This window comes from Meles meles, chromosome 3 (assembly GCF_922984935.1).
Source record: "Meles meles chromosome 3, mMelMel3.1 paternal haplotype, whole genome shotgun sequence".
Lineage (NCBI taxonomy): Eukaryota > Metazoa > Chordata > Mammalia > Carnivora > Mustelidae > Meles > Meles meles.
Genome location: NC_060068.1, coordinates 93,142,766 through 93,286,944, shown reverse-complemented (window position 1 = coordinate 93,286,944; position 144,179 = coordinate 93,142,766). Strand labels below are relative to the sequence as shown.

The 144,179-nt window shown below is 39.3% G+C and overlaps 2 protein-coding genes and 1 pseudogene across 2 annotated transcripts in view; all 3 read right to left on the bottom strand.

Moving 5' to 3' along the window:
* The window catches only part of PDE4D (phosphodiesterase 4D), a 1,501,314-nt gene extending 1,494,356 nt beyond the window's left edge, over window positions 1-6,958 (bottom strand). The window contains exon 1 of the mRNA XM_045999295.1: window positions 6,879-6,958. The gene's annotated coding sequence lies outside the window, so the exon portion shown is untranslated. The remainder of the gene's footprint in view (window positions 1-6,878) is intronic.
* Window positions 6,959-17,038: 10,080 nt separating this feature from the next.
* LOC123938455 lies at window positions 17,039-18,352 on the bottom strand (annotated as a pseudogene).
* Window positions 18,353-62,022: 43,670 nt separating this feature from the next.
* On the bottom strand, window positions 62,023-143,945 carry DEPDC1B (DEP domain containing 1B). The gene is made up of 11 exons (XM_046000129.1): window positions 143,834-143,945; window positions 133,641-133,906; window positions 107,552-107,687; window positions 102,445-102,572; window positions 101,167-101,297; window positions 99,206-99,253; window positions 95,023-95,163; window positions 72,088-72,254; window positions 69,774-69,950; window positions 64,191-64,376; window positions 62,023-62,972 (listed from the first exon to the last, which is right to left on the bottom strand). The coding sequence occupies exons 1-11, from the start codon at window positions 143,879-143,881 to the stop codon at window positions 62,811-62,813; spliced, it is 1,590 nt and encodes a 529-aa protein (XP_045856085.1). The 5' UTR covers window positions 143,882-143,945; the 3' UTR covers window positions 62,023-62,810.
* Window positions 143,946-144,179: the final 234 nt, after the last annotated feature.

The window sequence follows — 144,179 nt, the reverse complement described above, 5'->3', positions numbered from 1 at the left end:
ATTAAACAGATCATACATACAAAGTAGTCAGAGTAGGTTTTGTTAAGAAGAGTAATTAATGCTTACAGAGTGCTTACTATCTTACAGGCTCTGTTCTGAAGGCTGGATATGTTTTTATGAAACTATTATTATTATCCTCCCTCTGTAGAAGAGGAAATTGAGTCCAGAGAAAGTGAAGTCACTGAAACCACACAATGAATCAGAACAGCCAGCCTTTGAATTCAGGCAGTCTGACTTCAGACTCTAAAATGCTCAACTCCTGGCTTTCCCGCTTCTCATTAGGCTACATCTCTTTCCTTCCAGCTTTCACTGGCTAACACAGCCCACACGTCCCACCCAGTCCTACCCTTCTGCCCAGACTTTGTTCCACATTCCTGTCTCCCCAGATGGATGCCTGCTGTACTTTCTTTCAGGCTCACCTGATGTCTTGAAAGAAGTTACTGGATTTTCTCTAACCTCAAGTATACCACACCTTTTATCTCGCCCCCACTTAAGCATCAGCTTGTAAGTATTTTCCAGTTCTGTCGTCTGTTTCCAGAAAGTGCATCAAAAAATGGACCACACCCCCAAATGCCAGCAGTCCCCAAAGAAACATGTCACCAACACTCCGCTGCCATTACCAAGCCCTCCCAATGTCCATTCATTTATCCAACAAGCATTTCCCACACAACGGCCATGTCCCATGTCCGTTTCAGTACATGAATATTACATGGGCCCTGTCCTCTAGGATCTCACAGGCAAATGAGATGAGTATTTGTAAAGACAATCTTAACAAGCTGTGGTAAGTAGGAAATGCCTGCTGTGAATGGCTCCCTGCTCCTGCATTTCCCAGATAATACCTTCAGGCTACCAGACAGCCCTTCCTTTTCATCTCTGCTGCCACTTTGTGGTTCACTGCTCCCCCCTATTCCTCAATCATTGCAATCCCCTCTCAACTTACCTTCCTGCCCCTTAAAACCAACCTGCCCCTGCTGCCTAATAACCTACAGTCTGCACTCTCATACATGAACCAAGTGCAAGGCCCTGAGCCTGGACAAACCAACAATGCCGAGGAACTTCCCTGACTTTCCATTCTTGCTCCACTGCCCTCCACACACATGCACTGCCCCTCACATACCACCTAAGGGAGACTTCCTGGAGCACTCCCATACACAGTCACCTATTTCCTCCTGCACCCTTTGTCCACCCCGCCCTCCCAATCTTGGAGCTTATTTTTATCTCTGAAATTTAGATGCTGCTCCTAAATTCAGGACAAATCATCTCCCCCAAGAAGCTTTCTCTCATTCTCCCACAAGGTGTGATATTTCCTTCCTCTGAGGTATGATCATCATGCCTTGTGTGTCCTTTAGGGCACTTGACTTGTGTCATGCATTAGTATTAGTCACTTCTATGTTTTCCCTTATGGTCTCTGTATCTTTGCGACAGCGCTTTTGTCCTTACTGTCTTTGTTCAGTATGGCACCTAGGAGATCGCCTCAGGCGTAACAGGTGCTGAATGAATAATGAATATGCTCTTTATTCTTTCTATGTGGTGAAGTGGGAGAAACATCTCATGTGGACCAAGAAGAAAGCTAAGGTTTTGTCCTTTTTGTTGGTATCATGTAATCATTTATCCAACAAATCTTTTTTTCATCCCTAGGCTGTGTGCTACGCACTCATAGTACCAAAAAAAAAAAAAAAAAAAAAAAAAAAAAAGACACAAACACCTGCACTCAGTAAACACATGTTCCCTTTCAAAGAGATACTGGCACATAATACAAATGAAATATGAGTCGCAAAGCTATGGCAAGTCCACTACCAACTATGTGTGTGATCTTGGGCAAGTCCCTTACTTGACAAAATAAGTATTGATAAATACTTACCAATAAGTCACAGGCAGTCTGTGAATTGATGATTTTAACCACTGCATGGCATGTTTTTCTAAGGAATGTCACTTCCAAGTTATTAAGTGCCAAAATATTTGCAAAATTAATGTTAATTAATTCTAGGGAGATCAAGTAGGCAGCTGCTAAAGAAAGATAAGGACCAGCAGCTGAAACTGATATTTACACAGTGAGAAAAAATCAATTGTAAGTACTTGACCAGTGCAACATAACCCAACCAATGAAATGCAAGACTATTAGATGTAAAGTGGTCCCTGTGTCTGGGCTCCTCCACTGCAGGTGCATCGTGGGTACTATGGGATGGCCCTGCTCTGCCAAACCTCCCAAAATGGACAACAGAATACCTTCCAAGGCTCATGATTTAAACTATTTTAAAATTAATAATCAGAATCAAATGGTGACATAGGTATTATCACCTTAAAGAGAGTCAATGGCTGCCAGATAAACAGAGCTTGTCTTACAGTACAATGAGAAATGCTCACATGTCCTTTAAAAAATGACACAAAAAGAATGCTTATCACTCACATCATCCTAGAAAAGTGCAGCCACAGAGGAAAATGTAGATCGTGCTCAGTCAAGCTCTCCCGAGGTGCAAAGGAGTCTTGATCATTAGATTCTGAGTTTAACATCATTTGGCCATGGCTATTCTGAATATAGATGTCAATGTTCCACTTTACCCCAGCATAAAACGTGCAAGTCATTTAATAGACTCCTCTAGTCCTGACTCTGTGCACATCAAGCCTGGTTATTGACTGGTTTGCCTTAAGGTCTTTCAGTCAGAATAGAATGTGATGATCAAGATGATGAGTATTGTGGTTTCTGGACCAGATGTCTTTGTCATCAGAAATATGTCATTCTCCTTGGCACATCAGTCTCATTAGCTGACTCATAGGACTCCTCACTTAAGCAGCAGATGCCCTCTCAAGAAACTCAAATCAAACCGAATCAAGTTTCTGGACCTGAAAGGCTGAGGTCTAAACCTTAGACCTTAGCAAATTCTGCTAAGGTCTGCCACCTTGCTGGAGCTCCAAAAACACATCCAGATGTCCTTCCTTCTCTTAGAGGCCTCCTTCCCCGTCACACATGCCATGTACCTTTTCTCTAAAGTCTTCTAGTTGCTACTTCAACTAGGTAAGGACCAGGTTTTCTTTTCCTTGTGCATCATGGAGCCTACATGGGAACAATGCTTGGCTAAGCATTAGAGATGCGCTCCCCTGGGCTCCCATACTCTCCCACCAGTATTTCACACATAGAATTGGAAATGTGTGTGTACAAGTCAGGCTCCCCTCTATGATGTGGGCAAGGACTTCTTTTTGTTCATCTCCGTATCCCCACACTTGGAGCCTGGCATGTTGAAAGTGTTCAAACAATGGCTGGGAATGAAGAAGTCAGTCATTATCATCCAGAGCGTACTGAGGATTTACACAGGGAATTCAGAACTACAAATGCAATGGTTCCCATCCTCAAGCACAATCTACAAAAAACTGAAAACCTCAATTGTGAACCATGATTTGGTCTTAGGCATGGTCACCTTCAGAGACTACAACTCAGAAGCAACCCAGAAATAATTTCCAAACAACAAATTCTCTTTCTCCTTTCTCAAGCAGTGTTACAAGGAAGGTTAGTGCACATCAACAATTCATAAAGCCCCCCTTCTGTTCATGTGGTGACTTCACCTCACAGAAGCTCTTTCATGCACCTTTCCTCTTCAGAATTCCCCCACCAAACGCTTCTTCCAGATCTGGTCCCCAAAGCTTATTCCTTCTGTCCCTCCATCTCTCCCCTTGATGCCGCATCACAAAAGCCCAAAAGAACTGGTTTGGCAATAGCAAACCTTGCTTGAAATGTGGGGAAGGAAAAGAAAATAGATAAGCAAAACCCAAACCATTCTTGGAAGATAGGGCAAGAGCACGGTGAATCTATCATACATTACAAAGTTTGGCATCTTCATACACAGATACAACTTACAGTTGCTAAAATGAACAGGAAATGGTACGAAAAGAGTTTAAATTGTTTAAGTATCTGCAATGTTAAGAGACTCATGACAGCTGATCACCAAGTATTTAGTGAGCACCTACTCTAAGAACTGTTTTGGAAAGGACAGTGTCGAGGGGCCCAAGACCACCCTGATTCTTAGACATTCACTACAAGAACACCCAGAACTCAGCCTATTGCTCTTACAGTTGAGATTCTATGCAGCAATATAGTAAGGACACACAGCCAGATCATAAGAAGAAAAGACAGAGGGTGATCCTGGAGGAGTCCATATACAGGTTTCCTTATGCTCTCTCCTTCCCATGAGAGGTCACAGATAGAACACAGCCCCCCCGCAACCAAAATGCAGCAACCTGTATACAAGGATTCAGCCTAGGGCAGCTCCTTAAAGACTCAGTGCCCAAGGTTTCTTACTGCTGGTCATGTAGGTACTTTCTTCCTAGCACATTAAGAAATTCCAGACTCCCAGGGGCAAGCAGGTGTTCAAAGACAGACTAGAGTGGTACAGAAAACTCCAAGCGCAATGCACCATACCCATCAGTTACCTGTAGACCGAGAGAACTCAGAGAACCAGGTTCCTAGAGACCAGTCAAGAGCCCACCTTGCCATCCAGCCTTTCCTGCCGAGATACAAAGACCAAGTTCTTGCCCTCAAGACAAATAACATTTAGAGAAATAAGATGTGGACATTCAACGGGCAAAGCAATACAGTAGACAGAGCATGCGGCTAACACTAAAGCAACAGGACCCACATTTGAGACCACATGTATCAGAATCACCAGCGTGCTCATCAGCCTTGTGGCTACAACTCAAGGCATCCTAAGCAGTGGAAGGATAGAACGTCAGTCAAAGGGAGGGGTTCTGGTGAGATTATAGAAGACCCTGAATGCCACAATGAGAAATTTGAATTTCATTTCATAGCCATGGGATGCCAGTGAATTTTTTTTCTTAAACAGCTAATAACAACAACATCATCAAAGCGGCACTGTTTGAAGATGCATCTGACTACATTATGTAGAATATAGTAAAAGGGACAGAGATCACAGGCCAAGAACCCAGAACTTCAAGGGAAAAGAAAATGATCATAATGGACACTGGGGACCATGAGCGAGGAGTTAGACCCTGTCCTGGTGCTTGGCATCAGTGCTCGTGTCTGCCACCTATAGGAGGTACTACTGTCCCCATCTTACAGGTAAGCTCAGCGAATGGCACACAATGGATTCGAATCTAGATAATGTGCTTCCAGCCCTCAGGTACTTACTATCCAACATATGTGTGTAACACAAAATTAGGATAACAGAAAACCAACAAGTGGGGAGCCAGGGTCCATAACCAGGGCAAGGAGTAACTACGCAAACTTCTACACTTACCTTGTCCTTTCCTCCCTTTGGCTGTCTTACTCGAAGATGACAGGCAGCAAGTTGTTTTCCAAAATTGGTAGAAGATTGAAAGAGAGAAGTAAAACCAGAAACTTTGACATTTTTCTGAATGAGATGAAAGGTGAAGAATCGATAGGAGTCACAGCTCTTCCTGACCCAGATAGAGAGTAAGAAACCAAATGCCACGTAGCATCTTGATTTAAAGAAAGTGGCCAATTGTGGCCTTCTTCGATCTTTAATATCTCAGAGAAATTTTGCACTATTAAAATGTTCCTTCCTGTTTATTTCCCTCTGACATAATACAACCCAAACATCACTTAATAACTGGACTACTCTCAAGACTCTGATTTTTTTTTAAAGATTTTATTTATTTATTTGACAGAGAGAGAGATCACAAGTAGGCAGAGAGGCAGGCAGAGAGAGAGGAGGAAGCAGGCTCCCCGCGGAGCAGAGAGCCTGATGCGGGGCTCGATCCCAGGACCCTGAGATCATGACCTGAGCCGAAGGCAGCGGCTTAATCCACTGAAGACTCTGATTTTTTAAGACATCTAAAATTAACACTTACCCCAGAATCATCACCACTCTCATCAAGATACATCTGTTGATCACTTGATTGCACAAAAAGTTTTACAGATGCTAAAGCAAAACATTGATCCCAATGGCTTTAATATAGTCATTTGCTTTAATCGATAAATACCTCTCCGAGTTCTCCATAAAACCCAGAATTACGCAACAAGACATGACAAGCCACTGTTTATGGGGAATTAATCTGTTGTCTCAACTGACACTAAGCAGGAGACCAAAGGCCATTAAAACAAGCTGAAATTGATGCACCAAAATAACTCAGTCCAGGACACTGATCTTATCATGCTGGAAATGACTCTAAAATCTTTATTACCTCTTAACATAACTCTAAGTGAGCTGTCCATATCTTTCATACTCAGATTCTCTATTAATCAATTCAAACACTCAGACTTATGACCATGAAATGACCATGAGTCAAGAAACAACTTGAACGAAACCTTCAAAGCCTTCAGCATCACCCAGATGGCCTGGGGCATGTACTCTGCTATTGGGGAAAATTCAACTGAACCTGGTAACCGGCCCAGTTCAGTTTGCTTGAAAATACTTTTCCCGTAAGAGGTAATGGCAGCAAGAAATTACTCGCTTAGTTATTACTACAGCACTGGGACAGGGTATAAAAGGAGACACGACCTGCCTTCCAGGAGTCTCATGAGAAAGATGGAACAGACACAGCTTAAAAACAACACGAACGTGCACAGGTAACTATTCCTGAATGGCGGGAAAAGCATGGGTCGTGGAAGTCAAACAGCCTCCATTGGAAGCCTGATTCCACTAGTCACCATCTTAACCAAGTTGCATAACCCTCCCTGTGCCTCAGTCTCCCCTTCTGGGAAAAAAAAAAAAAACCAGGTGAATAATAATACCCACCTCCCAGGTTGTTGTGAAGAATCAGTAAGATAACGAACACAGAGTGCTTAGCACAGAAAAGGGGCTCAACAAACGTGAGCTGCTGTTATCACACAAGTCTTAGTTTTGTTTCTATTGCTAAAACTACTCTTCCTACCACCGTGGCTAGGCTCATCTACATTTACCCCATACCTTAAAGATAAGAAGACTCCCAGGCTGCATGAAGTGGTCCAGTCCAGATGGAATCGTTCCTCTCCGGCAGGGAAGCCAGGAGGCTCATGGTTTGTGAGAAATGTCAAAGAAGAATATTTCAGATGGAGGAGATGGCTGTAGAGGGGAATAAGCAGAGCCTGCATGAAGCAGATAAGTCTGCTTTAAATGGCTTCTTGAGCTGAGGAAAGGCACATGTTCACAGGTCATATGATTTTCCAAGCTGGAAAGTAACTTAGAAATCCTTAAGTCACTCAAAAAAAAAAAAAAAAAAAAAAGCAAGCAACCCTTGGAAAGCCACAAAAATCTTATGCCTTCCTCTAGCGCTATTTGAAATTTTGGAATCAATTCAGTATGAAGAGGAAAAGAAGGATGGATGCAGGAGTACCTTTGGAAAAAAAAAATTCTGTTTCTATTTTGAAAGATACATGTTTCTTCTCTGAATCATATGGCAACAACGCTAGCACTAAATCTGCTTGCTCACCACTAGCTTTCCTTCCTCAGTTATGGGGAAAACCCCCTAGTGCAGGTTATTCTCAATGGCAAGCTTTTCTGCTGCTTTATTTCCAAATGCTGAAGGACACCTCCACCCTGCCTCTGAGACACCCCAGGACAAAGAGACCACGAGAGTCAAGTGACTGGCTCTTAGCCACACAGCTAGCTGGCGATGAAGAGAAACAGGAATCCTGCTGACAGAGAGGAAGCTTCCGAGGAGGAGAGGAAACAGTCATGACAGTGAGGGCTGTGGGAAATCAATGGTGTGGGCAACTACGTAGATCTGAGCAAGAAAAGAGTTCAGCAAAATGATTTTTCAGGAAGAGCATTTTTGCTGCTGTATAAAGAGCACAGTAAATTAAACATGTCAGATTGCTTATCTTGGCACCTTTGGCTCTCAGAACTTAAAGTGAAATATCAACACAATATAAAGGGAAAATCCAGGTGCAATTTTTCTCATGGGAGGAAGCTTCTGATTTCTAATTGGTGTTTAACCCATTTTCGAAAGAAGTTGAAATGAGGTCCTTTCACAGTTGGTTATAACAAACGAAAGGCCTGGTGGCTGAAATAACAAATTGTTTTCTGTTAAAAGAAGAAAAGTAAAAAACAAAGCCACAACTGAGCACGCAAGAGCTTGGATTAGTGTAAGTGTTCCCCAAGTAGAAAGTCAGGTATTATTCGTGCTTCCCTTAGAGAGGTCTTTTTGCTCCAGCAACTTGAAGACACTCTGAGTTCTCCTCACCTTAGATTTTCAATTTAAGAAACTGGTGGGAGGGCACTTTTGGGGAACAGTCCTCATCCTAGAGGCCTTCTTCCTTCCTAGTATAAGTGTGTGCTTAGTGACCGAGTACAGGCCTGTGTTCATGATAGATTGTTAGCAAATGTTTGACTCAAGACTCAGCTGCCATTCTTAGCTTACACGGCCTTTTCCCCAAAAGGGAAAGGACAAGAAAGGAACTTTGAAACTGGAATTTATCCTGCTTAGCCACTTCCCCTACTACTTATCAAAGGCCTTGTGGATGGGAATCCTCAAAAAGGGCAAGATACACACACCCATGTTTGAGTTACCATCTAAAACCAAAGTTAAATACACATGTAGCATTCTTCTTACTGACCAATAAATTGTAGTGTTTTCTCAGAAGATGACTTCTCTTCGTCTTGGAGATGGGCCAGCAGACGGGGATGTGGGCAGCTCCAGAGTTTCCATATAGAAGGGGTTTGGGGCAGGAATCTGTCAAGAGGAACCAAGGGGGCTTTTCTTCAAGTCGTGTCTGCAAACCCCTCACCATGTGTTTACTGGACCACTACTTGGGTTTTATGAGGAAAGGAGCACAAGCTTCAGCTAAGTGGAGTTCATGGAGGTAAGGGTTAAGCCCCCACAAACAAGGCACCCTCTGGCCTCCAACTGGAGATTGAATGGAAGGATGGAAGGCCAGAATGGAAAAAACTTGGAAAAGGATGAAACTCTAATGTCAGTGGGTCCCCTCTGTTATGCATCTTGTTATGCATTAAGATGTTATGCATCTTAATGTTATGCATTAAGAGAAACTAAGAAGTTTCTCTTAAGTGTTTGAGTATAGGCGGTCAGCAGTTCAGAACGCTTACAGGAGTGATCCCAGCACATCATTCCCTACCCATTCTCAATATTTTTTACCTTATTCATATCCTGTGTTGGTTTGGGGAAAAAAGAGTAACATCTGTGAAGAGATAATACCACAAATGGTAGAAAATTCAAAAGTTAGACAAGAAAATACGGTGAAATATAACACTCCTCCCACCTCTACCTCCCAGCCACTCAACAACTGTTACAGTTCTTGAATATACTTCCAAAGCTGTTCTATGCACACACAAGTATATACGTACATTCTTGTGAACATTTATATAAGACACACAGAAGAGTAGTTTTCAATTTTTTTTTGTGATCCACAAAAAGCAGTGAACCTTCTCTTGTGTCCCATTGATGTAACTATCTCCGCCCCAGTATCAGGAAGCTTTAATCATTTTAGCTTTATAAGATATGTTCATCAGAGCATTTTCATCACTATTTGGAGTCAGGGCTTTCCCTGGCTGTTCCACCCGTTTTATTTTTCCATGGGAAATTCACAATTGGCTTCTCTAGACACATGGTCCTCTTCTGCTTTGTATCCTGCACCAGTATCTGTTGCTTGTATGGATAAGGACTATTGATTTTTTTGTTTGTTTGTTTTTTAAGATTATTTATTTATTTATTTGATAGAGAGAGCACAAGCAGAGAGAGTAATAGAGGAAGATGGAGAAGCAGGCTCCCCGCCGAGCAAGGGAGGCCTTGATTCCAGGTCTCTGAGATCATAACCTGAGCTGAAGGCAGATATTTCACCATCTGAGCTACCCAGGTACCCCAACTGATGCTACTTTCAAAGAAAACTCTGAAGGATGTCTAAATTCAGAGTGATACCAAGGACTCTCCACACCCATAGGATATGACATTCCTTGTGTGACCATCAGTTAGGAGGGCTGCTGATAATCTTTTTGATAATAATCATCACCCATCCAGCCTCAGGATCCAAACAAGTTAATGTCCCATCTTTCAGTGTGACTTTTCCAAAAATTAGTCACTTTTCTGTTCATAGAATCACTGCTATTCTTTTTTTCAATTTCCTGTTGAGTTTATAGGTGTTCAGAATGGTTTGATAACTATCTAACTGAATTCCTGGGACCAGACAAAATATAGGTCTCCCCGTTCTCTGATATCTTGCTCCTCCCCCTGATTTTTTTTTTTTTTTAATCAAGCCACACTATTCCATTCTCTGCTGATTGCTGCTGGCAGTGATCTTTCAGTGAGTTTTGTTTTCTAGGTACAGTCATATTATTTGCCAATATGGTTATTATACCTCCTCCTCTCCAATTTATATATCTCATATTTCTTTTATCTAAAATGCTGGCAAATATCTCATGATCCGTGTTCAATAATGTGATGATAGTGACATCTTTGTCCTGATTTAATGAGAATGTTTCTATTATTTGTCCTTGAGGCATGAGCTGATTTTTGAGGTAAGATAAATATGTTATATTAAGTCAACATAAAATTAGTTCTATTTTATGAGGTGTTTTTCCATAATCAATATTGGATTTTACTTTTACAACATTTTCAGCAGTCATGGGTGTTCAGTGCCTGGCTTTGCTTTTGCCGTTTTAATATACTATTGTAGTGAATTCCATTCATAAGTTTCCCAAATACTAAACTAGCTTGTATTTCTTGAAATCAACCTCACTTGTTCATGTTTAATTTTTCATTGTCACTCTGGATCTTGTCATATCTTTTATGTGTGCTAATATTTTACCAAAGACCTTTACATTAATAGTCACAAAAGACATCAGTCTACAGATTCTTTTTCCTTTCTATTGTTGTTTCATGGCAGATTTTGGCACTCATATCACCTTTACCTCATAAAAAACAGTGGCTTTTCTTGATCTAGAAATGGTTGAAAACCAATGGAGTGATCAACTGATTAAGGTCAAAAGAGCTCCAATACCAAAGAAATACCCACAATTATAAGAACATATTATGAGAAACTCTACACCAGCAAATTTGACAATCTGGAAGAAACGGATGCATTCCTACAGACATATAAACTACCACAACTGAACCAGGAAGAAATAGAAAACCTGAACAAACCCATAACCAGTAAGGAAATTGAAGCAGTCATCAAAAATCTCCCAAAAACAAGAGCCCAGGGCCAGATGGCTTCCCAGCAGAATTCTACCAACCATTTAAAGAAGAATTAATTCCTATTCTCCTGAAACTATTCCAAAAAATAGAAATGGAAGGAAAGCTTCCGAACTCATTTTATGAGGCCAGCATTACCTTGATCCCAAAACCAGACAAAGATCCCATCAAAAAAAAAAAAAAAAAAAGAATTACAGAGGCACCTGGGTGGCTCAGTGGGTTAAAGCCTCTGCCTTCAGCTCAGGTCGTGATCCCAGGGTCCTGGGATCGAGCCCCCAGTTGGGCTCTCTGCTCAGTGGGGAGCCTGCTTCCTCCTCTCTCTGTCTCTGCCTGCCTCTCTGCCTACTTGTAATCTCTGTCTGTCAAATAAATAAATAAAATCTTAAAAAAAATAATTACAGACCAATATCCTTGATGAACACAATGCAAAAATTCTCACCAAAATAATAGCCAATAGGATCCAAGAGTACATTAAAAAGATTATTCACCAGATCCAAGTGGGATTTATTCCTGGGCTGCAAGGTTAGTTCAACATCTGCAAATCAATCACTGTGATTCAATACATTAATAAAAGAAAGAACAAGAACCATATGATACTCTCAATAGATGCTGAAAAACAATTTGCCAAAGTACACATACTTTCTTGATCAAAACTCTTCATAATGTAGGGATAGAGGGTACATACACCTCAATACCATCAAAGCCATCTATGAAAAGCCCACAGCGAATATCATCCTCAATGGGGAAAAACTGAGAGCTTTTCCCCTAAGGTCAGGAACATGGCAAGGCTGTCCACTATCACCACTCCTATTCAACATAATACTAGAAGTCCTAGCCTCAAAAATCAGACAACAAAAAGAAGCAAAAGGCATCCAAACCCACAAAGAAGAAGTCAAACTGTCACTCTTCACAGATGATATGATACTTTATGTGGAAAACCCAAAAGACTCCACTCCAAAACTGCTAGAGCCCATACAGGAATTCAGCAAAGTGGCAGGATATAAAATCAATGCACAGGAATCAGTTGCATTTCTATACACCAACAAGACAGAAGAAAGAGAAATTAAGGAGTCAATCCCATTTACAATTGCACCCAAAACCATAAGATCCCTAGGGAAAAAACCTAACCAAAGAGGTAAAGAATCTGTACTCAGAAAACTATAAAGTACTCATGAAAGAAATTGAGAAAGACACAAAGAAATGGAAAAATGTTCCATGCTCATGGATTCAAAGAACAAATATTGTGAAAATTTCTATGCTACCTAAAGCAATTTACACATTTAATGCAAAATACCATCTTTTTTTTCCAAAGAAATGGAACAAATAATCCTAAAAGTTATATGGAACCAGAAAAGACCTCAAATTACCAGAGGAATGTTGAAAAGAAAGCCAAAGTTGGTGGCATTACAATTCCAGACTTCAATCTCTATTACAAAGCTGTCACATCATCAAGACAATATGGTACTGGCACAAAAACAGACACATAGATCAGTGGAACAGAACAGAGAGCCCAGAAATAGACCCTCAACTCTATGGTCAACTAACCTTTGACAAAGCAGGAAAGAATGTCCAATGGAAAAAAGACAGTCTCTTCAACAAATGGCATTGGGAAAATTGGACAGCCACATACAAAAAAATGAAACTGGACCATTCCCTTATACCACACACAAAAATACACTCAAAAATGGGTGAAGAACCTCAATGTGAGACAGGAATCCATCAAAATCCTTGAGGAGAACACAGGCAGCAACCTCTTCGACCTCAGCCACAGCAACTTCTTCCTAGGAACATCGCCAAAGGCAAGGGAAGCAAGGGCAAAAATGAACTATTGGGACTTCGTCAAGATCAAAAGCTTTTTCACAGCAAAGGAAACAGTTAACAAAACCAAAAGACAACTGACAGAATGGGAGAAGATATTTGCAAATGACATATCAGATAAATGGCTAGTATCCAAGATGTATAAAGAACTTATCAAGCTCAATACCCAAAGAACAAATAATCCAATCAAGAAATGGGCAGAGGACATGAACAGACATTTTTGCAAAGAAGACATCCAGATGGCCAACAGACACATGAAAAAATGCTCCACATCACTCAGCATCAGGGAAATACAAATCAAAACCACAATGAGATACCACCTCACACCAATCAGAATGGCTAAAATTAACAAGTCAGAAAATGACAGATGTTGGTGAGGATGCAGAAAAAGAGGAACCCTCGTACACTGTTGGTGGGGTGCAACCATTGTGGAAAACAGCATGGAGGTTCCTCATAAAGTTGAAAATAGAGCTACCCTACAACCCAGCAATCATATTTCAAGGTATTTACCCTAAAGATACAAATGTAGTCATCTGATGGGGCACATGCACCCAAATGTTTATAGCAGCAATGTCCACAATAGCCAAACTATGGAAAGAACCTAGATGTCCACTGACAGATGAATGGATAAAGAAGAGGTGGTATACATATACACAATGGAATACTATGCAGCCATCAAAAGAAACGAAATCTTGCCATTTGCCATGATGTGGATGGAACTAGAGGGTATTATGCTTAGCGAAATAAGTCAATCAGAGAAAGACAATTGTCATATGATCTCCCTGATGTGAGGAAGTTGAGAGGCAACGTGGGGGGGCTGGGGGTAGGAAAGGAATAAATGATACAAGATGGGATTGGGAGATAGACAAACCATAAGAGACTCTTCATCTCACAAAGTAAACTGAGGGTTGCCGGGGGGAGAGGGGGAAAGAGAGGGTGGTTGGGTTATGGACATTGGAGAGGGTGTGTGCTATGGTGAATGCTGTGAAGTATGTAAACCTGGTGATTCACAGACCTGTACCCCCGGGGCTATTAATACATAATATGTTAATGAAAAATTAAAAAATTATAACAAAAATATCAAAAGAGCTTCCTTGGGAAAATATTTGCATCTCATAGGTGGGGAAAGAGCCAGCTCCCCCCAACTTCTCTTTTTTTTTTCTAGTATAATTCATCTCTTTAAGCTTTCAGACCCTTCTGGGGCCAACCTTAGAACTTTAGGTTTTCTAGAAATAAATATTTTGATCAAAGTTTTTTTTTTAAGATTTTACTTATTTATTTCACAGAGAGAGATCTCAAGTAGGCAGAGAGGCAGGCAGGGAGGGAGGGGAGGAGGCTCCCCCCTGAGCAGAGAGCCTGATGCGGGGCTTGATCCCAGGACCCCGAGATCATGACCCAAACTGAGCCACCCCGGTGCCTCTTTATCAAAGTTTTTAAAAATTTATTTGGGTGGTTGACCAAAAACATCTCCTATCAGTTTCTTTAACTTTCTGAGATTATTTCTTGTTTCTTTCTTTTTTTTTATTTCACCCATTTCTGCTTTATCCCTGACAAAAATTAATGAATGCTGCAACACTGTTCACAGTAGCCAAAAGGTGGAAGCATTCCAAACATCCACCAACAGATGAGTGCATAAACAAATCTAATTATACATACAAGGAATATTGTTCAGACATAGAAAGGCATGGAGGTCTGATCTATGTTACCAAGTGGATGAACCTTGAGGACATCAAGCTAAATGAAATAAGCCAGACAAAAAAAGACAGATATTGCATGATTCCACTTAGATGAAATATCTAGAATATGCAAATTCATGGAGAAAAACAACATTAGTACTTACGATGAGCTGGGAGGAGGGAGAATGGGGAGCTATTGCTTAATGGGTACAGAGTTTCTGTTTAGGGTGATGAAAATATCTTGAAAATAGTGATGATCATTGTATAACACTGTGAATATAATTAATGCCACACTAATATGTATGTCATTAACACAGCAAATTTATGCTCAATATATTTTCCTACAACCCAGAGAATACAAAAACACTAGTTTAAAAGAATATACACACTCCTCTGTTTACTTTAGCATCATTTACAATAGCCAAATTGTGGAAACACCCCAAGTGTCCACTGAACAATAAATGGATAAAGAATATACATACAATGGAATATTACTCAGCCATAAAAAAGAATGAAATCTTGTCATTTTCAATTACCTGGATGGAACCAGTGAGTATGAAGCTAAGCAAAGTAAGCCAGAAAAATACTAATACCATGTGATGTTACTGACATATCACTCTAAGAAAGAGAATGAACAAAGAAGGGGAAAGGGACCAAAGAATAGATTCCTAACTACAGAGAACAAACTGATAGTTACTAGAGGGCAAATGGATGGGGAATGGATAAAACAGATGATATGGATTAAGAGTGCACTCATCCTGATGAACATTGAGTAATATATGGAATTGCTGATTCACTGTATTGTACACTTAAAACTGTAAAATGTATGCAACCATACTGAAAGTAAAATTAATTTTTTAAAATTTCAAAAAAATGAGAATAGCCAACAGTTTTAATATTTTATTCAGATGCAACTTGGAGACTTAGTTTTGCCATTTAAAAAATTCTTATAATTCATTAACTTTTGCTTTTATCTTTATTAATGTTTTATTCTGTTTTCTCCAATGCATACTATTTTATAAATTGTGGTATTTGATGTTTAAAATTCACTTACTTTGATTCTTAATTTTTAAGTCTTTAATGCTATGAATTTTACTCTAAATGCTGCTTTACAGAGATCTCAGTCTCCAGTATGTTGTTTTAATTTTGGGGTTTTTTTTCTAAATATTCTGCAATTTCAGTTTTAAGAATTTAAACAGTGTTCTTTTGTTTCCAAAAGGTAAGGTGTTTTTTTTCTTCTGTTTTTATTATTAACTTTTTGTTTCATTGCATTGTCAGAAAATATTGTCTATTTCTACTTGGGAGAATTGATTGCAATTTTCTTTACAGCTTGATATATAATTTGCCTGACTTCTTCAGTGATATATGAAAGCACGTACAGTGTTTTCTGAGTATATGGCTTAATTTATATCTGCAAAAGCTAGCTTGCTCATTATGTCATACAAAGGGTCCATATTCTTACTTGCTTTTTTTTGTACTTTCTCTGTCAGTAGTTAAAAGGTAAGAATTAAAGTTTTCTATTATCAAAACATTTCTGTCTATTCCTATGTTTCCTTTAACTTTGGCACTGTGGTTTCCATGATAACTCTTTTATCACATTAAATTGCATCATGATTTACCATTATCAAGTGCCCTTTTTACCTAATTTAATACTTTTTATTCTGAATACAACCATATAGTTATGATTGCTGCTTTCTCTCTTCCTCTCTCTCGCTCTATTGGCATTTGCTTTTTTTATCTCTGTTCGTTGGTTTGGCTGCGCTAAGAAATACCATAGACTGGGTGACTCTAAAAACAAAAATGTATTTTCTCACAGCTGTGAAGGCTAGAAAATCCAAGATGAGAGTGCCAAATAGCCACATTCTGGTAAGATCTCGCTTCCTGGCTTGGGGACTACCACCTTCTGTGTCTTCACATGGCAAAGACAATGTTTTAGTGTCTCTTTCTCTTCTTGTAAGGGCACCAGCTCTATCAGATCAGGGCCCCACTCTTTGGAACTCATTTAACCTTAATCACTCTTTAAAAGCTCTATCTGCAATATATAACCACATAGAGAGATTAAGGCTTCAACATTTGAATTGGGAGGAGGGGCGGGATTCATGCTACAGCAGTGTCTGCCCAACTCTCTACACCTTCAGCCTTCATGGGCTTCACTGTTTTACACACATCTCCTGTATCACTCATAACGGGATTCCACTCTGTAACCGTGAGTCTCTTAATAGGTGAGTAGAACAATTAACATTTATTTTTATGGTCATATGTTTGGTCAAATTTGGGTACTCATTTTTTTTTTCTTTCTTAAAGCCTTTACTTTGAAACATGATGGAAAAATCTTACAGGTACCCATGGAAAAGTAAGACATGATCACAGTTAAAGACAATCTAACCAGAAAGCTTGAATCCCTGTCAGCTAAAGTTGTGAGGGTGACATGCTGAAAGGAATGGTAATTAGTATTCCTCTCCTTCTTCTTCACCCTCTCCTTCTCCTCATAATCCTTCTCAAGTGTTACCATGTCCTCATGGGCCTGAGTCAACTTTCCTTCCTCCATGTCCTGACCTACATACTAGTGAACAAAGGCACACTCGGCATACAACAGCTCAGTCTTGTGGCCCAGGGAAGACCAGGCCTCAGCAATGGCTGTGGAGTTGCCCAGCATGCACACAACTCTGTACTTTGGCCAGGTCTCCACCAGGCACTATATGGGAGGCTAGTAATTAATGCCCACTTTGAAGCCAGTGGAGTGCCAGTCCACAAACTGGATGCTGTGCTTGGTCCTGATGGTGGCAATGGCAGAACTGACATCTTTGGGAACCACGTCACCACAGTACAATAGGCAGTAAGCCATGTATTTACCATGGTGAGAGTCCCATTTCACCATCTAGTTGGCTGGCTCAAAGCACACATTGGTCATCTGTGCTACAGAAAGTGGTTCATTAGGTAGGCTTTCTCAGCAGAGATGATGGACCTTTGCGGCCAGAGGAAAGTGGTTTTCCAACCTGCAACAGGTTGGTCTGAGATTCTGTCAGATCAGCATTCAGGGTTCCTTCACATCTGAGGGAGCAGTGATGTAAAACACAATCTGGCTAACAAGGCAGTTAAGGTTAGATGAGGCCGGGCATTCCATACAGAGGTTTCTATGACAGACTTCAGAGATGACCTCATTGTCCACCATGAAGGCACAATCACAGTGCTTCAGGGTGGTGTGGGTAGTGAGGATAGAGGTGTAGGGGCTCAACTCCAGCTGTGGAAACTTGAGGGATTGCATAAATGAGAACTCCAACTTGGACACCTTGCCATAGTTGGTCAAGAGAAGTTCTATCAACACAGAGGTTCCGCCTTCAAAACTGTGGAAAACCAAGAAGCCCTGAAGATCTGTGCACTGGTCAACCCATTTCCAAAATTCAATCCAAGACAAAGTCAATCGTCTCCTGCCAACCATGTAACACCCTCAGGCACAGTTATTGGCAGTATCTTCCTTGCCTGTGATGAGAAGCTCAGAGTAAAAGAGCTGGCAATAGGTGCCAGTGTGAAATTCATCGGTGACAGTGGGTTCCAGATTTACAAATAGTGCCCTGGGGACAAAGACTGCCAGACCCTGTCTCACTGAAGGAGGTACTAGAGTCATCTCCTCCCCCAGTGGTCTTATCACTTGGCATCTGACTGTTGAGCTGGATGCCATGGTCCGGGCAATAGAGTTCCCAGCAGGCATTGCTGATCTGCACAGCAGCCTAGTCAATGTGGGTGGAGAGGCACTCACGCATGGCAGCTATTGCTTACAGGCACAGGTGACAGGGGCAGACACCGGGTCCGGGTTACCCTCTGCAATAAGCTAAGAGTCTGGTAAGTAAGACACGCTGGTACTCATATTTTATGTTATGATTCCCTTCTCTTGCTTTTGATATTCCACTGTGTGATCTGTTTTGTTACAATGCCAGCTCGATCCCCCCCACCCTTTTAACAGTTTGCTTTTTGCTGTCTAAATGACTTTTTCTTTGTCTTTGAGGGCCAGTATTTGGAAATACTTGGAAACCTGTCAGTGTTGTTCATTGTGTACTAGGTTTTCCGGAGTCACAGTGCAACCTTTTCATTCGGAGATTCAAGTCGTATTTTACTTCCTTAAAGTACTTTACTATTATCTCCAGGCGTCTTCTTAAAGGATACCAATAATGTATATGTTGCATTTCTTTTCCCTTCCATATCTTTCATATTTTCTTTAATCCATTCTAAGCTTGTTCATTTCTAGTTGATTTTTGCTTGCTTTTCTTAACCCTGTTCACTTCTCCGTCACCGACCTCAGCAGTGCCTATCCTCCTCTGTGTCTATTCCAGTATCCTTGTGTTTCAAAGATGGCTTTGTTTTTCTCTTCTCCTTCCTTCTTGAACTCTGCAAGTTGTTTTATCTCCACCTGCCATGTCACTGTTACTTTCCGCAAGGTCTCAATTGCTCTGCTTTCAATTGTAGTGTTAAGTTGTCTTAGCTCGTAGCCTTGTATTTAGTCATAATTTTCAACATCTTGATGGTTACTTGCTCTTGTGAGGATCCCCTTCTGCCATATATATCCATTGTTCCCTCCCCTCCTTTTGTCTTTTACTATTTTTACATAAAATCTGTTCTGTTTGCCTTCAAGTGTTCATTTCTCAATTACATGCATCCTTCCTGGACTTTGGAACCGGTTCACGTTGGGAAGGGTGTGAACACTTCCAGGCTAGCAGGCATTCTCCAGAGTTTAGGGAGAAACTCTTGATGACAAGGCGCACATGCAATTTATTTTAGCTTTTACCTCTCTTTCCAGCCAACAAATATGGGCAGCTAGAGAGCAGGACATAGTTCAGCCTCTTGTCCACTCTCTCATGTCTCACCAGGAGACAGACAAAAATGGCATTTCTACATGTTTTAATTCAACTCTGCTTTTCCCATTTCTTTGTGTAATGAAATAGGGCGCAGAGATCTGGTTCTCCTCCACCACCACAAGCAGCTGTCATTTCTATGATTCCAAAGCCAAGATAATTGGCTTTGACCCTCAGAGTGCCATCTATGTAAAGAAATGCTTTCCTGCCAACCGTGTCTGAGACTTACATCTGCAAACACCCCCACTGGGAGTCTTCCTGCAGCCATATTTGATCTCTACTGTTTTGTCAGCTCTCCCAATAGATTATCTTCTGGGGGTCTGTCCTCAGTTTTATCAAAGGTGACATATTTCTGCCCTCTTTTTTTCTGTCTGGCTAATTCAAAGAAGCAATGGAAAAGTATCTTCAGTATGTACTTTTAAATGAAAGCCCCAGTATTTACCGAAGGTAAAGTTTAAAGTGAACGCAGAGTAACTTCAAAGGGGAGAAATGTGTTGGCAGGAGGACACATATCCTGAGAACTGATTATGGAAGGCAAGGAACAGTTACCTTGCCAGTGCCTCAGTAGGGGATGAGAAGAACCATGTTCAGACTGTGTATATGCTGGTCCCTCCCTGTTAAACTCACTTCCCCGAACACCCAGTGCTTTGCTGTATCCCACCCTTCCAAGTCCTTGGTACTCAAAATGTGAGCCATGCACCGGCAGTATCAGCAGGAGACGGGAGCTGGTTAGACATGCAGAGCCTCAGGCCCTACCTCAGACCCCAGACTCAGAAGAGGAATCTGCATTTTAGCAAGCTTCCTAGGTGACTCATAATCACAGTCATTGGGGGGAGCACCACTGGAGATCTCAGCACTGGCATCCCTTCCATCCAAGGACCCAACCACCTGAGGCTCCTTGGTTACATAGGCCCACATTTCTTCTCCTCTGAGCTCTCACTCTCACTCATATCCAACTGTATTTCTCCCACTAAACCCGCTCTAGGCTCCATGGATCTCCTGCAGCCAGTCAATAAATATTTGCTGAATGACTAAGTGAGCATTTACCATCTTACATTTAAGTCTCAGAGCATTTTTAGTGTCAGTGGGCACTTGCCCTATCTCCCACCAGAGACCTCCATGCATCAAACGCATCCATGCCCGTATCCACCTGCCACTCCCCAACTCAGCATTCCAACTTTGGAGAAGAGAAGGGCCTGCCAGAATTGAGTGAGGAAACAAAGGAATGAATGGGATCTCTGAAAAACACAAGAAATGTCATCATTTTGTGCACAGCTTCCCAACATCGTCTGTGCTTATAAATGGCCCAAAGAGATCCTGTAAACTGAGTGTCATTTTGGAAAAAATCTAATCATGATTTCCATGTGGGAAGGGAAGACACTTCGCTGGCACTGCAACACATCGCCGCTGCCACCAGCCCCAGGCCAGAGAGGGTGTGCCGCAGCAGTGAGGTCGCAATGAGAGAGGAGGGACTGGTGCAGGGCTGGGGGATGCCGAGAGGGGCTTCCCCTGCTGCTCTGCTCACACCCACATCCCGCAGTGACATTTTTCCCCGTCCATCGCCCTCACCAGGTGTAGGTGAAATTGCCATTCTCAGCTGTAGGGGGCTGTTTTGATGAGCAAGGAATGAAAAGGGACAGCTTGAAACTAGTTTCCCTACGTGGATAATTAAACCTTTACTAAATATAGTAGGTTTAAAATGAATGTTCACAAAACCGAAACAGAACATGCTAATTCTAAAAATACAGACTCCCTTGCTGTGACAGTCCTCTCAGGAAAAGGGGACACTTAAGCACAACAATGATTTCATCCCTCCCGCCCACCGCCCCCCACCCAGGGAGCCAATGTGTTCCAAGACTGGGGTCACCACATGGCAGCAGAGGAAGCCAGAGCTGTTACCAGACACTCTGTGAAACTCTCAGGAAACTAATGGGAGAAAGTCAGGGAGGGAGAGGTTCTAAGGCAGAAAGTCTCTCTGTGGGATCCTGCCCAGCACCAAATCAAGCCAACCAGCTCTCTTTTTTTATAATCAATAAATGTAAAACTCAAGTTCATATGGGAAGGAAATGTCATTAGCTTTGCACTTGCAGTCCATGATGAATTTTTGTCCAAAAGGACACTCAAATAAGAAAAACTGTGAGGAAAGTCAACTTTCTAGGAAGGCACCATCTTGAACGATTAAATCACAAATGACCTTGATTCTCCATGACTTCCAAAGCAATGACACCCAGATCTTAAAGAAGGCTGTTCCCTGTCATAAAATGTTCCATTGACATTCCCCTGGTATAATAACAAATGGTCAGCAAAGCTTCAGAGAGTTGTCTTCACTTGGTATGTTCACGTCCCCATCTGTTCTCTTTTGAACCCATCCCAACCACAGAAAAAGTTTCTATCATGGGGACAATGTCTCCATGTTGTGTGATCCAGTGGTCAGCCACCAGTCATGCCAGGAGCATGTGACAGGGCTGGTCACTCCCTTCCTGAAAATCTTCAACTTTCACTCCTCTGGATCTCAGCCCACCATTCCCTCTGGTTCTCCTCTGACTTCAGTAGGGACAACTTAGCTGGGACAGAAAGTTGCATTTTGCTTATGTGTGACCTCATCTGCAGTGACCACATATTCTTTGTTTGAAAGGCTTGAATTTTCTTCACAGCAAAACCGTGTATGTGAATATGACAGAAAAATAGCCTTTGTCCTTCCAAGACATTATGTGTATTCATTCAGGCAAGGCCTGAATTTTCCCTCAATTTCCAAAAATAGTAATTAGTCCTGAGATGGTGTTGCTGAAAGAAATTCTACGAAACAATGTCACTAAATTTTCTTTTCTTTTCTTTTTCTTCCTTTTTTTTTTGTCAGAGAAAAAGAATATGGTTCAATTTATGATTTTTGAACAATGTAAGGAAACCATAACCACATGAAAGAATCCTCATTCATGCTTCTTAGTCTCTTTAGTTGGTTTAGTTATGCTAGTAACTCCCTCTCCTGGTTTCCTGGGACATCCCCCTCCCCCCAGCACCCCACACCTACACACACACTTGAAAGAAGATAAAGCTTCTTTGTCTTCTGGCTGAATTGTCACACAACAAAGACAAAATCCTATAGCTTAGAATCCTTCAAATTCCCCCTTTCGGCTCTCAACTGATTCCTTCTTAGTGGCTATGCAAACCTCTGGACAGGAGACAACTAAGCATAAATTATAAGGGCAGTTAAGTATAAGACAAAGGCTACCTGGTACTATATTCATACATGCCTGCTCTTAAGTTTTAAAAGTCTTAGGACTTAGGCCAAGAAAGTGAAGTCATTTGCCCCATTTCTAACAGTGGTCAGTGTGGTACCGGGACCAGAGCAGTGTCTCCCTCCAGCAAGACAGGGATCTTTCCTGCCTTGATGCTCTGCTACAAGCTACTTATCCTAGGCTTTATAGAGTTCTAGCTTCTGCTGTGGAATGCACTGCCCAGAGCCCCACACTGTTTTATTCTTGTTCTCTTGTGTTGGAATGATATTCCTACCTAATTCTTAAAACTATGGTCTCTGATTCCCATCTGGTCCATTAGGTCTCTCTGATTATCTCTGGTTCTGCCTGGACTTCTATTAAAAGGAATCCATTCATTAATAAAACTTTCAAAAAAAAAAGTCTCTTTGGCATTTTTATAAGTTTGTAATTTTAATCTAAGTAGGGGGGGATAAGGTTTAACATAGTGGCTTTAAGAACAGCATGGGATGTTGCCTTTATTTTTCCCACTTGAAGATAATTAAAGGACTATTTCCTATCATCTTCCTTGTAAAGGCTGATATTCATTTGCTTCTCTAACGCAGAGCTCATTAATGCTCTCAACTATTTTTGTTAAAGATTTTATTTATTTATTTATTTGACAGACAGAGATCACAAGTAGCCAGAGAGGCAGGCAGAGAGAGAGTGGGGGGAAGCAGGCTCCCTGCTGACCAGAGAGCCCGACGCGGGGCTCGAGCCCAGGACTCTGGGATCATGACCTTAGCTGAAGGGAGGCTTTAACCCACTGAGCCACAGGCGCCCCAGTGCTCTCAACTATTATCAGTTGACTCTGGGTTCAATTTCTTCAAGAGAACCCTCAGGATTTCCCATTTCACTTTCTTCCTATGGTAATTTATAATTTTCTTAAAGTTATGATCTTCTGGTTTCCTCCTGAGTAACAAGTTAGCAAATTTTATGAGCTTAAGTGTATCAACCTTACCTAAGTCTCCGGATATTCACAATAAGTAATCTTGCCAATTCCTGGTCTACTCAACTGCTTCTCACATGAAATGCTTTATAATGGGGAACTGACAGTGTGGATAAACAGAAATAGGATTTCTATCCACTGTCTTCCAATTCCTTGGGCCTAAACACATCCCTTTCTCCCCCATGAAACATGGCTGGAGGTTAATTATTGTAATTGTAATGCTTTTTTCAAGTCAACCTCCCAGCCCCAGCCACATCCATCATACAGAATTTATATGGACATCATTAATTCTTTATAACTTATAACTGCTGTGGATTCTTCCTGCTTCCTCAAAGGAAGCTATCACATTTTTTCCCTCATATTCACAGTACCTAGCGGGTAGTACCTACCTACCTAACAGGGTAGTTCTTGAGTCAACATTTGTTAAATTGTTGGCTTTTCCTAACTCTTGACAGAACTGAACTTACTGGTCTGAGAAAGAAACTAAAACGGCCTTGCCTTGGCTATATATGCCAAGTAGAAGGGAGAAGGCAGAAACTTCTACTTATATTTTGTGGAATTTTTTTAACGATTTATTTATTTATTTGAGAGAGAATCCCCAGCACACTCCCCACTTTACACAGAGACCAACATGAGACACAATCTCACAGCAATAGCCTAAGCCAAAATCAAGAGTCAGACACTCAACCAACTGAGCCACCTAGGTGCCCCTTTACTACTTATGTTTTTGAAACGAATATATTGACTCTGACTCTGGATCTGTTCCACAGCCCCCAGGTCCAAGAAGTGTCATGCTCCTTTAGTTTCCTAATTTAATTCTAACTAGTCTTGGCCCAGGAAATCCAATCTCCATCATTTCCAGGATGCTATATGCCCCATCCACCAATGTAGGAATGCTAAAGAAGGGCCTCTGCTCTGATCCTCTGTCTGTCTTGGTGACAGAACCTCGAAGTGTCATGTCGAACCCAATGGCTCACACCATGGTGGGCTTCCATGTCATTTACAGGATCCAGCCTGCCACGGGAGTCTGCCCTGCCACCAAAAGTCACAGTGTCTCTTCAGCAGGCCCCACGCTCAGCACTACTACAGCCTCTGTGGTTCCACCTCAACCCTTCAACTTCACAGTCTTCCTTCAGCATCAGTTCCAGGCAACAGCCCCAGGAGCACAGGTCTATGAAACAACAGTCAACTCATTCTCTCCTGGAGAAAGGGCAACTCAGAGTTCCATATAAGACCTTCTGGTGGGGCGCCTGGGTGGCTCAGTGGTTTAAGCCGCTGCCTTCGGCTCAGGTCATGATCTCAGGGTCCTGGGATCGAGTCCCACATCGGGCTCTCTGCTCGGCAGGGAGCCTGCTTCTCTCACTCTCTCTGCCTGCCTCTCTGCCTACTTGTGATCTCTGTCTGTCAAATAAATAAAATCTTAAAAAAAAAAAAAAAAAAAAAAAAAAAAAAAAAAAAAAAAGACCTTCTGGTGACCGTCAAGGATAAGGAAAAAAAAACCCACAAAAACAGAAAACTTAAATTCACCATCATTTTATGCCACAAATAAGTTATTTCTCCTACTTATCACATCTATACTTAAAGATTTGATAAATACAACTAAAAAATTATTCCATACAAGAAGGCAGGAAATTGTTTTTTGGCTTTTTCTTTTTGAAGAACTGGGGGCAAGTAATAACGGAGAAGTAGGATTAGGAAAACTCTATTTCACAGGTATGAAGGGCTGCTCTGCTTTTCCCATTGTGTAATTCTCAACAGAACAATCTGCCATCTTTCTTTTCATGGAAAAAGGCCATGTTCACAAGCTCACTTCACTTCCTCCTGTTTTAGCATTTCTTACTTTCTTGACCTGTCCTCCAACTCCACATGTGGTAATCAAACCAGGCCAATTGGGAGAAATTAAAACAATTGTGCAGATCCTGAAACTTGCTGTATGACATTTCAGTTTTTTCAAATAAATTACTTGAGAAGTTAGACTTGAAAGGAAATTGTGGTTGCTTAAAAGTCCTTCACCTTTGTGTGGAAATTATTTAATCTGACAACTGCTCAGTTGTCATCTCTACATGACCATAACTCATTTGTAATCTACAAGTTTACAGAACTCGGGAATTCTTTTTAGCATAACTTCCATAAAAGACATTGTTAACCTCTAAAATTTAATGGGTGTTTTATATTGTGTTTACTTTTTCCATGGGAGCCGAGAAAGAAATCTAGCACGTCTGACACTTCTCAGAGATGTGTTTGTTCTGTATTCTGAATCCAATTCAAATGTTGAAAGTTCAAGAGAAAGTGCTTAAAAGGAAAGAGTTTCAATGTATATTTATGCCACAATGACATTTATAACAGATGTAATATACTACATAATCTATAATTTATAATTGCCAGAGTTTAAGTACTTTGTGAACTTCCAAGTAGGATCTATCAATATTTATAATGAAATGGTAGAAAAAAGAGTTATGAGATACTATATAATTTTCTTTATTTTTTTACTATACCTCCCGCTTTACAAGTAGAATGTCAGTTTTCTCATCCACTCTCTTAGAGAAGGGGTAAACTGAGGCAGAAAGCAGCAAAGGCCTATGAAATTTCCTGACCTTAATTTCTGAGGGGGTGTGTGAGTTAAGGCGGGGAAAACAAAGTGAGGTATTTACAAAGTGTCTGAGACAAACCAAAAAGGTGAATTTCCCACCTCAGCCTATCTATCACTCCAGAAGACAGAAAGGACTTCCCTAGACCAAAACAGAGCAGAGCATGGAGCCAAGGGTGTCCTAAGAAAAGGGCTCCCTAGAAAGACAGTGGCTACAGCCAGCCTCTGTGCAGGGATTCTGGACCCTCCCACTTCAGAGAAGCAGGAAACTGTACTGACACAACCCCCCAAAGTACAGCATGACCAGAATAAGACAAGCCATGCACACAAGCACCCAGGGTGACTGGGCAGCAACCCATGAGGCCAAGGGCCCAGGATCCGGGACTAGGACCACTTGGCTAAACAGTCATTCCTAAAGAACTTCTTAGGACATGTGTCATATTAGCACATGAGTCTCTTCAACATCACCAACATTCCCTGGAATCTGGACTCCAAATGGGAAATGAGAGACTAGGTGGACCCAGGCCTGACAGCCATTGTTCCCGCCACGTGAAGATAATGGAGACTGATACAAGAAATGTTGATGGATGATAGGGAGAACATCAGTATTTGTCAACTGAGACATACCCACTCTTAAGGAAACAGTTAATCTTCATAATACGTTTTTCAACTAAGCAGACAGACATTTATGGACTTTATTTCATTGACCTTATCTACTTTTGTTGCATTATGAAACTGGCGCGTTGTGAGGAAACCTAGAACCTAAAAATGTTATCCATTCACAATGCTCACTTCTTGAAGGTCAGGAGGAAAAGTTTATGATTTTGCAGATAAAAAACACAAAGATATAAAAAGCAAAGCTGAGCAGGTTAGTGATAGGACTGAATGTAGTTCTTTTTTATCTTTCATGGGTCCTATGGTCCTCAGAAAATATTCCAACCACTATTTCATAACATGAGACATCCTAATGGCCAGATTAAGTATTATTTAACTAACTATATGGCACCCAAAAGTCCAGAGATGTTTGCTTTCTCTGGTTATTGTAGCCACAGGTAGAAACTGCTAAAAATCAAACATAAAATCTAAGCAAGGGTTGCTGAATTTTCAACAGGAGTTGAATTCACAATCTTGCCCAGTCTCTTATGTGAAAATGAAGGCAGTGATTTAGAAGAAATGAAGGCCTAAAATATGGAAAGACAACAACTGATTATACTGAAATGAAAGTGAATTCTAAAAGGTCAAGTCACCCTGAGTCTGTCCTGTCCATGGGAGTAACTTGCCTCCTTTGTCTGAGGACATCAGCTTCTCTTGGCTTGAAAAGCCTATGATAACATCACCTAGGGAAGAGGACTTGTGTGGGGATGCTCATCCTCCTGAAGACTCACCAGAACTCCAACCACGTCTTGTAGACACTCTACTCAAAACTAGGGTTAATTCTCAGCATGCTCCAGGGAATTAGGCACACGGTCTGATACAGAAGGAAAGAGCTCACTCTCCAAATAATTTCAAGATTTTGTTAAATTATTGGCATACACCTGGGAAGTCTATGGGGGAGTAGATTCTAGGGTGTTAGAATAAGGAGGATGAAATACATTAGACTGGGCCACATTTGTTGATATGTGTGTATTTACTAGAGATTCTGAATTTTATGTGTTAGCCTAAAGAGCTACCAGTGGCTCTAACAATTTATGTGGTTGGTTGGCTGAAACTTGGTCCCAACAGTGGTCTACATTTAATGAGGTGAAATGGCAGGGACAACAAAAGCATAGGGAGATAGGAACGTTAAAGAAGATTTATTACTTATGACCTGCACCACACCAATTATATTCTCCAAGGTTCGGAATATACTCCCTTCATTAAGCATTATAATAAATATATAATTGGGTGGAGCACCTGTATCCTTGAAAAGGGTCATGTGCAGACCAAGTATGACCATGAAGGGAGTTTCATTGATAGGAGACTCCTGATTTCAAGGTGATGACAGGATTCCAGAGGAACAGAAGTCATAAGGTGGGAATTGACCACCAAAGACCATGGGGACACATTCACCATAAATGGCACAAAGGATGCAACGGTGACCTGAAAATAGGATTTAATAAGAAAATCCCTAGGTCTAGTGGCCAAAGACTTGCTTGAGTTTCAACAAAGAAAGGGAAAAATTATGGGCATAGACTTCTCAGAATGGGTTTAGCGTGAAGAAATTTGTGTCGCATGTCAGTTCTCACCCAAGGGCATCCACAACAGAAATTCTTTAAAATCACGCTGGATGATGTCAGTCCTACTCTTTCCCCAGCTATTTCAGGGAGACTCAAAGACACCATGAGCTTACTGGTTAATGTGTCAGGGATAGAGGCTCTAAAAAGACTCAACAACACAGATCTCTCCTTGCTAAGGTTGAACCGGCTACCAACACTCCCAATTTTCTAATCAGCCAACAGCAGAGATCAACTCTGAGCCCCTGATTTACCAGGGGAACCCATTTGCCAGGGAAACCAGCCAGCCACCTGCTAGCAGTTTCCCTTGGACCTCTTCTGTTATGGAGGGGATGGAGATTCGTCTTCATTATATTAAACATATACTCTGGATATGGATTGATCTTCCTGCCCACAGCACCTCCATCAGAACCACCGTTCATGAACCAACATCATGGTATTCCACACAACACTGCTTCTGATTTTATAGCAAATGAACTATAGCAATGGACTTATGCCCAACTAATTACACGTGATTTTCATCACATATACCATTGCCCAGAAGCAACTGGACTGACTGAAATGTTGAACTGCTTACTGACAACTCAGTTATAGCCCCAACTGGGAGACAATACTCTGAAAGAATCAAGTATATGCTCTCACTCTAAGATTTTATATGGTGCTATCTCCCCCAGAGCCATAAGACACAGATCTGGGAATGAAAGGGTGGAAATAAAAGCAGCTCTTCTCATGATATACATAACAATCCTTTTGCAGATTTTTTGCTTCCCTTCCCAGCAACTTGAGCACTGCTGATTTGGAAGTCTAAGTTCTCAAGAAGGCAAGGCTTCACCAAGAGACTTAAGAATTGTTCCAGTGAATTGTAGGGTGAGAAGACCACTTTGAACTCCTTATGCCAATCAACAGCAGGGGTGGGTGGTAATCCTAGCAGCTGGAATGATTCTGTTTACCAAGAGAAAATTGGGGTGCTACTAAACAGTGGAAGCAAGGACGACTACATCTGGGATGCAAAGAATCCTCTGGAAGCAGCAACAGAGGTTAATGGAGGTTAAAGGTTAAAGGTTAATGGAAAAGTGCAAGAATCAATTTTTTAAAAGGCAGTATTATCAAGAACTCAGAATCTTAGAAATGAAGGTTTGGTCACTCTACCGGGTAGACAACCCTGATCTTCTAAAGGCAATGAGAACATGCAACAGGCAGTAAAAGAAGGCAGTCAGAGGTATGACTGACAACCTCTTCATCAATTACAGAAATGAGAACTGCATAGTTTCTCTTTTCTCTTTGTATGCTATGTGCGTGAGTGTGTTCATGTATATTAAACATTTTCTTTTTCTTCCCTTCACTATTTGGTATGTAAGCCATTTAATTTAGCCTTTAGGTAAGTGAACACCCAATGGGACTGTGACTGAATTTGGAAAATAAGGAATAGAGTGAACTTAGGAAATAAATGACTGTTGAAATTGTGTGTCTCCTCATTTGGGGGGCAGGGGTTGAGAACTTCTCCATGTCTCTGAAAAACAGAAGTTTTTAGTTCTGTGATGTACAAAAGTTCCTATGTGTAGAAAAGGATGCATGTGGAAAGATGAAGCCAAAGGAGTTGACTGCCAGTTACTGATTTGTGGCCTCTCAACTCCAAATCCACACTTTGCCCTACTCTGGACTCTGGTAACACCTCTTCCTGGTCAGCGGGTGCTGTGTGATGTTTTGTTGGTAGAATGCAGGACAGCAACAGCAATGTTCAGCAGAAGGAACGCTCCTTCATTCTTTCTGGGTCTTCTGCCACCAATTGTGTGTGGGACACTCAATGGGAGTTTCACCAGCTCCCAGTGAGGGTTGCTAACTAAATTTCACTGTCGTCCCAGTATATGGGTCATTTGCCAGTGGTATGTAGGAGGCCCCATAGAACCTACCTTCTGGCAAGTTTTGCCAAACCATAGTAGGCACTTCCCTGCTCGTGGTCTTGGACCAGAAGACAGTTCACTGCTGGTCTCTGCCACATCAAGGAACTTCACTAGCCCGTGGGCAACACAAGCCTAGCCCTCTTCAACAACGTCTGCATCTCGGCCTGAGGGGTGAGTGTGGGTGACCCACTTCCAAATCTATTCTTTTTTTTTTTTTTTTAAGATTTTATTTATTTATTTGACAGACAGAGATCACAAATAGGCAGAGAGACAGGCAGAGAGAGAGGAGGAAGCAGGCTCCCTGCTGAGCAGAGAGCCCGATGCGGGACTCGATTCCAGGACTCTGGGATCATGACCTGAGCCAAAGGCAGAGGCTTTAACCCACTGAGCTACCTAGGCGCCCCTCCAAATCTATTCTTTTCTTGAGTATTGTCTCTCAGCCCCAGATGGAATAGCTACATTTGCTATATTTCGTGATAGTTAACGTCTTCCTACACTTGCTATTCCTATGTTCTTTAATCTACGTGTTCTGAACTTAAACATGTTTTTCTAATTCGTAATTCCTTGTATTTAATTCTCCCTGTTCAGATTGCTGGGTGTGACTTGGTCCCCTCTCTGGATGAGAACTAATATGGTCCCCTTCTGGAAAGAATCTCCTTTAAAAAAGTTCTAATTTTTTCCACAAATCAATCAATATCATGGACACATTACAGCACTTCAAACAGAATATTTCACATAGATGTTCAGTATTTAATAATTTTTGACAGAATTTTGAAATTGGCCTTGTACAAGACACTAGTGCAATTGTAACATAGTGCAGTCACTTTAGAAAACAGTGTGACTGTTCCTCAAAATGGTCAACACCAGTTACCACATAATCCAAGAATTCTACTTGTAGGTAACACACCCAAAAGATATCAAAGCATACACCATACAACTTGCTCACGAATGTTCATAGCGGCATTATCCATAATAGCTACAAAGTGAAAACCATCTAAATATCCATCAACTGATGAATGAACCAAACGTGCTCTATGCCTACAATGGAATATTATTTCCATAAAAGGGAATGACATATTCACACATACTTTATGTGGATATGGATGCATCTTTAAAGTTTTATACTAACTGAAAGAAATCAGAGCCAGTCATTGGAGACCATACACTGTCACATATTGTATGATTCCATTTGTATGAAATGTCTAGGACAGACAGAGCCACATAGACAGAGAGTTAATTAGCTGTTGCCTAGGGCTAGGGGAAGAGGAGTGAGCAGGAATGGGGAATGACTGCTAACGGATATGGAATTTCTCTTGGAGGTACTGGAAAAGTTCTAACATTAGATTGTGGTCATCTTGAAAATCCTGAAATCCTGAAAAATATGCTAAAAACTGGGAACTGTATACTTTAAATAAATATAAATGTATGTGGGGTATGTCTTAATGAAGTGGTTTTGGAAATTTGCCTTTTAAGAGTGGCTTTAGTTCTTCTGACAGTATAGCTCATGAAAACGTCTCCAAAGAAAACTAAAATAAAACCAAAAATTAAACCCAATAAATCACAAAATCTTTCATAATTTTTTTAACTTCTTGGTTTCATTTTATTTGCTTTTAATAAAAATTGTTTTGAAAAATACCTGAGAGGAGAATGGATGACTTTTCTCAGATGTTTTATAATAGGCTCTTTCATCGGATTGCCTGAAGGGTGTGCTTTTAATGATTCTAAATCAATGTTAAAGATCAGCTCATAGGAGAGATTTAGCAGGGAAATGTGATGGAAAATGCCCAGGGTGTCCTTCTGGTTCGCACTCTACAAGGAGAGACTAGAGCTTTGAAGGGCACCCTCACCACCCTGACCTCTCTGTCATGCTACAAACTGAGGGTGTTGAGAGAGATGGTCTCTGAGGATCTCTGTGTCCCTACCATTCCAGGAGCCTGAGATTCTGTTCTGCAGACGCTAATATTTTTTGATCAATGACAGGAGGCAAAGGTCAATGTGGGTGAGAAGTAAGCAAATTTTGGAAATGGAAGTGAATTCCCGTTGAATGCTGAAATATGATGGCCTCGACAAGCATCAAGTACACCTCGGGCCGTGGTCCCTCCGGGGTCCCCAACATTGCTCTTTATGGAACCAGACAGACAGTGATGAGAGGCTAGATGGGAATCAAAAAATAAATGGACTCTTCAGAAAGAAGACCTTTGAATGAGGTCACAAAATTATTTGTTACACTTACTTGCTGTATTTGTTGCCCTTTTCCTTAAGTAAAGCAGCTAATTCCTTTCTTTTTTTAAATAGAAGCTTCTGTGGTTATTCCTTGTTTTTTTAAAAAAAAAATGGGCAATTCTGAAATAATTAAATCCTTTAATATAGTTTTCTCTTATATTACTCATCTATTCTTTTGCTCCCTGAGGATCCTGCAAAGCAATGCACCACAGGAAAAGTACAGGAAAATGCAATTCCTTTCTCTTCCTCCTATTTCTTTTCTGAGTGCAATAAAAGAGTCCCCATAAGAGCTTTCCATCTTAACTGCAAACGTACAAGCTAAATCTAATTCTAATTGCTACTTATATTAGCTAATCTCACATTTAAATCATGCTGATGACATTTTATCAGGGCCTTGAAAATTGCTTAAGCAATTTCTGTTTACTTCAATGAATTGTAAGCTCGCTGTTGCTCAAGGACTTTAAATTTTAATTTTATTCCCTCAAATTTCACCTCATTTATTTTCCTAGATATGCACAATGGTCAGGTGCTCACTGAATGAAAATCTTCTACCCACAAGACAAAAAGGGAACTAGACAACCTGTATTGGATGCAAAATATAAAAATAAATGAAATTATAAAATAGAGGGGTGCCTGGGTGTCTCAGTCAGTTAAGCATCCAGTTCTTGATTTCAGCTCAGGTCATGACCTCAGGATGGCGAGATCGAGCCCTGAGTCAGGCTCTGCGCTCACAGCGGAGTCCGCCCAACCCTCTCCTTCTTCTTCTCTCCCTGTTCACATGTGTACTCTCTCTCTAAAATAAATAAATAAAATCTTAAAAAGAAATTATATAAATATGTATATAATATCCAGTCTCAGCATACTTTTATATGTAGAATATAGGTAGGATTTGTATATACAATGTAAAAATATAGAGAGAATACAAGGGTACATATAGAATATTTAGTACAGTTATAGATCATTAATTCCATAAGAAACAGATATACAATTAAATACAAAGTAAATACTTATTTTAAATAAGAAAATACAACAAAGTACAAACTTAAGAGAGACAATAAAGATCACAAGTGTTCTAAAATCTGGGAAAAAATATTCTTATTAGCTGCCTGACACATTTCTAGGGTCCTTTTATTCCTACAGTTTTAGCTGAATACTCACTGGGTGCTGTCATAGGACAACAGTTTTGTTTGTTTTACAAAATATTTCATTAAGATCATTTTTTCGTCCATTGTATGTTCTGTTTGGTTTTCTCTCAGTACAATAGGATCATGACTCTGGAAAAAAGTCATGAAACATTGTTGAGTGAAATATTGCTTATCCTAATAAATCCTAACAAAAAAGGGCAGTATTTATCAAAATCAATGACCTGGTCATAATGCAGCTGCTGTTGACCTTCATGCCTTTCTGTTGACTACACAAAGCTAGTTTTTCTATCCTGTCATATTCATTTTCCTTCTGCCTTTTCACTTCCTGCCTGAGAAGGTCCTGGTTCTCATCTATAGGTCTTCTCTTCATTTTCATTAACTGTAACTCTTGGTTATCTTGTTTCTTGACTCTATCTTCATGATTTTGAGCCTCAGAGCTTTTAGTTTATATTGTGACAAAAGTAAGTTTTTATTTTGAAGCTTCTGCTCCCTTCTTTCGTCCAGTTTTTTGGTTTTTGGTTTCCTTTAGGGATACTTCTTTCAGTCAACATTGGAGTAAATTCTTTAATAACTTAAATAATACAGTATGTATCTTATATAACTTATACAACATAATTCCTCTGAAATGGAAACCTAACAAGAATAGGAGTTGGCAAACTCTTTAACTGGTCAAGAGTCAGAGAGTAGGATCTGGTCCCCAGGCCAGAGTCTGTCAAAACTTCCCTAGGGGCAATTCAAATCCATTTTTATAGTGCTGCTCCATTCTCCGGACCTACACAATTACTCCCCCTATTTAATCTGCTCTCCCAATTCGTAGGTTGCATATTAGGGAATATTAGCAGCCTAGTCCCTTAAATACTTCTTTCCTCAGTTTTACCTCATGGCGGGCCATGGGTGAGCTATTTCCTCTGGAACCACTGGATTTTGGCAGCAGAGGAGACAGGTGCAACACTAACATAATCCACTACACTAGGAAGCTCAAAACATGGGAGCTCACATGCACACTATTTGTAGTATGGCCACAGGTTTGGGTCTCACTCAGAAACTCTGATAAACTCAATTTCACACATTTCCTATCAAAAGAGAAGAAAACACACGGTGCCCTGGAAACTGATAGGAGACAAGAAATTGCTGGGATGAGATAGTTTCTACTTGGACTAGAAATTATTGAAAACAATTTTACCAGTCTGGAAATTAGAATCATTTTCCAAAATTGACTTCTGGTTCTCTAACATTTTAAACTTTGCTACTGGGCATATAAATTTCTTCCACTATATTACATGTGATACATTTATATCATGATAAAAACTGTAATTTTATCCTTTCCTATCAATCTGCTGTGTGGATGGACCCAATGGGCATCAGGGATATCACTGGAAGCCATTCCAACACCAGGGTAACTAACGATAACTTACATTGCCATATGTATTTGTTTCATCTGCTGCTATAACAAGTAACCACATAGTTAGAAATTTAAAACAAGACATATTTATTCTCTTACACTGGGCCAAAATCAATGTGTCAGCAGGGCCACACTCCCTTCAGAGGCTATAGGGGAGAATCTATTTCCTGGCCTTTTCCAGCATTCTGGGAATTGGCAGAACCTTCCTGTTTTCAGAGCCAGCTATGTAGCATCTTGCTTCAGGGGTCTCTTTCCCTTCCTTTGTGTGTCTAATCCCCCTCTGCCTCCTGCTTATAAGAACACCTGTGATTGCACTTCTGGCCTACCCAGATAAACCAGGATTATCTTCCCATCTCAGGATGCCTGATTTAATCATATCTGCAGTCTCCTTTGTCACAAAAGGTAACATTCATAGTTTCCAGGGATGAGGACCTGGAGATCATTGGGGGATACTATACAACCTATCCCATTATCTAAGCACACTCTATCTATCTAAAACATGTCTCATAAATAACCCAAATTATATGTATGGTTAACTCAACCTTCCATCAGCTTGATTCCAAAAATGACAGCGACCACATTGCTACCATAGTACGAAGGAAATACAACTAGTAGTCAGAGTAGAAAGGAATTCAAACAGGACTATGTAAATTTGAGTGAAATGCTCTCACCAAAGCTTCAGTAGTTTCAAGTAAATCCTTTTCTAACCCATTATTTACCTCTTCAGGGGATTTTTGGGGGTTGTTTGCTCTCTTGGTAGTAAATTAGAGAGACTGTATTTGTCATCAAAGTCATCTCTATGGAAATTTTCCAGTACTATCTTTATTTATTATTGTTTGCTTCATTTTTCTTCACTTGAGGTAATATTCACACAACCTGAAATCAACCATTTTAATATGTACAATTCAGTCACTTTCAGTACATTCACAGCATTATGTCAACATCATCTCTACCTAGTTTCAAAACATTTTCATCCCCCTAAAGAAAACTCCATATTCATTAAGGGGGTACTCTGCATTCTCCCTCTTAGCCTCTGGCAACTACTCATCAGTTTTCAGTCTGTATGGGTTGACCTGTTCTGGATATTCCATTTAAAGGCAATCATATAGTATGTCAACTTTTATGTTTGACTTTTCACTCAGTATAACGTTTTCAAAGTGCATCCATGTTGTACATCTATCTGTTACTTCGTTTCTTTTCATGGCTGAGTAATATTCCATTATATGCAAATACTACATTTTGTTTACCTAGTCATCAAACATTTGAGTTGTTTCCACCTTTTGGCTACAGTGGATAATACTGTTATTAACACTTACAATGGTTCTGTACCCAATTCCACTGTGAACAGGTTTTTTTCCCTCCATATCACCAAGCAAGGCTCCAACACCAGCTGTGTCCTTCCAACTTAACCCAACTCTGACAAGATGTACCCTGCAGTATCTTCAGATTCCATAAGTAAATGGCTCAGTCCTCCGAGACGCCCCCTCCCCCCACTTCACATACAAATAGTACACATCCAGGTTACCACCTGTGCCTCAGAGCAACTGCCTTCAGATTCCATGTTTCCACGACCACCCCCTTAGATTCAATTAATTTGCTAGCGTGGCTCATAGAAGTCACAGAAACATTTTACTCATTAGGATTTAACTCAGCAACAGCCATATAGAAAAGATGCACAGGACAAGGCATGGAGAAAAGGCCCTGAGTTCCCATACCTTCTCCATGCATGCCACTTTCTCCAGATCGTCACATGTTCACCAACCTGGGAACTCTCTGAACTTGCTCCTTTGGGGTTTCTAACTAAGCTTCCTTACATATCATGGTTGATTAAATCAATAGCCACTGGCAACTTGATTTCTCTCCAGCCCCTTTCTCCTCCCTAAAAGTCAGGAGAGTGGAACTGAAATTTCTGATCCTCTCATCACAGGGTTGTTTTCCTGACAAGAAACCCCTCATCCTCAGGTGCTTTCCAAAAGTCACCTCATTAACATAACAGAAAACACCTTCATCTTTCTTTTCATCTAGTAAAATTCTGAAGATTTTAGGAGCTCTGTGCCATAAACACGAGAAGACTAAATATCATAAATCAAAATATCATATTTGTGTACAAGTTTTTGTTGGAACATCTATTTTCAATTTGTTTGGGTATATAAGTAGCAAAAGAATTTCTGGTTCTTATGGTAATTTTATGTTTAACTTTTGGAGAAACCCCTAAGGGTGTTGGCAATTTAAGCCTTGTCTCTAAGCGTGGAATAAAAAGGAATTTCTCTTAACATGGTCATGCAGAATAGCTATTTTAAGTAAAGGCTGGCTAGGAAAGTCAGAGAAGGGAAAATGAAATTTCCTAGATTAACTTCACAGGGGCTCTGAATGCTGGCTACTCACTGAATCACCTGGGAGTTGGTTTTTTTTTTTTCCAAAAGGCAAGTAAACATTTTTTGGAAGCCTTGAATTAAAAACGAAACAGGGGCGCCTGGGTGGCTCAGTGGGTTAAAGCCTCTGCCTTAGGCTCAGGTAGTGATCCCGGGGTGCTGGGATCGAGCCCAGCATTGGGCTCTCTGCTCAGTGGGGAGCCTGCTTCCTCCTCTCTCTTCCTGCCTCTCTGTCCACTTGTGATCTGTCTGTCAAGTAAATAAACACAATCTAAACACACACACACATACACACACACACAAAATAAAATTGTTTTATTCTACCAAACACATCTCCAAAATGTCTAAATGAATAAAGTTGCAACGCAGTTCTCACAGTTGATGGTATGGGGAAAGAGCCCTGCCCTCTGCTCTATGCAGTATCTCCTCCAGTTTTAGTACATGAGACAGTCCTGAAGAGAAGTGCTTGAAACCACTTAGAAATACGTGAATTTCTCACCATGGGAGCATGCCATAAACCTTTGAATTAAAACTGTAATTACTGAATGACATATAAACTGGGGATCTTAGAATAGCTGGGGGCACAGACTGGAAGCAGGAGGTAGGAGAGCATTAGCAAAAGGAAAGCAGAGACCAAAAACAAGCCACTTTTGCAAAATTGTGACTCTGGTGCTGGGACACTGAAATAGACACCTAGTAACAATCTGTCTACCATCTTGGCTCACAGAACCCTATATAGTGAGCTGCCAGCCCCAGGAAATAAATTATGATATATATTTACATACATGCATGATGAAGTCAGCATTTTCTAAGTATGGAAATAGCAAATGTTAAAATACTAATATATCAAAGTTCTGTGAGTGAAAATTATATGTTTATTAAATATACACAAAGAATCCAGATGCATCAATTGTTTTAAAGTCAAAATGTAGTTTTTAGATTCTAGGATATAAAGTTCCTGAGATAAAGACTAGAATCAGAGTTTCTCATGGATGTTACTTATACAATAAAATCGGCAGAAAAGTGAGGCTTGAAAAATAGCTAAATTCATCAGTCAGAAAATCTCCATACAGCAAATCTGTCAAGTACAAATACTACGGGTGCTTCATAGATGTTATAGACAGTAATTAGGAGAAATGAGGGATTTTTTCCAACCCAAACTATTTATAAGAGGGAAAGCCATGTAAGTTTCTACCTTAGACTGCTGGCCGGGTGGGGGGTTGGGCAGTAGCTAATACTTACTGAAAATGGACTTTGCCATTTTCAAATTGTACCAGCATTTTCATTACATTAGCGCACCAGGTCCTCCCAACAACTCCATTGTATTTTAAAGACAAAGAATTTTAGGCTCAAAGATGTTCAATAACTCCCTAGGTTTGCAAGTTAGCAAACAGACTTCTATATAACTCATAGACCCAAGATATCACAAGAGAAATTAGAACACATTTCAAACTGACTTATGATAAAAATGAAATGTATCAAAACTCAGAGGAGGCTACTAAAGCTGTGTTTAAAGGAAAATGTATAGCCTTGCATGCATTTATTAGAAAAGACAAAATCCGCTGCATTCTAAGTGTTTATCTCACAAAGCTGAAAGCAGAGCAAATTAAACACAAAGAAACAGAGTAAAGAAAATAAAGCTAGGAATACAAGGCAAAGAAATAGAAAACAAATATACAATAAGGAAGTAAAAAGCCCAAGACATGTTTCTGATAATTTACCTAAACAAACTAGCTGAGATACCAGCCCAGCCCAAAGCCAAGTTCTTGGGCCATGCTCTGAAGAGTTGCTCATAAGCTCCACAGGGTCGAAGGAGCAAGAGGTATGTAATTTTTTAAAAAGCAACTCTGACTTTTTATAGAAGATAGGACCAAAAAGGTAAGTCAAGTCTGCTTTTACAATTGGACTTCAACAGTGAAATCACTGTTGTTTTTGCAACACATTTGCAAAGATTTTCTGAAGCCCATACCTTCTCTATGTTAAAATAACTCTCACATTACTGTTGGGGGGGGGTTAAAACCCCTCAAAAGTAGTGCATTGCTGCTTATGTGAAACAATATATTCCATTTTTATACTGAACAGGAAACTATTAGATTACTATTTTATACAAAAGAGAGAAGACTTCTGTTAACTAGCATCCTCTGTGGGATTCATATTATTTAGAAAACAGAAATGTCATCTTACTGTTAATTTCTGAGGTGAAAGGAATTGTATATGCTTACCAGAAGTGTTCCCCCCACACTCCTCACAGAATACTCTGCACTCCGTGAAGTGTAGCAAATATTAATTCAGTAATTCAGTCACTGTGCTGGCTTCTCCATTTTACTTAGGGGGGTCACAAGCCCAGAAGCCTGCATGAGTCTCGGGGTGTGGTCCCCCACAACAGCATCAGCATCACCTGGGACTTGTTAGATCTGCAAATTCTCAGGCTGCCTCCCAGACTCCAGGAGCAACCTCTCCAGAAGGAGCCTGTCAGTCTGGCCTCTAACAACCCTTCCAGGTGATTCTAATGCACACTGAAGTTTAAGAGCCACTGCTCCAAGTTAATTGAGAAAGACTTCCAGAAGCATCTGAAAATGTCATCTGTCCTGGGAGCTCAAGGTAGCTCACAGAACTCCGCACATACACAAGTGTTGGCAGTTTATCCAGAGTTCTTACCAGCTCTGACTAAAAGCAGGAGACTAATTATCGGAGAAGGAGCTTTCACGGGTCTCACGGAAGATGGTTCTACATTGCAAAAAAGCCCTGTAAACAGCACTTCTCAGCATCACAGAAGAAATGACAAGAATTTAATGAGCTTACAACAACATGATATACTTGCCTGAATATTCGATCATTAGCCAGGGTAGAGTTGCCCCACCCCTAAAAAAGGACATACGCAGGAAAACAGAAGTGAAGGAGAAAGCTGAAAAACCACCATTCCAGGGACAGCCAATTAGTAAATGGTCTGATTGAAAAAAAGTAAGATCCACCAGCACTTTATCACCAATTATCCTAAGGCGACAATGACAATATTTACTCATCTATATTTTTCCTGCCTTATTCCTGCCTCTATTTTGAGAAGAAAATGAAGAAAAATGCTTCCCGAGGCTTACATTTTTCCAACTAACAATGGTCAGAATGGCCAGGAGAGGCCCCATGGGAACTTAGAAGCATCGCCTCTGAACAAAGTAGAGCAAAACACATGCCTTACCAGCCTTGTGTTCTTGTTGTTCTGTGTTGTTGTTTTTTTAATATACTTTCTCCGGTCCAAATCAGACAAGAGAGTAAACTGAAGTTCTGAGTGGATTCCCACTGATGCTTAGAAAGGGAAAAGGACCGTGTGCACATTTCTCCACTATTTCTTTCCCTTCACCTGATTTCTTCCACCGTGCACACCGCCCACTCGTTACTGAACCAATAAGCACAATTTTCTAAAGGTCAAGGCTCTCTCTTTCCTTCAGAGAGACCTCGGAGCAATGAGCTGGGTGTGTCACAGCCCTTCCTGTGTTTCCCCAGTATCACAGCCCAGGTGCTATCTCTGTGCCTAGAACCTGAAAGAAAAACATCTCTTTTTTGGCAACTATTCTGTATTCTATGTTTTTAACGGCAAAACTAATCCATGCCCACCGTAACCAATAAAATAAATCCAAATTTATTTTGGATCTCCAATATTAAAAACACATTTGTAAAGGACATTGGGGAAATCTTTGACTGTATGAATCTGGCTGGGAACAGATTAAAGGAGGAAACGGATTCTCTTCCCAAAGGACTCACACATTCCCACCAACTGGTGTCTGGTGCAAGGCACACGCCCTTAGCTTGCACCAACACTCCAACCTGAACTAATGCATCTAACAGACATGAGCCAAGACTCCAAGGTCAGTTGGTACCAGAAGGGATAAAAATCTCAGGGTGGCCATGCTATTTAGGGACATGCTAAACTACAGTGCTCTGTGGCGTGACCTCTGTTGTGTCCTCCACGCCCAGGGTCCTTGCCAAATTCCTGAGCATAGTGTTTTAATCTTAATCTTCTAACTAGTTCGGTGACCCCGTTTAGCAAATACTTTGGAATATTCTCAATAGTGGTGAATTTTTTTCCTTTAAGGGGAGATGGAGTTTTGAAACAGCCAAAAGGCATTTGGAAACAAGTGATGAGACTAATGAATACTATATATGGACACACACACTCACACACACATGAAGGAGACATAATTATTAAGAAGTTAAAAGAAAATGGTGTCCAAAAAAATCCCTTGAACAATGGAAACATTGTTAAAATGAATGCATTTTAACATTTCTTTTTTTTTTAAAGGTTTTATTTATTTATTTGACAGCGATCGCAAGTAGGCAGAGAGGCGGGCAGAGAGAGGGGGAAGCAGGCTCCCCACTGAGCAGAGAGCCCCATGCGTGGCTTGATCCCAGAACCCTGAGATCATGACCTGAGCCATTTCTTAGTGCCAACATTTCTTAATCTCACTCCTTAAAATAAGGATGGAATTAATGTGAATGTTTATTCCTATATTTCTAAATTAAAAATCAGCCTTATTATTATCTACCCGGTGTGCAACTTAGGTGAGCCCAGGCATAATGGACCTCATGAAGGGCCTGGAAATTCTTTATATTTAATTAAAAAAAAAAAAGGCTTCCAGGTCTATAATTTAATTACTTTAAAACTGGAAAATATAACTCTGTTTTGTTCTGCCTAATACTGTATTTTCTATACTTCGATAATAAAAACAAAATAGTTTTCTCCTGACAATACACCTATATAAATAAAAGCACTATTTGGAATAGCCTTTTATGACCTTCAACAGAGGCAAATGTTTGTATTATCTTAAGTTGCTATGCACTTTTGATACTCATATCTACCCATATGTAAGTTTCTAACACATAATGGTACTGAAACATATTTTTATTTTTAGTTCTATTCCCTGTACTGGGGACTAAGAAGTTCTTTATTCCCTCCTGTGTTTGTTTTTATACAGTTTTATTTAGATATGTTTCACATCCCATACCATTCACCCATTTAAGAGTAAAAGTCAATGATTTTTAGTATATTCACAGACATCTTCAACCATCACCACTATGACTTAAGAGACATCAGCCAAAGGAAAAAGGGACAGAAAAGGAACTCTGCTTTCAAATTACATACAAACACAACTCAACATTAAAAAAAAAAAAAAAAAAATTGGGACACCTGGGTGGCTCAGTCATGATCTCAGTGTCCTGGGATCAAGCCCCATGTTGGGCAACCTGGTCAGTGGGAGTCTACTTTTCCTTCTCCCTCTGCTGCTCCCCTGCTTGTTCTCCCTCACTCTCTCTGTCAAATAAAAATATCTTAAAAAAAGAATCTGATTTAAAAATGGGCAGACGACCCGAATAGACATTTTTCCCAAGAAGATATACAGATGGCTAACAGACATAGACACGAGCCCACATTGTGGTGATTTTGCCTGATGCATCGGATATAGCTTTGGGGTGGCAAATTCATTCACGCTATATGGAGATGGCAGGAGGGGGAGGGTAGGGAAGGCAAATCAAAGCAATTTATTTATGGTTGCTTGTTCAGTCTTTCAAACTAGACTCTATTCTATTGGGCAGTAAGAAAATCAAGATTTGCCAATTAATAAAATTTAAACATATCGGATACCTTGTTATCTGATGCAACCAAGATAATATTTGATTTAAAAGTTAAAATGAGGAATTATAAAATATTTTTAAAATATCTACTATAATCATTTTCATTTAAATCATAAATACATACATTTGATGCATCCTTCTAACTTGTCAAGATGATACATGATTTTTCATAACATAGTTCTTCCACTTTTTTATTATAAGCCCATTATAAACTTCTGATTCAGGCTGGTACTCAATAAATGGTAACACTTAGAGCTTTATTGGACTATTTTAGTTCTGGATTTGATTGTCTCTTTGCTTCTGCTCTTTTCTAAATTATTTTAATTCAGATTTTATATAATTTCTACATTGTTCGTGTTATGTACTGAGTGTTCATGTTCCCAATAAAATTCATATGTTGAAACCTTAATCCCAGTGTGATTGTATTATGAGGTGGGACCTTTGGGAGGGCTCCACCCTCAAGACTGGGATTAGCACCCTTACAAGGAAAGGCTAGAGGGCTAGCTAGGTCTTTTCTGGCCATATGAGGATATGACAAGGTGGCAGGCCTGCAAGCAGGCCTTCACCAGACACCAGATCTGCCACTACTCTGATCTAGGATGTCCCAGCCTCCAGAACTATGAGAAATAATAGGTTGCTTTTTAGGCCACCAGAGTCTGTGATAACTAGGCAAACCAAGCAATTCCTAATTTTATTTTCCAATAAATCATCAAATTAAATAATCTATTATTTTACATCTTTCTATAATCATTAGCACCCTCAATTACCTGAGATCAATACACTATGTTTATTATTATAGCCCTAAAATTCAGTATTTCCTATACTAGGAGTTGGCAACATTTTTCTGAAAAGGCTCAGTGAATATTTTAGGTCTCGTGGGCCACAAGATCATTGTGTCAACTACTCAGTCCGGCCTGTAATCAGGCAGTTCTGATGGAGGAAATTAAATCCTGCCCTCTGTTCATGAAGGCTCTCACAATACAGTCTCTTCACTCTGATGAGGCCTGTTCTGGTCCGCTGCATCATCTGAGGCTGTGGAGGGCTCCAGGCATGGTAGGACTACATGGTCTCCTGCACAACAGGAGCACAGTATGTCTTACCTTTCCAGCTTTCCCCACTACGTGATACTATGCTGGTCATGGCTCAAAGGAAAGGCTTAAGTTGACCAAGAACTAGAGTCCTTGCCACCCTCATTCTCTGACAAGGAGCAGACCACTAGCTCTAATGTTCTCAGACAATTCCATGCCTTTCCTGATATTGCTAGACTCTCTCCATTTGAGGCACAGCCCTAAGAAGGAGGAAAACAAAGACCATAAGGAAAAGAACAAAAATCATTGTCCCATGCAACCAAAAGGGTCCGATGTGCCTTTATTTGATCCAAATTCTTCTTCCTAGAAAATTCAAACCCTCTAGACTCTGAAAGAAATTCCACAAGTTAGGCCTACCAATTTTTTTTTCTTAATATGTTTTGAAGCTTAAAAAAAATTAGAATATCCTTCCTTCTCTTAACTAAGTCAAACTTTCCATGTTACCCATATACTTTAAAAAATGAACTACTCTTCCATCCAGCAATTGCACTGCTTGGTATTTACCCAAAGGATACAAAAATACTAATTCATGGGGTACCTGGGTGACACAGTCAGTTGAGTGTCTGACTCTTGATTTTGACTTAGGTCATGATCTCAGTGTCATGGGTTCGAACTCCGCGCAGGGCCCTATGCTGAGCAAAAAGTCTGCTTGAGATTCTTTCTCCTCCTCCTCCTTCCCCTTTTGCTTCTTTCCGGCAATAAGTAAATAAATAAAATCTTTTAAGAAATACTAATTCAAACGGATACATACATCTGATGTGTATATCTACATAATCTATAATACCCAAATTATGGAAACAGCTCATGTGTCCACTGATTGATGAATGGATAAAAAAGAGGTGGTATATATGTATACCATGGACTACTACTCAGCCATAAAAATGAATGAAATCTTGCCATTTGCAACAACATGGATGGAGCTAGAGAATATAATGGCTAAGCAAAATAAGTCAGTCAGAGAAAGACTAATACCATGTGATCTCATTCATGTGTGGAATTTAAGAAACAAAACAAATGAACAAAGGGGACAAAGAGAGAAAGGGAGCAAACCAAGAAATGGACTTTTTTTTTCCCAAAGATTTTATTTATTTATTTGACAGTCAGAAATCACAAGTAGGCAGAGAGAGGAAGGGAAGCAGGATTCCCACTGAGAAGGGAGCCTGATGTGGGGCTCGATCCCAGGACCCGAGGATCAAGACCTGAGCTGAAGGCAGAGGCTTTAACCCACTGAGCCACCCAGGCGCCCCAAGAAACAGGCTCTTAACTACAGAGAACAAACTGATGGTAACCAGAGGGTGGTGGGTGGGGGATAGATAAAATAGGTGATGGGGATTAAGGAGGGCGCTTGTCACGATGAGCACTGGGTGTTGTACAGAAGTGCAGAATCACTATATTGTGTATTCCAGAAACTAATATAACACTGTATGTTAACTAACCGGAATTTAAATTAAAACTTTTTAAAAACATTCTGTCATAATTAAAGCTGAACACTGACTCCTTCTCTTTGCACTCTTGTTATAATTCCTTCTTTAAAATTTTTTTAATTTTTATTTAATTTTTTTAATATTGTAATTTTATTTTTTTTTCAGTGTTCCAAGATTCATTGTTTATGCACCACATCCAGTGATCCATGCAATACGTGCCCTCCTTAATACCCACCACCAGACTCACCCAAACCCCCAGTCTCCTCCTCTCTAAAACCCTCCGTTTGTTTCTCAGAGTCCACTGTGTCTCATGGTTTGTCTCCCCTTCCTATTTCCCCCAGCTCCCTTCTCCACTCCTTCTCCCAATGTCCTCCATGTTATTCCTTATGCTCCACAAGTAAGTGAGACCATATAATTGACTCTCTCTGCTTGACTTATTTCACTTAGCATAATTATTACAAATTCCTAATTCCACTCCTAGTTCCGAAAAATGGCTTGGCCTGACCAAGAATAGAGTCATATACACAGAAATTTGGGAGAGGAAAGTACATAGCACATTTAAAAAAAAAAAAAAATACCTTCTGTTAAATACTTCTACTAATTGAAAATAATGAATAAATACATGAACAAGTGAAAATAAACTTGCATAAGAACTATCAGAACACGGGTGCTTGGGTGGCTCAGTGGGTTAAAGCCTCTGTCTTCCGCTCAGGTCATGATCTCAGGGTCCTGGGATCGAGCCCCATGTTGGGCTCGCTGCTCTGCAGGGAGTCTGCTTCCTCCTTTCTCTCTGCCTGCCTCTCTGTCTACTTGTTATCTCTGTCAAAAAAATAAATAAAATATTAAAAAAAAAAAAAAAAAGAACTATCAGAACAGAAAAGAAGCAAGCTCAGAGAACCCTCGGGAATGTTTACTCCATACATAAACAAAATAACTGCCAGCATGAACCACCTCCCACTATCCAAAAGAAATTGAAAATGCAACCAAAAGAATTGAAATCAGGCTCAAAGAGATATCTGCACCCCCACATTCACTGCAGCATTATTCACAATAGCCAAGATATAGAAACAACCTCAATGTCCATCGACAGATGAATGCTTGAAGAAGATGTGGTATATACTTACAATAGAATATTATCTAGCCTCAAGAAAAGAAGGAAATCCTGCCATTTGTGACAACATGGATAAACCTGGAGGACATGATGCTAAATGAAGTAAGGCAGACACGGAAAGACAAATACTACGAGAGACCATGAAATGAGAAATCTAAAGTCTCCAAACTCGCAGAAGCAGGGAATAGAATGATGATTACCAGGCTGGGAGGAGAGGTAATGGGGAGGTATTAGTCAAAGTGTATAAAGTTCAGTCATGCAAGACGAATGAGCCCTAGAGACCTACCAAACAGTATAGTGCCTGTAGTAACAATACTATTCTGCACTTAAACAGTTGCTAAGAGGGTAGATCTTGTGTGAAGTGCTCACACACACACACACACACACAAAATTAAGAGGGCAGATGACAGATGTTTATGGCATAAACTGTGGTTTTCATGAAAGTACACTTATCTCCAAACCCATAAAGTTGTATACGATAGAAAGGTATCTCTTTTTGTAGGGCAATCACCAACTGACAATGTGGTTTAACAAGGAGAGAGAGAGAAATAAAATGCCACATTTTATAAAATCTAGGACACCGTCCATTTTTCCACCCCTAAACATTTTTTTTTTCTTTTTAAAGAATTTATTTATTTATTTGACAGATAGAGATCACAAGTAGGCAGAGAGGCAGGCAGAGAGGAGGAAGCAGGCTCCCTGCTGAGCAGAGAGCCTGATGCAGGGCTCGATCCCAGAGTCCTGGGATCATGACCTGAGCCGAAGGCAGAGGCTTTAACCCACTGAGCCACCCAGGTGCCCCCACCCCTAAACATTTTTAAACACTGCCCATTCAACTGTGACACACCGTCAACTGAAAGATGCTTCCTAGTTTCAGAGATGCTGAAACATGGAGGAAGAAAATGTGTTTCTTGGCTAGAATATGGTAGTAGAGATGAATGAGTCCTAAAATCCTAAAAAATCAACTGATCACTTTCATTATATTGGAGACACACCAAAAAAGCTACAGAAGTAAAACATTGGAATGAGAACTAGAATGAACCAAAATAAATAAGTTCACCATTTCTAACATTCAAAATTTACTACAGAAAAATATAACAAGGTTGTAGGGTTTTGAAGCAAATATTTAAGCACTCCCAAAATGCAGTTAGGAAATGAGAAGGCATCTAACAAGTGGAATCATGGAAAAGCCTCTAGTATCTGAAGAAGCTGCTGACCAGTCAAGATGGTTAGTGACAGGAGAGCACGGGGTCCGGTCCTCCAGCAGAATGACCGTTCCAGGAGGTTTTCAGAGGCACACGGGCATACTCTGAACGCTGTTTTCTGAGAAAACTGCACAAGTTATAGAAGTTCAATGATCTCTAGACCCAGTTTGTTTCTGCCTAAGGAACACCAGTATGAGCCCTGTTTATTACATCCTTTCTTACCATCTACAAACTGATGACGTACACAGTGATAGAAATAAGCTTATATTATTAGTAGAAGTCTGTGTCTGAAGCATCTAAATGAGTTTTCAAACTCTATCATTCTCTACTACTTTAAAAAATTTTGAGCTACCAGAAAGACATCGCATCTCAGTATGGTTGATGTTAACTGCTTATAACTCAATCCCCTACTAATATCTATGAGGGGCTATAAAAGGTTAAAAAATTGGGATTTTGTTTATGAAAATATTCAACCATGTTAACTGGGAACACCTTGCATCTTTCCATGCACAAAAGGGCTATCAGGTCAAGAACATTTTAATGAAATGAGGAAAAATTTAGAGATGCTTATTTAATACTCTAATTTTATATTGAGTCAATTTAAAAAAAAACTACATAAACTCTGTCTCTAACTTAATGATAAAATTTGAAACCCAGCATCATGACATGAGTCATTTGATCTAACAGGACAACTTGCAGCTCTGTGCCAGTTCTAATAGCCAGCTTCCCAAGCTGCTAAAAACTGCCATGAACGTTAATAATGATACGAAAAGGGAGTCTGGTTTATATAAATGCAAGTCAATACAAATAGGGAAAGGACAATTTATTGTGATGGATGTGTTCACTGAATGTAAAAAGAAAATTACTGAAGATAGAGTGAAAGGAAGAAATCTATAAATATCCAGACTCCCTGCAGTAGAAGGGGATGAACCACATGGAAGTTAAAGAAATGCTGAAGGAAAACACTGAATTCACATGTGGAGAAAATATTAAAAGCATCGCACTGTAGGCAACAAGATTAAGGCAATGCATTTGCGGAGCCAGTTCTAACATTCATTAAATGTTATGAAATGGAACGGTATAGACCCGGAGGCATAGAATATATCAGGCTGTTGAGGGGAAAAATAGAAATGAGCAAATAAAAGGATCTTGCTTCTAAATAAAGCATAAGGAAGGTTTGTCGATACCAATGATTTTTTTCAACCCTTATAAATGCACCAGGACGAATGAACACAGGCGTGCCCTGCGAACACTTGAAAAGAGAGACCATGATGTTGCCACAACCTAAACCAGATTCATAAGCAAATTCAAGAGCACAGGGCCTGGGTGTACAGGGCTGGGCTAAGCAGAAGAGGAAGCCACTGGCAGATGTTACTGGACTGAGGCCATTACAGTCCTCACTTAAAATAACTCCCCTACCCCTTACACTGCCATAGGTCATGGAATCCCCCTATCACCCACCCCCTGAAATAAAGCCATCCAATGTAAATAGTATTTATGCAAATACTAGTATTATATGGATGACAGGGAATGACAAATTACTTCTCACTGCTTCTACAGCTTTATTTCACACCAGACCCACTGAAGGAAATGTCTGGCCCCACCTTCCTCCTGGTGGACATATTCTTCAGGGCTCCTCAGTGGTATCTTCCCTGTGCCTCCCACTGCCCTGGAAAAATCACCTTTCTCTACTCTGTGCCCTGCACAGGGCTCCATGACACCGAGGTCATCGTCTGCACTGGCATGTGGGAGGATGCCTCCCCACCCCCCCTTCTACTCCCCCACCCCCCAGGCTAGATGCCTTTGGAGTTTGAGCCAGGGGTCTTCCTCCATCATTGCCCAGCCGAGGGCCTGCCATATTAAGGTTCTAAAAAAATCAAAGTAAAGGCAAAAAAGAATAACTGACAGAGCTCTAACTATTTGGAGAGCTAACTAGTCTTTCCGAAGAAGTGACGCGCAGCCGGGATATGTTGAGGGCAAAGGTTGGCAACGTGGCGGTGACCCTGAAGCGAGCATACAATATCAGACACTGAGCTGTTCAGCCAGCTCTTAACAGGCACCTCAGACGAAACCAATGCTCAAGAAAAACAGGAGCACAGCCGAGGTAGGAGGTGAGAAAAGAAGCCCCATGAGAACGAAGGGGCACAGATGAAGGATAAAGGGAACCCCCCCAAAGCACCCTTTTGCAGAGATTGGCTTGGATCAAGCCCACACATGTCCCCTAACAGAGACAGGATTTAGTGAGGTGAAAGGGGAGACTACTGGGTCATCAAAGAGAAGAACAGAGTTGAAGTTTGGTGTTTGCCACCAAGGACCTCTCTGGACCTGGTGACCCATCTGCACCTGTGTGCCCATGGGGATTTGAAAAGATTATGTCAGAAAATGTAGGTGCGAGCCCTGTACCAAGTGCTCCAGAAATGAAAAGTATTGTTTGTTTTGTTTTCACCAAAAAGACAACATAGGTAAAAAGCCACCTGTTAGAGAAAATAAACATATTCAAGGAGACTGAAGGTTGGCTCTAGCAATTTCGGTTGGCACAATGACTCCCTGGAATTCTTGAATATTTCATCAACAACTGTGATGACAGATGCAAACATATAACATGGAAGCATTGACACTAATGAAGAAGAATGTTCTGTTTGCTATTGTGGATGAAACCAACCAGCATAATATAAACAGAGGCAAACGGCCGTTTAAGTTAGACACATTTACAACAAGCCTAAGGATGATGATAGAATTTCTTTCGGAAAAAAGCAATTCATGATGCCTTAGCATTAACTTTAAACTTACCTTGACAGGTTTTCTTTATTTTCATATAGAACTGACTGTGCTGACGCATGTTCCACTCAGAACAAAAGGAGAAGAGCTCAGGACCGAGAGAGGAAAATAAGCCCAAGGCAAGAAGGGGCCAAGAGTGGGAAAAGGTTAAAAAAAAAAAAAAAAAAAAATCGCCAAACACCAGGACCAGAAGCGATACAACGCACCTAATGCAAATTTTGTTATCTCAGCACATAGCATTTTTTTTTTTAAGCCAACTGTGGCATTTGACATTTCATTTTTGTTTCAAATACTGTGGTGTAGGACTTGCACACTCCATCCCACCGCTGGCCCTTCCACTCTTAATAACTTCTAATATCTTCCTGTCCCCAGAAGGCACTGCAGTTTGTGACCTCTGAAATGCAGTCCCTTCGCTTGACTGCAGAGAGGGTGTGACTCGCCCAAGGTCACCTGCCCAACTCTTTACTGGTAGTGCTACAATTTAAAAGCCAAATATTCTTTTTTTTTTTTTAAACATTCTTTTTTTTTTTTTTAAAGATTTTATTTATTTGACAGAGAGAGAGATCACAAGTAGGCAGAGAGGCAGGCAGAGAGAGAGGAGGAAGCAGGCTCCCTGCGGAGCAGAGAGCCCGATGCGGGGCTCGATCCCAGGACCCTGAGATCATGACCTGAGCCGAAGGCAGCGGCTTAATCCACTGAGCCACCCAGGCGCCCCTAAAAGCCAAATATTCTGATGTCTAACCAATATGGTGCTGCACATGCTAGTGGGAAGGACCTCTGGCTGCTAATTCAGTTAGGAAGAAGGGAGTGGGTGTACTGCCTAGAGCGGGCATTTGCCCAACTAATACAGGGTTTCCTTAGTCATGTTTCTCTCGGGGGCGGGAGAGGAAAGCCTCCCACTGCGGTTGCTAACACAGCGTTCCCTTCGCGATCCTGTCCAACCCTGGGAAAGTCACTCATCTTCGCAGTGACCTCTAAGTTGTTTCCTGGGCTCTGCCTAAGGGACTGCTTATAGAACGCTGATGTCGTCAACTCCAAAAACATCGTTTGTAAACACATGTTTTGCCCCAGATGCTATTTCCACACTTATGACAAAGGGCTTGGTCTAGAGATTAAAAAATGCGTCTGAGGAATAAGAGTATAAAACAAGCTTTATTCTAAGGAAAGAGCAGGTGGTTCTTCCCACATTGCAGAAAAGGCAGCTGAGGCAAGGGGCTGACTGGCACAAAATTATCCTACTTCTGTGGGGTTTTTTTCTCAAAATGAATTTTGCACACAATTTTTTTCACTTTAAAATCTAACAGTCTGACATTTAACCCAAACTATCTGCTGTTGCATGTAGATAACTGTTCATTTTTACTATTTGGAGCCCACTTTTGGAGAGCACTTAACAAGCAATAGAGCCCTGTGGGGCTTTTGAGAAAAACATCCTCATTCAGGAACCAAAATATTCCCCACGGTTACTTCTGCCACAATAAAGATCAATTTTCAAACTTATTTTCACAATTAATGGCTTACTAATTATATAAAATATACAGAACTTTTATAAATAAAATCTCTAGTTTTTCCTTTTTGGTACAATCATTGCCAACACAAGACTGCCCCTCCTGGGATCATCTGTCCTTGTTAGACGGGTCCTGACTTGGGAAGATTCGGCCTAAACCAGTCACCTCCTGGGGACTTAACAGATCACTGAATTCAATTCTCTGTGAAAAGAAGAGTGAGGAACTTCCAGAAATCAAAGCCTTCATCATCTTTAAGCAGTAATTGTGGCTAATTATGCTTGGCATTTTGATGAGTAGAAAGTTTAAAGAAATTTATAAATGATGTCAGTGTGTGTTTTAAATGTTAATTACTGCTTCAGGTAATTATTAAGAGTTAAACACTGAAGTAGTATTATCCAATCAGATTTGACCACCTTATACATCCTATTTAGAAAAGTCTTAAATTTTTTTCTAAGTATCAGGAAGCTTTTTTAAGATTGGAATCTTTAGGACAAATTTGCATATGGGCAAAATCGTATGTTTAATAATAAAAAAAAAGCAGAATCTGAAAGCAAGAAGTCTCATTTCTGCTGTTATTTTCCTTTATGCTTCATATTATGGTCTGTTTTAAGATCTCAAGAACATTTAACGTAAGATTTCAAGAAGAAATGTTCAGCCACATGCTTCTAATCTTCAAAACATTTTTTTCATGGTGCGTTTTGCTGAAACACACCAATTATTTTTTTTAAGATTTATTTATTTGATAGAGAGAGAGAGAGAGACCACAAGCAAGGGGAGTGGAAGAGGGAGAAGCAGACTCCCCCGCTGAGCAGGGAGCTCAATGCAGGGCTTGCTCTCAGGACCCTGGGATCATTACCTGGGCCAAAGGCAGATGCTTAACCTACTGAGCCACAAAACACCCTTAAAACACAACTAATTTAAAAAAAAAATATATATATATATATATATATATATATATATATATATATATATCAGTAAATAGAAATAAACTGGAATCATAGGCTCTCAAAATCAGAGAATGCATTTTATCCTGGCATAACTATTTTTCACAGCAAACCATTCCACTATTTTGGTAAATTATCACTGAAATGTTTGTTGCCAAGACCCTTCCATAGGGCACAAATTCTTACTGGAAACCATGAGCAAAATGTCTCTTCATGCCCATGTTGGAGTACCCCACACTGAGCAAAGTACTTCAGTTTTCAAATATCAATTATAGTTTACTTATTTCTTATGAAAATAAAGTGATTTTTAGTCCTCTGAGTTTTTTTAAATTAAGCTTTATTTGTTTTACTAGAATACTCAAGAAGACTACCTTATTACTATTAGAGAGATGTCAGCAGCAAGGGGGAAAATTTGTGGAGGCTGGAAGCAGGGAGAATAACTTCTGTTATAGCCCTAAAAAGGGCCTGGATACTATTCTCAGTTTTGACAGAAGAGCCGCAACAGAAGTATTATACAGTGAATACACACAGCCAAATACATATATTATTTTTTGTTTTGAGACAGGGACAGTTTATGGAAAATATAATTTATTCTAGATACTCAAAGCAAACAATTCACTTAATAATTCTCCACAATGGAATTTGCAAAGACTGTACATGGTTTGTAAACTAAATCTTAGATTCACTGAATTATGAAATTTACTGAGCAACACAAACATGCACTAAACATGTGGTATTTTTTATTTTTTAATGGGTTAGTACCCTTTTGTGCCATTATTTTTCCCATTTCATTTTCTCAAATTGGAAGTTAAAATACTGAGATTACATAGATACTAAAATATACACACACAGGGACCCCTGGGTGGCTCAGTTGGTTAAGCGGCTGCCTTCAGCTCGGGTCATGATCCCGGCATCCTGGGATCGAGTCCCACATTGGGCTCCATGCTCGGCGGGGAGCCTGCTTCTCTCTCTGTCTCTGCCTGCCACTCTGTCTGCCTGTGCTTGCTCTCACTCTCGCTCTCTCTCTCTCTCTCTGACAAATAAATAAAATCTTTAAAAAATATATATATACACACAAAAAAATCTATCAGAAGTTACTCATTATGTTCTTTTTAAAATAGATTTTATTTATTTATATTAGAGAGAGTGAGAGCATGAGCAGGGGGAGGAGGAGAGGCAAAAGGTGAGGAAGAAGACGACTTCCCACTGAGCAAGGAGACCAACCTCCACCATGACCTTGAGGCTCAATGCCAGGACCCCGGGATCATTACCTAAACCAAAGGCAGATGCTTAACTGACTGAGCCACCCAGACAGCCTCATTATATTCTTAAATTAGTGAACATACCCTCAAGTTATCCCAGGGAGTATATTTGTTCTACCAAATTAACAAATACATTTCCAAGTTGATACAAATAAGCAAATTCTTTGTTTATTAATGTGGTACCATATCCCAACTTTAAAACTACTTGGGTACCCAGGAGCAAATAATTTCTTTAAGTCTGAATAATCATAGTTTATGTTTTACAGTAATTTGTTTGCCTGGAAGACCCAATATGTAATGATTCAAGATGTTATACTTTTTTGTGAAGACTTATTTATTTGAGAAGGAGAGAGAGAGCCCAAGGGGAGAGGGAGAAGCAGACACGTTGCTAAGTCCAGTGCAGGGCTTGGCCCCAGGACCCTGGGATCATGACCTAAACCAAAGGCAGCTACCTAACCAATTGAGCCACACAGGCTCCCCAAGATGTTATACTTTTTTGCAGGTTATGTTGTCATTACCAAGAAAATGTAAATGCAAAATAATTCCAAATGTCACAAAAGTAGACTTTCTAGTGTCTCATTTTGAAGTAAACACTTCAAATTTGGGCAAATACTATGATAATGGATAGACAGACAACTGAATTACCTCTTAATGCTGATTTTAGTAGATAAGAACAGTTTGCTTTACTCCAGGACTTAACATTTGTCGAGGTTTGTTCTTCAGAGTAAAGGTAAAAAATAATAAAAATTGAGGGGCACCTGGGTGGCTCAGTCATTAATCATCTGACTTTGGCTCAGGTCATGATCCCAGGGTCCTGGGATCAAGCCCTGCATTGGGCTCCCTGCTTGGTGGGAAGCCTGCTTCTCCCTCTCCCACTCCCCCTGCTTGTGTTCCCTCTCTCGCAGTCTCTCTCTATATCAAATAAATAAATAAGAATCTTTAAAAATAATAATAAAATGAAATAAAAAGTCAGCCACACCCATATAGTAAAGAGTCATTTTAATTGATTTCTCTTTCAATCATGACAGAAGATTTTGGAGACATTGTAAACATAGAAACATTCAGTTTCCTCTTCTTGACCATCAATGGTTCACAAATACTGGCTCTTTTTAAGTTACATTTCCTATAAAAATGTACAGAAACTCTCTTTTGGGTATGGGAATCAGAATCAAGCTCCTGGATAACACAAAAGCTAAGTTATGACAGATACATCTACCATGTTTGTTAGAGCCCAGGTATGACTTCCCTGAAGGCAGATAGGGGAACACAAAGATGTGTGAAAAATCAGAATGAAGAATGGTTGAATTCCATTACCCTCTTCATACCTGAGATTTACTCAACCTTGAAAATGTGCTGTTAAGTCGCCTCAAGTTTCCTATATGTAACACTCATCTGACAAATTCCTTACCATAGTCTCTCAGATTAGTGACAATCCCTAGGACATATTCTACTTAGCAGACCTAAAAACAAAAGCAAATGCACTAATAATGTTTTAAAAGGCATACCTACAAAAAAAGAAATACCTGATTGCACCACAGAGTTCTAAGAAATTGGTTTCAGCACTGTTAATAGTATTTTTGAAAATATGCAGGAAATTCAGTGAAAAATCTTCAGCAGATATTCACAAAAAGTGACCAGAGAAACAAGGGAAGTGAATTTGGCAAAGCTAGGTTAGGACAATGAAAACAATATAAATCAAAAAGAAGTCTGAGCTCTTGAGTTTTAGAAAGTATAAACTGAAAAATAATGTGTGTGCTTCTACATAAACATTCACCCAGCACTCATAAACACGATTAAGCAGTGCTCAGTAGGAGCCAGTAAGATGTGGGAGTCTGGAGCCTGGGCCGTGCAATCCAGCAGAGCTGGCTGTGGCCATCAACCAAGCCATTCACAAGCTGGGAGAGCTTCGGGAAGTTCCTCAACCTGACTCTCAGACTCCTGAGTTGTAAACTGGATGTAAATTCCAAAATAAGGAATACAGGAATTTAACAGAACACTAAACACACGTGAAGAGAGATGTGCTGAACTGGAAGAAAGACTTAAGAAATTTTCTAGAATGCAGCATAGGAAGACAAAAATATGGAAGGTACCTGAGAGATTAAGAGACAGAGGATAGGGTGAAAAGATCTAAAATATATTTAATTAAAGAATCATAAGCAGAGAGATTATGTCAAAGACATAAAAAAGAGAGGCACTTGGGTGGCTCAGTGGGTTAAGCTTCTGACTCTTAATTTTGGCTCAGGTCATGATCTCATGGTCGTGGTCTCAGAGTCATGAGATCAAGCCACAGCTTGGGCTCCCTGCTCAGTGGGGAGTCTGCTTGAGATCCTCTCACTCTCTCGCTCCCTCTGCCCCTCTCCCTGCACCCTTTCTCTCTAAAACAAACAAACAAATAACTCATTAAAAAAACAAAAACAAAAAATAAATGGTGAAAGACCTTGATCCTCTTATTTAAGAACCCCCACAAATACCAAGCAGAATGATCATTTAAGAGTATATTATATAAACGAGGTATGTCACTATAAACAGCAGACTACCAAAGACAAAGGCAGAATTTTAAAAAGAACTCTGCCAAAACACGACATTGTATCTACAAAGAGTGGCGACTGACTTCTCAGTAACAATGGAAGCCAGATAACAAACAAATAACTACAATGTACTGAAATACAACAACCCTCAACTTGGAATTCTATAAATAGCAGAAATATCCTCAAAGAATGAGAGCATTATTTATAATTATACACTCAAAAATGATTAAAATGCAAATTTTGTTACATATATTTAATCACAACTTAAATAATTAAAATTGTAACTTACCAAAACCCACTGAATTATGCACTTTAAATGGGTCAATTGTATATCATGTGAATTACATTTCAATAAAGCTATTCAAAAAAAAAAAAGAGTAAGGGCAAAATTAAAAAGTTTTCAGACAAAAACAACATATACTGAAGATAAATTCTAAAGAATGTACTCTCAGAAGGAAAAAGGTGGTAAAATAGGGTAAATCTAAAACAAGGACTACATATAAAAATAACATAGTATGAAGTTTAAAAACAATAAAATTAAAATATATTACAGAATACTATCTGTTTTGGGAGGGTGTTATTAGTACTTTAAGACCCTGAACAGTCTGAGAGGAAGGTAAATGATATTTACTAACTTTAAGCTTTGATAAATTAGTATATAAGATGTAATTTTCAAGAACCCAACAAGAGGGGCACCTGGGTGGCTCAGTGGGTTGAGGCCTCCGCCTTTGGCTCAGGTCATGATCCCGGGTCCTGGGATCGAGCCCCGCATCGGGCTCTCTGCCCGGCAGGGAGCCTGCTTCCTCTTCTCTCTCTCTCTGCCTGCTGCTCTGCCTACTTGTGATCTCTGTCTGTCAAATAAGTAAATAAAATCTTAAAAAAAAAAAAAAAGAACCCAACAAGATAAGAAACAGTGTTTAGTTGCAAATTAATAGGAGAAAACATGAAATGATTTGTAAAATTCAAAGTCAAGAAAGTGGAGACAAAGAGCTATAAAGCATCAATAAACATATAGAATATATAAACATATAGAGTAATTATATTAAATACTATTGTCTAAATGTTACAGTTAGAAACAAAAATTGTCACACTGGGATCTTAAAAAAAAATCCCACCATATGCTGTTTACAAGGGCTACAACTAATATATAAAAATATGAAAAGACTGCAAACAAATGCATTACCAGGGATAGTGACATTTTATAATTTTAAAAAATGAAGGAGGGAAGGAAGAAAGGGACAAAGGGAAGGAGGGTGGAAGGAGGGAATCAGAATTAGGTGTATTGTATCTATCACGTAATAACAAATTACCCCAAAATTAAGTGGTTAGAAACAACAAATATTTATTACCTCACAGTTTCTATGGGTCTGGAATCCAGGAAGAGCTTAGCAGAGTCCTTTAGCTCAGAGCCTGTCCCAGGGTGCCGTCAAGGTGTCAGCTAAGGTGGCCTTCACCTCAAGGCTTGTCTGAGTACGTTCTTCCAAGATCACTCACGTGGCTGTTGGCAAGCCTCAGAATATCCACTTTCAAGATCATTCATCCAGCTATTGGTAGGCCTTATGTCCTCACTAGCTAGTGGGCAGAGACAGGAATTCCTTGCCTGATGGGCCTCTCCGTAGGGCAGCTCACAACAGGGAGGCTGGCTTTCCTCAGAGCAGGCCTGGGAGAGATTAAGGGAGAGGGTAAGCAAGATGGAAACCAGAGCCTTTTTGTGATCTAATCTCAAAAGAGATATCCTATCACTTTTGCATATTCTGTTTGTTACAAATATATCACTAGATCCAACTCACACTCAAGGAAAGATTATACATTGGGACAAATACCAAGAGGATCACAGGGGACATTTTAAATGCTGTCAACCACAGAAATGAAAAACGAAAAACTGTCATTGTTTGCTTATTATGTAGTGAATGTAGTGAATGTGGCAAATCCAAAAAGATCACACTAGATGCTTAGAATTACTAGAAAAGTCTATCACGGAGGTTGGATATAAAAATCAGTTTTATGCTATATATGAGCAAGAGTCTGATTCTTGATTTCAGCTCAGGTTATGATCTCAGGGTAGTGGGATCAGGCCCCACATCAGGCTCCTCACACAGCCAGGAGTCTGCTGGAGATTTTCTTTCTCTCCCTCCTTCTGTCCTTCCCCACCCCATGCTCTCTTTCTAAAATAAATAATCTTGTGTGTGTGTGTATCTTAAAAAAAAAAAAAAAAAGATCGTATATTTCTAAAGATATTCAATAGGAGAGGAGATTTTGGAAAGTATACCCTGTGTTAAAGGGCAAAGAGAGCAGAAGTAGACTTATTCTTTCCTCTAAACGTTATTCCAAAGTTTGAAAACAAATCGTGAAACACTAAACATCTCCTATTACTTTACATATTTGTAAGGAAAGGTGGTACCCATATCAATAGGAATACTTTTATCCACTTTTTTAACTTTCTCTTTTTTTAAGATTTCATTTATTTATTTGAGAGAGAAAGACATCACAAGTAGGCAGAGAGACAGGCAGAGAGAGGGGGAAGCAGGCTCCCCATTGAGCAGAGAGCCCAAGGCAGGGCTTGATCCCAGGACCCTGAGATCATGACCTGAGCCGAAGGCAGAGGCTTTAACCCACTGAGCCACCCAGGTGTCCTACTTTTATCCATTTTTAAGTAAACAAAATCAGAGTCAAATATAGGAGGCATTCTGCTACAAAAGAACAGGACCAGATCAAAAAGGCAAGGAAAATTCAGTCCAAAGGGCAGAACAAGAAGGAGGAGCAAGATAGCGGAAGAGAGGAGACAGAGATACCATCAGGTCCCAGGAGTTCAGCTAGATAGTTATCAAACCATTCTGAACACCTACAAACTCAACAGGAGAGGGAAGAGAAGAATAGCAGCAATTCTATGAACAGAAAAGTGACCACTTTCTGTAAGGTAGGACGTGTGGAGAAGTGAATCCGAGGTGATATACGGAATATAGACTGCGGGGGGAGGGGCCAGCTCCCAGCAAGCAGTAGAGCAGTGGACACAAATTGCAACTTTTAGAAGTCTGATCCACTGAGGGACATCACTCCAGAGCTAAGCGGGGGTGGAGCTCTCACGGGGACAGTGTTGTCTCGGGACCCACGGGGACACAAAAAGACTAGGGGTGCCTGTGTGTGGTAGAGTTCCCAGGTATCAGAGTGGGGAGCCGGCTACAAAGATGGAGCCGAGGAGTGAGCTTTCAGCTCGGGGTTACCTTAAACTGTGATCCGAGGCACAGTTGGACCACTGTTCTTCGAGCAGGGACCCCATAAGTGGCAGATCCAGGGAGACTCAGCTTCCTTCTCTGGAGGCGGGAATCTGCTGGGTTTGGAGACTCCAAACGGAGCTGTGTGCCAGAGACAGAAGTGCTTGGCCACAAGCCAGGTGAGCTGAGAGCGCAGCTGGAGACCAGGGAGATGGGAAGGATTGACTGCTTTTCTCTGAAGGTACACTGAGGAGTGGGGCCCGGAGCTCTCAGCTCCTCTGCCTGGAGACTGGGAGGCCGCCATCTTCATTCCGGTCCTCCAAAGCTCTACGGAAAGCGTTCAGGGAACAAAAGCTATGAGAGCTAGCGAGCAGATTACTTAGCCTGGCCCCTGGCAAGGTCGGCACAATTCCGCCTTGGACAAAGACATTTGAGAATCAGTGCAACAGGTCCCTCCTGCAGAAGATGAGCAGGAACATCTGGCCAAGACCAAGTGTGCAGATCAATAAGAACTGCAGAACTTCAGAGTGAGGGGAAAGCAATACACAGAGAACTCATGGCTTTTTTTCCATGATCCTTTAGTCTTTCAAAGGTAAATTTTTTTTTAAGATTTTATTTATTTGACAGACAGAACACAAGTAGGGGGAGTGGAAAAGTGGGAGTGGGAGAGGGAGAAGCAGGCTTCTCACGGAGCAGGGAGCCCAATGTGGGGCTCAATCTGAGCCACAAGACGCCCCTCAAAGGTAAATATTTAAAAAAAATTTTCTCATTCTATCTTTAAAATTTTTCCTCTTTCATATTTTAATGTTTTTAACTATTTTATCTTATCAATACCTTTTAAAAAATCTTTTTAAATTTTCATTGTTATAGTCATAGTCTGTACCTTCATTGTATTTAGCTTTATTTTTTGTATACATATAGATTTTTCTTTCTTTAAAATTTTGGGATACAGATTCTTCTAACAGATCAAAATATACCCTAAATCTAATGTATGGCTTTGTTCTAGTCTCCAGCCTGATCACATTCTTTCCTTTTTTTTTTTTCTTTTTTCAACCAACTTCTTATCATCCCTTTTTTAGAATCTTTTTAAAATTTTCACCTTTAGGGGTGCCTGGGTGGCTCAGTGGGTTAAAGCCTCTGCCTTTCGCTCAGGTCATAATCCCAGGGTCTTGGGATCGAGCCCCGCATCGGGCTCTCTGCTTGGCAGGGAGCATGCTTCCTCCTCTCTCTCTCTCTCTGCCTGCCTCTCTCCCTACTTGTGATCTCTGTCTGTCAAATAAATAAAATCTTAAAAAAAAAAATTTCACCTTCACAGTCATATTCCATCCCTTCATCATGTTTACCCTTATTTTTGTAGATAGATGTTTTTTATTTAAAATTTTGGGAGGCAGTTTCTTCTAACAGACCAAAATACACCCCAAATCAAGTGTGTACATATACATATACATATATAAAATTTTTTTTCTCCTTTCTTCCCCCTCCCCCACCCCCCATTTCAGGACTTTTCCACTTTGGTTAAGTGTATATTTTTCTGGGGTTGTTGCTACCTTTCAGTATTTTGTTCTCTCATTCTTCTATTCTTATCTGGATGCAATGACAAGGTGGAAAAACTCACCTCAAAAAAAAAAAAAAAGAAGAAGAAGAAGAGCAAGAGCCAGTATTGACAGCTAGGGACTTGATCAATATGGACATTAGTAAGATGTCAGATCTAGAGTTCAGAATGACGATTATCAAGGTGTTAGCTGGGCTTGAAAAAAGCGTGGATGATACTAGAGAATCCCTTTTTGGAGAAGTAAAAGAACTAAAGTCTAACCAAGTTGAAACAAAATACAATATTTATTTACAGTCCATTTATTTTCAAAAGGTTGAGGGATTTGGGGGAAATATAAAGGAAGTAGTCTCATTTTACTTAATCCATTTGTGTTTTTCATGAAATAACAGAGATCTGATTTACAACCACTGGTATAAGGGGGACCAAAAAAGTTTATTCAGTTCAAATCTCCATTTTCAGCCAAGACTGAAATTATACCACTGCAGGAAAATGAACATCTTCTCCACTTAGAGGTAAACACCAGCAAATATATATGTTATTAAAGAACCAGCTTTAGTTATATCTGCCATAACATCCAATAAATCCTCAATGAAAGACACAGTCATCATAATACAGGACATTAAGAATCTTGGTGCAACATTGAAAATGAGATTTTACAAAAGAGAAATCAGAACTATTAAGCTATGATATCAACAGCATCACAGTAAAAGTACCCACTGTCTTTCTTACTCAAGTATATACACTATTTTTAAGGCTTGGTTATAACAAAGACATCAGTAACTAAAATGTACACATAATTTTTTTATTAACACCATGAAAAACGACGAATAAAAAAATAAAAATCCTTAAATTTTGTAACAATTACAAACACATTAACATTACCACTATGTATTCATCTAAATTTTGACTGAGTTTTACACTTTAAAAATAGCACTGAGTTTTACAAAAATACTGATAATGGCTCATTTTTGGAAGTCCAGTCACTTTATATTTCAGTAGTCTCTATTGTCTGCTCTTCCTTCTTCCACCACCATAGTCCTTCTCTAACCACCCATTTGCTCAAGGCAACAACAGAGCTCTCTAATAGCCATGGAAGTACTACATCCGAAAACTTCTAGTTCTTTGAAATGGTTGGAAAGGGTTTTTTAGTGCCCACATTAGCAGCTGTGGTTTCGGTTTCGGCTTCTCAGGAAACAGAAGTGCTTCACTTTCTGGTGTAGGAAATCGCTCTTGGTAGACTGCGGGATAGGATTTTTGAAACTGAAAAAAAAATCCAAGATGAGTAAAAAAACAGATAAGAACCAAGAAAATTAGGTGATCTAATTTTAAAATTAAAGACTTCCTGATCTGATTCCATATGAGGTTGTCTTTATTTTGTTTTAATGTTTATTGTTCTCCATCAGAAAGAGAATAAGACGATGACAAATCATAATCAAATTCACTCCAACACAAATCCATTTCTTTTTGAGATCATTTAATTCCACTTGCTATAGATCTAATTCAACTTTAATTTGATCCGATCTTCAAACAACTTCTCGTTTCAGTCCCATTTCTTAAAATTTCCTCCATTTGCTAACTATAAATAGACTTCATTTTAAAAATAGTCATACGTAATTCTGACTTGAAAATATCTTATGTTCTATACGGTTGAAGAAAATTTTGGCCCAACTACATTTCACGATCTCCCTGCCTCTCCAACTCAGCCCCACCTGCTTCTACTCAAATGGAAGGGAAAACGTTCCAGTTTATATAAAAGCTTAAAGAGAGGCAATAATGCTTTTTCTTTGATCCCTAACACTGAACTCTTCTCCAAAATTACTGAGAAAAATATGATTGGGAGTCTAGAACTCTGGTGCTCTGTGTATAATCCCAAATGTATGGTATGATCAGGAATCAAGCTTGCAGAAATCAGTCTTGAAAAATAAAAACCATTCCCTTAATCTTGAATCACTACTCTAAGAATGGTCAAAGTAAATCAATTTTTATTAAAAGCTCTTCAATGAAACCCAAAGCTGTGTTGCCTAGCAGGAACTAAACCCCAAATGCTGGCTATCTAAAACCAAAGCCTCTTCAATTTTACAAATCTTATATCTGTAAATTCAGTACAATTTACTTTTCAGAAAAAATCAGGAGAATCTGTCTTCATTTGTTAGCTTCTCAGAATTTAAAGTAACTGCTCCGTTAACTCACATCGTGCCAATTACCCAAACAAAAGACAAATAACAGAGAGCAGCTCCATAAAGGAAGAGCTCAATAATGGTAAAATATCTACACTCGAGAATAAGATGTGGGAAGCTCTCACAACTGAGTACATCCATGAGACTTCTGGAGTATATGACTTGAATAATATACTTTCAAAACTGCTACATCTCAGAAGATGAGATTCACATGAAACCCATTAAAGCAGAGAATAAAAAGAAAAAAACAATATTAAGACTAGTACAAAAAGACATGGCTTCTAAAGAACATTCTTTTTACCTGCTTCAATTTTTTCTTCTTCTCTTTGCTGGAGAGTTTTGCATCTGTTATGACTTCCTCCAACAAAGCTGCCAGAGGTTCCTGAGAGCCGTATGCTCTCTGGTATTCAAATTCCTCTGGACTGATCTGACGGCAAAATGACGGGGCAGATAAAGTGATATCCATATCGGCTCCTGGGTATTTTATCTGAGGCAAAAGGATTAATAGTAAAAGACATAAGCGTATTTTCATATAAGTTGCAAAACTGGTTCAGATCAAATAGAGCATATCTCCTCCTGGGAATGCCATGTCATTCTTCAATTCGTTTGGAAAAAGTCTTTATTAAAAAGTAAAAGTGTTTCTATAAATTTGAAAAAAATCACTTAAAGCCACAGTTTTAAATAAGTTCTTACCTTTTTTTTAACCCAAGAACCATTTTAATAAACAGAAAACCTGGTGTGCTCTTTTAAATAAAATCTTAAATTGAAACATAAACTAAACATGTTGACAAAAGTAATTCATTACAATAGTGAACCTCCTTCTCTGGAGGTTTCTTCCCACATCTGGAGGATCTGACTTCCCTTCCTTGGGAATGGATAGAGGCACACATATAGTATGGCTGTTATGTTTGGAGAAGTACTAAAACATCTCCAAATACGTCAACAGTAAAAAGCAAGAAAACAAATGTGCAGACACTGTACAGGGCAAAAGGGAAAATGGAGAAGAAAGAGGAAAGGTGATGCTAAGACTTATAAATAAATGAATGTCCATTAAAAATATTAATTTCACACCTACATAAACATAGCAAATATTAACAGACATAAAGAGAGAAATTGATGGTAATACAATCATAATAGGAGTCTTTAACACCCAACTTACATCAATGGAGGAGGCATCCAGACAGAAAATCAATAAGGAAATAGTGGTTTTTTGTTTTTTGTTTTAAAGATTTTATTTATTTATTTGACAGAGAGAGATCACAAGTAGACAGAGAGGCAGGCAGAGAGAGAGAGAGGGAAGCAGGCTCCCCGCTGAGCAGAGAGCCCGACGCGGAACTCGATCCCAGGACCCTGAGATCATGACCTGAGCCGAAGGCAGCGGCTTAACCCACTGAGCCACCCAGGCGCCCAGGAAATAGTGGTTTTGAAGAAGACATTAGATTAGGTGGACCTAACAAGTATATACAGAAATTTCCACTCAAACACAGCATAATACACACTCTTTTCAAGTGCACATGGAACATTCTCCAGGATAGATCACATGTTAAGCCACAATAAATTTAAATCTCAATAAATTTAAGAAGCCTAAAATAATAACAAGCATCTTTTCCAACCAAAATAGTGTAAAAGTAGAAATCAGTTACAAACAAACCAACCAACCTAGAAAAGACACAAACATATGCTACTAAATAACCAATAGGTCAGTGAAGAAATCAAAGAGGAAATAAAAGAATACATGAAGACAAATTAAATGAAAACACAATGGTCCCAATCTTCAGAACACAATAAAAGCAGTTCAAAGAGGGAAGTTTATAGTGATGAAGACCTATCTCAAGAAGCTAGAAAAGTCACAATAAATTCCCTAGCCTTACACCTAAAGGAAATAGGAAAAAAGGACAAAGACCAAAGCTAATAGAAGGAAGGTAATAATAAAGAATAGAGTGGAAATAAATGAAAAAGAGAGTTAAAAAAAAATCAAGGGGGGCCTGGGTGGCTCAGTGGATTAAGCCTCTGCCTTCAGCTCAGGTCATGATCTCGGGGTCCTGGGATCGAGCCCCACATCGAGCTCTCTGCTCACCATGGAGCTTCCCTCTCTCTGCCTGCCTCTCTGTCTACTTGTGATCTGTCAAATAAATAAATAAAATCTTTAAAAAATAAAAAAATAAAAGGAAATCAATGAAACCAAGAACAGACTCTTTGAAAAGAAAAACAAAATTGATAAACCTTAAGCGAGACTTAACAACATAAAAAGAGAGGGGACTCAAATAAAATCAGAAATAAAGGAGGAGAAATAACAACACCACAGAAATACAAAACAAACAAACAAAAAAACTGAACAGACTCTCAAATACAGAGAACAAACTGTTGGTTGCCAGGGAAAAGGGGGCATGGAGGTGGGGGAAAATCAAAGAATTGATGAAGGGGATGCAGAGGTACAAACTTCCAGTTATAAAATAAATAAGTTACAGAGATGGAAAGTACAGCCAATAATGTAGTCATATTGATTGGTGACTACACTCATTGCAGGGACCACTAAATGGTCCAGAATGGCTCCGTGACCTTGCTGGACACCTGAAACTAACATAACATTGTATGTCAATGTTACGTGAATAACAAAGAAATTAAAAATATTTAAGTTCAGACTCCAAGAGTTCCATCTTCCCCAAAATATAACACCTATAGTTCTTCTGCAGCCAGAACCCTAGTAAGAAAAATACCAGATACCCATGATTAAAGGGCACAAAAGGAAGAAGAGGATTGCAGTCAAGGCTAATAGGTTGGTGTCAAAGACAATGCCCACCTCACAATTTACCTATCACAGGGTCAGCCCTGGAACTTGCAGAACAATCCAACGAGCACTTCCTTTTCCGAGAAGCCCTGCCCTGGATCTGCCATGCTGTTGGGACTGAGCAGGCCATGTGAGAGAGTGGATCTCTGAGTATGAAACAACTGTTCTGTGATTCTACTGAGTACTTCCAAGAGAGCAAATGTACTTGGACAAATGAGCGGTTACTGGCTTTACTTAGTGCCAGGGCAGTGCCCCTCCACAAGATCATGCTAATCTGCTGTTAAATCAATCAGCAGAGCTCAGCCTTCTGATCTTCAGCAAAGAGCAAAGGGTTCACTTAGGAGGTGCTGCATGCTCTGTCTGTGCTTTGGGAACCGTGAACTGAGCCACTAGACAGGGCAACATCGCTATTGCCATCACTTCTCTTTGCAGAAATTCAGTTATTTCTTTTCTTCTCTACTTTTTTTTTTTTTTTTAAGTTTGGGTCATAAACATATTGGGAGGGATTTAACTAAAGCAGCAGTAAGGTTAAAATTTTTACTAATTAAATTGGCAAAGATATATATATATTAATAAGAAGTATGCAAAGTTTCTTAGACTACTCATGGGAAAATTGATCAGAACAATCATTCTGAAGGGAAATTTGGCAATACCCAATCAATACTTAAAATACATCCCTGGCCTTTGACCACGTAATGCCACTCCTAAAAATTCATTCTTAGAACATAAACATGGATAATCCCCCCAAAAATCTAGCTACAAAAATGTTTACCGTTTTATTATTTGCAAAATAGAGGGGGAAATGGAAACCACTTAAATATTAGCCAAAGAAAACCATTTAAATAAATTATGGTATAGATCCATATTATGGAATACTATGCTACCAATAATAACAATATTGTGGAATAATATAACACTAATGATGATAATAATCTTAACCACAGCAGCTACCAACTGAGGGGCTACTATGTAATAAATATCATACTAAGCACTTTACACAGCTTAAGCCATTCAACCCCTAAAACATCCCTAGGAGGTAGGTATTAACTGTTATTATCCCATTTTACAGATGAGAAAAGAGAGGTACTGGGTAGAGGCTGAAGCAGAGACACATTATAAAATGTGCCTGAAAAATAAAGCAAAATAAAATAAAATAAAATATGCCTGAGGTCACAGGACAAATAAATGTCACCTGAGGAATACAAGCACTACTTAGCTCTAGGGTCCAAGCTCTCAACCACCGTGAGGTCAGTCAAGAATATTTAGTGATATAGGAAATATTTCTTGTATTGCCAAGAGAAAATAAGGCATAAACGAGAGGGAGGGAGGCAGGAATGAAGAAAGGAAGGAAAAGCGAAGAGAAGAGAGGAGAATGGAGGAGAGGAGAGGAGAGGATAAGAAGAGAAAGAAAAGAAAAAGCAAGAAAAAAGAAAAGAAAAGGAAAAAAGAAAACAAAAGACAAAGCAAAGAAAAACACCTGAAATACTGTAATACTAACTGAACATTGGGTGTTACTCTTACAGTTTTTGATGTGCATTTTCTTTTCTTTTTTTGAAGATTTTATTTATTTATTTGACACACAGAGAGAGAGATCACAAGTAGGCAGAGAAAGGGGGAAGCAGGCTCCCTGCTGAGCAGAGAGCCTAATGCGGGGACCCTGATAACATGACCTGAGCCTAAGGCAGAGGCTTAAACCTCTGAGCCACCCAGGTGCCCTTGGTGTGCATTTTCTATATTTTCCAATTCTTTCAACATATTTAAGGTTGATAATTACTGAAACTATTTTAATTTTTTTTTCCATTTTATTTATTTTTTCAGCGTAACAGTATTCATTCTTTTTGCACAACACCCAGTGCTCCATGCAAAACGTGCCCTCCCCATTACCCACCACCTGTTCCCCCAACCTCCCACCCTTGACCCTTCAAAACCCTCAGGTTGCCCCAACCTCCCACCCCTGACCCTTCAAAACCCTCAGGTTGTTTTTCAGAGTCCATAGTCTCTTATGGTTCGCCTCCCCTCCCCAATGTCCATAGCCCGCTCCCCCTCTCCCAATCCCACCTCCCCCCAGGAACCCCCAGTTTGTTTTGTGAGATTAAGAGTCATTTATGGTTTGTCTCCCTCCCAATCCCATCTTGTTTCATTTATTCTTCTCCTATTTTAATTTTTTAATAGTTTTTTTAAAATTTATTTATTTTAGACACACACACAGAGCATGGCAGTAGGGGAGCAGGAGAAGGAGAGAAGCAGACTCCCAGCTGAGAGCAGAGCTCGAGCTAGAGAGGGGCTCAATCCCACAAGACTGAGATTATGACCTGAGCTGAAATTAAGAGTCAGACACTCAACCAATAAAGCCACACAGGCACACTGGAAACATGAACAGTTTAATTTTTCATTTTTAAAATTTTAATTTTTAATTATTAAAAATTTAAGTTGCACACTGAAAACATGAACAGTTATCAACTTTAATAATACTTCAGGAAGTAGCATTTCACCGGTCCTTAATTGTGGAACCTCAAAAAGTACTTAAGCAGAAAGAGGGCCACTCATTCAGAAGGAGCCAAGCAGACCTCTGTCTGCCTTTATCAAGTGTCTGTACCCACAGACTTATACACACCCCACTATGGGACCCACATAAGTCATGTATTATATTTCTTTTGCATCACTTTAATATAATAATAACAACAAAAATAAGAATAGGCTATATTTCAAAGAGGACGTGCTGTACATCAGACATTTAATCTAGGGGTTTTACTAGAATGCTCTAGTAGTAGAGCATTCTACTCTTCACAACAGTTTTATAGGGCAGGTAAGGCCAATTTTAACTCTTGGAAACTAAAATCCAAACAGGTTATCATTTAAGGAATTTGCAATCAGAAGTATGGAGCACTGACCAATATAACAAAATTAGTAAACATTTCAAAAATTTTCCAAATTACCAAACACACATGGTGGTCACCATGTACCAAGCCCCGTTGGAAGCAATTTGTGCACATTTATTCACTTAATTCTTCACATCTAGAAATCCCAAGAGGCCTAGCAAGTTTACAGGACTTTCTGCTGGCAATTTTAAAGGACTGTTTATACCCCTTCCTTTACCTGGACCCTTCGTAGATGAGCCACACGCTCCTCTATGGAGGTCTGCAAGGCTGAAGGGACTTTCAGAATCTCTTGGTAATTGTCCATCAGAAACGTCACCAACCTAGCAGCTAATAACTCATCCAAATCTACTTCATCCTTGGAACACAAGATGCAACGGGAAAATGTCTGAACCATCTGAAAAAAGAGGGGGAGATATTTTTAAAATAAACACATATGAGGTTTTTTTGTTGTTGTTGTTTTTTCCAATGCTGAACTGCATTTAATAAATCTGCAAAAACCAAAGGTGACCAGTCAATGAGAAATGGGCCACAGCCCAGGGTACACATCTTATCTGGCACCTGGCCACACCTGGTCATCTCAATGGGCTGATCTTCTTATCAACCAGTGTGAACAGAAGGTGCATCTCATCTCACAGAGACTCAGCAGAGACTGCTTGTCTGAGCAGTTTTTAAAGCACACCTCTTTACAAACAGTTTTGAATATATATAAACAAATTCTGAAAAATTATGATCACCACCATCACTTGAATTATGTAGCACTTTAAAGTTCAAAGTACTTTAAAGCCATTTTGTTTACTAATATCCTTATTTCATTTTGAATTTTAGAAATATGCTAGCACAACCTATGTGCCTCAACTGTTACACTTATTCCTACTTAACTATTAGTTTCTCTAGGATTTTGGGTGTACAACTGACAATAACATTTGAATAAAATGATGAGACTTTATAACAAGTGCAATAAGTGATGAGACTCTTTACAACAGACAGAAATATAAAAAATATTATGTAGTTGCTTCCATAGAATTCATATTAACTATGATTTGGAAGGATTTTCCCCCCTTCCCTACTAATTTTATTGTGGACAATCTTGTTTCAAAACCTATAAGCAGGGGCGCCTTGGGTGGCTCAGTGGGTTAAAGCCTCTGCCTTTCGCTCAGGTCATGATCCTAGAGTCCTGGGATCAAGCCCCGCATCGGGCTCTCTGCCTGCCTCTCTCCCTACTTGTGATCTCTATCTGTCAAATAAATAAATAAAATCTTTAAAAAAAAAACACTATAAGCATGAAATGACGTAATTCTGTTTAATTAGACTGCATGTCATCAACATACTGCAGATGATACTTTATCTACCCTCACACTTATGTGTACAGAGACACACAGACATTTTTCATCTGGAGGCTATGGACACTAGGGAACCTTAATGCCCTAAAATTCTATACAAAATTTTCCATGTGCATTCTTCTGGGGAATAGGTGCAAAGTTTTTTTCAGCTTTTCGGAAGGGTCCATTAGCCCCATTACCCATCTACTCAACCAAAAGGAAGGTCAAACAAGATTCACTCTACTGGACACTGAGTGTTCCTTTACTCTTACTCAACACTTCTAAAATGGGGCCAGAGGACCCCCAGGGGTATACTGTGGTTCACCAGGATATGGGAAGTATGTATACCCCAGAGAAGAGGAGTTTTGCTCCAAGAGCCCCAATTTTGAGGAAAATTAAGAAATTACATAGAAGGGGCACCTGTGTGCCTCAGTGGGTTAAAGCCTCTGCCTTGGGCTCGGGTTGTGATCTCGGGGTCCTGGGATCAAGCCCCACATCGGGCTCTCTGCTCAGCAGGGAGCCTGCTTCCCCCTCTCTCTCTGCCTGGCTCTCTGCCTACTTGTGATCTGCATCAAATAAATAAATAAAATCTTAAAAAAAAAAAAACAACAAAATTACATAGAAGAAATTCTAAACATGAGCCTTATTTTAAAAGACATGCTGACACAAGAAAGTAGAATTCAAAACTAGCATTTATGTTTTTAAACCAAATTGAAAATATCTTAAGAAATATCCTTACTCATGGACCGTTAGATCATACCCCAAGAGAACAAATTCTCTGTCTCCCCCCAGGCTGTCTGGTCCAACTCTGTTTTATTTCTTTCCTCTTTACCCCATTATATGTGCTGCCCCTCTCCTACTTGTTACAGTAACAAATGCTTCACAACCTTTTCTGTCTTGGAGGAAAGTATGTCTTTTTCATGAGGGGACCCTTATCCTTATTGTCCTCCCTTCCTTCCGTTTATGTTGACAATAGGCAGGAGACCACAGATGCCTCTACATTCAGATTCTATCCCTACTCACTTCACTTTCCATTATGTTCTTTAATACACCAACACTGGAAATATAATCCTGCCTGCGCGGTTTCCAAGCTGTGGCTCTTTCAGCAAGCCTACCTTGGCGCCTTCCTTGGGTTGCCAAGCTAGTAAACTTTATTCAGTTGAACTGTATTCCAAAAACTCAAGTCAAGTTAGATGTTAGAGATCAACCTACCAGTGTTCGGGTCCCAAAGCCATCACATAGGGGTGGCATCTCCTTATTTAGGCAGATCCTTGCCATCATCCTCATCAAGAGCTGTAACTTTCTCCTATTTTCAGGTGGCAGGAGAAGGCAGCAAATCTGAAATGCTTCAATAGCCATTTTCTCTTTCTGTAACAAACCTTTTGAGAAAAAAATTTTTAATCTTTTAAAACCAATAGCCTCCTTGACTCTATTATGTTTACATTTTTCAAAATACATATTATTAAGATTATACAAAATGTGTCCACATATTCAACTATGCTGGGCCAACTGATTACAGATCCACTGAATCAGCACAGAAAATATAAACCATCAACTAGGGATGACAAATGTATAAAACAAATACAGCCATTTCCCTCCCTCACACCCTTGCCAGATGCAAGCAGATATTCACAGCCTTCTTTCCCACTGAACCAAGATCAGGTTGAGTCTAACCTAACCCTCAGCACTCATAGTTACTAGACTGAGACAGCATGAGCAAGTACATAAATATACCAATACTACCCTGAATTCTCCTCCTTATATTTTGTCCCCAGGATGAGGAGGGTCACTATTTGGCATGATTCTTACAGACTGAATAATAGGGTTGACAGGCCTACAGTCAGACCACTGACAGATGGCTGCACTTGTTTCCAAACAACACATGTCAAATAACCCTTCCTCTCCTGTAAGCTGTTTTTTTCTAGCTGAGTAAACCGATTCAATCATGTTATATGCCATCTCTCCTCACCCAAACTAGAGTATTCCAACAGACTTCAGAGTATTCTAATACTGTGCTAAAAATTAAAGTTTTCTAATATTGCATTCTCTTCAATCCCATTTGTCCCCAAACAAGCCCTCTAATGAGACGAAACTGTTTTCATCAATTTATTTTTTCCATACCCAACCTCTTCAAGTTTCTGCTAGTCTCTGTCTTCAAGGCAAAACCATCTTTGGCTTTCAGTAAGGATTTCCTGACCACTTATGCTCTGCCAGGAACTGTGCCAAGTCCTCGAAATATGAAAGTATGCCAGGTCCCCTACTTTGAAGAGCTTATGCGATGTGAGAAGACACCCATCAAAAACAAGCAGCAAAATTTGAGAGATGCTGCAAGAGACATCTGCAAGGGGCACTGAGGGGAATTGTAAGTCACTCCTTAGGACTCAGCATGGGCTGTGAAGGTGAGGGCTTGGCAGAGAAGTGGAGCTGGAAAGGTCAATATAGACGAGACCTTAGAAGGCCTTGAATGCTAGACCAAGGAACTTAGGTTTGATCCTAAAGGCAGTGGGTGTGCCTTTAGGAGGCAGGAGGGGACCTTTAATACACCCAGTTCAACAAGTTGTTTATCTGAAGGATACAAATAGTAATTCAATTTACTATTGAATTTATTCAATATTTATAGCAGCAATGTCCACAACAGCCAAACTATAGAAAGAGTGCAGATGTCCATCGACAAATGAATGGATAAAGAAGATGTGATATATAAATATATAGATATACACATACATACAATAGTACATAACCATCAAAAGAATGAAATCTTGCCATTTGAAGCAACATGGCTAGAACTAGAGGGTATTATGCTAAGCAAAATAAATCAGTCAGAAGAAGACAACTATCACATGATGTCACTCATACGTAAAATTTAAGAAACAAAACAGAGAAGCATACAACAAAACGAAATCAGGGGCTCCTGGGTGGTTCAGTGGGCTAAAGCATCTGCCTTCAGCTTAGGTCATGATCCCAGGGTCCTGGGATCGAGCCCCGCATGGGCTCTCTGCTCAGCGGGGAGCCTGTTTCCTCCTCTCTCTGCCTGCCTCTCTGCCTACTTGTGATCTCTGTCTGTCAAATAAATAAATAAAATCTTTTTAAAAAAAAATGAAATCAGAGATGGAGACAAACCATAAGAGACTCTTCACAATAGGAAACAAACTGAGATTTGCTGGAGGGAAGGGGCTGGGGGGAAAGGATAGCTGGGTGATGGGTATTAAGTAGGGCACATGATGTAATGAGCTCTGAGTGTTGTATGCATAGATGAATCACAATTCTACCTATGAAACTAAAGTAATAAATAATAGATAAATAAATAAATAAGATGTGCTCTAAAAAACAAACACAGTGCAGTCCTAGATGTTCACTGAAAATACTGTTGCTGATTATCATCACTAGACCGTCTTTCAATTCTACATAAACAAATCTATGGAGAGAAAAAATGTTTATGACCATATTTTAATTCATTCATTTATCCAGTGAATATTCAGTAAGCCTTGTCTATATTCTGGGAACTATTTTATTTATTTATTTTTTTTTTTAAAAGATTTTATTTATTTATTTGACACAGAGAGAGAGATCACAAGTAGAGAGGCAGGCAGAGAGAGAGGGGGAAGCAGGCTCCCCACTGAGCAGAGAACCCGATGCGGGTCTCAATCCCAGGACCCTGAGATCACGACCTGAGCCGAAGGCAGAGGCTTTAACCCACTGAGCCATCCAGGCACCCCTGGGAACTATTTTAGAAGAGGACATACAGTGGGGAATAATATAAAATCCTTCCTGATCTCATGGAGTTTACTTTCCAGTAGCTAATTAGCAAAGTGGCACATAAATATGTCAGGTGGAAAAAATGCTATGGATAGAAATAGAGAAAAGGAGCTGGGAGTGATGGGATGTGCTCAGAAAAACACTTCTGGGTTTTTAGGAAAGGTCTCTCTAAAAGGAGGTGAAGTTTGAGCAAAGATCTGAAGGTAATGAGAGTGAGCCAGGGAAATATCGAAGACACATCTGCAAGGCGGAGGAAACAGCGATTATGGAGATTGTGACATGAGGGTCCATGTGGAGGGTGTGAGGAACAGCAGTGAGGCCAGTGTAAAGAGAGAGCAGCGTATAAGAACATTCAAGTCGGAAATGCCATTACACTGGAAGGCCAGAGCCAGACCACACAGAACCTTGTAGACTATTGTTAAGGACTTCAGTTTTTATTATGAGTAACCTGAGAAAACATGGGAGGGCTCTGGGCAGGGGAGTCGTTTAACCTGAATTACTTATTACTTTGGCAGTTGTTGAGAAAACAGATTGCGAGGGTAGCACAGAAGGAAGAAGATGAAGGGCGTGATGGTCTGGATGAAGTGGCAGTGCCACTTCAGATTTCACCTTATCTTATTATGTCTCATGTATATATATTGTTCCCCCACCTGCTTTATTTTTTTTCTAATTATACATAATCACCTCCTAATGTATTATGGAATTTACTTTTTTGTTATGTACCATGGTCTCCCCTCTGCCTTCCTACAATATAAGCTCCACGTGGGCAGGGATTCTTGTCAGTTTTGTTTATTGATATACCTCCAATGGCTAAAAGAGCACCTTGTAGATCACAGGAGCTTTATAAACATTTTCTGAACATATGAATGAAGGAATGACAATGACCTATCCCTTGCTAGGAACAGAGCTAGAATACCTGGCTTCAGGCCCAGTTCCCACTGATTGCATATGCTTGGGCATGAATTTTTTTTTTTTTTTAATTGTTTTTCTTTTAAAAAAATTGTTTTTTTAAAAAATTGTTGTGGACAGTTGTAAAACCAAATTATTGTACTATTATGGGGCCCCATGGGCTATAAAGGGAAGTTTAGATGAATTGAAAGTTTTAAGAGCATTGATGTTGGCTGCTGCAACTACCACCATTACAACTACTGAACTTCAAAGCATTAAAATACTAGGGTGGAAAATATGATGTGAATCAGATGCAACTCTGGCGCCTGGGTGGCTCAGTGGGTTAAAACCTCTGCCTTCGGATCAGGTCATGATCCCAGGGTCCTGGGATCAAGCCCTGCATTGGGCTCTCTGCTCAGCAGGGAGCCTGTTTCCTCCTCTCTCTGCCTGCCTCTCTGTCTACTTGTGATCTCTGTCTGTCAAATAAATAAAATCGTTAAAAAAAAATAATAAATAAAAGCCAGTTAAAACATGTATTGCATAGTAGTACACAGATGTGAATTTGGCTCTGGGCCTCTACAATAAGAGAAGAAGTAAAATTTCACAATGCCCCAGCACAGTTGTATTACTGAGTGACAAATCATCTAGGAATGCCCTCCTCAAGCCTAACTGCCTCAAAGGTTGCATAACCATATTACATAGGCTGTGAAAAAATATAAACATGTGGGGCGCCTGGGTGGCTCAGTGGGTTGGGCCACTGCCTTCAGCTCAGGTCATGATCTCGGGTTCCTGGGATCGAGTCCCGCATCGGGCTCTCTGCTCAGCAGGGGCCTGCTTCTCTCTCTCTCTCTGCCTGCCTCTCTATCTACTTGTGATCTCTCTCTGTCAAATAAATAAATAAAATCTTAAAAAAAATAAATAAATAAACATGTGTAAACATCATCCAAGTATACAAACTTACATCGCATAATTCACAAAGACTCTCACAATTACGACTCCTGGGGTCACTGGCAAAAAATCTCATGTCCACTTATTATTAGGTACAAAGAACAATGTCTGGGGGTGCCTGGGAGGCTCAGTGGGTTGAAACCTCTGCCTTTGGCTCGGGTCGTGATCCCAGGGTCCAGGGATCAAGCCCTGTGTCGGGCTCTCTGCTCGGCGGGGAGCCTGCTTCCCTTCCTCTCTCTCTGCCTGCTTGTGATCTCTCTCTCTGTCAAATAAATAAATAAAATCTTTAAAAACTACAAACAAACAAACAACGTCTGGTAATGTTAGAAGGTCCTGTAAAACTTTTTTTTTCTTTTTTTTTTTTAATTTATTTTTTCAGCGTAACAGTATTCATTGTTTTTGCACAACACCCAGTGCTCCATGCAAAACGTGCCCTCCCTATTACCTTAATGAGAGTCTATTACAACATTTGACAGCCATTTAATATTTGGCTCCTTGTTTACATAACAATTACAGAAGTCTTTGCCAGGATTACCTCTTAATGTATAATGTACAATCCTAGGGTCTTAAAACCTAAGTGAAAATTGTTCTTTAGGCAAAGACTTACATTTTAATAGCATTTCATCTGCTATAGATATAACCGATATAGCATCTGTGTGGCTGAACACAAGATTTTAAGGATGAACTACAACAGCTGACTTGCCTTCATTTCTTACTCCAATCAAATAATTCAAATAAAAAGTTCGTTTAAGGGGCACCTGGGTGGCTCAGTGGGTTAAGCCTCGGCCTTCGGCTCAGGTCATGATCTTAGGATCCTGGGATCAAGCCCCGCATCAGGCTCTCTGCTCAGCAGGGAGCCTGCTTCCACCCCCCTCAACTTCTGCCTGCCTCTCTGCCTACTTGTGATCTCTGTCAAATAAACAAATAAAATCTTTAAAAAAAAAAGTTCATTTAAGTAGGTAGAAAGTTCTTACACCAATCAAATAATTCAAATAGATAAAAAGATAAAAAAAGTTATCCAATGTCCATAAAATGCAAGAATTAGGAGTAGAGACTCATCTGACATGAAAGCAAGATTTGTTACAAAGCTATAGTCCGATGCTACCTTAGGAAAGCAAGATTTGTTACAAAGCTATAGTCCGATGCTACCTTAGGAATACACAAAAGACCAATAGGACAATGCTGAAAGTCTAGAAAGGGGCATAAGTATGCATGGGAACCTAATACATCATAGAAATGTCATCACAAATCAGTGAGGAAAGAATGGTCTGTTCCAAAGTGGTGTTTGGAATAAACTGATAACTATATGTCAAGAAACAAGATGAAATGACAGTGTCTTGCCTTATTAAAAATACAGGAAATTCTGACTCCAAGCAAGATGGAATAGCAAGGACCAGACTAACTCTCCCTCCACAAACTAGGCAAATTTTATGCAATAAAATTTATTGCCTAGAAAACTAGGCAAATTTTATGCAATAACTGTTTCTATCCATGGGGCAATAAGACAGGATGACAATCCCTAAGAAAAGGGAACAAAACAAATAAGCTATACAATTTCCCCACATTCTGCCTAGTGGCACATTCCAAACATGGAACAAAGATGACATCTCAAGTAGAGGGAAGAGAAACACTGGAGTTCCTGGAGGCCAGGTCAGCTGGCCCTTGTAGAGCAGAGTTCCATCTGCAGGGAACTACACAGGAAAAGGGTTCCATAAAGCTGCAGCAAAATCCCCTGAGACTCTGATGAATACCGAAAAGCACATACATGATTAAAGCAAAGCTGAGGTCATACAAAAAACAACCCATGAGCTTTGAGCTGAATGGTTCCCAGAGCTCACAGAGTAGACAACCCTGCTCATGACAGAAGGCATTATGTAGAAAGCTAGCAGTTTATGCTTCAACAGTAGGACCAGACTCCCCATCAGAAAAGGTTAGTCTAGTTGGATCTGAAAAATAGCTTTAAAAATAAGATGCAGATGGGGCGCCTGGGTGGCTCAGTGGTTTAAGCTGCTGCCTTCAGCTCAGGTCATGATCTCGGGGTCCTGGGATCGAGTCCCGCGTCGGGCTCTCTGCTTGGCGGGGAGCCTGCTTCCTCCTCTCTCTCTCTGCCTGCTTCTCTCCCTACTTGTGATCTCTATCTGTCAAATAAATAAATAAAATTTAAAAAAAAAAAAAAAAATAAGATGCAGATGAGTCTAATTCATTTACATTAACTGCCTAACAGAACAAAGCTCACCATCTTCAAAGGAAGACAATAAAATTAGACACTCAACATTGACAAAAATTTTGTTCAAACAAAATTACTAGAAAAGCCAAGAAGCAGAAAGGTGTGACCTCTCCAAAAAATATATCAGTAGAAAATCATAAAAATAGCACCAGAAATGACAGAGATGAAGGATTTAGAGAAAAGTGTGTTACAAAAGGTATTCTAGTTCTTGTATTTAAAAAAAAAAAAAAAAAAATATATATATATATATATATATATATATATATATACATATATATGAATACAGGAAGGAGAGAAATGGAAGACGTAAGAGAGAACCAAATGGCACTTCTAGAGATGAAAAAAAATTAATCCTCAAAAAAAACAAACAAACAACAACAACAACAAAACACTCACTGGAAGGGAACCACAGCTGACTAACATTTCAAAAGAAAACAAAGAAGACTTAGACAATAGAATGAACTAGCCAAAACAGAAGCAAAGAAGACAAAAAGTAGGGGAAAGAAATGAAGAGAGCTGCAGCAACCGGAGGGAAAGTACCAAGTGACCTAAAATGAGTCATTAGAAAAGTGGAAGGGTCACAGAAAAAATAATTGAAGAAATAATGTCTAAAAACTTTTTCCAAATTTGGTGTGAAATCTAATAATCAACATAGGAAAAAAATTCAGTTAATCAAAGGGCAATAAACACTGAAACCTCTTAGAAGTATATTATAATTAAATTCCTAAAAAATCAGTGATAAAGAAATTGTCAAAAGCAGAAGGAAAGAAAAAGATTCATTATAAACAGAGGAACAAAAATAAGTAATGATCACAGACTTTTCATCCGAAATAATTCAAGCCAGAAGACATCTTTAAATATCCAAGCCAGAAGACATCATCAAAGTGCTGATAAAAGAAAACTGTTAACTTAGAATTCTATATCCATTGAAAATACTTTTCAGAACTAAGTCTGAACAAAGACTTTTCAGAATTCCCTACCCCCCAAAAAAGCTGAGAGAATCTGCTGCCAAGACACCTATACCATAAAAAAAATGTTAGGGGTGCCTGGGTGGCTCAGTGGGTTAAAGCCTCTGCCTTCGGCTCAGGTCATGATCCCAGGGTCCTGGGATCGAGCCCCGCATCGGGCTCTCTGCTCAGCAGGGAGCCTGCTTCCTCCTCTCTCTCTCTGCCTACTTGTAATTTCTGTCTTTCAAATAAATGAATAAAATCTTAAAAAAAAAAAAATGTCAAAGGACATTTTCAAACAGAAGGAAAGTGATACCTGATAGAAACCTAAATCTGCATAAAGGAATGAAGATTACCAGAAAAGATTAACATATGAATAAATAAGACTTGTTTTTTATTCCTTAATTTCTTTAAAAGAAAACTACCTGTCTAAAGAAAAAATAACATACAATATGGTTTATAACAGATGCTATAAAATACATGTCAGACAAAAATGTATGACAGCAATATCACAAAGGGCAGGAGAAAGAATATAAAAAGATATTATGGTAAGGTGGTAACATTATATGTGAAGCAATACAATATTTAAACTTAGGCAAAGATTTCTTGAGACAAAAAAGCACTAATCATAAAAGAAAACGACAAAATGGACTTGATCAAAATGAAAAGCTTCTGCTTTTCCAGACATTGTTAAGAAAAGGAAAAAACCACAGTCTGGGTTACACACTGAATATGCAAATAACTCTTACAACTCAATAATAAAAGAACAAACAAGCCAATAAAAACCAGAATATTTTAAGACACTTCACAAAAGAAGATACAGAATAGCCACTGGGCAAACAAAAACATGCTTAACATTACTAGTCATCACAAAAATACAGCTAAAAACCATGAAAATATACTACCACATACCCACTAGGTGAGGTAAAACAAAAGAATGACAGTGTCAAATTTTAATAAGGATTTAGAGCTACTAAAACTCTCATGCATCACTGATGGGAATGTAAAATGACACAACTATTTTGGAAAACAGCTTGTCAGTTTCATAATGAAAGTCAACATACATTTATCACCTGACCCAATAATTCCACTCCTATTTATACAAAAGAAGTTAAGATATATGTTCATAGAGCCTTATTCATAGTAGTCTAAGACTGAATACAATCCACGTTTCTCAACAAGTGAGAAGATAATTGTGGTTTGTACTATATCCATGCGATAGAATATTCAGCAAAACAGTGTAACAACTACTGGTACCTGTAACATGAATGAAATCTCAAAAATACTGTGTTGAGCAAAAGAAGCCAGATAGAAAGTACATACTTCATACATTCGCTTGTATGCAACTCTTAAAAAGAAAACCCAATCTATAGCATAGAAAACTTCTATTTCTGGTTGTCTGATGCCAGTATGGAGTTGGGTACTGACTGAAAAAAGAGCACAAGTGAAACTTCAGAAGTGGAAAAAAAGGCAAGATGGTGGAGGAGTAGAGAACCTCACTGCCACTGCCGGTCCCCTGAATTGAGCTGGATATCTACCAAACTATCCTGAACACCCATGAAATCAGCATGATATTGGTAGCTTCTGACACTCCAGATTTTCCTTGGGTTCATCTTGCCTGTGTCGTGGTTGATATTTTGGACTCTGTACATTCCCTCAGCCATCCCTCAAGAGAATGACTAGGAGAAAGAGCTCCCAACAAAGGAAAGAACCAGAGACAATGGCCTCTGCCACAGACTTAACGGATATGGATCTACGGAAGATGTCAGAAAAAGACTTCAGAGTAACATTTATAAAATTGCTATTTAGGCTTGAGAAAACAATTAGTGACAGTATAGAATCTTTAAGGGCAGAATGTAGAGTTACTGTCACTGAAATTAAAAATGCTGTGAAGGAGATGCTGTCTAAACTGGATACTCTGAATGCCAGGGTAAATGAGAAAGAATGAATTAGTGATCTAGAAGATAAGCTGATAGAAAGGAAGGAAGTCAGGAATGATAAAGATAAACAACTACAAGCTCATGAGATCAGAAGTAGAGAGATCAATGACCCCGTGAAATATTCCAAAGTCAGAATTATTGGGATCCCTGAATTACTGGTGGAGAGAGAGAAAACGAGGATGCATACTTGAGCAAACCATAGCTGAGAACTTACCTAATCTGGGGAAGAAAAGGAGGATCCCTGTCCAAGAGGCAGAGAGGACCCCTCCCAAGATCAATAAAAATAGACCAACGCCCCAGTATATAATAGTAAAATTTACTAATCTTAGAGCCAAGGCAGCTATCCTGAGAGCAGCTAGGGGTAAGAGATGTCTTACCTATGGAGGAACATCAGAATAACATTAGACCTGTCCATAGAGACCTGGCAAGACATAATAGGGTACTAAATGAGATGAACATGCAACCAAGAATACTTTACCAAGCAAGGCTCTCATTCAGAATGGATGGACAGACAGAGATCTTCCAGGACAGGCAGAAAGTGAAAGGATATGTGACCACCAAGGCAGCCAGAGAGGGGAGGGTTCTATAAAAGAAAAAAGACCCCAAGAGTAATATAGACCAGAAAGTAACAGAGATAATCTACAGAAACAGGGACTTCACAGGCAATATGATGGCACTAAATTGATATCTTTCAATAGTTACTCTCAACATGAACAGCCTGAAAAATGAAATGGCACAGGGTTTCAGATTGGATAAAAAGACAGGACCCATCCAAATGCTGCCTCCAAGAGACTCATTCTGAACCTAAAGACACCTCCAGATTGAAAGTAAGGGGATGGAGAACCATTTATCATGCAAATGGACCTCAAAAGAAAGCTGCAGTAGCAATTCTCATATCAGACAAATTGGATTTTTAAACCAAAGACTGTAGTAAGAGATGTAAAGGAACACTATTATCATACTTAAAGAGTCTATCCCACAGAAAAATCTAACAATTTTAAGTATCTCTGCCCCCAACATGAGAGCAGCCAACTACATAAGCCAACTGTTGACCAAAATAAAGAATCATATTGATAATAATACATTAATAGTAGGAGACCTCTCAGCAATGGACAGGTCATCTAAGCAGAAGATTAACAAAGAAACAAGAGCTTCGAATGACCCAGTGGACCAGATGGACTTTGTAGATACATACAGAACATTCCACCCTAAAACAACATAATACTCATTCTTCTTGAATGCACATGGAACTTCCTCCAGAATAGATAACATACTTGGTCACAAATCAGGTCTCAACCGATACTAAAAGACTGAGATTATTCCCTGCATGTTATCTGACCACAGTGCCTTGAAACGAACTCAATCACAAGAAAAAATCTGGAAGGAATTGAAACACGTGGAAGTTAAAGAACATCCTACTAAAGAATGACTGGGTCATTCAGGAAATTGAGAAAGAACTTAAACAAGTCATGGAAACTAATGAGAATGAAAACACACCGGTCCAGAACCTATGGGATACTGCAAAAGCTGTCCTTTCAACAATGTGGCAGGATACAAATCAAAACCATAATGAGATATCACCTTACACCAGTTAAAATAGCAAAAATTAACAAGACAGGAAACAACAAGTGTTGGCGAGGATGTGGAGAAAGGGGAGCCCTCTTACACCGTTGGTGGGAATGCAAGCTGGTACTGCCACTCTGGAAAACAGGATGGAGGTTCCTCAAGACATTAAAAAGAGAGCTACCCTATGACCCAGCAATTGCACTACTAGGTATTTACCCCAAAGATACAGGTGTAGTGAGAAGAAGGGGCACATGTACTCCAGTGTTCATAGCAGCAATGTCCATGATAGCCAAACTGCGGAAGGAGCTGAGAGGCCCTTCAACAGGTGAATAGATAAAAAAAGATGTGATTCATATATACAATGGAATATTACATAGCCATCAGAAAGAATGAATACCTACCATTTGCATCGACATGGATAGAACTGGAGGGGATTATGCTAAGTCAAATAAGTCAAGCAGAGAAACAATTCTATGGTTTCACTCATATGTGGAATATAAGGAATAGTTCAGAGAACCATAGGGGAAGGGATGGAAAATCGAAGGGGGAGAAACTGGGGAGGGAGATGAACCATGAGAGACTATGGACTCAGGGAAACAAACTGAAGATTTCTGTCGGGGAGCGGATAGGATGGAGTCACCAGGTGTTGGGCACTAAGGAGGGCACATTTTGTGATGAACACTGGGTGTTTTATGCAGCTAGTGAATCACTGAGCACTACATCAAAAACTAATGATGTACTATACAATGGCTAATTGAACATAATAAAAAAAAGTGAAAAAAAAAAAGAATCTTCAGGAGTAATGGAAAGGGTCTTTTACCTTAATTGCAATAGTAATTACACTAGTATACATTCATCAAAACTCACTAAACTGTACTTAAAATGGGTGCATTATTGGGTTATCTGGGTGGCTCCTCTTGAGGAACTGCCATACTGTTTTCTAGATGAGCTGTACCAACTTGCATTCCCACCAACACTGTAAGAGGGTATTCCTTTCTCCACATCCTCACCAACACTTGTTTCCTGTCTTGTTATTTTTTGCCATTCCAACTGATATAAGTTAGTATCTCAATGTGGTTTTGATTAATACAGTCAATTTAAAAATAAATTAAATGAGGGGAGCCTGGGTGGCCCAGTTGGTTAAGCAACTGCCTTCGGCTCAGGTCATGATCCCGGAGTCCCGGGATCGAGTCCCACATTGGGCTTCCTGCTCCACGGGAAGTCTGCTTCTCCCTCTAACCTTCTCCCCTCTTATGCTCTCTCTCTCACTCTCTCTCAAATAAATAAATAAAATCTTTAAAAAATAATAATAATAATAAATAAATAAAATAAAAATAAATTAAATGAATCAAGAGAAATTAGATACCCAAACACAAAAAAACAAAACTTAAAAATCTTAGAATTACAAAATCTCTTTGTGCCTGAAAGATTTCTTAAAGATACACAAGTAAATAAATTTGACCAAAATAAAACATAAGTTTTTTACCTTTTGATTAAAACCTGAAGAGAAGCAACAAACTAGGAAACAGTATTTGTAAGACACAGGTATAACGAAATAGTATCTAAAATATATTTTTAGAATGCCAAAAAAAAAAAAAACCAAAAGAAAAAATGAATAAAGGACAGAAAAAGTATTTCACCCAAGAAGAAACCCACATGACCAATAAAAAGCAACAAAATTACTTTCACACACCTCAGACTGCAAAAATTAAAAAGCCCCAGCCATGTTTTGACCTTGTGACATGAAGCAAAAGGGCCAATTCAGGGTCTTAAGCCATGTTTGGGGGGCTTTGAGGGGAGGTAGCTGGAGCTGCTGATGCTGTTACTGCATTTGATCATTTGCAATGTCAGACTCGGATCACATAAACATGGATGAACATGTCACATAAGCATCGATGAACAATCACAGCAGTCCCAAAATTATGGAGGAAGTGGGGGATTCTATAGCAAACAGGAGAATTCTTTCGATCTACAAACAATACTTCCAATAACAATGAACACATCAAGCACTAAATCTTGGCTTCTATATCTCACTCTCTACTCAAAGGAACCAAGAATTCTTAAAAAAATGCTTGATTCCAGGGCTCAGGAGAGAAAGAACAAGAAGAGCTTTTCCTGCCAGAAAGTAAGAAAGCGCTCTAAGAATGATGGGGATGGGGTTAAACAGAAAAATTCATGAGCTAGTTTTTAGGGGCTTCCACCGGGATTCCAATTACATGTCTATCAGATTACTTGATATTGTCCTACATGTCACTGGGGCTGTGTTTGATGCCTGTTGTTTTATTGTGTGTGTGTGTGTTTTTTTTTTTCCTGGACTTTGCCCTCTTTGTGCTTTCTTTAGGCTAGCTTTTATTGCTGTATATGGAAGTTCATTGATCTTTTTCTTCTGCAGTGTCTACTCTGTTCTTAATCCCACTCAGTGAGATTATCTTGTTTTGAGTGTACAATTCAGCAGTTTTTAGTATGTTCATTGTTATGCCCATCACGACTATCTAATTCCAGAATATTTCTGTCATTCCAAAAAGAAATCTCCATACCAGTCAGCAGTTACTCCCCATTCTCTCCTCCCCTCAGCCCCTGGAAAACACTATCACTGTCACAGATTTGCCTGTTCGGAACATTTCATATAAATGGAATCAAACAAAACATTTTGTGTCTGGCTTCTTTCACTTAGAATAATGTTTTCAAGTTTCAACCATGTTATAGCATGTAACAGCCTTTCATTCCTTTTGATAATTGCAAAGCATTCTATTGTATGGATATGCTACCTTTTTTTCATTTTTCATTCGATGGACATTTCTGTTATTTCCACTTTCTGGTTATTATGATTAATGTTGCTATGAATATTTAGTTGCTGGGTGACATATGTTGTCAACTGTTTTGTATACACCTAAGAGTGGACATACTAACTCACATGGCAACTGAAGTTTAACTTTTTAAAAAATGGTCAAACTATTTAATGTCTATACCAAAGTAGTTAAGACTTGCCCCAGGAATACAGCTGGGATTCACAACTATATTCTCATCTTCCTTTACATGCATAAATATCAACACACAATTACCAACCCCCTTTTAACAAACTTTTCTTCATTTTAATTTAGTGTTAAAATTGAATGGTCAGCAATTATCAATTGTTCTTTAAAACATAACACTCTTGAATTAATACCATAGTCCATATCTTTTATTAACATGCACAGATGTATTTTTCTTGGTTACTTACATAATCCTAAATGAAAAAGTTTTAATTTTGGATTATGTTTTTAAAAGTTTATCTGGCAGCCATCTAGCATCTTTGTGTTATATCATAAGTAATCTAACAGGAAAAATTTCCTAGAGCCTGGGGAAAAAGCCTTAAAGCCCTAGGTAGTCATTAAGTAAACCTATATTTTTAAAAGACATTGAACCTACGGAATAAAGCAGACATAAACTAACAGCATTTCTCAACCATATCAAAGTTACAACTTGTACTCACAAAAATATTAATCAGTAGAATATTGGGAAACTGGCAGGGGGCTACTTTATTATTCTTTTTAATATTTTTAAATTATTCTTTTTAAATATTTTTGAATGTTTAAAGAGGCAATAGCATAAAAAGTTGTACACATTTTTATGCAATAGCATAAAAAGTTGTGGGGCCTGGGTGGCTCAGTGGGTTAAAGCCTCTGCCTTCGGCTCAGGTTGTATCCCAGGGTCCTGGGATCGAGCCCCACATCGAGCCCCGCATCAGGCTCTCTGCTCTGCGGGGAGCCTGCTTCCTCCTCTCTCTCTGCTTGCCTCTCTGTCTAGTTGTGATTTCTCTCTGTCAAATAAATAAAATATTAAAAAAAAAAAGTTGTACACCTAGAATTCCCTTAGTATTAGAAACATAGATACTATAGACAAGGGTAAGAATCTAGTCCCAAAGACATTAAACTGTGCCCCTGTTTATCACATCATTATACATGCCAAATAAAAATAGATTAAAAATAAAATAAAATCTTTGTTTGTAGAATGTAGTGATATGCAGCACTTCCATGGCATTAATCTTGATGACAGTGAATAGTTCTACTACACGTAAAAACATATGAATTTCACAAAATACTATAACACTTGAGGACAAGATCTTCCACTACAGAAAAGAATTTTATTTGATAGTGGTTTTTGGAGTTTATCTTTCCACCATTAAAAGTTAGAACTAATTAAAAAATTAGCATAATAGCAGCTAACATTTATAATAATAAAACTTAATTTCTATGATGAAGAAAATAGTTAACATTTATTAAGCATTTTATTATGTACTGAACAGTGTTCTAAACCCCAAATACTGTCCCATTTAATCCTTCTAACAACTGTGTAAGGGAGATAATAACCATTATTCCCACTTACAGAAAAAGAAAGTGAGGCTTAAAGAGATGAGGTCACTTGCCGAAGTCACACAGCTACTTAGTGGCAGAATGTGATGTGAGCCTGCACACACCAGGGGGGCACGCACACCTAAATACCATGCTATATGACCCACTTTGTCCATGTGCCAATTATTTCCTAAGGATAAATTCCTACAAGAAGAAAGGTTGACTCAAAGAATATGCACAAATATTGAACAGGTAGATAGTGGAAGAGAATACCACGCTGCATTTTTCAACTGGGGGACAAGGATTAGACAGTAAAAAGAATAGAGAATTTCTCAACATAGTGAAATCTGAAACTAGCTCCTTTATATCATAGAGGGTCCATAAAACCATTTCCTTGAGAGTTCAAAGTGAAAGCCAGGTGATAACCATTCCCATTTCTCTCTCATTAAGTAAAAATACAATCCAGTGTATCCCTGAAGAAACTTCTAAACCACTTGAAAATGTTAATTTCACCACACAAAGGAATGAAAAACTGAATGTAACTCTAAAAAATACGATCCATAGGTAAAAAGGTTTTATCTAAGTGTAAAGTACAAAGCATTGGTAGTATAAGCGTCTTTGACAATGAACTAAAATAGTAATATTTGAGCAGTATTATACTTTCTGAGAGACCTTCTCAGTTATTAAACCCTCATAATCACCATGTTATATAGTTAGAGATGAAATTTAGAGCAGTGTTTTTTTCAAAAATTTTCTTACTACAACTAAAATTAAAAAAACATATCTTATATCACAATATATGTGCAAATACATAGGTATTTAACTAAAAAAAAGTATATAAAAGTACCTACTCTTACTTTATACAACGTACTCCAATATTAGTACAATATTCTGTCTTTTCTTCGTTTAATACTGTCCTGCTACATAGATTTCACATCTAAGATACAATTTCTGAAACAGTGGCTTACAAACTACTGAGTTTAAACCAAGGCTCTTACAGAACAAACATCCAGGAATACAGAGCCAGAGCCAGAAGAAATCCTGGTTTGAGCGCAGGAGACAGACCCTCGATGAAGGTAAGGAGTAAAGATCCATGAAGCGGTATGAATATGATCAAAGGGAAGGTGTGTGGGGAAAAGGTTGAGGTTTGATGTGCTTGTAATATTTCAGTCCTTGGCATCGAGTCCCAAGGATGTTATTTTTCAATCTGTTGAAATGTCAAAGCAAGACTCACTTCTAGATCTGCTTTTGAATCTTGGAGTGCTACATAATGCTTTCCTCAATTCAAACACAGATAGGAATACTTAGATTCTCAAAAATAGTTTAATCTGACTTCTCTGTTTCTGTTTCCTAACTTCTTTCTCATTGCTGACCACTATCTATCTTTTCTTTTTCTTTCGGTAAAAGCTTACTGATGAAAGCATGTTGTAGAACTCGGGAAAAATGACTACAACAGAACTTAGTTTTAAATTACAAATGATAACAAAGAAGGCCTCCTTGGGCACCTCGGTTGCTCAGTTAAGCCGGTGGCTGCCTTCATGTCAGGTCATGATCTCAGGGTCTTGGGATCCAGCCGGCCTAAGGCGCCCTGCTCAGCGGGGAGCCTGCTTCTCCCTCTCCCACTCTCCTTGCTTGTGCTCTCCCTCTCTCTCTGTCAAATAAATAAATAAAATCTCCTAAAAAAATAAAAATAAATTAACACTTGCCAGTCTACTGTTGAACTCAAACATATCTTCAACAAGTACCTTTGGATTCTTCAAGATCAAAAACTATGGCTGATTTTAAAGAGCTTCTTGCAGTTTTTTAGATTCATGGGGGGCGTTTTAGGTTTTAAGAACTTCAGAAGGACATTAACATTCTCTCTCATTTTATAACCAAAGAGTTTCAATGTGGTTAATATTTTATTCTTTGGTTTAATTTCATTTTGCTCAATAAAAGCTAATAGAATAACTTTTTGTCTCTCATTATTTCTATAATCTCAACATCATCATAAAAATACTGAGTCTTCCTTTTCAAGATAATGACAAGGACATTCTGTAACAAAGTAACTTGTTTCTTGCATTTCAGAATGATATACGAGTCCTTACCCCAATTACAGATTATAAAGATCTATCACAAGTAGTTTCACATAAAAAATATCTTGCTATCATCTGAGAGAAGACATGGCCAGATAGCAACATATGATTGCCCTATCTTAATTTATACATTGGTCCAATTTTCTATATTTTTTTGAAACAAAAGAATGAAACTTAGTAGGTAAATAAGTGTAACCCATTGCATTAGGTTTCATATTTTGAAATCTAGAAGCATGACAGGCATTACTGCCATTTATCAATGAGAAAACCAGGGTCTCAAAAGGCAGAGTGACTCATCGAAGTGGGTACACTTAGGTCAACAAACCAAGTTACTGGAGTTTGGTGATGTTTCCATTGGTGAAATAAGAATAAAATAATGAAAAAATAATAAACAATCCACCAAAGAACTTACATAATTCACTTGTAAGACTTTTTTCCATCAGGGAAATACTCCATTATTTAGCTGGATTGATGGAAGATAAGTGAATAAATAATCAAATACTCAAAGAAACCCAACTATTCCTTATGATAAAAATAAATACAACTAAAATAATGTTGTTTTGTTAGATATTAAGTGACACCTCAGCCATGAAGACCACATGACAGGTTGAGAGTTCTCAGTGCTTTGTGGGACCCCTACCTGTGTCACTGTCCTTCCCATTCTCCAACGGTTACATCAGGTTTCCATTCTGAAATCACCCCAAACAAAAATTTTTATTTTTGCAAAGCAGACCTGCCTGATGTTTCCACATATGTAATGTTATCAATAAGCTATCCCTTGTGGGAGCTTCAAATAAGAAGTGAAATGTAAGACTTTTAAGAGGGCCCAGATTTTCTTGAAAGGCCAATAAGACCCATGTCTATTCAGCCAGAGAATAAAAGACTCAAGGACTCGAGAAGGTTCATTGGTAGTTTTTGAACAACCAAAGGGGCGGGGGGAGGGATCTGTTTCATTTTCACTGAGAAGAGGTATAAAAAGGAAAGGTTTATACTAAGGCAAAAGAATTCAGACTACAGAGCAGTTGGCAAGGACTCCCCATCTAAAGAAAGACATAGCAAGAGGGACTACTTCTCCAGAGGCTTTGAAGAAAAGGCAAACAAGTAGCCTTTGTGAATTGCTTAAAAGTAGGCAGAGATTCACCCACGTACAAGATGATGCCCTTTCCTACATTAAGAGTTCCAAACTGCTATAACATTTTTATGACTTCTTTGCTTTTATGCTGAGAAAATGTTTCACCCACCCAACAGCAGATAAATATCAACTGCATTTTAGATTTGCATTTTTTACATTTAATTTTCTAATTCAGCTGGAATTTATCCCGATGAATGGTATGAGAATGGTCTTCATATTTTTCCCCAAAAGTTTTTTCAGTTATTCTAGCGATTACTAGTATATTTATAACTAGCTTCGGTATTTTGTTATAGCCAAGGAATATCTAGCATTTCCCTAAATTTCCATCATTAAGGAGTACCTAACCCCACTTTACTCTGACAACCTTGATATAACAGCAGTCGTTTTATTTGGAGGTGATTCAACATCCTTAACTTGGCTATCTATATCTTCAAAAGCTCTAGCCATAAACCTTGGGTTCTGAGCAGAGAGTACCACCAGCAAGAACCTTGCACTAACATGGGCAAGAGCCCTCTGTCTGGTCAAGCACACCAACTAGGAACTCTTTGGGAAAAAAAAGAAAAAGAATTGTTTTCCCTTAAGAATTATGGTGGGATGAGGATCCTGAGATAATCTGAAGAACATAAGAGCAAGAGGTAATAAGGCAAAGATGGCACGAGTCTCCAGATCTCTGGGAAGTCATTAGACAAATGAACCAAAGAATGGAAAATCTACCCTTATAAGATGTTTCCAAATTAAAAAACCCAGAAGATCTCAACTATTCAGTTGGATATTCCAGTGTACAATCAACCTGGTGAATTTCAGTGGCATTTTCTAAACTCCACATTTAGGAAGTAGGGAACAGCAAAGAACTACTCCATTTTGCAGCCACCTCACAAATAAACCAGGAGCCAGAAGCCCAACTGCCTGCAGGAGCAGACAAAAGGAATAAATGAGCAAAGGGAGTCACTGGGAACTGGGCTTGAGAGTCTGAGAAGCAGTGGCAAGCATTGGAGAGGTTGCAAATTGGGAGTTCACATCTCTGGAACACTTGCTCCTTCTAGTGGTGGCTCTAGCTACAGAGATGCAGCTGTCTGTGCCCAGGAAAATTCAAGACCAGAACTGCCAGATACACCAGTTTTTCTCTTGAAAGAGTCATAAATTCTTAGGTAAGTTTCCTGCTTTTCAAGTTTGCAAATTAATTAAGTTTTCTTTTTAAAACACAAAGGTCAAACCAGATGTATCTATCAGTCAGAGACAGATAATTCTTTGGCGCAGAGATCACTAATGCAGGAGTTCAGATTTTAACATTAATTAACCCACAAGTCACCCAACTGTCCAAACACCATCCCCTGCCCTTCTGTGCTTCCTATGTCTCCTTTTTTCCTCGGTATGGCAAATTATGGCAAGCTACCCAGCTCACTGGGTTCCAGGGTACATGTGGAGTGTGAGTGAAGGATGCTAGACCACCTCACTCACCCCATTTAAGAGTCAGCCAAATTCTGGTCTTACTAAGAAATTGCCATTTTGGAAATGAAGATGAATGAAATCATTTTTTCTATTATAAGTAAAGAATAAGTTCAAAAATTTTTTTTTTTTCTTTAAGAACTCTCAGATGTTTTGCTTCACTATCAGTGACTAATGGCTCTCAGGTCACAGGTTTTGCATCAGGCTGGTTTATCTCATTCTAGAAGTAAAGGAATAAACCTCCAAAATCCATTAATTAAACTAAAAGTCATTTCCACTGAAAGTACTGTAGAATTTCTAGCTTCTATACAAAGTAGACTGATTATCTACTTTATTAGTTACTTATCTAGTAGCATCCTACTGTAATCCAAGTAAGTCAAAAGGTTTGAAGAAATGAGTCAACCCCACTGAGATTCAACCTATGTATCTGGCTTGTACATACCCATATATAGATTACCTTTTACCACAGACTTTAACAGGATTGCTATACCAGATGATTTTTGCTAATCATATAGTGATCAAGTTATGATAATCTAGAAGAGAAACAGAACATTTCTGCTTCTTCTTTGACTAAATAGGATCTAAAAATAAATGGTTTTCAATGGAGACTATCTTATATATGTTCACTTGAGAAGGACTGCATCAGGGAAGGTTAATACATTTTGACAATCCACACACATTATTCTTACTGATACCAAACTGCCATAAATTCTCCATTCTGTCCATCTTTCTCTAAACCCTGTATAAGTAATATTTTTGAGGGTGGCCGATTCTGATATCAACTTGGAAATAATCAGCTTTAATTCCTAGCTGAGATCAAAATGGACAATAGTGGTATAACGGACCAGTAATGTCATGAACACAACTGATTCAAATAGGAATTTATTTTCTAAAAAAAGTTTCAAGTACTTGGGTTTCCAAACCAGATCATTTTTACCATAGAACATTATGAAAATGGAAAATGAGACGAAAGCCTAAGAAGTAGTTTTTAATCCAGTCTTTAGGGTCACTTGGGTCATTCAGTTGGTTAAGTGTCCAACTCTTGGTTTCAGCTCAGGTCATGATCTCAGGATTGTGTGATCAAGCCCCACATCAGGCTCTGAGCTCAGTGCAGAGTCTTCTTAAGACACACTCTCTTCTCCTTTTGACCCTCCTCCCTACTTGCACTCTCTCTCTCACTCTGTCTCCAAAATAAATAAATAAATTTAAAAAAATACAATTTTTAGAATTCTTATTTTACCAGTGGCACAACGGCAGTTAAGTGGCTAAAATGAGAATTGGTTCAATGAGTCCATTTGCATATTAAAGAGCAGCAAGTATTTGTCATTAGACATGATGTTCAAAAGGACAGAAGCCCTCGATCCTCTTTGGTTGAACACAAAATACCAAGACGACCAGTGGTCTCAAACTCCAGTAACAGGCCTAATCGTTTCATCTGTTCCCAATATTAATCTCTCTAAAAAAACACTCATTCTTATGCACATGATTTACAGTTTGTTGTGTTTTGTTCCTTATCAGAAAACCTACAGAATCTTAAAATTTAAAGTACTGTAAGATCAGGTACATTATTCAAATATTGCTGATACTTTATTTTATGAGGATACTATGGTGGCAACCATATTTTCTAAGAAGAAAATAAGATGGGAAGAGGAGAAAGGGAAGAGAAGGGAAGGGAAAGATGGCTAAACCCCACCGTACTCAGGAAAAAGAGTATGCAAGTGCCCACAAATTTACATAACAGAGCATGATACTGACACAATGATATGGTCATTCAAACATTTTGACAATAATACAATAATATTTATTGAATAGTCACGATAACAACAGGAAAATCTGATATCCAACAAGAAAGGAATAATATAAAAAAGACCTATAGCAATAATGTGGATTGTTTTTCCTTTCTACCCTGCTTTTTTGATACGTAAATTCTGTAGTATAGATCTATGTGAAGAATAGGAACAAGTTTCAGAGAATGATAAAGTTAATATATTCATTTGTCATGTCACAAATAACAAATAGTCCTACAAAAACCTGCTCCTTCTATGAAAGGAAATTAGCTTTCTAAATGAAAATACATCCCCCATAACTTGACTATTCATGAAGGCATATCCAGAGTAGTAGATTTACTCTGAACAGTAAATGTTGAATTTACATTCTTCTCTACCACAGAAGTTGTCCTTTTTTGTATAAAAATGACAACAGTATATTACTCTTTCTTAAGAAGTAAAAACTATTGGCCTTCGCTTTGAGCTTCCCGACAGAGCTCAACCATTTTCTTTTCCTCCTTCATAGAGTAGGACTGCAACCAGGCAAACACCTCATCAGTTTTTATCTCAAAAATGCTATGGAGGGGCGCCTGGGTGGCTCAGTCAGTTAAGCATCTGCGTTCAGCTCAGGTCATGATCCCAGGGTCCAGGGATGGAGCTCCATGTCCATCCATCCCTCCTCGTCATCATCATCCATTGTCGTCATCAGGCTCCCACCTCAGCAAAGAGCCTGCTTCTCCCTCTAACCCTTACCCCACTCATGATTGCTCTCTCTCTGTCTTGCACTTTCTGTCTCTGTCTCTGTCTCTCAAATAAATGAATAAAATATTTTTTTAAAGATTTTTTATTTACTTATTTGACAGGCAGAGAGGTGGGCGGGGCAAGAAGGCAGGCTCCCTGCTGAGTAGAGAGCCTGATGAGGCTCCATCCCAGGACCCTGAGACCATGACCTGAGCCAAAGGCAAAGACTTAACCCACTGAGTCACCCAGGCGCCCCAAGGAATAAAATCTTTAAAACAAAAACAAATATGCGATGGAGGTTTGACTAATGGAAGTCTCAAGACAGAAAAATGAAATGATTCAATGTCAATAACACAGACACAAGTTCATTGTATTCCAACTTACCTAATACACTGACAAAGGCATCAAAAAGATGAAATGTAAGTAGAGGCTCTTTCAAGCGACCATAGTAATCTGCTATGGTTTTAAAGACATCTTTTTCAAATCCTAAATACATAGGCTGCTTCATATCTGAACAATTAGGCCCTGTTAGAAAAAGAGAGAGAGAGAGTAAAAGAAACATTAATGGGATGACCATGTCAAAGGATTAGTCTCTATGCATATGTATGGTGTGTACAGATCCAAGATCAGATAAGTTGGGGGAAATTAGCATTATCTAAGTTGACATTATACATTTGCTTAAACAAATATTCTTTTTTCTTTTTTTTTAAAGATTTTATTTATTTATTTGACAGAGAGAGAGATCACAAGTAGGCAGAGAGGCAGGCAGAGAGAGAGGAGGAAGCAGGCTCCCTGCAGAGCAGAGAGCCCGATGCGGGGCTCCATCCCAGGACCTTGAGATCATGACCTGAGCCCAAGGCAGCGGCTTAATCCACTGAGCCACCCAGGCACCCCTAAACAAATATTCTTTATGTCTAAATCATAATTATAAAACAATGAGGAAAATCATGGCTTACTTGCATTTTAAAAGAAACCCACTCTTTCTTTTACAACCTTCTGAAAGACATTTTTGTTCAATGTAAATGATGATTATTTTCTGCGAAATATTCATTTTCCTAGTCTTGACACAGTTGATCAAGATGATAATTAGCTCACATATGCAATAGCAAGTTATATAGCAATTTGCGAAATTTTTCATTATTTTATCATTGCTGTATTATGAAATCCTAGAGTCCAGAGCTGAGTTTATCAAATTCTACCTTGAACTAACCTACTTCAGACTAATAAAAACTTACTCTTTTTCTTACAGATATTCAAAAAAGATGATTTTAACATTGTGTCCTATAATTCATTCTAACTATAAAACTCACTATCTGATCTCCAACCAACCTTCAAAAGTTAGTGTATCAAGCAGGGCATATTCCAAAGTTGCGGTAACTATAAAGAAGCCTGGAACAATGTGGTCCAGCCATACCCTAAGCAGAAGCAAGCCAAAGATTCTGTTGTTTCTGGGACCAAAGAAGAACAGGAAGAAATGCATAGCTCTCTACAGATATGGCAGCAAATGCCCCCCAAGAAACCACGCACAGACCACAGATTTACATTACCAAGTGGAGAGACAAACCGGAGCTGCCCATGCCTTGAGGGAAATGGCAAGCAGCTTCATGAGGAACAGTTTGGCCAGTCCTCTCAATTTCCATGACAGCATAGAAGAAAGGAATGCAAGTGCACTGGTCAGTTCTGGGCCCGCAGTACACACGACTAAACAACTAGACCCAAACAGATCTCTATTCTCAGGGAAACAAAAGATAAACCAATAAAGTTGAAAGAAACCCTTCCTTCAGAATCACTCCAACTAAAGGGAAAGGATCAAACCAAAAAAACCAGTTAAACATTCTGGGCCTTTACATTTCAAGGCCAATGGGACCACATGAAAATGGCTTTTTGTTGGTCTCCTTAAAAACCCTCTTACCTTTCAATATTCTGTATACTTCTTATGAAATAACTCAATTTGATCGACTAAAATGAAAATAACAAAAGACCTATCTGTTGTACCATGTTAACTTAGCAGCCAACAGAGCCACCATTCTTGCTTGCTTCCTCCTCTGAAATACCCCAAGCTTAGTCAATTAAAATCATTAGCTTGGTATGACTCAGCAAGCAATCCACATTGTCTTGAATTACTCCCTCCCAGATAAGTAAGCGATTGATGGTAAGCGGTTGTGAGCAGTGTGTAAGCAGTGTCCCTTTATGAACATTTCATCATTCTTCCTAAAAACATGCACAAACAAAACAAAGTTTCCATAAAAATGCAAGTGCACAGTGGGCCCTATGAGAGGAGGTCATATTTCTAAGACTTTTTGTTTCTTAATCATCTTCTGAGGATGATCATCATCATCATCTTCAGAACATCTTTTATAAATGTTTTTACTAACTGATCTTGGAGAAGTGTTGCCTGTATCTGGTTTTTTTTTTTTTTCCTTTTCTTTATTGAATCCTTATAATCTACATGCACAAAGAAGAAAAACACAGTTAACCTGTTCTTACATTTACTATCAGTCCATCATTCTGTGGCCAACCATGAGGCTGGCCAACAATGAAAGTACCCAGACCTATGTGTATATTGGTCTATCAATGGGCCTGCAAGAAAAAGGGGAGTAGCAAATTTACAGAAAAGGAGGCAGAAGCCTTCAAAATATCCTGCAAATCAGCCAGCCCATCCTTTCTGTTGTCCCCTATTAGATGACTTTAATGGGAATCTTGCCTCAACAAGGACAAGAAGGAAAAAGAACAGGTCATGACTTTGAAAGACTCAAGTAAATTTGGGAGGCCAATGAGAATTTGGAAAACTTAATAATGTCACAAAACTATTCAAAAAGACGTGCTTGCCCTTTGGCCACTTTTTTTTTCCTTTGACACACAAACAAGCATTCTCATGGATATGCCAATCACCAGCAAAGCACTGCACTCAATTCACGTGAGCCATGTCCTATTCCTGAGAACTTCCACCTAACACAAGACACCTCACACATGCAGAGAACATTGTGAAGTTGCTCTTTACATCTTTCCCTCCCGTTGTTGAGTAATTCCAGTTAGTCTACTCTTCTTTCAGAAGTTTTTGTGGCTTTATGTTTACTACTTCCTTGAGGGAAAAATTGTACTCTTTACTACATTTTGATCATCACTGAAAAATCTATATCACAACCACATCTACATATGCATTACAGAACATACTGTAGCCTAGATTTGTTACCAGTTTCCTCTATTCTTTCCCAGCTGATCAACATCCAAATCCTTGGTTTGCCAGGAATTCAGAAATGGGTAATTTAACTTTGCATTTATACCTTCTATTTCATCATTGCCAACTCTGGCCAAAGATATAATTTAAATTTAATTTACTTCAAATGGTTGAGCAGGAAGAATAAAAAGCACTCTCCCAAGCTGAATCACTCTACATCTTAGAGTTTCCAGAATATTAAGCAAAAACCAATGAAAATTTAATAAACACAGAAAACTTTAGACTTCACACAAGCTAATAATTGGTATTCATATTTAAAATGATTGTATATAATCATTGTCCATATACTATGACTGAGATTACCTAAAATAAACTGCATAGTTACCTTAATTTCATTCTATAATCAGACAAAACTAACACCAGGTAAGTAAATCATTCAGAGTCTACAAATTCAAAATTTTATTACATTTATATATGTACATGCTAGCCCTACCCAAAAGGTTCCTTTCTGAGGCCTTCTGTGAGGCTTAAAGACCCCATAGCCCAAATATCACCATTATTATTCAGCCAAAATAACTGGAATTCTTCTTATTAAAATCCCTTGTTTTTGTTAAGCCATTTACCATTAGAATCCCTTCTTTGGGTTAAACCTTCTAAAAAATACCCAGAAAAATGGCAGTGTTAGTGAGATACTATAATACACATTCTTTACAGTGTCTATGATATCCAGTGAAGTGAATATCTATGCCCATGAAAGGGACTGTGGAAGCCTATGCAAATCCTCAGAAGGACACCACGATTCAGGCCCTGTCATCTTACATCCAATAACTGAAATATCCCTTGTTTCTCCACATGAAAGTTCTTCTCCTTCTAGAGCATCCTGCTTATCAATCAGCCTAGTCTTCTGAAACATCTCTTTATGTCAATAGTAGATTGTGTCAATAGTAGATAGTAGATAGGATCTGCTGAGCACACTGAGATGTAAATACAGGGTATAATGGAGAATATGTGTTTTAGAAATTTTTAAAAAAGAGGTTTTAAAAATAAAAATGTATGAATTGTCAACAGGCAGCTATCTGTACAATATTATATTTAATATAACTAATTTTTCTTCACTGTGATGAAACAGCCAGAAGACATAGTACGGATTTTATCTGTAGTGGGATTATATTCACCAAAAAAGAGAAGAACAACATTCCTTCAAGAATGTTCTGTAACTCAGCCCTTTCACCAAGTCACAAATTCACTAAAAGCACACTAGTCCCAAAATAATTAACTATCAGTCTCACAGGTGTCAAATCAATGTTCAGGCCATTGAACAAAAATATTTTCTAATTCCGAGCACTAATTTCTGTTAATCTTATAAAACTGGGGAAAATTAGTACTTACAATTTGCCAAACACTTCATAGCTGACAGTACCCAATGAGGAAGCTCTTCTGCAGAGAAATGAAAATAAAAAGATTATCTGATTCACTGCATAAAACTCAAGGACTTATATACATACACAGAATCATAAGAATGTATAACCTGCCCAAATAAGATGAACATATCTGCCTATCATAAATCGCACATCACCTAGTAATAGAACAGCATTTGTAAGCACTGGAACGTCTTCCTAGGAGCAGTGTCACAACATGGACTTGTACAGATCACGCCTGTAAACTTCGCAAAGGACAAGATGCACCTTTTAAAGCTTTGGTGAAAAGCAGGAATTTGACAGTTTATTCTGAAGAAACAAACAAACTAACCAGATACCCTAAGAATTAAAGAAGGAAAAGACAAAAAGTAAAAAATATAAGTTACCAACTATATTTGTGAATTCAGTTCACCAACCCCCTCCCCAAAAAGGGGTGAATTCTCTATGTCCATTGTTCAATATAAGTATCATTTTGCATGTTTCAGTTTTCAAAATGTTCTAGGGCAAGGCGCTGACCGACTAATATAGACTATTAGTTTTGGGGCAGCCCTAAAATAATAACTTTTCACATTGCTACAAAAAAATCCCAGCTGAGCCTTTTTCCTGAGTTCCTTCCCTCCTGGTCCTGACACAGACATCTGATGAGATGGTCCTGCACTCATACTTCTACTTCTCCATTTCCTTCACTCTGAAAAACTGCAAAGATACTGGTCAACCTGTATTAACTCTAATGAACCTGAGGCTTGTGGAAGTGCTCTTCTTTCTAAGAACTTGGTTAGACAAAAGATGACCGATCATGTAACTAGTAGGTAAAAGTATTAATGTTTGCTCTACTTAAAGAATGTGGAAGGATTTTAGATGTATTTCAAAAGCAATATCCCCATCATTCTATGTAATTTAATTGTATAGGTTGATATTAACCTGACAACTCACAAAATCATAAATTTATTTCTGTTTGCTTGGATCCTCCATTCCCAACATAGAGGCTACATAACAGAGGAGGTGTTTCAAGTTTCAAAGTCAGAAATCAGGACCTAGAAAAACCTCTTTCCCTTTCACAGCTGCTCAGGCTCCTTCAGGTAGAGTTCTACCTTGCTGGCCAGGAGCCTCCAGCCCTAAATTTAATAATAATTTATAAAAACCTAAAAGTACTGTACCAACTTCCCACATCCAAATATCATTCTAGTTCCAGCTATTCCCAGAATCAAGGGTTGGAAGTAAAAAGAACCATTCCAAAAAATCCATCCAATTCTGCCCTATCCCCAATTCAAGAGAAGAAAGCTTTAAAATCAGTTTGGGGATTCTGGCCCACTACAGATACTGTATCCTTATTTTTCCAAATTAAAAAAACAGGATAGGCAGCTGCTAAATGTCTTTTTTTTCCTGACTTGTAAACTGGCTTAGAAGAAAAGGTATTAAAAAATTAAAGCATCTTCAGCATTTAAAGGGCTACCTTTATTAACAAGAAAAAAAAAATGACATAAATCAAGATTGTCCCAGAAAATCTACCACAGAGACACCATAATGAAAAGGTCAGTGAGAACCGAAAATCAATCAGACCCACTTGAAACCTAAAATCAATTTCCAAGATCCAGTCAGTCACAAACTGACTCAAGTACTCAGGTCTTAAACTTACTTTTCAGGGATTTTTCTGTGAATACAGAACTAATTAATGCCCAGCGTGGCTAACATTGAACTAGCCTCCAGAAGGATTGTGCTAAGGCTTTGACTCCTGGATGTTCACCTTTCCTCGACACTTTCTTAATCCACACAATTATTTAAAAGGCATGAGATAGTGAGACAAGGCTATACATAATGAGGGGGTACATTTATTGAGGTAAAAGTTTAGGGAAGGGTTAATAAAGAAGCGGATGGACCTGTGCAGCCAACATAGTGGGACAAATGGGACCAGAATAGTTTTTATATACTTACTTGACTTATCATCAAGGATGACAACTCCCTGCTTGCTCACACTATACACATTATGGATGATGAACTTGGAGTTAACCAGTTTAATGTCTAAGACTTCTTCCAAAGAATCCAGGCCAAGGACTTTCTGTAAACTGGAAAGATATATAATTAAATTAATCACTTTTTAAAAAAAAATTAATATTACCCAGGGGTGCCTGGGTGGCTCAGTGGGTGTGAGCCTCTGCCTTCGGCTCGGGTCATGATCTCAGGGTCCTGGATCGAGCCCCACGTCAGGCTCTCTGCTCTGCGGGGAGCCTGCTTCCTTCTCTCTCTGCCTGCCTCTCTGCCTACTTGTGATCTCTGTCTCTGTCAAAAAATAAATAAATAAAATCTTTAAAAAAATAAAATCTTAAAATAATAAATAAATAATTAATAATAAGTAAATGAAATATTTTTTAAAATTAATTTTAAAAAATTAAAAAATAAAAATCAATATTACCCCAAAACCTGGCATGTAAAAGATCAATCTTTAAAATGTATCATTTTCAAAAAAATAAATAAATAAAATAAAATGTATCATTTTCAAGCATTTTATCCAATCTTTGGCAAAAAGGCTAGAAATTTAATATGATGAAAAAAATTTTAAAGATCCCTTGATCATTAATAGATTGCTCCACTAATTTAATAACATAACACCTTGAATGCCAAGAAAATTATTTCATAAGTATAGATATTATAAAAACAAAACCAGCTTATTCAGGGATGAGAAATTGCTACTAGTATGTTTGTGAGGGGGGAATAAATCTTGCTTTATGATATCATTTACTTTGTTACCTGTAGTATAACAAATATCTAGAAGACCAAATTTACCATTATGTTTCATTAAACATCAAACTTCAGGGTTACTAGAAAGTTCAAGAACTTTTAAATTTCTATTCTTAACTATTATATAAATGACAATAGAAAATTTCTGGAATTCAGTTAAATTATGTTGGCTAAGCAGCATAGCTACAAATAATACAAATATTTTATTTTTTATTATTTATGTTTTTAAAAGATTTTATTTATTCATTTGACAGAGAGAGACACAGCGAGAGAGGGAACACAAGCAGGGGGAGTGGAAGAGGGAGACCTTGGATCATGACCTGAGCTGAAGGCAAATGCTAAATGACTGAGCCACCCAGGCGACCCTAATACAAAAGATTTTAAAATATAACTTCAGAAAATTAAATATGCAGAGAGTAATAGAGAAGCAAACAGACAATACTGAAAATTATTATTAACATCAAATGCACATACTATGCTAATGTCATAGACTTCCATATCTCTTCTACGTTGGCCTCTGTCAGCTGTCTGCGGTAGACGAGACGGCAAGCTGGCACCTCTCCAATGGCAATACTGTGACGCTTGAACCACATCTCAGAGTTCTAATTGGGGGGAGGGTAGAAATAAAGAAAGGGCAAATATTTCAATAGATAGTGGTATGATTTTATCAGAAATTTCTTTGACTTGGTTTTTGTAATTTGGTTTAAAATAATAACTAGAAATATGAACAAACTTTCTTTGCATGGACTACAGAGAAGTGAAATATAACTCTTAAGGATCAGGTCACATTATAAATGAGTATTCATAAATTACAAAAGAACGATGGCAATAAGCATGACATTGACTATTTTTTCCCTATGGGAATTCCAACTAATCAATGATGTAGCCGTAAAATAAAATTCAGAATTAAGTCAAATACCTATCCATATTTACACACTGTCCAAATGGAGTGATTGTTTAAAACAAACTCAAAGTCTATTACTTTCAAAAATTCTCTATTTTGGGGGCGCCTGGATGGCTCAGTGGTTTAAGCCTCTGCCTTCGGCTCAGGTCATGATCTCAGGGTCCTGGGATCGAGCCCCGCATCGGGCTCTCTGCTCAGTGGGGAGCCTGTTTCTCACTCTCTCTCTGTCTGCCTCTCTGCCTACTTGTGACCTCTCTCTCTGTCAAATAAATAAATTAAATATTTTTTAAAAAAATTCTTTAAAAATTCTCTATTCTTTTATAACCAAAGATCAAATAAGTACAAAGTTGAAGAGCCACCCCCAGATTTTAGGCAACTGCAGAAGGCAGGAAAAATAAGAGCTCCACAGCACAATCATTTACAAAGATTTTCTGTAATACTTTTTTTTACAGAAGTATCATTATAGAAAAATCTTATAAACTTGGAAAAACAGAGCCAGAAAGGTGTTTTGTGATTTTGTTTTTGGAGAATTACTGAATTACAAAAGAAAGTTGAAGACCATGAGGATTTGTGAATTTTTTTTAAATAACTAAATTAGGTGTTCATTTTTGAAGGCAGGCATATAAACTGTTGCATTTGCCTACCAAACCTACTTCTAAAAGTTATCTTAAAGAAATACTATGAAGGCACCTGGGTGGCTCAGTCCATTGAGCGTCCAACTCTTGGTTTCGGCTCAGGTCATGATCTCAGGGTTGTGAGATTGAGCCCCGCATCGGGCTCCAGGCTGGGCTCAGAGTCTGCTTAAGATTCCCTTCCCTCAGGGCGCCTGGGTGGCTCAGTGGATTAAGCCTCTGCCTTTGGCTCAGGTCATGATCTCAGGAGGGGCCTGGGATTGAGTCCCGCATCGGGCTCTCTGTTCAGCAGGGAGCCTGCTTCCCCCACTACCCCTGCCTGCTTCTCTGCCTACTTGTGATACCTCTCTCTCTTTGTCAAATAAATAAATAAAATCTTTAAAAAAAAAAAAAGATTCTCTTCCCTCTCCCTCTACCCTTCTCCCTCCATGCTCCCACTCTTTCTCTCTCTCTTTCAGTAAATAAATAAATAAAATCTTTAAAAAACAAACAAAAAAAGAAAAATACAACGCATATATTCAACTATTTATCTCTAAAGATACTGCTTATTACATTGTCTCCTAAAAAACTGGAAACACAGTATATATTTAACAGTAAAGGACTCGACAAATAAAATACATTACTTTCATGTTAGACAAGATGCAGATATTAAATATGATGTCAAATGTCTAATAACATGAAAAAATAAGCTAAGCACAGTGTTCTAAGTGAGAACACAGGCTATAAAAATCTCAACATGATCTCATTTTTGTGTCAAAAGTTTGTATGGAAAAAAGGACACATCACAAAAATGTTAATATTAATTCTCTCTGGATGATATCATAAGTAATTTATTTTCCTTTATTTCTGCCTGAAAACAATTTTATTAAATAAATGAATAACAGCAATAGTAATGAACAGTTAGTGAACATCTGTGTGCCAGCCACCATTCCAAGTGCTTCATAGTTATAAACTCACCTGATTCTCACAACAAGCCTAACCCAGAGGGTACTATTATCACTAAGAAAATAATGACATTTTTCACCATTAAGTTCACCATTAAGAAAACTGAGACACAAACACAGTGAATAAAACAGAGAAACAATCTCCAATAGCTAGTAAATGGAGGATCTAAGATCCAAACCCAGTAGTCTAGTTCCAGAGTCCATATCTTATTTTTCACAGTGTACTGCCCCTCAGCAAGACTTTTATTATTTTTTTTGCTTTATACACATAAAAAAAAATAAAATAATAAAACAATGGCAAAGCAAGAGAAAAGACAGGATAAAACAAAAACAAAAACCAACAAGCAAAGAGGAGGCAAAAATAGGGAAACAGGGAAAGTAAAATAGAAGAAACAAATGGCAAGCTGAAGTTCTTTAAGAAAAACGAACTGTTCCTTTATTGACTATGAACCTCACCATTCTAAAACCCACATCAAGGCACAAGTAGGGAAACAGATCCTGCCCTGCCCAGTCTTCCTTTGGACATTGCTCAAGAAGCAGCAGCCAAAATTTTGCTGGAATTACAATAAGCAGAGAGTGCAAACCTCTCCTACTTCATTTTGTTTTATACAAGTATCAAAACAAACACAGGTGCAGACAACAAGGGAAATTATAAGCTTTAGGAGAAAATGGCTGATGAATCTAGGACACTGGTATACCCACTTCAGGGCTCCTGGAAAATTAGATAATGAAAACAGAAGATACAAGTCATTGTCAATGGAGCATTAAAATGTGCTATTGAGTACTTGGTTCTATAGATGATAGCAGGAATATTACAATTTCATAGAACCAGGTGGAATACAAAAGGGAAGTTACTATACTTATGACATAAATACATATTATCTTAATATAGTATTTTATGTCTTGTATAAACAACACTAGATGACCTTATAAAGAAAAAAGGTCTTTTGAATAAAAACTCTACCAATGGGGTCAGGTTAGATGTTTAAATGCAAATGTTCAGCCTGACGATTCATAGACCTACCCCTGGGGCAAATAATACATTTTATGTTAATGAAAATAATTAAAAAAGAAATAAAATAAATGTAAATGTTAAAAAAAAAAAAAGTACCTGATCTCATGAAGCTTACATTTATACTTTCTCTGGGACAGGAACTATCAACGAGACCTTAAGTATTCCTCATTAGGAATGAATTAAAAGTCTTTAAATACCCGAAGTAGTTCCACTTTGTTTTCTCATTCTCTATTTTTGTATTGTATGTTTCACTAGACTATGAGCCTTTTTAGTGTTAAAACTGTATCTGTGGAGCTAACAACAATGTATGGTCCACAGCAGACAATTAATATTTGTTAATGAATAAATTAATGACTCCCAAATATGATCTCACCTTTACATTCCAGGATCATATCACCATCTGCCTGTGAGACACCTCCATTTAATACAGGCCATATTTATCACCAAACAAATTTAAAACCAAATTCATTGCCATCCTGCAAACCTGCAAGCCCTTATGGAGTCCCTATTTCTTTTTTTTTTTTTTTTAATTTATTTATTTTTATTTGTTTATTTACAGCATAACAGTGTTCATTGTTTTGGCATCACACCCAGTGCTCCATGCAGTACGTGCCCTCCCTATTACCCACCACCTGGTTCCTCAACCTCCCAACCCCCCCACCCCCCCGCCGCCCCTTCATAACCCTCTAGTTGTTTTTCAGAGTCCATAGTCTCTCATGGTTCATCTCCCCTTCCAGTTTCCCTCAACTCCCTCTCCTCTCCATCTCCCCATGTCCTCCATGTTATTTGTTATGGGGAGTCCCTATTTCTATCACTGGTAACACTCTTTTCCTTGAATTATCTTTGAAAAAGCCTAAGATTCTTTTTTTTTTTTTTTAAGCTTTTATTTATTTGAGAGAGAGAGAGAAAGCACAAGCTGGGCAGGGAGGGGCAGACGGAGAGGGAGAAGCAGACCCTCCACTAAGCAGGGAGCCCAATGCAGGGGTTGATCCCAGGGCCCTGAGATCATGACCTGAGCTGAAGGCAGAGGCTTCACCGACTGAGCCACCCAGGTGCCCCAAAGCCTAAGCTTCTTCTTCTTCTTTTTTTTTTTTTAAAGATTTTATTTATTTATTTGACAGACAGAGATCACAAATAGGCAGAGAGGCAGGCAGAGACAGAGAGAGGGGGAAGCAGGGTCCACGCCAAGCAGAGAGCCCAATGCGGGGCTCAATCCCAGGACCCTGGTATCATGACCTGAGCTGAAGGCAGAGGCTTTAACCCACTGAGCCACCCAGGTGCCCCAAGCCCAAGCTTCTTAACTATTATTTTCTTCAAACTGAGAATACAATCTCTTTAGGAAAAAAAAGTTGCTTTTTCTTTTAATTAAATTGCCTAAAAATGTTTACATCACATCTTTGCAAAGAAAAGTATGAACTGGACATCTATCACACTAAATTAATTTAAAATATTTGTGTGGGTACAGTTCTTAAAAACTGCCATATGAAAGTTTCTCTCTGTATTTTATTTTCTAGCATTGTCTCAATCATGATAGTCTGCTACTGGTACTATTTTAAGGAAAAAGTACCTCCCCAAATTACTTTATTCTACGATAAGCTTAGGTTTCCCCAAACTAGCAGAATCTATCTTTGTTCATTATTAGGGGTCATTCCAAAATACTTCACACCCTAACATTCCCACTCTCAACTAGTAATAGAACAAAATTCAGGAAGATACAAAGAGGGAGAAGAGTAACTTCTAGAACAAAGGAGAAAAGGAGATCATAAGGGAGTTGCCACAGAAATCTGCTTGGTCTGAACCTACGAAAAATACCTACCATGTATTTAGTCAAAATGTTAGCAGAAAAGAGAGAAAAAGTCTAACAGCTAATCTTTCCTTCTTACTGTTCTCTCAGCTATTGATACGTAAGATACTGTTTTAAAGCACGTTGGGACCATTGTTCACAGAAAGAAGTAGACTAAGGCTGATGACTCACAGACCATTTCCCACATCTGGAGGCTGCTAGCCCTGCCCTCAGCCACCACCACCACCATCACCACCCTGCTCCACCCCCACCTCCCTGCCCAGCTTTTAGTAACACACTTACCATCACAACTGGCCTCACTGGGATGTTCTCTTGTGAAGTGCTTGGTGGGGGGTCATTCCATTCAGGAAATTTAATAACATCCTTTTGGCATGTAGGCTTCTTTGGATATGGTTTCAGGGGTGAGGAAGGAGGAAATCTAAAAACCAAGAAAGAAATCTCTATTATTGGTCAATGGGAGACACAGATATTTTAACAATAGTTCCCATTTCTCGTATCCTTGGGAATTTATATAATAATTCCAAACCTCAGATAATAAATGAGGTCATGCTCAATCAATTTATCACATGTGGCTCACCGTACCCAACATATGAGTTTTTCCAATGTTCATTCATTACCCCTATCAGATGAACATTTATGAAGAAAAACAGGAACCAAACATGTGACACATTATGAAATAAAGAAATAGAAATATATTCTTTTATCAAACAATTTTCATGATTAAAGATGTTCTTAACAGCTACTAGGGCAAGCCATTTCTTTCACCCAGCTTGAAATACTTAACCATCTCACAATTCTCCAAAATTTATAAATGGTACATACGCAAAGAGAAATTATGGACAGACTAATCCTCAGTGACACTTGCTGAGAAAGAGTATATTGGCACAAAAAAATAAAATCTTTTAGCCTATTATTCATTTTTACATCTATTTCAAATACAATCTTCTTATCCTTGAATATGGAACACTTCACAATGAGATGAAAGCCTTGATCTTGAAGGAGGTGAGAAGGTGCCCAATGTCCTTCTTCTGCCTTTTGTACCCTTCTCTGCCCTACCTCTCCAAGACATTGGCACCATCACTCCTTGGGCTAACACAGAAGCTTAAATACAATCTAATCTTTAAACTATTCTAGACTATACCTGGTAAAGAACAACAGAAGGTAGTTAAATAAACATTTTCCTCAGAGGATCTTTTTCTGTTAGAAAAAGATAGATTGCACTGCCTTGAAAAAGTAACACAAGAACTCTCCTTCTTAATGTTAACATGGAAGCCAATAGGTAGTTTACTTTTTTATTTATTTAAGCCAAAATAAAGGTTTAAAATCTTATCCATGATACCCAGAGGAAAAATAATCCAAATAAATGATAAATATCTTATTTTTAAATACATACAGAAAAAAAGAATTTTTTAAATGTCTACAGTTTACCAAAAAAGTCTGTATTGAGGTTAATCAGGAGAATCACATATAATAAGCACTATGGAGGAACATTTCAAAAATAGTCACAATAGACTTGAAAAATGATGGCTAATGAAAAAAAGTCCAGTTTCATCTTCTCTAAAAGAATATCCAGTAATTCCACTTTATTTGAAAAGTCAGTGAAAAAAAAAATGAAATCATTAATTCGAGTTAAAGACAAGTAAAAGGAAAGACAGATTAAATTTTTTAAACAGGTTGCCAAGGCATTTCCAAACAATTCCAAAATACAAATTAAATAAATCTCTAAAGCCAGTCAAAGTTACTCTACCTCTTAAGCGAAGGCTGGCTTACAGAAGTCCAATCCTATTTCTGAGAAGCTAATAATTACAATGAAGTCCTACTGTCAACCAAAGTACAGCACGTATGCACACACTCGGATACACACACACTCTCTCACGTTCACATACGCATATAATGCGTCCAGGGAAATCACAGGTCACCCATCTGTCAGTTCTTTAAAAATGCAATACCATCCCTACCCCCAGCCTACCACTGATACCACAGTTAATCCTCCCAACCCCTTCAACTAAAATGTGAAAATCTGACCTGAGTTCCAGCCCTAATTCTCTCATGAGTAGTCTGTAACAGTGTCTCTAAGTCAAAGTTGTTTCATTTGTCAAATAAAGGGATTGCATTGGATGACCTATAAACCGTCTCCTGGGTTCAAAATGTGTTTCCTGTATCCCCAACACCCAGAAACAAGTAATACTTTCCCAAAACCAAAACAGAAGTTCTTATGTGGAGAACTGTGACTGAAGAGATACAAGGGAGCCACGTTCTTCCATCTCCCTGGGAAGAGGAGGTCTCTGTCATAATATGTGCAGTCATTGCTGGCCAGGGTGGGAGCTTTACAGCCACCTGGCCAGAGACGAAATGTAGAAAATCTCCCCCTAATGGACTACTTTTACCGTGTGCACTATAAGTTTTCCATGTCATTTTAACACTTTAATCATGTGATCTCAGGCTTCAAAGCCTGTCAGAGATGATTGCATCCAAACGTCACATTTTTTACTTAGGAAAATGAGGTCCCAAAAGAGGAGAGCAACTTACTAAAAGCCTCACAACTAACTGGCCAAGAGAACAAACCATCTTGCACAAAAGATATGCCAGCCTTTTAATAAGGACATTATAAAAATTTATTGAAAGACATTAATGAAGTAAATCGATAGAGAGAAACATCATGTTGGTAAATAATAAGATTCAATATCCATATTCAATGGTAAAATGTCAACATCACTATTCCTCATGAAGATATATACTTACAAAGAAATTCTATTCAAAATATAAAATGTTCTATGAAATATGATAAACTGATTATAAAATTTACATGGAAATGCCAAAAACAATCTAGACATTCTTAAAGAAGAAAAAGGAAATGAGAAACTTGCCCTACCCGCCATCAAGTCTCATTCAGATAATACAGTAGGGCAGCACTGACGGCACTGACCGCAGATGCTCAGCCTCAGCATTACTGACAATTGGGGCTGGATAATTCTTGTTGTGGGGAGCTGTCCTGTGCAGTGCCTCCCTGTTGGCAGCCTCCCTGGCATCCAACCACTGGATGCTAACAGCACAGCCTCTCAAGGGTGACCACCAAAAATATTCCCAGACATTGTCCCCTGCAAAATGGCTCCCAGGTGAAAATGATGGGCGCCTAGACAGATAATCTAAAACAAACATACCGATTTCTTCAGAACCCTGATTTATGATAGAAAAGACATTACAGGGGCGCCTGGGTGGCTCAGTGGGTTAAAGCCTCTGCCTTCGGCTCAGGTCATGATCTCAGGGTCCTGGGATCGAGCCCCGCATCGGGTTCTCTGCTCAGCAAGGAGCCTGCTTCCTCCTCTCTCTCTGCCTGCCTCTCTGCCTACTTGTGGTCTCTCTCTGTCAAATAAATAAATAAAATCTTTAAAAAAAAAAAAAAAGAAAAAAAGAAAAGACATTACAGATCAATGAGAAGGTGTGGACTGTTCAATAAGGAGTTCTGGTCCAACTGGTTATCCCTTGGGGAAATGTGAAATTGCATCCCTGCTACAGAGCACACTTCCCCTCCACATACTCCTCTGGAAGGGATCTTGCCACTACCCTATCAATAGCTAGAGTGTGTTTCTCTATTCTTCTGGGTCTGGGTGAGCCCTCTCCAACTGCTCTGGTAACTGGAAGAGGTAGGAGTGAGACTGTGCCAGTTCTAGGTACTAGCCCTTAACCAGCCTGGAATGCCCTCTCTGCCTCTGAGAACTCGCACTCTTCCTGCCAAGCTCCCTCTTAGAAACCAGCCACCATGTACAGGGGGCCACACCCCCACGAGCAGCATGCTAAGATGCCTGAGCCACAAAAACAGGCTGTGGAAGATGAGATACTGCATGGAAGGAAACAGGTCAAGGAGCACCTCAGCTGCAGACTTGGATGTGCAGAAGTCATCCTGGAGATGGATGTTCCAGGCTCAGCAGCCCCAGACAATATCCAGTTAGAGAGTTATATACTCAAATTCCTGACCCACAAAAGTATGTGAAAATAACAAGGACTGTTTGAAGCCAGTATGCTTGTGCCTAGTTTTTTTTACACAACCACAGAGAGGCTTAAGAGAAATTTGGGGCATTTCTATCAGGACCGGCAGTGAAGCCAGAGAGCTCAGAGAGAATTGTTGGGCGAAGGCTGGCAGCTCTGTGAGGAAGTTGTGGTTGAAGGCTGTAGGAAATACCTCTGTTGCATAGTGGTACCAATCAGTCAAAACTGTCCCCCGTTGAGACATGAAAAACACAAAAGGTGGATCTGGAAAAGGGGTTTTCCAGTATGAATGCTTAAAGTGCCAACTGGTTTCTTTTAGCCTCGGTAACAAGGTACAGATAGATAGAGATAAAGGAAAAAAGGAGTTTTTAACCAAAATTTAGAGGAAATACAAAGGAGCCATGACTTGATTCAAAAACAAAACTATTTCTCATTCCCAAATCTCAACCCTAACAAAAGGTTCTCAAAGTAAAAATAGCCTTACAACCAATATCAAATTCAAGATGTCTCTAAAATATGGTCTGAGGGCAGTCACATAAAAGACTTTTATTGAGGCCTCTGAGTGGCTCATTTGTTTAAACAACCAATTTTTGACTTTAGCTCAGGTCATGATCTCAGGGTTGTGAGAACAAGACCTACATGAGGCTCTGTACTCAGCAGGGAGCCTGCATGAGGATTCTCTCTCCATCCACCTCTGCTCCTTCTACCACTCATGTGTCTGCTCGCTCTCTCTCCCTCTCTGTCTGTCCAAAATAAATAAATATATCTTTTAAAAAAAGACTTTTTCTGTAACTTCATAAAGATTAAAGGCAGTACCTTACAAACCATCTTGGATAAACTAAGAGTTTAAGACTCTTTAAGGTGATGGGCCACAGCAGACTTTTCAGCAGCCCAGGCGAAAAAAGAACCTGTTTCAAAGATATGTGTGACTTTTGCCTAATGGAATAAGCCACAGTAAAATTCATAGAAAACCCACAGAATTTTTAAGACAGTAATACTAGGAGAATCACCGTCCACTTGGACTAAAAAGCACACAGTTCGAATGCAAAAAACAGTCAAGAATCTCAAGCTTCACTACCAGGAAGTATATGAAAAAGCTATTCCCCTGCAAACATGGGCCATCTCTTATAGAAAAGGAAAAATGACTTAACATGTAGAGTCAAGACTCCAGCAGAAAGAGCCAGGAACCATGCAGAATCACTCACAGGACGTAGAATTATGCCCTAATCAAGGAATGGCAGACACATGTTCAACTGAATTTTAGAAGTGCTATGGGCCTGTGATTGCTTTATGAGATGCCATAATGGGATATATTAGGGGAGTCATGATGCAGGGGATGAATATAGTTTGCAAATGAATGTCCTTGTAGCCAGAATGCCTTCTGCAAGGATGGCCATAAAAGTATTGTCCAACCTTCCCAATGTGACTCTCTTCCTCAATGTGACTTTGATGAGGTCAAAAATTCAACAAGATGAGGTTATTTCTCTACCCCCACCCTTAAATGTGAGCAATCCTTGTGACTTCTCTGACAAATAGAATATGGCAGAAGTCACATATTACCAAGTCTAGGCATAGTTCTTAGCTACCTGGCAATTTTCTCTTCTTGCCTATAGGAAATACTTCCTTTTGGGATGCTCGTTCTTGGGACATGACCAAGATTGATTGAAAGCCAGCCACCATGTAAGGATAGTGACCACCCTAAGACCATCATGTTGCAAAAAGCATAACCCATGTGAAGATGCGCTAGAGGAGCAAACCCCATAAAAAATGAGAGAGCAACCAAGAAGCACAAAGGCACCAACCACATCTCTGAGCAGAGAAAAAAATCATCTTAAAAGTGAATTTCATAGCCCAAGTAGTGCCTTATGGGTAATGGGCAAACTGTCAGATGAGCTCTTTCTAAATTCTTGACACAAAAACCATGAGCAGAATAAAATGCTTTAAGCCATTTATGTTTGATGTAGGTTGATTTTCAAAAACAGAAAACCAGAACAATCTCAAATTCACACTATGAATAAAAATCATAAGTTTAGACTATGATATAAGAAAATATCTCTCCAGGGGCACCTGCGTGGCTCAATGGGTTAAGCCTCTGCCTTCGGCTCAGGTCATGATCTTGGGGTCTTGGGATCGAGCCCGCGTCGGGCTCTCTGCTCAACAGGGAGCCTGCTTTACCCTCTCCCTCTGCCAGCCTCTCTGCCTATTTGTGATCTCCGTCAAATAAATAAATAAAATCTTAAAAAAGAAAATATCTCTCTGACTTTCAGTAATGAAAGAACTCCAGCTAAGCAAGATACAAAAACCACAAAGTATAAAAAAGGATTTGACACATTCATTTGACATTAAAATAAAAAAACTTTTCTGCTTGTCAAGACATCATAAATAAAATGAAAAAAAAAGATCTTTGCATCCAAATAACTGACAGAAAGGATTGATATCCAGAATATATATACATATTTAATTTTTTAAAGATTTTAATTATTTATTTGACAGAGATCACAAGTTGGCAGAGAGGCAGGCAGAGAGAGAAAGGGAAGCAGGCTCGCTGATGAGCAGAGAGCCCAATGAGGGGCTCGATCCCAAGACCCCTGGACCATGACCCGAGCAGAAGGCAGAGGCTTCAACCCACTGAGCCACTCAGGCACCCTCAGAATATATATATTTTTTTAACTCCTAAAAATTTATAAGGAAAAAAAAATCTTGAAGAAGACCAAAGACATGAACCAGGCATCTCCAGATATGGAATCGAAATGATGAATAAACATACAAAAGACACTTGATCCATGAGTAATCAAATAACATCACAAGCATTTCACACTTACCAGATTGGCAAAAATTAAGTCAGTCAATATCAAATGTTTTCTACTACTGAGATACAACTTAGTGTAGCCACTATGGAAAACAGTTTAGCATTACCTAGTAAAGTTGAACGTGCAATATCCTCTAAACTAATTCTATTCTATGTAACTCTGGGTGGCCTAAAGAAACTCTTTACACGTGTACAAAAGGAGACATGCCCATAAATGCTCATGGCAGCATTGTTTATAAAAGCAAAGAAATGGGCCGGGGGAAGGACGCCTGGGTGGTTCAGTCCATTAAGCCGCTGTCTTCAGCTCAGGTCATGATCCCAGGGTCCTGAGATGGAGTCCCACATTGGACTCCTTGATCAGCGGGGAGACTGCTTCTCTCTCTGCCTCTGCCTGCTTGTGTGTTCTCTCTCTCTGACAAATAAATACATAAATAAATAGAATCTTTAAAAAAAAAAAAAAAGGCAAAGAAATGAGAGCAACACAAATCTCCAGTGGAAGGGGAACAGATAAATGGGACTGTGGTATACTGATAGAATATAAAATAGCTGAGAAAATTCCATAACTATATATACACCAACATGGATGAATCTCAAACATCATGAGAAATAAAAGAACAAGTCCGAGAAGAACACATACTCTATCATATCTGCTACATAAAGATCAAACAGAGAAAAATATTCAAAAGCCAAAAAAATACACTGCTTAAGGATACAAGTGTAAGTATTAAAACAGTAAAGAGAAGCAAGGAAATGATAAATGCAGAATGCAGGATACCGATGACCTCTTGCAGAAGATGATGCAAATTGGCAGTAAACAGGTATTCACTTTGTTATTCTTATAACATATTCTTATAGCATATAACATATATTTATTCTTATAAATTATTCAGATAAACTTTATACACCCTTGTACAAGATATATTTTTAAATACAAATGAGAACTTTTAAAAAGAGCAGAGCTCCCTCTAGTGGACGATATTTGTATTTGCTTTTAGTATTCTAAATTAAATCCCAACATTATGATCATGGATTCCGAATCTACTTGCACAATGAACAAAATGAGTCCAGAAACGGAATCAGCCACAGATAATCATCCAACCCAACAATCCAGGTCTCCTACTGTCACCTCTTGCCAAATTTGGGTTAGAAAAAAGCAATTAAAAATAAACCATTCCTGGGTCCCTGGCAGGCTCAGTTGATGGAGCATGCGACTCTTGATCTCAGGGTTGCAAATCTGAGCCCTATGCTGGGTGTAGAGATTACTAAAAATAAAATCTTTAAAAAATAAAATAAACCATTTCAAAATTACTAGCCTCTGATGAATTTACTTGAAACAAAAGAGAATTTATTACCTAATCAATTAATAAAAAATATTCTAGGGCATCTAAATTGCAAGGAAAACAGTTTATAAATCTTAATAAATTTGAGTCATAAATAACACAATGCAAAGACAAAGTTCTTCCCACAATATATGCCAAAATTATTTCTTTAGCATCAACAGAAATCTGCAGCGTCTACAGGTTTTGCCAGCCTGCCTCCTTGCCTTAGTAAACCTAAACCTCCATAGAAGAAAAGCCAGGCTGAGAGTACTTATTATAGGAGCTGACCTCTCTGAGACTGGTGCCCAAGAAACCCCTGGGTCAGGGCAAACCCGCAGCAGCTAGCTGAGTTCCACCGGGCTCACCAGACCTATTGTTCAAGACCAGCGGTGGTATCACGTAAATGCTGAAAAACTGTAAATGATTACATTTCACTATACTGCTTGCAGATACATCAGGAACATAAAGTGTCTGAGGGAAAGAGAAGAAAAGATGAAACTGGAAAAGGAGTTGTCAAATGAAGGAAGACTTGACCTCTCTGAGCTCAGAAATCACTGCTTACTCCACATGAATAAAGATTCCATTAGTCGCGGAGGAATTGAGATGGTGGAGTAGCAGGGGGACCAAGCCAGCCTCAACCCTCGAACACAGCTGATCAAAAACAAATCATTGTGAACAACTAGGGAATGAATCTGAGGATTAAGAAACAATCAGCACAACCGAAGAGAATGTAGCAGATGCGGGGTTCAGAAAGATGCACTGGGGGGAGAAAAAAGCCACAGTGCCAGGGAGGGGAGGGAGCCAAGTTGGGGTTCGCACAGGAGGCCATGATGCGTGGATCCCCTGGGTCACACGAGGATATATTTTTCCCCTTCCTGGAGGCCTTTTGGAAGAGGGTATCCTGCTTCTCCAAGCAAAGAAGGCCCCTGAGGAGGCACTGGGTGCCCTTCACCAGCAGGAGAGGCAGAAAACCCGATCACGGCTTCTCACTGTGCTCACCAGACTGCAGCCACCACCCTGCTTTTCTAGGACAGGTCGGTGCCTTGCGCAACGTGTGAGGCAGGTCTGACGGTGAGCCAGGTTGCTGGGCCTCTGCTTCAGAAGCCCAACACAGCTCCGCCCCGCTCCCTCCTCGGCTCCCCTGCATATACCAAGTCTACTGATGATAAAGAGCTCCAAAGCGTCAGCTTTCGTTGTGGTAGAAATAGAACCAGGATTTCTTCTTTTCCTTTTTTCGTGTATTTTGTATTTTGAATTTTGGGTTTTTTTTTTCTTTTTTTCTTTGGAATCAGGCATATAGTATTGTGTTCATTTGTTGTTTGTTTCCTTTTTTCATTTTTTGGATCAGGGTTTTTTGTTTTTTTTCTTTTTTTCTTCATAATCAGTTTATATATTTGTTTCCTTTTTTGTTACTTTTCCTTTTTTCTCCGATAAGGGTTTTTTTTAATCAAACTATCTTAACAAACAAATCAAAGCACACCTAGTTAAAGGTCTAAACACTCCCCACGGCAAGCAGGAAGTCTGCAAAGGACAGACCTCTGGGAAAGAGCAGCCAAAATATAATGGCAGAGTGCACACAACATGCACTAGAAACGCTTCCTGAATCACCAGGCCCTGGACAGCCTATGACCCCTTCTTACTACAGTATTACTTTCAGAAGCAGGAAACATAACTTTCATAATATGCAAGACAGATACCCAGATATAATGACAAGATAGAGGATGTCTCCCCAAAAGAAAGATCAAGAAGACATTACAGCCTGGGATTTGATCAAAACAGATAGAAGCAATTGAAGCAATATATCTGAACAAGACTTTAGAACAACAATCTTAAGAATACTACCGTGGCTTGAAAGAAGCATAGAAGACACCAGAGAAACCCTGGCTGCAAAGAAAAAAGACCTAAAACCTTGTCAGGCCAAAATAAAAAATCCTGTAACTGAGATGCAAAACTGACTGGATGTAATCACAATGAGGATGGAAGAAGCAGAGGAATGAATAGGTGATACATAAGATAAAATTATGGAAAAAAAGCTGAAGAGGGAAAGAAAACTATTGGATCACAAATATACTTAAAGAACTCAGCCACTGCACAAAGCACAATAATATCCATATAATAGAAGTCCCAGAAAAAGAAGAGCAGGAAAAAGGGGTGGAAGATTTATTGAAACAATTACAGCTGAGAACTTCCCTAATGTGGGGAAGGAAACAAGCATTCAAATCCAAGAGGCACAGAAAATGCCCCTCAAAAATCAACAAAAACAGATAAACACCAAGACATATCATAATCAAACTTGCAAAATACCAAGATAAAGAGATAATTCTGAAAGCAGCTAGGGACAAATAGTCCTTCACCTACAAGAGCAGACACAGAAGGTTAGCAGCAGACTTGTCCATAGAAACTTGGCAGACCACAAAAGAATAACATATATTCAATGTGCTAAGTGGGAAAAATATGTAACCAAGAATACTATTTCCATCAAGGCTGTCATTCAGAATAGAAGGAAAGATAAAGTTTTAAGACAAGCAAAAACTAAAGGAGTTCATGAACACTAAACCAACCCTGCAAGAAATACTAAAAGGGATTCTGAGGGTGAAAGATAATACCAGAAGCAGCAAGGACTGGAAAGGAACAAAGATAATCTACAGGAACAGCGACTTTACAGGTAACACAATGGCACTAAATTCATATCTATCAATTATTACTCTGAATGTAAATGGATTCAATCCATTTGTAAATACTCCAGTCAAAAAACGTAGGGCATCAGAATGGATTAAAAAAAAAAGATGCATCAATATGCTGCTTATAAGAGACTCATCTGAGACTCAAAGACACCTCCAGAATGAAAGTGAGGAGGTAGTGAACCATTTATCATGATAATGGACATCAGAAGAAAACTGGGGGCGCCTGGGTGGTTCAGTGGGTTAAGCCTCTGCCTTTGGCTTGGGTCATGATCTCAGGGTCCTGGGATTAAGCCCTGCATAGGGCTCTCTGCTCGGTGGGGAGCGTGCTTCCCCCTCTCTCTTCCTGCTTGTGATCTCCCTCTCTATCAAATAAATAAAATCTTTAAAAAAAAAAAAAAAAAAGGAAGGAAGCTGGAAGAGCAATCCTTATTATCAGACAAACTAGATTTTTTTTTTAAAGATTTTATTTATTTATCTGACAGACAGAGATCACAAGTAGGCAGAGAGGTAGGCAGAGAGAGAGGAAGAAGCAGGCTCCCTGCCAAGCAGAGAGCACGATGCGGGGCTCAATCCCAGAACCCTGGGATCATGACCTGAGCTGAAGACAGAGGCTTTAACCCACTGAGCCACCAGGCTCCCCTATCAGACAAACTAGATTTTAAACCAAGAAATAACAAGAGACAAAGAAGGGCACTGTATCATAATAAAGGGATCTATCCAAAAAGATGATCTAACAACTGCAAAGATTTAGGCCCCCAATTTGGGAGCAGTCAAATACATATATCAATTAATAACAAACTTAAAGGAACTCAATGAAAACTTCCAAACTCATTCCAGGAGGCCAGCATTACCCTGATTCCAAAACCCAACAATGACCCCACTAAAAGGAGATTTACAGACCAATATCCCTGATGAACATGGATACAAATATTCTTAACAAGATACTAGCTAATCAAATCTAACAATACCTTAAAAGGATTATGCACCACGATCAAGTGGAATTTATAACTGGTCTACAGTGGTGATTCAATATCCACAAATCAATCAACATGGTATACTACACTAATAAAAGAAGACAAGACCATATGATCCTCTCAACAGATGAAGAAAAAAGCTTTTGACAAAATACAGCATCCTTTCTTGATAAAAAAATCTCAAGAGAGTAGAGATAGAAGGAACATACCTCAACATTATAAAGGCCATATATGAAAGACCCACAGCTAATTCATCCTGCTCAAAGGGGAAAAACTGAGAGCTTTTTCTCTATAGTCAGGAACAAGACAGGGATGTCCACTCTCACCATTGTGTTAACATAGTAATGGAAGTCCTAACCTCAGCAATCAGACAACCAAAAGAAATAAAAGCCACCCAAATCAGCAAGGAATAAGTCAAATTTTCACTCTTCACAGCTATGATACTCTATATAGAAAACCCAAGACTCCACCAAAAAATTATTAGAAATGATACATAAATTCAGCAAATTGCAGGATATAAAATCAATGTACAGAAGTCTGTAGCATTTCTATACACCAATAATGAAGCAACAGAAAAAGAAATCAAGGAATCGGTATCATTTATAATTGCACCAAAACCCATAAGATATTTGGGTACCTAGGTGGCTCAGTCGGTTAAGCAGCTGCCTTCAGCTCAGGTCATGATCCCAGAGTACTGGAATCAAGCCCCATGTTGTGCTCTCTACTCAGTGGGAGCCTGCTTCTCCCTCTCCCTGCACGACCCATGCTTGTACTCTCTCTCTGTCAAATAAATAAAATCTTAAAAAAAAAACAAAAAAAAACCTAGGAATAAACTTAATCAAAGAAGTAAAAAGTCTGTATGCTGAAAACTATACGCTTATGAAAGAAACTGAAGACACAAAAAAATGGAATAAATTCCATGCACATGAATTGAAAGAGCAAATACTGTTAAAATGATTATACTACCCAAAGCACTCACACATTCAGTGCAATCCCTATCAAAATAACACCAGCATTTTTCACAGAGCTAGAACAAACTATTCTAAAATTTGTATGCAACCAGAAAAGACCCCGAATAGCCAAAGGAGTGTTGACAAAGAAAAACAAAGTGGAAGGCATCACAATTCCAGACTTCAAACTGTATTACAAAACTGCAATCATCAAGCCAGTATGGTATTGACACAAAAAGAGGCACATAGACCAATGGAACAGAACAGAGAATCCAGAAACAAACCCACAACTCTGTGGTCAACTAACCTTCAACAAAGCAAGCAGGAAAGAATAGGAAAGAATATCCAATGAAAAAAATTCATTGGGAAACCTAGACAGCCACATGCAGAAGAATGAAACTGGACCACTTTCTTACACTGTACATGAAACTTAATTCAAAATGGATGAAAGACCTAAATGTGAGAGACGAAACCAACAAAATCTTAGAGGAGAACACGGCAACCTCTTTGAACTTGGCCACACCAACTTCTTACTAGACACATCTCCAGAGGCAAGGGAAACAAAAGGAAAATGAAGTATTAGGACCCCATCAAGATAAAAAGTTTCTGCACAGCAAAGGAACAACCAATAAAATTAAATAGATATTTTCCAAAGACATACAGATGGTTAACAGAACAGACACATGAAAAAATGCTCAACATCACTCATAATCAAGGAAGTATAACGCAAAACCACAATAAGATACTGCCTCACACCAGTAAGAATGACTAAAATTAATAACTCGGGAAACAACAGATGTTGGCAAGGATGCAAAGAAAGGGGAAACCTATTGCACTGTTGGTAGGAATGAAAACTAGAGCAGCCACTATGGAAAACAGTATGGAGGTTCCTCAAGAAGTTAAAAATAGAATTACCCAATAACCCAGCAATTGTACGACAAACTACTTATCCAAAGAATACAAAAATGCTGATTTGAAGGGGTACATACACACCAAAATTTATATTTAACTATTAACAATACCCAAATTATGGAAAGAGCCCAAATATCCATTGACAGAATGGATAAAGAAGGTGTAGTGTGTGTGTGTGTGTGTGTGTGCGCGCGCGCACGCGCGTGTGTGTATGTGATGGAATATTACTCATCCATCAAAAAGAATAAAATCTTGCCATTTGCAACAATGTAGATGGAACTAGAGGGTATTATGCTAAGTGAAATAAGTCAGAGAAAGAAATAACGTGATTTTACTCATATATGGAATTTAAGTAACAAAACAGATGAACAAAGGAGAAAGGAAGGAAAAATAAGATAAAAACAGAAAAGGAGGGAAAACATAAGAGACTCCTAACTATAGAGAACAAACTGAGGGTTGCTGGAGGGAAGGTGGGCAGGGGAGGGGCTAAATGGGTGATGGGGCATTAAGGAGGGCACTTGGGATCAGAACAGGGTGTTATATGTAACTGACAAATCACTAAAGGCTACTCTTGAAACCAATGCTACACGATGTTAACTAACTCGAATTCAAATAAAACAACAAACAAAAAACAACAACCAAGATTCCATTATGATGAAAGAAATAAGTATTTTTAAGGAGAGAAGAGATGTGATCTGGTCTCAAAGACACTCCTACTCTATTAACAATAACTAGTTGGAAAATAAATTCCATTTACAACAGAGGACAATGTATAAAATATCCAGAGCTTAGATAAAGAAAAGTGCGAATTTACAAAGACAACTACCACCATTTACAGTAGTACCAAAAAAACATGAATGACTTAGATATAAATCTCACAAAATATGTGCACCGTTTGTACATCCACAGCTACATAGCACAGCTGAGAAGTTGAAGACCTAAATGAAATGAGAACTGTACCATGTTCATGATTTATCTGGAGAACTCAATTTTGTTAATTTGTCAAATCTCCCCCAAACTGATCTACAGACTCCACACAATTTCATTGAAATTATAACAGAAATTTTTATAGAAATACACAAAGTGATTCTAAAATTTAGGTGGACAAGCAAAAGAACTAGAATAGCCAAAACAACTTTGAAAAATAACAAAGTTGGAGGACTCACACTAACTGATTTCAAGAGTTATATCTGCAGTAATCAAAACAGTGTTGTATTGGAGACAAGCTGGACATACAGGACAAAGGAAAAGTAAATGAATTAAGTCAGAAGACTCTATATGGTGCTGTGTCCTATATCCACGAGAATACAAGGCCCAGGATCAAGGAGTGGAGTTTAAGAACAGCCCTACTTACCATCCCTCCCAGTGAACGATCCCCACAACTCTTGGCTCCATAGTTAGAGGTCCTACACCCAAAAAAGACACACAGGTTTTCTTGCCAAGAGACATAGCAAGGGCACTTTAGGCTCCTTGTGACAGGGAGAAGCACACAAGAAGTGGAATGGCTGTCATGGCAGTAGGGCCTCATCCTGACCAGCCGGAGGGTGGGCTGCTCTTATTGCAATAAGGACAGGAAAACCTGTGCTCCCTCTTGATACTTCTTAGTCCCACTGTTAACTGTGAATGGGCATGTACAGAAACATCAGGCTGACAAGTGTATGGTTATCAAGGGTTCAGATGCTCTCAGTAATGAACTTTGGGGTTTCACTACTAGGTAAACCACCCAAAGCTGTCCAAGGTGATAGCTGAGAGTGAGGGAATTTACAATGGCAAGTCGAGAAGAAAAAGGATGAGGACCAGCTATACCCATGAGACTGGCTTCAGCAAGAGGGGATGTATTCTTCCCAGTAATTTCCATTTCCTGGGTTTTGCCTCTGGAAGAAAGCCCATAAACATGCGTGGAGAAGCAGATGTGTTCAGCACAAGTGATGGACTATGTCAAGCAGGGCGTTCACAGTTCACATTTCCTTTCAAGGGACCAACAGCCTCCAGGACAGCCTGCAGCCTCTAGCCACTGTAATCTTTCACACTTCACCATGATGCTTACAGAACACTGGTGAGCACATGGTGGTTACTGGAGCCAAGCCAGTTCTACCAGAAGAGTGGGATTCCTCTAGCAAGCAACCATTTTCCAAGGACTTCCCAATAGCCTCATCGAGAATTTCTCAGAACTGCACCCTGTGGTCTTTTCCAGAGGTCAGACCTGCATCAGAGTCTGAAGGCACACCCAACCCCTTGCTCCCTTCTCCTGTATCCATTCCAGGTGCACCCCAAACCCTAACACTAATTTCCTTTCATATCCAGCCCCACACACCCAGGCCTGCCTCACTCCAAATCTTGTATGTTTGTTACAACCCTTCCATTACTGACTTCATATTATACTTAACTACAGCTCACTCCATGAGGGAAAAGAAAGAGCCACTCTAACTAAGGAACAGGTGGAGGGATTATTGCTTAACTCCAGCACCATAAAAAGTGAACGCCTCACTACTAACCTTTGAACTTCTTTCTCAATGAATACGAGGCATTGTGCTGGGTATGGGGGACACAGATAAAAGCAAATTTTTTCCCAGCCTTATCTTCCACCGCTCCCTGTGCAACCACACCAAACAAGTTTTTACATCCTCCAAGCTTACTTATGATGACTGCTCTTAAATACAATTCCCTCCACCTGGACTTCCTTGCCTGGCCAACACCTACTGATGCATCAAGACTAAACCCAAGTATCACCTCTGGAGCAAAGTATTCTCTGACTTACACAGCAGAGCTGATTCCTGAGTCCTCCTACAGCACTCCATAATCATTACAACTGTGACAATGAATTTGGATTTATCTGTCCTCCTAACTAAACTGGAAGTCTTTGAAGCATGGATCACGCATCCAAAGAGTTTAGCACTATGCCTGGCAAAATAGGAAGGGCTCTTTTGATACCTGAGAAGGGAAAGGAGACAAAAAGAGGAGGACAGCCAGAAGCAGCATACCTGAGAATCTAATTAGCAGGAATCTTAACAGAATGTATTAATCAAGTGAAAAGCTGACTGGACACTGGGTACTTAAAAATGCTGAGACGGACTTTGCTTTCTGACACTCCCATAAAACACCTGTCCGGCTTCTCCCACTCCTAAATTACAAGCTTATCAAATTCAGAGAGTGGTACGCCCTACCTTTCCACAGCTTTCACAAGGCTACTCTCACAGCCTGCAAGCCTGCAAGCCAAGTTCCCACTCTTCTCAGGACTTGGGGCATAGGGTTAACTGAGAAAATCTGTTTGACACCTATGTAATCTTTATCATTTTGTTTCCAAATCAACAGTATTTAAGAACCATTCTGATTCAATCTACCTTCTCTGGCCGAAAAAGCTTTCCCTTCTTCTTAGGGGAGCATGCAATGAACAATGTTCCCTGAATTTTCTGGATTCCCAACTGATGCTCCTCCATTCCCTATTAAGAATAGTCATGAGGCATCACGAATTCAAAGGAATGAAAGCTGGTTAAGGATTAAAGAAAAAAAAACTTATAAAAGAAAACATAGAGGGGCGCCTGGGTGGCTCAGTGGGTTAAAGCCTCTGCCTTCAGCTCAGGTCATGATCCCGGGGTCCTGGGATCGAGCCCCGCATCGGGCTCTCTGCTCAGCGGGGAGCCTGCTTCCCTTCCTCTCTCTCTGCCTGTCTCTCTGCCTGCTTGTGATCTCTGTCTGTCAAATAAATAAAATCTTTAAAAAAAAAAAAAAGAAAACATAGGTAGCAATCTCTTGGATATCAGTCACAGCAACATATTTATGGATATGTCTCCTCAGGAAAGGGAAACAAAAGCAAAAAATAAACTATTGAGACTACATCAGACTAAAAACGTTTGCACAACGAAGGAAACCATCAACAGAACCATCATCAATACTTTCAGTGAGTGGCCTTTTTCATATACATCAAATGATACATCTGATAAGGGCTTAATATCTAAAATATATAAAGAACTCCTACAAATCAACAGAAAAACAAATAATCCAATTAAAAATGGGCAGAGGACCTGACCACACATTTTCCCAAAGAAGACATACTGGCGGCCAAAAGAGACAGCAAGATGCTCAACATCCCTCATCATCAGGGAAATGCAAATCAAAACTATGAGATACCACTCCAACCAATCAGAATGGCTAGAATCAAACAGACAAGAAATAACAACTGTTGGGAAGAATGTAGAGAAAAGGGAACCCTTATGCCGTGTTGCTAGGAATGCAAGCTGATGCAGCCACTGTGGAAATCAGTGTGAAGGTATCTTAAAAAATTAAAAGTAGAACTACCATGCACCTAGTAATTCCACTTCAGGATATTCACCTGAAGAAAACAAAAACACTAATTTGAAAAGCCATATGCACTCCTATGTTTATAGCAGCATTATTTATAATAGCCAAGATATGGAAGCAATGTGAATCTCCATCAATAGATGAATGGATGTAGAAGATGTGAGGTAGCTAGCTAGCTAGCTAGACAGACAGAATGGAATACTACCAGCCATTAAAAAAAATGCAATGTCATTTGCAAAAACATAGATGGATCTAGAGGATACTAATGCTAAGTAAAATAAATCAGACAAAGAAAGACAAATACCATATGATTTCATGTATGTATGAAATCATCTAAAAACAAAACAAATGAACAACAACAAAAATAGACTCATAAATGCAAAGAACAAAACCAGTGCTTCCTAGAGGGGAGAGATATGGGTGAAATACATAAAAGAAATTAAGAGGCACACAATTCTAGTTATAAAATAAGTAAATCATGATACTAAAAAGTACCGCATATGAAATTTAATGAATAATATTGTAATAACTTTGTATGGTGACAGATGGTAACTATACTAATCGTGGTAAGGATTTTGTAATATATATAACTGTTGAATCACTGTGCGATTCACCTGAAACTTGGTAACAATACATCATAATATTATGTAACACATCGCTTCGATTAAAAATAAATTAACAAAATTAAAGTCTATCCACACCCCAATATTTAAGAAATTGCACCAAATTTATCCCCATGACTTTCTGACCTAAAACTTCTGCAGCCAGGCCAGTCTCCTCTCTGTTCCCAATACAGTCCACTTACACTTACACATTTCTGATGGGAGAGACTCTGTCTTGGTATCCTTGTTATCTGAAATATCCTCTCCCTTCCCGTCCCCTTTCATTATCCAGATCCTACCACATTCTCCCAGGTTGAAATCCTCTACCTCCTACTCCATTAGGTCTCAAACACTCCAATCCAAACCAAGTGGGTCACCAATACATTTCCTGCACCGGTTAGGCAGACAAATAATCATGGTATGGGGGCGCCTGGGTGGCTCAGTGGGTTAAAGCCTCTGCCTTCGGCTCAGGTCATGATCCCAGGGTCCTGGGATCGAGCCCCGCATCGGGTTCTCTGCTCAGCAGGGAGCCTGCTTCCTCCTCTCTCTCTCTGCCTGCCTCTCTGCCTACTTGTGATCTCTGTCTGTCAAATAAATAAATAAAATTTAAAAAAAAATAATCATGGTATGGTCTGGGACGCCTGGGTGGCTCAGTTGGTTAAAGCCTCTGCCTTCAGCTCAGGTCATGATCCCAGCGTCCTGGGGTCAAGCCCCGCATCTGGCTCTCTGCTCGGTGGGGAGCACCTCCTCCCTTCTCTCTCTGCCTGCCTCTCTGCCTACTTGTGATCTCTGTCTGTCAAATAAATCAAATATTTTTTTAAAAAGTCATGGTATGGTCTGGAATAATGGAGGGGAAGGGTAGAAGGTGTGGCAACTGCAGTCAACTTGCTCCATCTGAAGACCTTCGGGTTCACAAATTTTTTTTAAGATTTTATTTATTTATTTGAGAGAGAGAGAGAGAATGAAAGAGAGAGCATGAGTGGAGAAAGGTCAGTGGGAGAAGCAGACTCCCTGTCGAGCAGGGAGTCCAATGTGGGACTCGATCCTGGGACTCCAGGATCATGACCTGAGCTGAAGGCAGTCGCTCAACCAACTGAGCCACCCAGGCGCCTCCCGGTTCACAATTTTTTAAGACACTGTGTTAGAGCTATTAATATTAGGAGCCTTTGAGGAAAGGAAAGCTGGGGGAGAGAGGAGGGAAGGAAGATTTTCACTGCATATACTCTTCTATATTTTGTAAATTTTAAAATATAATTTTCACAAAATACCCAAAAGTGAAAAATAAAAGTGAGATGGGAAAAAACTTTAATGACTAAAAACACTATGCCATTCAAACAAAATGGATGCATCAACCAAAGGACTGTCAGTTTAGTACCTTAGTTTATTATTTGTTCCAGTTCGTTTGGGTTACTTAATTAAATAACACCTTGGTCCTGCTACTTGTCTTTTCACATATGTATACTCTACCTCTCAAGAGAATCCCAAGTTAGGGAAGAAAAGAATTACATTGTATTTCTTTTTTATCTCCTTCACTGCCTTAGATCAACAAACACATGCAATAAGTACTCAGTATTCGGAATCATAAATGTTTAGAATTTTTAAAGTCCTTGGGGCACCTGGGTGGCTCAGTGGGTTAAAGCCTTTGCCTTCGGCTCAGAGGTCGTGATCTCAGGGTCCTGGGATCCAGCCCCGCATCGGGTTCTCTGCTCAGTGGAGAGCCTGCTTCCTCCTCTCTCTCTCTCTCTCTCTGCCTGCCTCTCTGACTACTTGTGATCTCTCTCTCTCTCAAATAAATAAATAAAATCTTAAAAAAAAAAAAAGAATTTTTAAAGTCCTTAAAGAGCTAGGCCACCCTTTCATTTTATAAATGAAAAACTGATGCCTATAAACACTAAGAAACATATCCAATTATCACAGGACAGCAAAATCTCTCTCTCTCTCTCTCTCTCTCTCTCTCTCTCTCTCTGAGTTTACTATAAAAATAAGGATGGCCACTAGAGGGAGCCAATAGTCCATGAACTTGAAAGTGAGGGTCCTAAAACTGTTCCTTCAAAAGGTTGATGAAAAACTTTTCCCAGGGCCACAGAATGTGACTTAAGAGTCACATACCCAAACAATGTAAATTCAGATTTCTTTTGCCAGAGGTACAGAGACTTTCAAATCTCCAGCATTAAAAAAAAATGTTTTTAGCATATAGTAATATTGATCTTCTTTTTTTCTTGGTATGGAAGTCTATCAATTTTAACACACATATTCATCTGTATAACCACCACAATCAGGAAACAGAACAGTTCCATTATTACCCAAAGCTCCTCCTCTGACTTTATAGTCACCCCAACCTACCCACCCACCACCCACCCCTGCGCACACTGTAGCATTCTATTGTATTGATATAAAAATGTTTATCCATTCACCCATGGAAAGATATCTAGTTTGTCTTCAGTGGCTGGCAATCGGTATTAATACAGCTGCTATCAATATTCACGTACAAGCTTTTTGAGTCAAAACAGATTTTCATTTTTCCAGGGTAAATGCCGAGGGGGGGGCACTGAGTCATATGTAAGTATATTCTCAACTCTAAAAGAAAATTATAAACTTGCTTTCCAAGATGACAACCAATTCAAGCTTCCTGCCCTCAACAGATGAAATTTCCGGTTGCTCTATATCCTCTCTAGCTCTTGATATTGTCAGTATTTTTTTTTTAATATTTTATTTATTTGACAGAGAGAAATCACAACTAGGCAGAGAGGCAGGCAGAGAGAGAGGAGGAAGCAGGCTCCCTGCGGAGCAGAGAGACGGACATGGGGCTCGATCCCAGGACCCTGGGATCATGACCTGAGCCGAAGGCAGAGGCTTTAACCCACTGAGCCACCCAGGTGCCCGGATTGTCAGTATTTTTATTTTAACCATTCCAATAGACACAAACCAGCATGTTATCATGGTTTTAATTTGCATTCCCCTACTGCTAATCTTATTAAACATCTTTTCAAGTGAGTATTCTATTCATTTTTTAATTGGGCTGTTTGTATTCTTACTGCTGTTTTGTGAGTTCTTTACATATTCTTGAGAGCAGTCCATTGTCTTATATGTGGTTTGCAAATATTCTCTCCCTATCTGTACCTTGTCTTCTCATCCTCTTAATAGTGTCTTTCACATAGCGAAAGCTTTTAATTTTGATGAAGTTCAATTTATCATATTTTTTCTTTTATGAATCATGCTTTTGGTGTCATGTCTAAGAACTCTTTGCCTAACTCTTGAGCATAAAGATTTTTTTGCTGTCTTAAAATTTTTACAGTCTTGGGGCACCTGGGTGGCTCAGTGGGTTAAAGCCTCTGCCTTTGGCTCAGGTCATGATCTCAGGGTCCTGGGATCAAGCCCCACATCTGGCTCTCTGCTCAGCAGGGATCCTGCTTCCCCCTCTCTCTCTGCCTGCCTCTCTGCCTACTTGTGATCTCTGTCTGTCAAATAAACGAATAAAATCTTTTTAAAAAAATTTTTTTTACAGTCTTACACTTAAATCTACAATTCACTTTGAATCAACTTTTGCATAAAGTATTGCAGTTTACTTTTTTGCACATAGAGGATATATATCCAGTTGTTCTAATACCATCTTTCCACTTAGATTGCTTTTACACCTTTGTCAAAAACCAAATGGCCATATTTGTGTGCGTTTCTGAACCAGCAATTCTGTGCCTCCAGTCTAGGTATCTAGCCCTTCACCAACACCACAGTCTCTATTATTTTGGCTTTATGTAGAAATCTTAAAACTGGGCAGCATGATTCTTGCTTTTTAAATGAAGAACGTGAAAGTAATATTATTCAATAGAGCTGATAATATCCACATAACAACTTCTAGTTTCAAATTAAAATCAGTATTTTGGAAATAGGACAGAATAAAAAGTAAATATGAGGGAAAGGGAACAGAAAGAAAAAGTGAAATGAAGAGAAAAAAGTAAAAAGTAGTAACATGATAGAGATACACATAAAGAGATAGAAACACAGAAAGAAAAAGGAGGAAATAGAAAAAGGGAACAGGGAGAGGTGGGAAAATGAAAAGAAAATGGTTCTCTACATATTGGACCTCAACCACTACACCTAAGCCAGTGAATTCCTATCTGTGAACACCAAACACCTTCCCAATTACAACTACCCACCAGAGCTAGGTAGCATCAGTAATGAGAGCAGGTCAAGGGCTGTGTCTTACCAGACCAGGAACCTCAGCCTCCTAAAGATCTACAGCAGGTCAAATGCTTTCCTCATTAAATCATCCAAACAATTATCAAAATGGCACTTCAATTTTTATGTAACCCATTACAGTAGGTTTAAATACTCCTGTATAACTGCCTGTTCACATAAGTTAAATGGACAGATTCGATGATCAGTGTGGAATTTCCTTAACTAGAACATTCCTGGTTTTTGGTTTAAATGTTTCACCAAGAGAAAAACATCTGGTTCTTTTGGATGAAATATCCACCCTGTCCACCTCCCAGGGTGCCATGAAGATCAAATGAGATGATGGAAGGGAAACTGCTTTATAAACTAAAAGTTCTTATACAAATATACATAAATGCCTTTCCTCATCAGAGGTACAGGACTAGGAAACTGTTAGACACAGACGACAGAGTCTGGCTCAACTATGTAGACCCTTGAGTGGCAGCAAATTCAGAAGTCTTTCCAGATAGGCATTAGAAACAGGAATGACAAGTTTAGTAACTAGCTCTAGGTACTTCTCTGTAACACTCTGACTTATGGACATTTAGATGTTGGGATCTTGCTTTCTTTAACAAGAAAATTCACTATTTCCTTCTTTTTTCTATACTTATCTCTTTGATTCTTGAGAAAATCAGGGTTAACAAAGATGAATGTAATCACAGAAGAAACATGACACACATTCTTTTAAAACTAGAAATAGGATTGGACATATTCCAAAATAAAAGCTTCTTCAACAGATACTACAACATATACAACATACATGTGTGTATGTATGCATGTGCATTTTCTGTCCTTAAAAAAATGCTGTAATGGCCTTCGGTATTTCGTGTAGCTTTCTTTAACTTATAGACCCAAGAAACCATCCACCCCCAGCTATATTTATAAGCGCTTGGGCTAATGATGTTTACCTTACTTCCCCTATTTGACAACCATGGCTAATCATTTAATGTATTACCCAGTACTTAAAACATCACTGGAATTCTATAAATATATAAACACATGGTGGCCACACCAAATACTTCTTTTTTATTATTGTGTGTTTACTCATTCAGTCACTAATTTATTTACTAGGTTAAGTCCACCTCGTGCTGTGGAAATGGAGGCAATATAGCATACCATAAGAAGACAGGCTTCAGATACAGACATCTCAGTTCAAATCCTAACTCTTCTTGGTCAGGATTCATTTTTTTTTTTTAATCCAGCTGAGGGACTCTAGAAAAGTTAATAACTTTGGCCTTATTAACTTCCTAATCTTTAAAATTAGGAAAATACACTGTATCAACCGATGTCGTGTTAAATAACGATAATGTGGACATGTCGGCACATCATAGGTCCTTGAATACCTTAGTTCCTTATGTGCTAGCAAGAGCGCTCAGCTGGCCATTCCAGCCTCTTTGACACTGCTTAGAAAGGACCCCCATCCATAAGGCTTGATATTTAAAAGCCCGTTCTGGAATTTCTCCACCTCACTGGCTCTCCATCTATTTTTAAATCTAACCTGCCTCTAGGTCCTAATCTCACTCATCTATTTCCATTATAATGTGGCAGCAGTCCTATTCTACTAGGACAGCAGCTGGAAGGAGAGCAGGTAGGGCAGCCCACCCCAACTCTTGCCTGGAGCCCTAGCACGCAGGTGTGAGGATCCTGAGCACCAGTCCCAGAATCTGCATGCGTCCAACAGCTGCCTCCATGCTCATTAGCTCATTCTCAATTCAAGGCACATGCTCCTAACAAATGATTTACATATGCACATAGATTTTATCCCTGATTAATCTGAGAAATTGGCAAACGTCAGTAGTTAGAATACAAAACTTTCACTCAGGAAATTGGAAAGCTATGAGTTTCCAGGTGGTAAATAATGGAAGAAAATCCTGCTCCCTCTATGATTCACAGTATTACAGAAAGTAAAGGGAAAATCATTAATAGACAAATAGAATCTGTCTGGGCACTTGAGGTTTTAAAGGGGGCTTCCTAGTGACATGAAACATACCCTGACACTGCTGGAATTCCTAGAGCATGCTCCAAATTCCCTCTCCTGAGGATTCTGAAAGCCTGCTGGCACACAATGGAGTTACCCCATTTAAGGTCACAATAGAACAGATTGGAAGCTACTCATCCAGAGGTTTTTTTTTGGAAGTGTTCTCGCTAAGTTGTGATGGGGTATAAGCAATTAGTTTCCCAAGAGAAATAATCACTTACAAATTCCCAGTGAAGTATGGCATGCAGAACCAGGGCTAGCATCTCCACTGCCTAAGGTTAACAAACACTGTGGTCTCAGAATAAGCTAAAATCACCCAAGATCCTAACTAAAAGTTGGATGAGCAAGCCAGAAATAACTGCCAAATGGAAATACAACTATTTGCCCTGATGACAATCTTGATATCTGGAAGCTGAAGATTGCCAACAAAATTCTATAAAGAAGTTCAATGTTAGGGGCGCCTGGGTGGCTCAGTGGGTTAAGCCTCTGCCTTTGGCTCAGGTCATGATCTCAAGGTCCTGGAATCGAGCCCCGCATCGGGCGCTCTGCTCATCAGGGAGCCTATTTACCCCTCTTTCTGCCTACTTGTGATTTCTCTCTCTGTCAAATAAATAAATAAAATCTTTTTAAAAAGGAGAAAAAGAAATTCAATGTTAAACATGCAGCAATGTTTAGGGTTAGCCTTGGTGCTGGAGGCCACCCTCACAGTGCTCTGCAACCTCTCCTAGCAGCCAGTCCACAAGGAGCCAAAGAAATGGTTCAGGTAGGAATAGACAGGTTTTCTCTGCTCACCAAGGGTCTCAGTGGTTCCAAACTGCCTCACTAAACGTGTTGTAAGGCATTCTTCATTTTTCTTTTGGAGTAAAAGAAAGTAAATGTTAAGGGTCCATATTCTCCATTTCTTCTTTTAACCCCCACTCAGGTTCTCAGCCCTCTGGGTGGCCTGTCAATAACTCAACACTTCCTCTTTTCAGGACATGTGCAGCTTCATTTCTCTTTAATATTCTCCGTGTTCCTAAAGCTTAGATAGGTCCCTTCTACCTCAAGCAATAAAACCACCTAGCATGTAGTGAAAAGGAAAGTCCAAGCAGAGAGACATGCATATTTTCCTTGGATTATCAGGTGGTAAGTGTCCTATCACAAAATAGCACTAAAACATGAGCAAAAACATTTGGAGAACAGCAGACATACATTGCCAAGGTTCAACTGAGACAAAGGGAATTCTAGCACAATTCTTCATACATGCCCAACATCTGCTTAAAGATCAGACCCACTCTGCCACTAACCCTGGGTATACACCCCTTCTCACTGCTAGAAAGGTCCACCCCAGAGCTGCTCTTTCATCCTTTCAGATTCTCAAAAAGTGCTATGGCCCTCCTCCCAGGTGTGCAGAAGGCATGAACAGATGTCCTTTCTGAAAAGTCACTGCAACTAACCACACTAGGGGGTACTCTACAGGCCCTGGAACATTGCAATAGGTTTTATTTTAACAACACACGTGGTTCTTCACTCAACAAATCACAAGTGGGAGCATCATTCCACTGGAAAAGAGAGATTATTCCACATGAGGAAGTTTCAAGAGACTGACCAAGTCCAGTCATCCTCCCCACAGTCCTCCTCTTCAGGGTTTACTTGTCATCCTTACCTGTACAAGTGACGATTGTCTTCAAAATCTTCCTGACCCCATTTTCCCTTGATGTCTTCAATAACATGATTCTTGAGAAATTTTTTCAGCAGCTGAACTGTTTGTTTGCGGGTCACTTCTGGGCCAAAGTTCTGACTGCACCTCAACAGCTCGTGCAGCCAATCCACAGCTTCGGCCGCCGTGAAACAACGTTCATAACTTTTGAAACGACAGCGATGTTTCCGTAAGGGCATCCTAGCACGAAAAAGCTCAACTGTTTCATTCCACTGGGGAAGTAAAGGAGAAAAGTATTTAGTAACCAACTGATTTTTTTAAAAGGTTATTACGTCCCAAATACTTAAGACAGTGAATGCAGTTCTTCCATTGAAGAGACTGCCTTGATGACAGAGACTCGAATTTTTTTTTAAAGTAGGCTGAATGGAGGAACAAGGTGGAACTAGAGTCGGACACTTAACCAACTGAGCTACCCAGGCACCCCATGGAATCATATAGATTTTACTTTTCTTCTGGACATCTTATATCAAGATTACATTTTATTTATGTTATTCATCTATGTTAATGCGTATGACAGTAGTTCATTTTTATTGCTATGGAGTATTCCATTGCATGAATAAATCACTATTTATCTATTCTTTTTTTTTTTTTTTAAGAGTGAGAGCAAGAGAAAGAATGAGCAAGGGGAAGGGCAGAGGGAGAGACAGAATCCCAAGCAGGCTCCACACTCAGCGTGGAGCCCAACTCAGGGCTCAATCTTACAACCCTGAGATCATAACCTGAGCTGAAATCAAGAGTCGGTCACTTAACCAGGTGAGCCACCCAGGCGCCCCACTATTTATCTTTCCTTAAGTTGATGGACATTTGGGTTGTTTTTTTCTTCTAAGAATAGTGCTCCTATGAACACTGTATTTTTTGGTCAACATATATCTATGTTCTGTTGGATATATAATTAATGGAAATTGCTGGAGTATGAGGTATGCACACATTTAACTTTTACAAAGGTTGCCAAACTGTTTTCCAGAGTGGTTGTACTGGTTTATATTCCCATTAGCAACATAGGAGGTTTCCAGTTGTTCTACATTCTCAGCAGCACTTAGTGTTGCCTCTCTTTTCATTTTAGCCATTTTGGAGGCATGCAGTAGTATTGCATTGTGGACTACTTTTGCATTTCATTTCTAATTAAAAAGTTGAACATCTTTGCATATATTATGGTAAGTTTAAAGATCTTTTCATGTGAAATGCCTGTTCAAGTTGTTTTCCTTTTTTTTTCTATTGGAGTGTCTGTCTTTTCAATCATGTTTCGAGGAGTTTTTTTGTTTGTTTTAGAAATTCTAGTTAAATGTTATCCTACAGAGGCTTGTCTTGTTTCTTGTGTGTTTTTAAGATGTTAAAAATTATTTAAATCTGGACCAACTTAATTTGGAGGATGGCATATAATAGTGTCAAATGAAGTAGAAAGATTAATATATACCTAAGGCAAAATGATGTCTGAATTTGGTTATAAGGAAGACAAGATTCACAATCAGAGTAGAATTCAACTGCATCAAGTTAGAAGGTAGTTAAAGAAAGTAGAAAAAGTGAATGACCAATTAAGCGTTTGCTTGCTGAATCCCTACTGTGTGTTGGGTGCTGTGCTCTATGTTCAGGGTGCATGCTTACACAGACCCAGACTTGGTCCTCGATGCCCCTGGTGTTGTGTGGAAGAAGAGTGGACCACCGTTGCAGAGGGGGTTGGGCAGGAGGAGGAATGAAGAGAAACCTGGAAGAAAAGGCCTGATCAGAAGGGAAAAGGAGCCAGAAGGGGGAAAAAAATAAAAAGAATATGCCGAGATCAGAACTGTAGTTGTTAGAAAAAAGATTTTCTGATTTCAGTGGGAAGGGAGGAGACAAGTAAAGATTCAGTTTGTGCAGTGATACACCTGAAAGAGAAGGCTGGGAGGAGGGAGAATGTTTTATGAGAGTACGACTGTGAGTTTCCAGGACATTAAGGAAGGCTGGCAGGAAGCCTAGGGTCTGAAAAAGCTGTTGGTTTAACTATGTAGGAAGGATACCATATGTGAATCCTTAAATGAAATCATTTAATCTAGGGAAGGCTGATGAAGGGGTGGATGTCTAAGGTTTGTTTTTGTTTTGTTTTGTTTTGTTTTAAATAGGAAAATATTTTGCAGATTTTTTAAACATGTTTTGACATCAGGCACTATGTCTCATACATCTCTCATTTTTTTTCTCCCTATAATGCTTTTCATGTAATAAACAGTACTTATTCATTGAATGAAGGAAAATCATATTAAACATAGGGCTCTAAGAAGTGAATTACACATATTTGGCTCAGTTTTACCCATAGTTTTGATCATTTGTTTCTCATTAATGTAAGAATCCATTAAGTTCACGTGAAAGGACAACTTCGTAGTAATATCTCCAGTATATACTTATTGAATGAATAAAATACATTTTTAAAAGTTATTTTTTTTTCTTTTGAGTAGGAAGTTTGCAAATAAAAGATTGTCAAGGCTGGGGGCACATAGGTGGCTAATTCAGTTGAGCATACCACTCTCGATTTCAGCTCAGGTCTTTATCTCAGGGTCATGAGTTCAAGCCCTGCATTAGGCTCCACACTGGTCATGGAGCCTACTTTAAAAAAAATAAAATAAAAAAGAACAAAAAACTATATGGTCCATTTACATAAAGTCAAAGAGCAGACAAAAACTAATCCATGGTATTAGAAATCATAACAGTGGGGGGCACCTGGTGGCTCAGTGGGTTAAGCCTCTGCCTTCGGCTCAGGTCATGATCTCAGGGTCCTGGGATTGAGTCCTGCATCGGGCTCTCTGCTCGGCAGGGAGCCTGCTTCCTCCTCTCTCTCTCTCCCTCTCTCTCTCTGCTTGCCTCTCTGCCTACTTGTGAGATCTCTCTCTGTCAAATAAATAAAATCTTAAAAAAAAAAAAAAAGAAATCATAACAGTGGTTAATTTGTAAGTAGGTCAAAACAAAGAAAGGCAAGGGGTACCTATGGAGTGCTAGGAATGTTACATCTCTTGATCAGTTACACAGGGTGCTCACATGAAAACTTACTGAGTATACTCATTTCATTATACCACCTATATCTATAAACACAAACATAAGTTTTAAACAATCTCCACATATTTTTTTTTTTTTAAAGATTTTATTTATTTATTTGACAGATAGAGATCACAAGCAGGCAGAGAGAGAGAGAGAGAGGAGGAAACAGGCTTCCCGCTGAGCAGAGAGCCCGATGTGGGGCTTGATCCCAGGACCCTGAGATCATGACCTGAGCCGAAGGCAGCGGCTTAACCCACTGAGCCACCCAGGTGCCCCTCCACATATTTTTAATCACTGTCATTTTAATTCTCTGCTGACACCTAGCCTTCGTATTAGTCTTGATCAAACATGTTGGGATTGGGGAAGGAAGAGGAGTTAATAAGAAAGATTTTCATTTATTTTATGTTGACTCAATTATCATAATCATTACCAATTAAACTTAATGCATAGTACTTCATACATTACTTAATAAATGTAATGAAGACATGGGTCCCAGGAATCCTATATTTCAAACCAGAAGTAAATATGCCTAATAATTGACTCAAGCTGGTGAGTAGTTCCTCTACTTATTTTAATTAGGCTATAATGCACATTGTAACAAATTAAATGCAGAAGCATATACAAAAGAGATTGCTCAGTCCCTCTCGGATCCCACATACCTATCACACACATAGAATTCTTCCTTTTTTAATGTATGTTATTTATTACTAGGATTGTTGTTTGCTTTCCTTTTTAAGAAAAGTGATCAACTGGGGCGCCTGTGTGGCTTAGTGGATTAGGCCTCTGCCTTCAGCTCAGGTCATGGTCTCAGGGTCCTGGGATAGAGCCCCATATCGGGCTCTCTGCTCAGCAGGGAGCCTGCCTCTCTGCCTACTAGTGATTTCTCTCTGTCAAATAAATAAATAAAACCTTTTTTTAAAAATGTGATCAGTCATACTATACACACTCCCCAGTTTGTTTTTGCACTGAACACAGCATAGATGTCTTTCTGTGTCAATACCTATAGATCTAGTCCACTCTTATGAATGAATGAATGCCATAATTTACTTAACCATTTTCTAACTGATGGGCATGGATCTGTTTCCACATTGTTCTTTCAAAATATTACTTTAAAACCCCTGGGGCACCTGGGTGACTCGCTGCTTACATATCTGACTCTTGATTTCACCTCTGGTCATGAGGGCCCTGAGAGAGAGCCCCACCTCAGATGGGGTGGGCTCTGTGCTCTGCATGGGGTTGGCTTGACTTTGTCCCTCTCCCTCCCCCGCACTTACCCGTCTCTCTCTCTCTCTTTCAAATAAATAAATAACCTAAAGGACCAATGTTTTTATTTGTGAAAGAATGGATTTATAAATTTTATCAGCATATTTAAATCAGATGTAACAATTCACAGTCCTACCAGCTATATAAGAGCATGCTGCCATATCTGCGGCCATCACTAGATGTTACTATTTTCGTTTCTGCCAATCCATGTTCAAGAAATGATGTCTCTATACTTTGTTTGTATGTTCCTATCTTCATCTTAAGTAATCTTTATTTATCTGAGACTTGACCTTTTTCTATTGGGTTGTCTTCCTCTTTTTCTGAATCAATTTTTTTAAATGTTTAAATCTAGCATTTAAGTCAAAGTGCATAGAAGTAAGGAAAGTTAGTCTATTTTGTTCAGTTCAGTATCTTCACAGCTGAAGACAGTGCCTGTCTTATGGTACATGTGTTTAATAAAGGTGCTCTGAATGAATATGTAATATTAATCCTTTTAAAAAATATTAGAATTATTTTCTCCTGGCTAATCAATTTATGTGGTCTCTAGCTATATGAAGGTTTTGTTGATGGTGATGTTAATGAAACAAATATATCTTTATTTTCTTTATAGCTTCAGGATTTCCTAAATCCTGAATCCCCTTAGTTTAGAGGAAGGAAATTAGAGATATCCCCACCCAGTGGTATTAAAAATATTTATCAAAGTTTTCTTTTAATATTTTAAAGGGATTTTAAAAAAATATTTGAATCTTCAACTAGAATTTTTTATGGTGGGAGGAGAATATCTCTAACTTTATTTTTTTCCAAATGGAGAGTCAATTATGTCACCCTTTTTTCAGTGAATTGCAAAATTAAGTTACCTTACATAGTATCTTTCTTGATTCTATTCTGATCTCTTTTTTCTTTCCCATTGAGCTATTTATGTCTTCCTATGCAATAGTACACCATTGTGATTACAGTCAATTAATACTAAGTTTAAATGTCTGGTAGATCAGTCACCTATAGTCTCCTTAATTCTAAAACTTTTACTCTTCTGAATGACCTTTTCATTCAGTGCATTCTACACACAGGAAAAAAAAACAAAAAACATTATGTCTGGATTTTTACTGATTCTGTTGATAGCTGGTTTTTATTTCACACTAGAAATTTTTCTTTTTTTTTTCTTTAAAGATTTTATTTATTTATTTGACAGAGATCACAAGCAGGCAGAGAGGCAGGCAGAGAGAGAGGGAAGCAGGCCTCCTGCTGAGCAAAGAGCCCGAAGCGGGGCTTGATCCCAAGACCCTGAGATCATGACCTGAGTCAAAGGCAGAGGCGTAACCCGCTAAGCCACCCAGGCGCCCCTAGAAGACATCTTTATCAGGGGCGCCTGGGTGGCTCAGTGGGTTAAATCGGGCTCTCTGCTTGGCAGGGAGCCTGCTTCCTCCTCTCTCTCTGCCTGCTTCTCTGCCTACTTGTGATCTCTGTCTGTCAAATAAATAAATAAAATCCTAAAAAAAAAAAAAAGACATCTTTATCAGAGCTCACATCTCTTAAAAAAGCAACTTATAAAATGAAATGTTTAATTTATGTTGATTTTAATGGCATTTATCATTATGGATTATATTTACTCAATACATGAAACATTTCAGAATTCTAAAACCTAGTGAGAACCATGATCTTTAAAAAAATAAAATAAAGTGGCGCCTGGGTGGCTCAGGTGGTTAAGCATCTGCCTTCAGCTCAGGTCATGATCCTGAAGTCCTGGGATCGAGTCCCACATTGGGCTCCCTGCTCAGCAAGGAGTCTCCTTCTCCCCCTGACCTTCTCCCCTCTCATGCTCTCTGTCCCTCTGTCAAATAAATAAATAAAGTCTTTAAAAATAATAATAAAATAAATAAATAAATAATAAAATAAAATAAATTAAAAAAAATAAAAAACCAAAATCTCTTTTCCTACTTACTTCTAAAAAGAATTATGTTGTTATTTGGCTACTCCAGCAAAAGAGAAGAATTATGGTTGCTGTAAAATAACTCGAAATTCTCAGTTACACTTGGAAGGAAAATATCCTATATGTCAACAAAGAACAAGACAGAGCTTAAAAATGTGATTTTTTTCCCATGACATATTATTTGGAGAGAAAATCTTTATAGCAAAGGTAACAAAAGAGATTTGTTCGTGATTTAAAAAACTTTGTATTACTTATTTATCCCTTAAGCTAGGGATCTGAAATAAGGACTAATACAACTGTTTTTACTTCACATCATGAGCCAAAATACAAAATACAGCAGTGAGTGTTGAAACGTGTTTCCTGTTCTTTTCTCCAGGATACTGATTCCATTTCCTTCCTTCTTAGTACCAAAAATATTGTGATAATGGTGTTATCATGCACCTGGCCTCAGAGCGCAGAGACAACCAAACTCTACATCTAGCTGAATTTGCCAAGACTAGCAGGGAGAACCTGATCAAGTCAGTTCACCCCTTTAGGCCTCAAGAGGAGGAGGAAACCGAACTAGACAATTGTTCATGTCCATTCTAGTTCTCAGATTCAGTGACAGCTGTAGGTATTTTAAAGTTTACCACTTGCATCAGATGATAGAGGTAACTCAGCATTAAATTCAAAGACTCAGTAGATTAAAGCAGTTTTTATAAAAGCAATTTTCTTTCTGCTCATTATTTCTATTAAAACGATGAACTATAGTTCACCCTTGAACAAGAGAGGTTTCAACTACATAGGTCCGCTTTATATACAGATTTTTATCAACAAATACAGTACAGTACTGTCAATGTATTTTCTCTTCCTTATGATTTTCTCTTTTTAAAAGATTTTATTTATTTATTTGGGAGAGAGAGAAAGAGAGCACAAGCAGAGGGGAGGCGCTGGGGGAGAAGCAGACTCTTTTACTGAGCATGGAGCCTAAGACCCAGGATTCAGTCCCAGCACTCTGATCATGACCTAAGCTGAAGGCGGAGACAATCGACTGAGCCACCCAGGCACACTTCCTTATGACTTTCGTAGTAACATTTTCTTTTTTCTAGCTTACTTTATTATAAGAACACAGGATGTAACACATACAACGTATAAAATGTGTTAATTGACTCTTTATGTTATCCGTAAGACTTCCAGGGAACAGCAAGCCATAAGTAGTTAAGTTTGGGGGGAGTTATACATGGACTTTCAACTGCACATGGGTGGGCACTCCTAACCCCCACATTGTTCAAGGGTCAACTGTATTTGTATGTGGGTTACAAAAGTGAAAGCTATTTCTTTTTTTTTTTTTTTTTAAAGATTTTTTATTTTTTTTTATTTATGACAGAGAGAGATCACAGGCAGAGAGGCAGGCAGAGAGAGTGAGAGGGAAGCAGGCTCCCTGCCAAGCAGAGAGCCCGATGTGGGACTCGATCCCAGGACCCTGAGATCATGACCTGAGCCGAAGGCAGCAGCTTAAACCACTGAGCCACCCAGGCGCCCAGTGAAAGCTATTTCAATGAAGATGAATAAGTTGCTAATTTAACTTCCATATTCACCATGTAATGACTTAGAGTCAGTCATTTGATTTTTGGCATAATAATTTACCTCGTCCATAAAATGTTATTTTCAGATAAGACTTTGGTGCTTTAGAAAATGGAGGTGTGGGCGCCTGGGTGGCTCAGTGGTTTAAGCCGCTGCCTTCGGCTCAGGTCATGATCTCAGGGTCCTGGGATCGAGTCCCGCATCGGGCTCTCTGCTCCACGGGGAGCCTGCTTCCCTCTCATTCTCTCTCTGCCTGCCTCTCTGCCTACTTGTGATCTCTCTCTGTCAAATAAATAAATAAAATCTTAAAAAAAAAAAAAAAAAAGAAAATGGAGGTGTACATGGTTTGAAAAAGTAAAGGGAGTCATGAAAGGAAGAAGTAAAGACCTGCTCCTTCTATGCCAATGATTTTCCCAAGCCTTTCCTGAGGACTGAGTTGAGGGTGATCTTGGGAAAAGGGGGAAACGATAAGCGGGGAGAGCGAGATGGAAAGGTGAGCTGGGGAAGGTAAGTAAAGAGAGGACTAGTCACAAACTTCGTGATTTACCTGGTAAAAGTTGTAAGGCACAACTGAATTATGCTCCAAGAAACATTTGTACATATAATGAGGTTAAATCATCTATAATGATGACAGAGATCACAGAGGTAAAGCAGGAAAACTCACTTTTTTAAAAAAAATTTGCTATAGTTTTCTGTGCTTCCAAAATCTTGGTTTAAGATCAAAGGTCTCAAATAGAATAAATTTGACAAGTGAATGGACCACCTGGGAAGTTCTGGTAAAATTGAAGTGCTTTCATTAATTAGTCACATAATTAAATTTCCTGCTTAATTTGATCAGTCTTAGCTAAACTTGACTTGAATATCACTTCTTTGGGGCTGACAGCTTCTGGAGAACAAAGAACATGTTTCTTTATAAATTCCTTTGATAATATGTTAATGTGACTCAGAATGAAGCAGTGCCTTATTACATAGGTACTATACATCCACGAAAAGTAGTAATTCACACAATTCAGTGAGTGAGATTTAAAACAGTTCCAATTATGATGTAACTTTTTTAGTCTAAAGTAGGAAGGATGAGAACTACCTACCCCAAGATTCTGAGCTTCTGTTTCCCTTGCATAAGTGTTGTGAATAAATTTAGGGGAAAGGGATGTTTTCTCCCCCCACAAAGGAGAGTAAAGTTTTCGAAAGTCCCTGATGAAGCACAATCTCTATCTCATCCCTAAACATGGACCTACCAATAGCCCAGATTCCAGATGGTTCCAAGTGATAGAAGCAATTGTGAAGCGTAAGTAAATACGAAAACATTCAAAACAAAACAAAAAAACTGTGTCCCCTGTCAGCACCATCCACATCTCCTAGAGGCTAGCCCAAAGGAAAATCTAAATTTATATTTGCTGATTTTTTTTTAATGAATGAATCATTATATGCATGCCTATAGCAGATTGTTGGCAAAGATGAGTGCGGTAACTCCTCCCACCTTGCGCCTATCTTTTCCGGGATATCCGTTAGGTTACACAATGAGACTAATTCCCAAATTATATGTGGCCATAAGTGTTTTACCATTGGGAGGAGGGTCCCCTCCTCCCAATTACCAGCAGGCTTCCATAGAAAGTCTCCAAACACCTGCAATTGACATTACCAAATTGTCACCACTTATTCCATTATAGTGATCCTTTAAAACGCAAATCACTAAAATCACTTGCTCCAGGTCACAAAGAAATCAACTACGCATCAGAACCCTGAATACCAAAGTTCTTCTCCCAGGAGAAAAAGCAGCACCCTGGACCTTCAATGTCTGTAAAGGCTCTTTCAGAACATCCGTTCGGGCCAACCGCTGATTTAGGTCGATGCTGACAGAACCAGAAACGCTCCCTGGGAGACAGAAAAGCGGCTAAGACCCACGTCCGTTCCGGGCACCGTTAGAAAGAACCTCAGGTGTCACCACAAGTGACACTCAGGACGGAGACACACCCTGCCCGTTCTGTGGCGACGGGTGAGTGTTACAAGGGGTGGAGGGCCCTGAGGTTACCCACGCCGTCCTTCCTCTCCCCGCCACAGGCGTCCGATTCCAGAGGACAAAGGGGGTGGGGGTGGGGTCACCCTGGTCTTTCCGGAGCTTTAAATCCGAAGGCATCACTTACTGTAGAAAACCAGGCCAATGTCTCGGGAATAAAACTGCTCCCACCCACTCCTGTCGAGCTCCTGAACCGGTAAGCCTTCCTTTAAGAATCGTTCAGAAAACGGCCGCCCTGAAAAAACGGGTCCCTCCTCGGGCCGCCCCAACCTTGCCGAGGCGAGGACTGAAAAGCACGCGGCCCACGGCCAGGCCCGGGGACCCTGGGGCCGGTGGCTTTGCCCAGGCCCCGGCACCGGCACTCACCAGCTTGGTGGCCCGGTACGGGCCGGGCCCCACGATGCGGTGTTCCATGGCGGGTACGCAGCTGCTGCGGTGGCGGCGGCGGCGGTGGCCGCCCCAGCGCGGATCCCCGCGAGCTGGCTGCGCCGCAGTTTGAATTGTGAGCCTGTGCGCTGCGGACGCTGATTGGGTGGCGCGGAGACACGTGACGGGAACTGAGAGGCGGAGACACCCAGATCTTGGGATTCCCGGCACACCTCCTCCCAGCCAGGTAGGCGCGGTTGACTGAGCCGGCGTCTCCACCCAAACTGCTGTGGCCCTGGGAGCTCTGCTCGCAGAGCGGCCGGGGACAGAGTCGCCTGTCCACCTT

Bases quoted from the DNA above. Each gene is read 5' to 3' on its own strand.
- DEPDC1B (XM_046000129.1), bottom strand. From the start codon at position 143,881: ATGGAACACCGCATCGTGGGGCCCGGCCCGTACCGGGCCACCAAGCTG. The intron at 95,164-99,205 runs GTAAGTACTAAT...TTTTTCTAACAG, and splicing joins TATGAAGTGTTTGGCAAATT to GGCCTAATTGTTCAGATATG. The intron at 69,951-72,087 runs GTAGGTTGATCT...CTCTTTTTTCAG, and splicing joins GCTTTGGGACCCGAACACTG to ATGGTTCAGACATTTTCCCG.